The sequence below is a fragment of the Vigna unguiculata genome, chromosome 8 (assembly GCF_004118075.2).
Source record: "Vigna unguiculata cultivar IT97K-499-35 chromosome 8, ASM411807v1, whole genome shotgun sequence".
Classification (NCBI taxonomy): Eukaryota; Viridiplantae; Streptophyta; class Magnoliopsida; order Fabales; family Fabaceae; genus Vigna; species Vigna unguiculata.
The window spans coordinates 6,155,709-6,280,473 of NC_040286.1; the positions used below are offsets into that span (position 1 = coordinate 6,155,709).

Below are 124,765 nucleotides of genomic sequence, written 5' to 3' on the forward strand. Positions count from 1 at the left end.
ATCAGTTTTTGAATAGATATCAGTTAATTGAATTTAGAATTTGTGTATGTTTTTCTATACTTGATTTGTAATGATGATTGAATTGCACATGTACTATATGTGAGCATAGAATGTGATGTGATGATAAGAGTTTCAAGGAAAAATTCTATATGGAGGTTTTAGTGTATGCATCGACATAATGATTCATTATTAGATTGATATCCTTTCTCTAATAACTACTAACACTCAAGTAGAATATGGTACATTATGTGGTAAATAGATGAACGAGATCCTAGCCATTGGACTAGATCAAGTCCTAGGTGCGAAGGGGATTTATCTTGTTGATGGTTGGGTGATAACCCTTTGAGGTCAAACTCTACAAAGTTTGGGAACTATCCTCAAGTGCAAGCCACTAGGGGATTCGATGCCAGATGCATTTATCCGGATAATTGAGTTTAATGTCAACTGTTGTATGATTAGAGATATGTTTTATGCCATGTTTGTAAGTATTTGACATGATATGATTTGAATATATATATATATATATATATATATATATATATATATGAATATCTTTTTTGCACATTAGCTTATCCTTTTTTTGTGTTTCTATCTTGTGTTGTTTGTATTTTTTTTTTGCGACGATCACCTATTCGGTATGAGCAGATGTGGTTGTAGTTTCAGAGACACCTTTGGAGGATGAGGAGTCATCTATTAGGATTGATGGAAGGTTTCATGGGAAGCCATTGTCAGTGATTAGTCTGTGTTTAGAACTAGAGTTGTTATTAATATTCTTTATATATTGGTTTATTTGTTTTAAACGCTAAGGTGAAACATCCTATTTTATAACTTTTAAACTGCTAAATTTAGGATGTTATAGTAGTTTATATTGAAAAAAATAATAATAAGTTTAATTAATTATAATTATTAACTAATTTAATACACAAAGAATCTCTTATTAGTTATAAATTTTATTGACAGAAAAAAAAAATGTCACAAAGTCTTAAAAAATAACAAAAGTCTCAAAAGAAATTACATTATTAAAAAAGGAAGGGAAGAAAAAAATACTCGTGCCTGTGGCTATCTGCGGATAAAATCTATAACGGATAGTTGGTACCTTCGGGTATTTGTTACATGCGGGTAGCAGATATTTTAATACCCGTAAAAAATTTAAAATTAAAACTAAAATTATGTTTTATTAAGTTAAATTTAATTAAAATAAATTTTAATTTATATTTTATTAGATTAAATTTAAATTAAATTAAATTAAATTAAATTTATATTTATATTTTATTTTACATTTTTTTAAATTTATTTAAATCTAATTTTAAAAATTTATAAAATATATTTTTTAAATATTTGTGAATATTCACGAATATCAGCGTGTATTTTTTAAACGAGCACCTATCCGAGTAGTGGGTGATTTTTTTTTTTTTTTTGCGGATAGAAACTATCCGTGTCTGATCCATTTCGTTACCATCCTTATAAGAGAGTCGATTTATTAATTTCCTATGACTGTATTTGATAAGGTTGTTAAGGTAATTATAGTTTTATTTGATTATTTTATAAGTTAATTTATTTAACTTCTAAGGTGTTTTAAAGTTATTTATTTTTTTATTGTTGTTTTTTATCTTTTATCTTTTAATGTTTATTATTATTATTATTATTATTATTATTATTATTTAATTATTACATTCTTTTAATATGTGTGGGGTTACTTTTGAATTTGTAGGTAGTTCTAATTAAAAAGATATTATAAATTAAAGTAATTAATATTTTTTGACATGACGTTATAAAAAAAATACACACATTAAAAATCATAAAAAAGAATATTAGTAGTTTAAATTGAAAAAAATTAAAGTAAATAAATAATAAATTTAATTAATTATAATTATGAACTAATTTAATACAAAACAAATCTTTTATTAGTAACAAGTTTTATTGATAAAAATTAATTAGTCACTATACTGACTAGTTTATAAACTAAAAATCATGGATAATTAAAATAGTTTTTAAATTGGTCTCTAAATTATCTACTTTCCATTAGCTACCAAGGTTTTAATTAAAAAAAAAATTGATCCCTAAATTCTCATATAGAGTGTAGGTTTTATATAGGTGGATCGTGTATCTCTAACTCTTGATATTTTAATGGGAATTCTGGTTAAGATGACTAGAGACAGGATGTATCAAACTAGGGATGGCAATGGGGCGAGGCGGTTCGGGGCAAGGCGGTGCGGGTACGGGTATCATGATCCCATCCCTATCCCTATAATAAAAATTCATCCCATCTCCACCGGGTAACGGGTATATTCTTATACCCATACCATTTTTTTACTGTTCCAAGTATCAATTAAAGAATTTTTATAAAAAATTTAAAAATCACACCAAAGGAATCATGATACTATCAAAATATTCAATATTAAAATAACGTACTATTTTTTTTTTCTTTTCATGATGTCAAATATTAAGAAAAACATTATAGTAGTATAAATATCAAATTAAAGTATTAATCAAATAACAACTAGAGAAAATTCAAATAATTGTATAAAAACTAAACAATTACAGATTACTAAAATTTTATAATAACAAATATATTTATTAATTTTACAAACGATCAATGATTTCATTTGCATTCGATCCACCTACACATATAAAAAAAATGAAAAGTTAGATATGATATAATAATTGAAATTGAAAATTTTAATTACTAGAATATAATGTACCTTCTTCATCAGATTCATTTTCACGTTTGAGTTCCATATCCAACTTCTTGTACACATTAAAGCCTCTATAATAATATGATGAAGTCGACTACGATGAGAAGTTAAAATATGATCACCAGTACTACAAGCAGATTCAGAAGCTACAGTTGTTATTGGAATAGCTAAAACATCCCTTGCAATTGCTTAAAGGGTTGAAAACTTTAACCCATTTGTTTTCCACCATGATAGGATATCAAATTCTTGTGTAACTGACAAATTATCTTCTTCCAATTAATGATCCAACTTTGTTTTCATAACTGTAGTTCTAGATTTTTTTCTTTTTTGCCATAAACTCTAAAAATTCATTCGCATCATTATCAACAACCTTTCCTAACTCTAACGATGTAGCTCTATAAGAAGAAGTTTCATTCTTTTTTTATTGATATTCCAAAACCAAATCATAGCTCATTTGACGAATTCTACTAAGTTTTAGATCAAAATCAATACCATATAATTTATAAAAATAATATTCCAACATGTCCACCTTGGATCTAAAACTCTACCAATTGTCAATATATGAATAACACTCTGGTAACTTTCAATATTTTATATATATATAGATTATTTAATAAATTATAGGTATTTTAGTAATTTAAACGGGGACGGATATTTGAGTGGGAATATGTATTGTAACATACCATTTAAGAGTCATGAAACTACTAAACACAATATTAGCAAATGATACGACAAAACAAATAGTAACTACAATATTCAAAATATTGTTATAGTTATCCCAAAAGAACAACTATAGCGGATATTTAAAATATACACAACCAGCGCTGCTGAACAAAAAGAGAGACTACTCTTAAGCATCGAAAAGGACTATCTACACACAATGCCATGCTCTACTGATCAGTATCGTGACTACCCCTAAGAGAACTATCCTCACCTGTAGACCCATCTACTCACACAATTAAGTGATCATCACAAAAAGGTAACAACCAGCACAACAACAAACAACAAACAAAGGGTAAGCTAATGTATCAATGAATCTTACAACCATGCAAGTCAAATCATAATTACCATGCCAACACACCTCATACATAACCACTCGTGCATATAAATAACAAACATTGACTCGACTATCCAGATACACGCATCAAACATCGAATCCCCTGGTGGCCTGCACCTGTGAATGGTTCCTAAACACTACAGAGTTTAGCCACAAGGGGTTATCACCCAACCATTAACAAGGTAAATCCCCTTCACACCTAGGACATGATCTAATCCAGTGGCTAGGATCTCCTTCATCTTTTCACCACATAATATACCCTACTCTACTTGAGTTTGAGTAATTATTAGAGAAAGGATACCAATCCAATAATGAATCCTTATGTTGATGCACACACTACACTTCCACATAGAATTTCTCCTTCAAATTCTTTAAACATAACCACAACAAACCATATCCAAACTCACAATCATTTTGTTTGAAGATAACATATTCCATAGGATTCAAACAATTATATTAAATATATTCACACAAATAAAATCAAGCAATGCTGAGCGTCAATCGCCTCGCAATTTCCAATGCTTAGCGCCAGGTCCAACGCTTAGCGTCCTTAAATTAACATTCTCCCAGACCTGTAGAGGTCCCAACGCTTAGGCACCGCTTGGCCAACGCTGAGCGCCATATCAGAGAACATCACAATTTTTGGGTTTTGTGCGAATTTGATACCTGTGTAATTCATGACTCAAATTGGTATTCCTACTACTAGCATTGGGTTTTTAAAAGAAAGTTTACGTTACAGTAGTTGATACCAATTGGGCCATGAATCAGGAATTCATCTTCTCATTTACAACAATAATTCACACAATGCATTCATAATTTAATTCACACTAGAACATCCAATTTAACAACTCACAACAATCAATATTTAAATTTTAAATGCCAATGAACATGTGAAAAGCATTCATCAAACCTAGCAGTAATTAGCCTCCCTTACCTGATCGAAAGTCTCAACACCAACAATGATCCTAAACCCCCGCTTTGCTACCGGACGCGAAATTCAACCTAGATAGTACTCAAACAAAATCAGGGTACTCCATTAGGACCACCGATCATAGGAAATTCACATGATAACCTCAGAATCTACGAACGATCCTTCACTAGCCACATGTAAGGGAGAGAAGAATTGACAGAGAAGGGATTGAACACTAACTTACTCGATAGAGGAAATTGATCGGATGAACTTCGAGATCTATCTACGAGGATCACTCTCGTAGTCTCTGATCGTCAAACAGAGGAGAAAATCGTGAGATATCTTAGAGAGAAGGTAGAGGTTTCCAAGAACATTGTTTCTAGAGAGATGAAGTGTTTTTAAAAATCAGATCCTTTTATGAAATTTCTATTTATAATTAAGTATTTATTTATTAAAATAATATTAAGACCTCATTATTTTAAAAACACTATCACTCTTAAAATAAGATTTTCTAGGTTCTCACATATATATCCATATTCTCATCCCTATCCTCATTTAAAAATTTTGGGTATATTACCCATACCCATATCCATACTCAGTCAATGCGGGGATTCCCTGTCAACACGGGAACAAGTTTGGGTGATACCTATGGGTATAGATTTATTTGCCATATCTAAATCGAACCAATATAAAAATTGGTGTATCTTGTGTTAATCCTTCGCAAAATCATTTTCTTTATCATTTTATAGATATTTTCTGAAACTCAATCAAATTGTGATTTTAATAAATGTTCTTTTTAATTAAATTTATTTGGCGGATATTCGTGATCTGAAGACTTCTGTGGTGAATTCTTGTTTGCAAGAATGTGAGAAAAAGAAAAATAACATATTACAATGAAGAAAATATCCATGCTTGTTGTAATGGAAAAATTTTATTCAAAAAAATAACTTTTTCTAAACCATTTTTCTATCATTTCCTGTGCTGTATTGCTTTTGGGATAATGATATTTTAACCTACTTTTTTTTACTCTCTTTACCCTCTACTTTAATCACCATTGGATCATCACATCACTAAAAAGAATCAAAATAAATCAAAATAAATGATCTAATAGTGACTAAAGTATTGAGTTAAAAGTGAATAAAAAAAGTTTGTTAAAATATCATTATTCATTGTTTTTGTTGTTATATTGTTGTTGCAACTCAATAAACCACATAACAACAAAAATAATAATGAATGATATTATTATGATTTAACATATTTAACGTTCTATGTTAAAAAATATAATCTTTCACTAAATTTATGTATTATTTACGATAAATGTAATTAAAGATAGTTGAGTAAATATACATTATTATATAAAAACAGTAATACTACTGGTATATATTTTATTTATTTTAAGGTTATATTAATCGGTGTCTAATGTTACTGGTTAATAATAATTAATAAATATTGAATTTTATAAGAGTTCATAATTAACTATAACATTAAATGAATTATGGCCTCAATAATCATTAATGTAGTTTTTGTGATAAAATAAAACTAATGATAAAGTAGAGAAGAAAAGGAAGGATAGAGAATGAGAGAACAAGAAACAACTCTTTTGTGTGTCTTATTACTGATAAGAGTTCTATAATGGAAAACCACTTAGAAAATAACACCTAAGGTTGTAAGAGAAAGTTGTCAAAATTTAGTAATCAAAAAATCATTTTCCATTTATGAATACAACATATAACCATAGAGGATACAAATAAAATAATTAATACAAATATTTAGGGTAAAGAGTAATGAATTATAATATCAATAATAATCATATGAATAACTGTATCAAATCAATGGACAACCATTAATTCATAACATTCCCCATTAGGTGTCCATTGACAATGGAATGTGTCTCGTTAAAACTCTACTAGGAAAAATCCTTTGGATAAGATCTAGTGAAGGAAAAAGAGTACACCATCCTATATTTTTGAATATAATATTGTTCATCACATATTTATTTCTTTCTCCCCTCGTGTAAACTTACATTATTAAGATGACAAAGTTCAAAATTGTGATTCATATACTTAAAAGTTCTTCTTAGCAAAAATGTTATAAATAGGCCTACAAATTTGTGATGCTGTTGGAAGCTGTGATGTTGCTTGAAGCGATGAATTGTTGTGCGACGCTTCTGATGTTGATAACGAGGTGGTTATTTGATAATTGTCTTGTTAGATTATGAATCTTAAATTAACAGAAGCATCAAACCATCAATATAAACAATTATTTCAAATAGTAAGAGGAGTTCCTAATACAATAGTAGAATACGAGAGCGTACCTGATCAGTAATTAGGAACATAATATAGATATCGAAAAGTGGTATCTAATTTTCAAATAGAATCAATGGATAATTAAAAATTGTTTACGTGAGACGATACTGCTCTCTTTTCTGGTAGGAGGTTATGCTAGAATGTATCTTACAAATGTGTTATTACGTCCTCTCATAAAACTGACTAATGGGATATCAATTTTATATCCTTACCAGCAGAGACCACGGACCTCTCAACAAGTTCCTGAATACTTAAGTCTATCACAGACCGTTCATTGAACAATCCAACCCATCACGGATCGTTCATCAGAAACCCAATATATATTATCCATAAATTAATAACAATTGTGCAATATAATTGATATTTACAAATAATATAATTTATTAATTAATGTTAATCCACAATAATAATAAAATAGGGAATAATAATTTTATATAATAAAATTATATAAAATACAACAATCTCCCACTTGGATAACATTAATAAATTAATTAATTATATCAATTTACAACATAAGCACAAATACCAATTAAGAAATATAAGCATGAATCACAAAGATAATATCCGATAGGGATACATATCATATGCTTAGATTTCAAAAAATAATGGATAATAAATAAAATAAAAATAAACATAACAAATATGTGATCCCAAAATGGTTCAAACATTTTATATGTTGAAAAGGATGTGATGAAACCGACGTCATTTATAAATTTACATCTCATGAAAACCATAATAATATAAAGGGTACATATCAGACTCCCACTAACCCAGTACATCAAAAGACTTAACCACAACCATTTGAGTTACATGATTTTGAAAAAACTCCAATAGCTAAGCCTTTAGTTAGTGGATCTGCTAACATATCTTATGTAGTAGTATGTTCAATCCAAGTCTGAAAATATAAAACTTTCTCTCTAACAAACGTAAATTTTATATCAAGATGCTTTGAGCATTAGAATGTATGTAGAAAAGAGAGAAATGCAAGGCAGTAGTATTTCCACAATATATTACGAGTAGCACTAGAAATACTTTCAACAATTTGAAAGTCAAAAAAAAAATTGTAGGCCACATAATTCAACAAGTGCTTCATAACAAGCAACATACTACCTTCAAGAGTAGCTATAAGAGTTTGTTTAACCCTCTTCCAAAAAATAGCTTCTCCTTCCATCATAAAACAAAAGCCGAAATTAGATTTTCGGTCGTCAGGGCAACCAACAAAATCAGAATTAAAATAACCAATGACCTGAAGTTGATCAAACTTCTTATAGGTCAAGATGTGATCCTTGGTTCCCTGCAAATATTTAAAGACCTTTTTTAACGGCTTTACAATGACCCAAACCTGGGTCGCTCAAGTATCTCCCTACAATATTAAAACAAAAGATTTAAAGGGACAAATACAAAACTTGAGCATACATTAAACTATCAACAATGGAAGCAATTAAGGAACTTTTCCAATTCAACTCTATCATTGTCTATCAATTTTGAGGACATTGACATTTAGAGAGCTTGTCACCTTTTTGAATAGGTGCTACACATGAGGAGTAAGAATGCATGTTAAACCTTGACGATCAATATATCCTCCCTGAGACAATCCACGAATGCCACGTGACCTGTCACGAAAAAAACTGAATGCCTAGAACAACATGGGCATCACCAAGGTCCATCATATCAAAGTGGCTATTTAACATAAATTTTGTCTCAGTCAAAAGTTCAACCATGCTACTAGCAAGAAGAATATCATTAACATATAAGACAATAATGATGAATTGACTCCCACTAGCCTTCAAGTAAATGCATTGATTTGTGGTATTTTCCTTGAAACCAAAAGAAGTGACCATCTGGTCAAATTTCAAATGTCATTGTCTAGAAGCTTGTTTAAGTCATAAATAGACTTCTTCAACTTGCAAACTAAATGCTCTTTCCCTTATTAAGCAAAAGTTATCAGGTTGAACCATATATACGTTCTCATGGTGTATTTCAACACCATCAAACACACTCTGTTTGAGTGTTCCAATTTCTTACAAGGAGCTCTCTAGACAGTAGTGGACTCGGGAGTAAGAGCCAAAGGCTCTTCTTCTCTCAAAGAAGAGTTCAGTCCTCAAAATTTGTCTTCTTTAAAGTTTTGACCGAAGTCAATGACATAGGCAAAGAAGTCAATATCAAAACGACAAAGAACCATCTAATATGCACAATTATTGTGCAATAAAATTTAATGTTTCTGAATGCATAGTCAAACATGCCTAGAATACCAAATTTCTCATCCACTACGATCCCGCCTAAGGGTCCCGAATCATAATAAATAAGAAATATAATTAAGAAATAAAAGACAATGCACAACTCATGTCATAAAGAAATCTAATACCGATAGGGTACAAGACAAATAATTGACATAAGATAAAATTCAAAATATATCATATCATCAAGAATAACATACAAGCATGATTGACATTAATGTAATATAAAATTAATTAGTGAGATAATTAAAATATCTCATTCACACAATTTCATATAACTGTACGATAGGTGAGTTCACAATCATATAAAATTATATGGCCCATGCTTAACAAAATATAATAAAATTATATTATGCATGAACAACCCCTTAAGTAATAACATTTCCAAATAAGGATCAAAAAATTAATTCAAGTATACTATCACGTCACCGAAATAGTAGAGAACTTTTACAAAAATTTCATACCCAAAAGTCGAGAATATAATATATAAACTTAAGTTTTATTCATGAAATAATTAAAATTAAATTATTTCATTCATACAAAATCTTATATAATTGCGCCCACGATAGGTAGGATCACAATCATATAAAATTATATTACTCATGCTTAATCAAATATAACAAAATTATATAATGCATGAAATAATTATATTTGAAAGAAACATCTCGGCAATTTACACAACAGAATGACGTGATTTTCCAATCATATAATCATCATCATGTGATGGTCAAAATCCAAAACAATTGAAATTAAAATACATGGATATACATAAACACAAAATTTAACATTTTTTCCGAATCATCTACTTATGTCATTTTGAATATAAGGTCAAAAATACTAAACATTTAATTTGTTCATAAAATACTAAACTACCGTAAAGTTGAATATTTATTTATTTATTTACCAAAACTAAAATATATATATATATATATATATATATATATATATATATAATAATAAAATAAATTGGTTGAGCAATTTATGTTTTGGTAAAAGTGGATTTTTGATTTTTTATCAAACCACTCAAATCCAAATTTGGCTTTCACGAAACACAAAATAAAAATTTTCCAAACCATCCTGGTTAATTTAAATCAAACCATACAATTATATTTACTTAAACTTTTGTAACAGTGAAAAGTACATAGACCATAGTTTGCGATCCAATAATCACAATTATTCACATAGGAAGCAAACATGCAGCAACGAAACATCTTCCTATTAGCAAATTAACTATAGAATACAATGTGAATCAAAGAATTGAAATCTCTTACAACGAAGAAAGAAAAAAAAATTGTGATACAAACTCTATCCTTTTAAAGTCAACGGGAGAAGCATTACAACAAATGTATCATCGATCATGTCCCAAAAGAAAAAAAAAAAACTAATATAATTTTATTAATAACCTTCGGTTTAGGGATCATGTTAGTTTGGTTGATTAAACAATTACATTGGAAATTAACTCATTTTCCAGACCAATGTTCTCAACACTTCTAAGTTAATCCAATTAGTAACTGTCTCACAATTTTTTTTCAACCACTCAAAAGATACAATTATCTCATACATCTTACGGTATCTGCAAAAATGCAAAGATACCAGAGAACAAAATTCTTATGATCCAGATCATCACTCACTTCATGTTTAAGTAGAGAAAAAATTTAATTAATACAATCCACTTGCACAATACCATTAATGACCATAAATAGACATTATGATTCAGTAACAGTGTCAAGACACAGAAGTTTCGATAAACACCCAATTAATTAAACACAAAATGTATAACGCAAACCCCTTTTCTCTCTTTCTCCTCTCTCGCAAGCAACCTTATGTCACCGTCACTGGAGAGAGACGCTGCGACAAAGAGAGCACAACGCCACCAGATCGCGTTTGTGCCACTGCCGTAGCAGTAAATCCGCCTGGGAAGAAGACAAAGTCGTGCCTCCACCATCGTGACAAAAAACAGATCCACAACACTGCAAATCACGAACGTGACAACATCGTTGCGATGATTTGGGAATGACAAAAAAATAGATTGGGATTAACCAATTGGATTTAGGGTTCGAAAAACACCAAATTGGATGACAAAAAGAGAATCTTGGTTATAAGTTGCAGGGCTGGGCAAAATATACCAAACTGCATTGCACTACCAAAAACTGTACTGAACTACAAAAATAGTTTGCATGAACTGCACTGAATTGAAAAACAGTTCAGACGAACCGAACTGAACTATTTTTCTGTCTAATAAACTGAACTGCATTGCACTATAATATGAACTGAACTGTTATAAACTGAACTGTTTTATGAACTACACTACGTTTGAACTGAACTACACAATTTTTGAACTTTATTACATTATTTTTTGAACTGAATTGCACTACTTTTGAATTTAACTACATTGTTTTTGAACCGATTTGCATTGATTTTGAACCGAATTGCAATAATTTTGAACTGAATCGTACTATTTTTGAACTGAATTGCACTGATTTTGAGTCAACTATACTATTTTTGAACCTGATTTTACTTTTTTGAATCGAATTGTACTGATTTTGAACCCAACTGCACTATTTTTGAACTGAATTACACTATTTTGAACCAAATTGCACTAATTATATATGATTGTACTACACAATAATAATCTAATTTTTATAATTTGAAAGTCTTTAGGAAATAATACTTGAAATATGCATCAAACTTCAATACACCAAAATCAAAATATTAATATATCTTAATACATAGGTTCTCTCGTAGGTTCTCCCATAAATAATATCAAAATCTTAATACATCTTCAATCATCTAAATTAATTACATTTGAAGGTCCGTCTTGAAAAAAAAAATTCAACTTTTTTTTTCCTCTTCATAGAGTTACTCTTTTTCTTACTACCATGAAGTGTTTTGAAATTTGTTTTGTTTTAAAAGAAGTTTAAAAAATGTAAAACATATTTTGTCCATGTACATTAAATTACATCCCCAATTAATCCTCTCTCAAATTCCTAAGAATTAAATCTGTAAAAAAAATAGAATGAAAGGGAGAAAAAAATGTTAATAAAGAAAATTAATAGTTTGTCCATAGCTAGGTTACAGAGAAATTTAATTATGACGTTTTAGCTTAAAATAAATTAAATTGGTCTAAGTTTTGTTCAGCTTCCTTGAAATATTATTGCCCTAAAAAGTAAGAGATACCATTAGTCCCAAAAGTTTATTTTTTTATTATTTTAAACCTCTATTTTATTTATTTATTTCTACATTTTATTTTCTTAAAAGTTTATATTATCCACTTTATCTTTTACATTTATTTTAAAATTGAATTTTAACATTTTTGAAAGATACTATTTACCAAATAATAAGCAAATTTATTACAAATAAAATTATTAAACATAAATTAAAAATATTTATTGTTATTATAAATAATATTGTATAAATAAATATTTCAAAAATTAAATACCAGTAAATTTTTGTATTCCTTAATAGGTATTTTGATATTTTTATATGTGAAAAATATCTATTAACAAATTATCCTCTGAAAATGATTTTAATATTTTATAATAATAATTTCTAATTCTCAATAAAAATATTTCAGATATTAAACAAAAATTGTCGTAAATTTTATATTTGAGTTAAAACACTAAAACTTTTAATGATTTGAATAGGAAAAAAGTGGCGCTTATAATATAACATTTTATACTACTATAGTAACTTACACAGTATAACAAAAATTGACAACCCCAAACTTAAATTTAATGCAGTACAAGAGGTTCCAACAATTAACTGCACTGCAAATATAAGGGTTCAATGTTCTTTAACTGAACTTTCAAATAGTACAGTGCAGTTTTTGTTAGAAATAGTTTAGTTTTTTTAGTACAATGTAGTATAGATAATCCATAGTTTAGTGCAATTAAGTTTGTTTTGCCCAGCTCTAATAAGTGGCATCGGTTCCATGAGAAAGACGTGAGATTTGATATTATTGAAGTGATTAAGGCCCTTGAGAAATTGCACAGCCTGATCCTTTCTCATTCTCTGAGATAAAACATAATGGACATGGTAGGTGCAACAACAAATTGGATCAAGTCAAAAATTATCCAATTCGTCCCAAATGACTCTTAATTTTGTAATTTGATACACTTAGATCTCTTTAATGCTGTGTGACTGCTTCTAGCCAAAGGACATACATTCTTGACCAATGTCAAAGGTCTTGTCCATACAAATAACACTTTGATGTAGTTGTGGAAACCAAGTGTATGAGTCATAAAGCAACCATGTTATTGCAGCGATGCCAGGCAAAAATGTTATTGTAATTTGAAATAAAGAATTATCTAGAAGTTTCTTAGTTTCCCTAAGTAAGGTCTAGAAATTCTAGAATGTCCTAATTAACGAAGGATGTAGAAAATTCCATAGTGGAGCATTAATTAGAGAAGCTCCTAGAAATGAGTCTAGATCTCTCCATTAGCTCCTATAAATACCTCGTTGTACTTGGCATTTTCAATAAAGGAAATTTGAGTTCTCTCTTCTAAATATCACCTCTTCCTCTAACAAAGTGGTATCAGAGCTAGGTTTGATCTAGAGAGTTGAGAGAGAGAAAAAAAAGAGTGTTGAGAGAAAAGAAAAAGAGAGAGAGAGTTGAGAGATGGCAAGCAATGGGTATACTACCTTCCAATTTCCTCGTCTTACAAATGAGAATTATGAAAAATGGTGTCTTCGCATGAAAGCGTTATTAGGCTTTCAAGGTGCAATATTGTACAAAAAGGCTATGAAAAGCCTCAAGATGAAGGAAGCTTATCTCAAGAAGAGATGGAGAATTTGTTGAAGACAAGGAAGAAGGATCAACAAGCCCTTACTCTCATCCATCAATGTTTGGATGACCACATGTTCGAGAAAGTTGCCTATGCTACTACGTCGAAGGAAGCTTGGGAGATCTTGGAAAAATCCCTCCAAGGCGTCGACAAAATGAAGAAGATAAGGCTTCAATCACTAAGGAGTGACTTTGAAGCTTTGAAGATAAAGGAATCCTAATCAATATCGGATTATTGCTCAAGAGTAAAGGCAATTGTCAATCAATTGAAGAGATATGGAGATAAAATAGAAGATGTTCGTGTGATGGAAAAGATCCTTCGTTCCTTGACTCCAAAGTTCGACTATGTGGTATGTGTGATTGAGGAATCTAAAGATTTTGACTCCATGAGTCTTGAAGAGTTGGAAGGTTCTCTACAAGCTCATAAAGAAAGAATGAAGAGGAGACAAGAAGAGCCATTGGAGCAAGCCCTTAAAGCTCAAGCTTCTTTGAAGAATAATGGAGGATTTAGGAGTCAATGAGGACGTGGACGAGGAAGAGGTCATGGTCGTGGAGAAAGAGAACATGTTCATGCATATGGAGGAAGAGGAAATGGTAACAATGCTTCAAACAATGAAGAAAGGAGTTTCTCATCATCAAGAGCCCGTGGAAGAGCAAGAGGAAGAGGTCGTGGCTATTCTCAAAACGAAAGAAGGTATGACAAATCTAAAGTTGAATGTTACAATTGTCATAAGCTTGGTCATTTCTCTTGGAAATGTCGTCTTAATGAAACAGAGGAAAAAGCTAATCTTATTAATGAAGAAGAAGAGTCAACCTTGTTGCTAACCCTAAAAGGTGAAGATAAAGATGTCAATTGTTCGTGGTACTTGGACAATGGTGCTAGCAACCACATGTGTGGCTACAAGGAGAAGTTTGTGGAGCTTAATGAGAATGTGAGTGGAAATGTGTCCTTTGGAGACTCGTCCAAAGTTCGAATTGAAGGAAAAGGTACAATCCTAATCTCTTCCAAAGATGGCAGTCATAAGATGATCAATGATGTTTATTATGTGCCTAAATTAAAAAGCAATATTTTGAGTTTAGGCCAACTTCTTGAAAAAGGATATGAGATCCTTATGAAAGATAAATGTTTGTGGCTTAAAGATCAAAATGAAAATTTGATTGCTAAGGTGCTTATGTCAAGAAATAGAATGTTTATCTTGAATCTAAAAACCATTGAAGCAAAGTGTTTGAAGGTATGCGTGCAAGATAAAGCATGGTGTTGGCACATGAGGTTTGGACACCTAAACTTTGCATCTCTTAAAAGTTTGGGAGAAAAGGAGATGGTGAAAGGGATGCCTGCAATCAACAGTCCTAACCAATTGTGTGAAGCGTGTCTTCTTGGAAAGCATGCGAGGAAAAGCTTTCCGAAAGTAGCTGCTTCAAGAGCAACCAAGCCTTTTCAACTTGTACATGCCGATGTGTGTGGTCCAATCGATCCACCATCCTTTAGTAAGAATAAATATTTCTTACTCTTCATTGATGATTTCAGTAGGAAAACGTGGGTGTATTTTCTCAGACAAAAGTCAGAAGTATTTTCTTCTTTCAAGAATTTCAAAGCTCTTGTTGAAAAAGAAAGTGGCTTTGAAATCAAAGCTTTGAGATCTGATCGTGGAGGAGAATTCACTTCAAGGGAGTTCAATAAATTTTTTGCAACTCATGGAATTCGTTGTCCATTGACTGTTCCTAGATCGCCACAACAAAATGGAGTAGTTGAGAGGAAGAACAGAACCATTCTCAACATGGCCAGAAGCATGTTGAAAGCTAGAAATATGCCCAAGGAGTTTTGGGCTGAAGCTATTTCTTGTGCGGTCTATTTATCTAACCGCTCCCCAACATCCAATCTAAAAGATCAAACACCTCAAGAAGCGTGGAGTGGAAGGAAGCCTAGTGTTAATCATTTTCGTGTCTTTGGGAGTATAGCTTACACCCATGTACCGAAACAAGAAAGATCCAAGCTCGATGATCAAAGTGCCAAATATGTCTTTGTTGGCTATGATGCTCAATCTAAAGGCTACAATACAATCCAAGCGATGGCAAAGTGGTAGTAAGTCGTGACGTTGAATTTGATGAAGAAGCTGTGTGGAATTGGGAGGCTCAAGAAGAGAAGACGCACGATTTTCTTCCATATCTTGAAGAAGAGGAAGAAGATCAAGAAACTGCAATTCAAGATGTCAATCCTCCTCATTTGCCCCCTCCATCTGTTACATCTCATGCAGAAGAAGAAAGTACAAGCGAAAGGCCAAGGAAGACAAGAGACATACGTGACATCTATGATAGGTCTGATGAAGTCACGTGTAATCTTGAAGAATTATATTGCCTTCAAATAGATTGTGAGCCATTGAATTTTGAGGAAGCTGTGAAAGATAAAAGGTGGAGACATGCCATGGAAGAGGAGATCAAGTCAATCGAGAAAAATGACACTTGGGAATTAACAACTATTCCCAAAGGTCATGAAGCAATTGGAGTGAAATGGGTGTACAAGACTAAGAAGAATGCTAGTGGAGAGGTGGAAAGATACAAAGCACGACTAGTTGTAAAAGGCTACAAGCAAAAGCATGGAGTAGACTATGATGAAGTTTATGCACCCGTCGCTCGCATGGATACGATCCTTTTGTTGATTTCTTTGGCGGCCCAAATGAAGTAGAAGATTTATCAACTTGATGTGAAGTCTGCGTTCCTGAATGGTTATCTAGAAGAAGAAGTCTATATTGAGCAACCTTCAGGCTTTGTGGTTGAAGGACATAGAGATAAGGTTCTAAAATTGAAGAGATCTTTGTATGGATTAAAGCAAGCACCAAGGGCATAGAACAGTCGCATTGACAAGTACTTCCAAGATAATGGCTTTGTTCGATGTCTTAACGAGTATGCTCTCTATATCAAAACTTTTGATAATGAAGATATTTTAATTGTTTGTCTCTATGTGGATGATCTCATATTCACTAGTAGTAATCCAAGCTTGTTTGAAGAATTCAAGAAGGTGATGTCATATGAGTTTGAGATGACAGACCTAGGGTTCATGTCATACTATTTGGGCCTAGAGGTTAAGCAATTGGAGGAAGGTATCTTCATTTCTCAAGAATGCTATGCAAAGGAGGTCTTGAAGAAATTTAAAATGTTTGATTGCAATCCAGTGAATACACCCATGGAAAGTGGGATGAAGCTATCCAAGTTTGAAGATGGAGAAAAGGAGAATCCCACTCTATTCAAAAGCCTCGTGGGAAGTTTGAGATACTTAACATGTACAAGGCCCGATATTTTGTATGCGGTTGCAGTAGCGAGTCGATTCATGGAGACTCCCACTTCTACTCATATGAAAGTTGCTAAGAGGATACTCCGTTATCTAAAAGGTACTCTTGACTATGGGTTATTTTATTCATTTTCTCATGATTTCAAACTCCATGGATTTTGTGATAGTGATTATGTCGGAGATATCGATGATAGAAAGAGCACTAGTGGCTTTATATTCTTCATGGGAGGATGTGCTTTCTCATGGAGTTCAAAGAAACAACCCATTGTCACACTTTCAACATGTGAGTCAGAATATGTGGCAGCAACTTCATGCACTTGTCATGCGATTTGGCTAAGGAGATTATTGAAAGAACTTCATTTACCACAAGTGGAAGCTACGGAGATATGCGTAGATAACAAGTCTGCACAAGCACTAGCAAAGAATCCGGTGTTTCATGATTGAAGCAAGCATATAGACACAAGGTATCATTTCATAAGAGAATGTATTTCTAGAAAAGAAGTGGAGCTCAACTATGTCAAGACTCAAGAACAAGTTGCAGATATCTTCACGAAGCCATTAAAGTTTGAAGATTTTCAAAGGCTAAGAGGAAAGATTGGTGTGCAAAGGAAGATTTCAAATTAAGGGGGAGAAATGTTATTGTAATTTGAAATAAAGAATTATCTAGAAGTTTCTTAGTTTCCCTAAGTAAGATCTAGAAATTCTAGAATGTCCTAATTAATGAAGGATGTAGAAAATTCCATAGTGGAGCATTAATTAGAGAAGCTCCTAGAAATGAGTCTAGATCTCTCCATTAGCTCCTATAAATACCTCGTTGTACTTGGCATTTTCAATAAAGGAAATTTGAGTTCTCTCTTCTAAATATCACTTCTTCCTCTAACAAAAAAAACTTGAATCTACTCTATCCTGAGGTTCAGTGGTGCCAAGAATGAATTTCACCTTATTCTTGGCACTTAAGGCTATAATCATGGACATGCTCCATGAATGGTAATTGGTTGCATCAAGAAGGGACGCTACCAAAGGTGTGGCAGGATTTTTGCTTGGATGAAGGAAAAGATAACTTGGAAGAGGAGGGTCACTTAGGATTAGTTGACGACGATTTTGAGTAACAGGAACCTCTACCATGAAAAAAGAAAAACAAAGAAACCACACAGAAAAAAGGAAGTAAGGAAAAGAAAATATAGAGTTACGCAATAGAGCTCTTCAAATGAAAAACTCTGATACCATAACACGCGTGTTGTTGTTATCCATGAAAGGAAAGTATTATGCTGTCATAGTTGTAGAAGATGAAAAGGTTGAGTGTAGCAGCAGGGTGAACTAGACATGCAAAGAAAGAAGGGAAGCAAAAAGAGAAAGCGAAGAAAAAGGACGCTTATTGTTCAGTGATCGAAAATAAAAGAAGATACAAACGTTTATATATAAGGTAAAAATGAGAGGCCAAGGCTTTAAACTGATAAAACAGTAACCGTTGGCTAAGCGAAAATAAACGCGCCAGAGCGAAAAGATGAGGCACTGGACGAAACAAATCAGATACTTTGTCAAGGTATAATGTATTAATATCCAACAATTTGGATTATTAAGAAAATAAACAAGATCTTGTTTAGTAGTTTAACTATTTCCACTACTAGGTGAAAAGACAATACTAATTATTGACTTTAACATATATCAAACCCATTATATTCTTCCTCATCATTGACTTTAATATCCAAACTTATTCCAAAGCATTTTGGATGCCAATTACGTGCATCTTCAAACATTTTATAGGCCAAATCGAACTTAAAGCATGTTAGAGAATGTAGTCATCATCCATCATCCTTAAGATTAAGGAACTGAGCAGTCATACTACAATCATGATTTGATTCCTCTTATGATATTGGCAAAGAGGAAATTGTTCTTACATTATTATTTTTATTTATATTTTTTTAAGGATACATAAAGGCATAAAATTATGTTTTGATATTTAACAAATTTTTATCCACACTTTACATCTATTATTTTATTTTTCAATCTTTCACTTTCTTTATAAATACAAAAGTTAACTTTTTTAATAATCAAAATATTTATAAGAGTGAATTGTCAAGTGTTGTATTTAGTGTCAAAAACTCATTTTTCAATTATGTAACGTGAATAAACACTGAAATTATAGAAGAAAAATGGTTCTTTAACATAAAGTGACGACAATTTTTTAGAGGTAAAATGGTATTAATTAACAAAAAAGTGAATTTTTGTATTTCTAAAAAAAAAAAAGATAATGTCATATGTGTGTAAACAATACAGGATTCACTCGGATGACAGAATCACCATTACCTTGCTTGTTTGATATGGTCGGTCGCTCACTAAGCCAAATGAACGGTGAACTGTGCTTTTTAGGATAGCAAAGGCACATTTATATAGATTTGTTGCGAAAAGAATATTCTTCGGTTAATATCCGTCTTGATAAGGTTTATAGAGCCAGAAATTGTAATAGGGTTTCAGAGATTTGTGTTATATAAACACTCGATATGCAAATTGACGCATACAAATGACAACGTACATGTAATTTATATATTGAAATTAATAATTCTTGTTTTGGTTAATTAGCTGCTGGATAGCATGTACGCTAAAAGAATCATTTATAGTTTGAAAGATATTTTGATTCCTTTCATTAGACTCCGGTCAACTTGAGACTGTGACAGGAACCCTAATGCTGTCCAACAATGTTGTCTGTGTCGCCATATGATGTCCAAAATTTTTCTCACTGAATTTGATTGTGCATACATATCAAAGTTAGATACTGATATTTAAAACAACACAGACGGAATGAAATTAAACTTAAATATATTATAATAATAATTGAAAAATGATCGAAATAATTTTTGCTAATCCTTATTGAAAAATGATATTTCTGTAATGCATTTGAATTTTGTACCTGCATATTAAGTGTTTATATAAGACAACATGTGAAACTCATTAGAATTTGTGGCTACTTAAATTTTATTGTACTTACCGTGCCAATAAAGGATGTAGCCCATTACGGCCAAACGTATTTTTATTGGCTAGAACTCTTCCATATTCGTCAATCTCGATTGAACTTGTAACTGTTTTGCATATTCAGTAAAACATCACGCTCCATCCAAATATCACGGTAAGACGGTTGCCATCTGACGAAACAGGTAAGGTAATGTCATTATTATCGATGACGGAACTTAGACAAAATTTTTAGAGATGCCAAATTAGATTTGTTATATATAATTTTTTTAGTTAAAAAAAAGGTTTTTCATTTTTTCTTTTCATTTTCCCTGTTTGAAACAAACACATAAAATAATAGAATTTAAAAAAATTCACTATTATATCATGCTATTAAATTATGATATCAAACCATGAATATCATTTTAGATAAGTCATTTGTACCTCATGAATTTGATTTGGTGGATATTGTCAAATTTGAGGACGCTTTTCCGGACCGTGTTCTAATGAATTTTTAAATTCATTATATATAACTCTACAAACTTTAGAGATTTGTTTTTCATTATCTTGAATTCTTGGTTCTCATGAAATTTTTCATAAAAAGTGTAATTAACGTACATGCATTTTTTTCATCTTTATCACAAATCTTCTTTAAAAAAAAAAAGAATCAATTTTTTTACTCTTTATCATAATCTTTCTAATATAAATTTATCACATCTCAGCTATTTAGAAAAAGATAAAATTTATATTCACAAATCACAATTATCACAATGCAAAACATAACAAAACTCATACCACTTTAATTAAATAAGCAACACGGTATAAATTCAAAACTTAAAAAAAATTACCAATAGACAGCGAAAAACACAAAATCCCTAAATTTCATAATTAAGGGTTATAATAATTTGGAAAAAAGTATAATTACGATTCATACCAATTTCATAAAAGAATCCCTAAAATCATAATTAGATTTATACTAATTTCGAATAAACTTAATTTGGAGAAACATTCTAAAGAATTATAAATCTAACATACATAAATCATAATAAGATATTAACATTTATATGTGGGAGATCATGCGAGAAGTATACTTCAATTTCAATCTATGTGTTCCCCAATCTTTGTTTCCCAATCTATCTTTTTGTATTTATTTTATTTCTCTTCACACACTTTCACGATAATTTATACGGTGAAAAAATCCTATAGCCAAAAAAAAATCCTAATCTCTTTTATAAATCAATGCCTCTATTAAATTTTTTATTTTATCTTTTATTATAATTTTCATAATATAAATTTAATATAAATAATTTTAAAAATTCTAATATTTTATTATAATTTAAAATATATATATATAATAAATTTCAAAAAAAAAATTGGGGGAGCCGTGGCTCCCCTCTGTCATGGCGTAGGTTCGCCACTGGTCATTATAAATATGAGCATTTCACTAAACCATAGGAGATATCAAGATACACTATTATTCATATTCTCTGTCAGATACCAAAGATACAAATTTCGTGACTTAAGCATTAAAGAGTCTTTGAAGGTGGAGTTCCACCATTGGATTGACAAAGAGACCGGAACCCAATTATTGGATCCTCTCAGGCCATTACCCATACCTTGCCACCTGCACTCAGACCTTCTATTTTCTAGTAAGATCACTTATGAACACTAATATTAACGGAAGGCTTTCTCTTTGCCACACATACCAACTTGTAATTGTCTAAAATATTTCACTATACGAAATTCCTAAATAATGAATAATTTTAGAGATCAAGTATGTTTTAAGATCAATTTAAAGATCAATTTTTTTGGTAAATAAAAAACCTTAGTAATTAATGTTAGTGACCAATTTAGAGATCAATTCATAATAAAAACTATTTTAGTTACCAATTAAAAGATTATCCATACACTTTTTTTCATAATAGAAACCATTTTAGTTACAAAAAAAAATTAATTTATAAATTGATATCTAAATTTTTCACAATAACTAATTATTTTGAGTCACTAAAATTGGTCTTGTCTATCTTTGGGACGAAAAAAAAAGATGGGATGTTACAAGGTGTTTTGAGGTAATAAAGATAGAAGGCAACCTAGGAGTTTGAGAGACAAGAGGATAAATAAGATTCTGGAATATAAGAAAAATGGGAGATCACTCTTTTGGATGTTCTAGTTGACAAGATGTTCCTGTTTGGCTAGAACAATTTGGTGTTCACTGTGGAGTGTCGATAAAACAGTTCCTGATGCCCAAATTTTTATTCTTCCAATACATATTATCATAGACAATTAGGTGTAGTGTGAAGTGTTCACACCCTTTGCTTCCACGTGTCATTGATCCACGTTTTCTCACTCATTGTCCTCAAACCATATAACCTTGATGCCTTTTCGATCATGGCTTTCCACAAACACACCTTGTTGAGAGCACACAAGATTTTCTAGAGAATTTCAATTTTCTCAAATCTTGAAAACAACATATTTAGTACTTACAGTCCAAAGTCTGGTTGCCCTCCGGTGGAATATAATGATCATCCAACCTGTAATGGAAGTCTCCCCATTGGATTTTTAAGGATGAGAAGAATTTGAAGACTTAGTTGTAAAGTGTAGGTTAGACGAAATCCGAAGACTCACTAGTAAAACACATGTGTGAAGAAATATGAAGATTCACTTGTAAAATGTAGGTTAAACGAAATCCGAATACTCAGTTGTAAATGCAAATGAGAAGAAATTTGAAGACTACAAAATAATTCCAGCTTGGCTGTATCATGCGTTACAAAAACTATATTAAGCAGGTTTTATCTGACATTATAGAAACTACATTAAGTAGGTTGTATCCTGCATCATTATAAAAACTACATCGAGTAGGTTGTGTCCTATTTTACAAAAAATACATCGAGCAAGTTGTATTCTACATAACAAAAACTATACTGAGTAGGCAGTATCCTACATTACCAAAACTACATCAAGCAAACTATATCCTACATTACAAAAAAAAGAACTACACTGAGTAAAAATCTGATGGGAACAACCCGTCTCCTAAGAAAAAAAGTTGATCTCCTAAATTCTAATGAGAGCAACCAACTTCTTATGGAATAAAAAAAAGTAAAAAATCTTATGAGAGTAAAGATCTTCTAAAATTCGATAAGAACAACCCATATATTAAAGAATAAAGAAGATATTCTAAAATTCAATTGGAGCGATTAAACTCTTAAAGAAATAAAAAAAACTAATAATATCCTAAAATTCGATGGAAATAGATTCTTATCCGTATTGACTTGTAGCGAAAAGATTATTATCCGTGTTGATAAGCTTTATAGAGCCACAAATTCATTCTAATAGAGTTTAACATGTTTATCTTACATAAACACTTGATGTACAAATACATTGACGCAGTCAAATGTACTTATGACTAAGTAATAATGATTGGTTAGTAGTACGTAAGTGAACAAAACAAAAAGACGCAGACACAAGCTTTATTATGGAAAATTATTTTTTTTAAAAATCCTTTTTTTGCAAACTTAACAAAGTTTTCATTGATAAAATTAAAATAAATAAATTTATTATTTTTTAACTAAATAAAATAATAAAATATTACTTTTTTTTATCTAAATAGGTAGTTTGTCAAAATTTGTAAAAGAAAATTGTTAACCTACATTTTCCCTTTATTATTTCATTTTCATATTTCATCTTCCTTTTTGTATTTAATAGATATAAAATTTCTATTTTATTTCATTTCTAACAAATGAGCACATATTCAATATCAATTAATTAATTTTTATAAAATAATTATAAAAATAATATGATATTATCAAAGAAAAAAAATCAATGTTAAATATTTATAAAAAATGATAATTATATAAATTTTAAATCAAAATATAAAATAACAATAGAATAAATGTAAAAAAAATTATATAAAATAGTATATATCTATTAGTTTTATAAAAACTAAAATATCTCTTAATTTTAAAATTTTTAATGAAACAAAATTGATAAAGTTAAAAAATATTTTTCTTAAAAATTAAAAAAGAAAACAAGTAAGTTTACAAATATTTTAAATGTTTTTTTACTTCCTTTATTTAAATTATAATGAAATCTTTTTTTATACATTAATATATATTATAATAATTTAAATTTAGACATAGAAAATAAAATAAAATAAACTAATAATAATTCAAATTTAAAAAATGAAATAAACGAATAATAATTAAAATTTAGACATAAATCTTTTATCTTTTCAATTCCTGCGATAACATTAATATAATAAATAAAATGTCAAATTACATTTAAGACAATGAATTAGAAAATAAAACTAATAATATAAAAAATCATTAAAATATATTCTACATGATTGAAAACAATAAATAAAAATATTTTAAAAAAATAATTATCAAATGTGTACTCTAAAAACAATTTGATATACCATTGAATAAACTTGTACAAAAAGAAAAATATATAATTAAGAGTATGATAAGATAAAAAATATATCGTAGATTTTAAAAAACTTTCTAAATATAAAACTTGTCAGATTATTCAGAATAATGAAAATTCTTCGAGTAAAAAAGAAATCTTCAAATGAAACAAAAATTAAAAATTAATAAAAATAAAAAAAATATATTTTTTATATTATCTAGTAAAATAAGAGTTTATATATTTAATACTTGAAATTAACACAATGAAATATTTTCATATCATACAAAATAAACAATAAATAAAAATTACTAAAAAATGTAGAAATAATCAAACATAAAACTTAAGTCATATTGGTGATTTTGCCACATACAAAAAAGATGGACAAAGGTGTTGCTGGTAAGAAATAGCTTTAGTGAAGTTATCGCTAAAATTTATGAATATGTCACAATTAATATTTTGTGATAATAATTAAATTTTCACTAGTATTTTTGTTATTATTATATTTGTGACAATATTATCAAATGTCACTGAAATTATTAAGTTTTATTGTGATAAAATTAATTGTCACTTTATTATATGTAATTATCACTACTATTTTGACAATATTTTAAAATCTTATTTAAATTGAATTTTTGTTATGGGAAAAATAATTATAACTACTGTTTTTTTTTTCAAGAGTGATAATGTCAAATTTTTATATTAATTATTTTTATAATAAAAGTTTTATGATTATTGTTGGAAGTTGGTTGATGTGAAATTGTCACATTACTTTCGTGCCTTAAAAATGGACAAATAATTTTAAAATAATAAAAAAAATAAAAGTCAAATATAAATATTAAAATATAAAATATTCATTATATTTAAAATAACAAAAATGCACAAAAATATTAACAATAATACAAACATTTTATACACAAAATACTTAAATTAGATAAGTATGTTAAATACAATAATAGATTTTAGTATCTTCAAACATTTTGGTCCGACAAATAAGTAAAACAAACAATTAATATTTTTAAATGTAAAGATTTAGTGGTAAAGATATTAATGGTGACTTTTGAATAGAAAAAACACATTTGATGAAATATATTGGTTCTAGGGATGACAATGGGGCGGGGACGAGTTTCGCTATCCTATACCTATTCTTGTAAAAAAAATTCATCCCCATCCCCTATCCATAACCAACGGTTATCAAACTTTTGTTCCATCCCATTCTCCATCGGGTAACGGGTATAATCTCGTACTCATACTCGTACCCGTTTTCTTACTACTTTAATATTAATTTTAATTAATTTTTATAAAATAATAAAAAATTACGGTAAAGGAAACATAATATTATCAAATATTCAATATTAGGAGGATGGTTGTTTCTTTAATATCAAATACTTCGAAATAAATTATAATTGTTTACATATTAGATTAGAATACTAAATAAAATTTCATGAGAACCAAAACATTTATTAAATTTGCAAACATTAATGAAACCTAGTTGGTAAAATTTAAAATTATTTTTAAAAAAATATAAAAGGAAAAAAAATTCAAATTAAAATATATTTTAAATGTTTTTTACTTCAATTTTTAAATTATAATGAATCTTTTTTTTATACACTAATAAAAGTTATAATACATCACTTGATCAAAATGACGCAAAGAACAAATAATAAACATAATAATAAAATTTTAACATAGATCTTGTATCTTTTGAACTTCAATATATGTTGGATGGTGATAAAAAAATATTCATGGCAATTACATTAAATTTTATATTGTAGTAAATAAAAATTATGTATACAATTATAGTGAAAAAAGTCAAAGTATGATTGTAATGAGTTAGAAAATAAAAAATAATTAGATAAAATATATCGAAATAGTATGCTACATGATGAAAATAAATAAAAAATTAAAAAATTAAAAAAATTAACAAATGTGTGTCTTATAAACAATTTGGAGACTATTGAAAGGAATCGCACAAAGGAAAATAAATGTATAATTAAGGGTATGATAAGATGAAAAATATCTTAGAGATCTAAGAAAACTTTTCAAATATCAACATATATACTCAATGTTGGTTGAGAAATAACAAAAATTGTTTTAGCAAAACAAAAAAGTTCTTCAAATGAAACAAAAATTAATAATATAATAAGTAATTTTTTTATATTACCTATTAAATGAAAGATTTATGTTATTAAACACGTAAATTGAGAGTATTAAACATTCTCATGTGAAAGGAAAATATACAATAAATAAAAGTATTAAAAAATAATAGAAATATTCAAATGTTAGAAATAAATTTTTTTTAGTTGACATACATCATTTTAACATAATTACATAAAGGTTATGATAAGATAAAAATATATTGGAGATGCAAATGAGTTTTATAACAAACTAAATAATTAAAAGAAATAAAAAATAGAAAGTATATATATATATATATATGTTAATTAATTATGAATATTTTAATAATTTAAACGAGAATGGAGATATGGTCAGGACGAGTATTAAATTATTATTCTTTTAATAATTTAATAATTATGTACATCCGAATTCCCATCCCACCCGATTGAAAAAATTAGGGATTCCCCATATCCATACCCAAATCCAGTCAATACAAGAATTCTCTGTCAAAATGGGGACGGGTTCGAACAATACCCACGAAGGCGGGTTTATTTTCCATCTCTAATTAGTTCTAACTTAGGGTAATGTAAAAGTAAAATGAATATAGGATGGGGATTAGGATGTAAACAAGGGTCGAGCTCGATTCGACCCGGCCCGCGCAGTTTGTTACCAACCTTAATTACTTTAGCAACTTTGTCCCGCTATATATACTAATATTCTACACCCCCAACTCATGATCATTCCTTTTCACTTTCATTATTGCATCACAACGGACTTTTGTAGGTGGTTCTTCTTCCTTTGAGAGTTATTCTTCGTTCATTCTTCTTCACTTTCATTCCAACATTTTTTTTTTGAATTTTGCAACTGCGTTTTAAATTAAGTCATTCTTCATCGTTCTTGTTCTCCTTTCTCTTTTGTCTCTCAACTTTCATCATTCCATTGGTTCACAAATCAAGCAATATATTTGTGATTTCAGTTTTTTAAGAGCATTTTTTGTTGTTGATTGGGGTGTAAAATCCATTAAAATCGAAAGCTAAAATTGGGGTTATCAAATGCGGAAGAGGAGGCTGAAATCCCCACCATCGGATCTGAAATTCGGGTGCACCGAATTTTGAAATGTGAGGTACAAAAAGTTTGTGAAAGGCTATGGTTTCGGTTTGTGATAGCCAATAGTTTCGGTTCATGAAAGCCGATAGTACCGGTTCCTGAAAATTAGTAGTTCCGATTTTTGAAAGTCGATTATTGAAACCCTACTACTCAGGGCTTCAGTGCTGGATCTTAAAGTTAGAGTTTGGATCTGTTAGAAGTTAGTTAGGGTTTTCGTTATTCCCTTTTTCCCCCTTTCTGTTTTCACGGAGACTATATATGATAGTGCTCCTCTTTTGTTCAAAGTGTGAAAATATACAATAATCAAACAGGATATTGGACATAACATCAATCAGATGAAGAAAGATGCTAATGATACAAACAAAAACCCACAAGGTAAGAATCTTTGGATTCTTGATACTGGTGCAACAGATCATGTTGCACATAATAAAGATTGCTTCACTACCTTTTTAAAAATAAAACCTGTGAAGATAAAGTTACCTAATAATAGTGATGTTATTACGTATTCTACTAGAACTATTCAATTTTCTGATAACCTAATTCTTTTTAATGTCTTGTATGTCCTCGAATTCTATTTCAATCTAATTTCAGTTCAAACCTTGATCAAAGATTTGAACTGTAATCTAATCTTCTCCTCTAAGTGTTGCCAGATACAAGACATTACTACATCTCAGATGATTAGGCAAGCTAATCTCAGTCAGGGTCTCTACTAACATGATAGTACTTCTGTCAACAAAATTACTGATTTTTTTCCTAATATTGTTCTGAATTGCTCTAAGGTTGATGTAGATACTTGGCACTATAGACTTGGGCATCCTGCTCGTAGAATTACTGATCAAATATGTAAAACCTTCCCTTACATTCAATCTAAAGATTCTAATGTTTGTGATATATGCCACTTCTCCAAACAACATAAACTACCTTTCTATAAAACTGATAATATTTCTTATAACTGTTTTGATCTCATTCATCTTGATATATGGGGGCCCATAGCCATCCCCTTTGTTCATGGTCATAGATATTTCTTAACTCTGGTTGATGATCACTGTAGACACACATGGATCTTTCTTATGCACACTAAACTTGAAACTAGAAAACTTGTCCAGAATTTCATAATTCGTGTTAAAAATCACTTTGAAAAGACTATCAAATGTTTTAGGCTGATAATGGACCTGAATTTAATTGTGTTGATATATATGATGCTTATGGGATAAATCATCAAAAAAGTTGTGTTCAAACTCCCTAGCAGAATTCTGTTGTGGAAATCAGTGATGTCTGGGAAAATTGGTTAATTGACTATGATAGAGGCAGCGAGTGAATTAAGTTGTCAATAAATTTAGCGTGCTTATATTACAAAAAATGAAACAGAATGGGAGGTTAGTGAGGAAATAGGTAATGAATTGGAGGTTAGGTTTTATTTGGATGAATTGGTGACAAATAGGTAATGAACCTCTAGTTGTGATCAATAATCTGAACATGAGGGAGCAGTGGAAAAAAAGAATAACTAAATTGAAGTTGTGGGTTAAATGATTATGGGGTTTTGAGAGTCAATGAATAATAGTTGAATGATGAAAGAATACATTATATTGGTTAAGGTATAAATCATAACTATGTAATTTTAGATTGAGAGGGGTTTTGAGTGCAAGGCTTGGATAACTTTTTGTTTAATTAGAAACAGGTGGTCATATATTGAAATACTGGATTAGAGGTATTTTCTATAAGTGGGATTGAGGTATTATGTAATGTTAAAGTAATTAGTGAATTCATAGTCCTTGAATAAGGGAATTGACAATTATGAATGATAGGAAATTGAACACTATGAGGGTTGCAGATCTCTAAGGATTTAATCTTAATTGACGTGTGTATTTCTGGACTTTTGGAAGTACTGTGGGTTGTAAGACAAACTGTTTTAGGTGCAAAAACCAGTAGGATTTTCACTACTAGTATAGCGCCTGACGGCATAGGTATGTGTGCCAAACGATAGACTATCAGGGATGTGCATTGCAACGTGTGGCACTTGGCGGAAAGGTGTGCTCCGCCACGCGATATTTGTGAAACAATGGGTCAGAGAGAGGTTTCGCCTGGCGACGCTTAAGTTGCGCTAGGCGATAATGCTGCAAGTATTTGACTTGCGTGAGTTGTTATACGCAGTCATGCGGACTTGGTTCAGGAGATGTTGTGCCATGAGCGGGTAGGTTCATGGATGGTGGTGAACGCGTGATGATATGAGCAGGGAGGTTCATATCCTGTTACTCTCGTGTGGGGATACGAGCGAGGTAGGTTCGTATGTTCCATGCTCACACTTGAGAGATGCTGCGTGCGGGGAGGTACATAGCTGGTGGATCACGTGTGTTGAACTACGAGTAGACAGGTTCGTAGAGTAGGACTACGAGCGGGGAGGTTCGTAGAGGCAGGACCACGAGCGGGCAAGTTCGTGTGAGCATCATAAATCCTGAGACCAAGACTAACTATTTGTGTGATTGAAGGTTGAAAAGCCTTGGGGGTTAAGGTCTTGGCCAAGAACTAACTAGGATGAATAAGATGGGTGTATTGCTTTTATTTTGTTAACTTATATGTTATTTTGTTTATAAGCTCACCCTTTCTATTTGTGATTGGCGATGATCGTGTGATTTGTTACACGGGAGCAGATGATGTTATAGGTGATGCTGTTGATGCCTAGATGTAGAGAGAGGGCTAGCTTGGGATACTATGAGCTAGGGATTTTTACTGTGTTTTCATTTGTTTATCGAAATTTGGAACTTGTAATAACATTATATTCTAGTTTCATTTAAATTTTGGTGCACTGGATATTATTTTAAATTTTCCCGCGTTTGGGAATAATAAAAATCATGACGTTTGAATTTCAACTCTTGTTTATTTTGTTTAATTAAGTAATTTCCAGTAGGGATGTTACAACCCCTGCCTATCTGAAGGACTACTTACATCAGGTGAACAATTCCATGAACCCTAAACATTTCATTCATAATAGATTTGTCCATAAAACTAATTATCCTATTAGTTCTGTTCTCTCCTGCAAATCTTTGTCAAAGGAACATCTTAACTATACTCTTGCTATAACTGCTTCCCATGAACCTCAATCATATGCAGAGGCTTCTCAAAATATTAAATGGATTGACGCTATTCATAAAGAAATAAAAGCTCTAGAGGATAATAAAACCTGGTACTTTATTGATCTCCCTAAAGGAAAGAAACCAATAGGGTGTAAATGGATCTTTAAAATCAAATATAAATCTGATGAAAGTATTGAAAGACATAAGGCTAGGTTAGTAGCTAAAGGGTACACTCAGTTAGAAGGAATTAACTTCATTGATACTTTTTCTCTTGTTGCTAAGCTCACAACTGTGAGAATTCTGTTAACTATTGCAGCCTAAAAAAATTGGTATTTACACCAACTTGATGTGGATAATGCATTATTGCATGGGAACCTAGATGAGGAAGTATACATGAATCGACCTCCAGGCCTTCAAGTTCCTAAACCAGGTCAAGTATGCAGGTTAAATAAATCTCCCTATGGCCTAAAACAAGCAGTCGTCAATGATTTGCTAAACTATCCTCTTTCCTTATTTCTGATGATTTTATACAATCTCAATCTGATCATTCTCTCTTTACTAAGGCAAGTTCAGATACTTTCACTATTCTCCTTGTATATGTAGATGATGTGATCTTAGCAGGCAACTCCATGACTAAAATTGACAAAATAAAAGCTTCCTTAAATGAAGCATTCAGAATTAAAGATCTAGGAAGTTTGAAATACTTCCTAGGTTTTGAAGTTGCTAGATCTAACAAAGGAATTCAGTTGTGCCATAGAAAATATGCTCTAGACATCCTATCCGAAACTGGAATGCTGGACTGCAAACCCAGTCAGACCCCTCTCGTGAGCAACACTAAAGTTCTTTTTGACAAAACTGTTGATCCTATCAAAGATCCTGAGATTCCTATAGGCGACTAATAAGGAAGTTACTAAACCTTACTAATTCTAGACCTGACATTTGTTATTTTGTACACTTACTCAGCCAATTTGTGTAGGCACCTACCATCTATCATCAACAAGTAGCCCAACATATCCTCAGATATATAAAGGCCAGTCTTACCAATGGCCTCTTCTTTGCTGCCACTAATGACATTCAAATCAAGGCCTTCAGCGACTCCGACTGGGCCACTTGTCCAGACACAAGGCGTAGTGTTACCGGTTACTATGTCTTCCTGGGAATTTCCTTGATTTCCTGGAAATCAAAGAAACAAAACACATCCAGATCTTCTTTAGAGGCCGAATACAAAGCCTTTGCCACCACTACCTACGAGCTGAAGTGGGTCAACCACCTTCTCCACGACCTCCGTGTTCAATCCACAGACCAAGTTGTTCTATACTGTGACAGTCAATATGCTAGGCAAATATCTCACAACCCAACTTTTCATGAGCGCACTAAGCATATCGACCTGGATTGCCATGTCGTCCGTGAAAAGCTTCAGAAGAAACTCTTCCACTTGTTACTGATTTGATCCGATGAACAGCTCGCTGATATCTTCACGAAAGCACTCCACCGCACTTCCTTTGAGACCATTCTTCCTAAGCTTGGATTGATGAACATCCATCATCCAGGTTAAGGGGAGAGTATTGAAACCCTACTACTTAGGGCTTCACTATTGGATCTTAAAGTTAGAGGTTGGATCACGAGACTATATATGATATGCTCCTCTTTTGTTCAAAGTGTGAAAATATACAATAATCAAACATAGAGTTGAAGTTTTCTTACCTTCGTGTTCTCTTTCCCTTCTCGCTTTCCCTTTTCTCTTCTTGCTGCTTCTTCCTTCTCCATGCTTTTCATCTGAATCGCAGCACCATGTGCATTCCTCTTAGGTAAGAGGGTAGCGGGTTTGAAACCCTTGATGTTATGTTGGGGCTGCAATATTGATCGTTCCACATCCTAAAACCTGGTGAACCAAACTGACTTTTGAAAGTTGTTGTTACCGCATCTTACAATTTAGTGACCACTAAACTGACTTAAGAAAACAAGTGCACCGCTTCCTACAAACTAGTGACTCCAAAATGCGAAAAATAGTGCTAGATCGCAGATTTTTCATCTACCCAAAACCAACCCGAGACCCCTTAACAAAAAGAAACTTACCTTATGAAGAAGAAAAGAATCCAGTGTGAAGAGATGCGGCCAAGAAACAAATGAATGAAGAGCTATTCGTGAGGGATAATCAAAGAAAGATACAGAATCAGGGTGAGCTTAAAAGACGAGAAAAAAATTAAAAGGGGTGAGGAGATGTGAGAAAGAGGAGCAAAGAAAAAGTGTGAATGAAAGAAAGATAGGATTTTTACACTAGTCAAATCTCAATCAAAGTCAAAAATTCAAAGGTTAAGAGGGGAAATATGAGAAAGTTAGGATGCATGAAGAAAAGTTGGGGTTGCAGGAAGAAAATCCCAATAAAAGGTGTTAGGCTCGATCCAAAGGGTGTAAAAACAAAAATTGGAGTGAAAAATAAGTTGAGTTAGTTGACCATTAGAAGGGGTGCAAATAGAAAATTGGAGGATGAGATTTTCAAAAAGGTAAAATGGAAGGTGAAAAAAAAGGTTTTCTCTATTTTGTTTTGTTTTTTTAAGATAGAGAGTTGGGTCAAATAGAAAAGACCCAACCTTTTTTTTTCCTTTCATTTATATTTTCTTTTCTTTTTTTCATTTTTCAATTTTTCTAAGGACGATGGTGGAGGTGGAGGAGGAAAAAGTAAAAAAAGAAAAAGAAGATAAGAGACATCATTTTTTATCAATGAATTTTTTGCTATCAGTAATTATCGATAATATTTTTATCAACAGATTTTTAATCATTGGTAAGTTACTGATAATTTTACTTTAACGAAAAAAATTCTAATATACTAACGATAATGTTTGTCTTGATACACAAATGATCAAGTTACTTTTGGATGAATAAGAGAAGAAATGTGAATGAACAGGTCGATTAGAAGAAACACACATGTTGTAATGGTGTTACTGAATTTTAAGAATTTATATAGACTATACCCTACACTTTTATTTGTCGGTCTATTCGTATGACTTGTCCCGCATTGTTATTCCTATTTTCACATAACTTACAATGCAGTTTCCATCATGCTCAACCCATAAGACATCATTCCAATGAAATGACAATAAACATCAAAAACTCAAATAGATTTTCAAGACATTATTTATAATCAATCTACCACTAGAGTTAGCATAAATAGTGAACTTCAAAGACTCAAATAGATTTTCAAGACATTATTTATAACCAATCTACCACTAGAGCTAACATAAAGTCATTAGTTTTCCACATTCAAGACAACATCTCAAACTTTCCAATACTTGTCGAACCTACATAGTCCAACCAAAGCTGAGAATACAAATGACAATATGTTGCTTCAAGCACAAATAATGTCAACTTGCTACCCGACTCACAACAGGAAATTCGACCTGTTACCCACTAGATATTCGTTCCATGGATACTATCTTTGGATACCTGCGGATTTTTTTTAAAAACCAATCATTTATAAATATTGAAAAGGAAATTTGAATAAAATTACAAAAAATATAAAATATAATGTAAATTAAGTAAGCATAAATTAAATTTTAATTTTAATTACATTTAACGTAAAAAAGTATAAATTAAATTTTAATTTTAATTTTTATAAGTAATTGATAGTTATGGGTACGAGGTATGATACTTGCATTAGACCCATCCACTTTTGCATACATGAATATTTTTATCACGTTTAATAAAGAATTAGGCTTTGGTCTTCTCATCTCTATTAATCATTGTACCCGTATTTATGTTGACAAATTCAAAATATTAAATAAATAATTTTTATAAAAAGTTGAAAAACACAGTATTTTAAACGATCCAATATAAAGAATATATGTTTTTTCAATGATAAAAAAAATGTAATAAGAGATAAACAAAGATGTGCAATGAAGATTTGCAATCTAAAATAACTTTTATTTTATTTTATTCTTATTCAAAGTATTCTTAGAGGGAAAGTACAAGAATCCCCATTAATTATTTTGTAATCTGTTGTTGGGATCCAAAATGAATTTTTGAGTCTAGTAAAACTGAACTTTGGTGTCGTAAGTTGCTCCAGGCTTCCAATTAGCAGGAATAGGAACTTTTGGTATCATCCAATTAACGCCCACTTGAAACCTCAGCAGGATTGCACCTCTCGCTGGATTAGCAAAGTCAAACACTGCCCCATACACCCTGCGCAGTGGTTCCCATCGTTGTTGCCCTTTCTGCACAACATTTCAACAACAAAATTCAACACACGAAGTAATTAAACCTATTCATACGCAATACTTGAGAAACAAAATGGTGTGCATGCATGCGCTGAATCAAACGTAAAAGTTGACATTTTATACATACCTGCCACATTTCAACAGCAGTGACGTCGTATTTTCCATTTATATTCAGAATCACAACAGCCAAGTAACCAGGGTTGCTGCTACTTTCCTTGATGTGAAACAAGACGTTGCCCATGAACGTACATGGAACCCTTCTGTATTCAATCTCCACTGTACCGTGTTTCTTAAGCTCTGCAGATGCATTTTGATTGCGTCCCAATCTTGAGAACGCCTGTGGGCTCATGACGAAGTCCGTTCTGTCTCCATAACCCTTGTCTGTTGCCACAAGGAATGCTCCATTCGCATCGCACAGTTCTGGTATTTTGCACTTTACCTGGACCACCATCATCATCATCACTCATATTTTCTTATTAGTGTTTAATTAATTATTAATACATAATCACTGATAAGTCAAAAGAATTATCATCGAAAATAAATTAGCGAAAGAAAAGCGCGTGCGTACGTACCTGATAACACGTGCCACAACCAGCTCCGTTCCTCCATAGCCCAGAGATCCCTGCGACTCTTCCATCATACCAATTCATCTTCCTTCCATACTCCCCGAAGCCACAAGCTCCAGCTACAACATACATGCATATATAATAACAATTTCATGTGATATTTATTCTTCTAAAACACACTTTAAAATGAGAAGCGTAAATTCCTCAAACGTATTTGAAAGAAAAAGAGGATATTTAATCCTAGGCTGCAAAAACAAAGAACGTAAGCACATACTTGGAGTACCGTAACCGTCGGGGCTGCCATAATAGGTTGCTCTTGAGTTGGTGAAATATTCCTTGCAGTTACACAGTGCAGGGAAGAGCAATATGACACAAACAAGTCCAAGTTGGTACCTAAAGCCGAGTTCCATCACAAATTACTCTCAGACGCAAAGAAAATATGCAGGAATGACTGATTACGAGATTGTGACCAATGCGACAAAGCAAAGCATATGATTTGAGAAGGGTTTATGAGATTGAAAGCGAAGCTACATTGTATTTATAGCACAGACTTAGATCTTGCTGCATGCATATACCGTGGGTGGTGCATTTCTATTAATTCCTTTGTTTCAGTAGATGTTTCTTTTTTAAACTAGTTTGAATAATTCGGGTTCTGTGTACCTGTTTACTGATTTTGAACCATGGTTTAGGCATATTGGGTAATTTTTATGGGAAAATAATACTTTGACTTTCTTAAGAAAAAAAAACACATTCAATTACCAACCCAGTTTAATAATACAATATACCGTGTATTAGAATTTGGAAGATAAAAAAATATAATTAAAATATTATTACTTTAATTAGTGTATGAAAATCACCACCCTAGTTAAGTTTGACTCCAAATTGATGAAAAATTACTTTTACTGAGGTTACATGTCTGAAAATTGGGTCGAATGTAAGCTGTATGTAGATCATTCCAAGTCATAACACACAAGGTCAACCAGAATATAATAAAGCAGGAGTAAATGTCATTTAGTATTATGTTTACCTAGCGTTCGACAGATTATGTTATCTTAATCACTTGTGAAACAAAGTTAGTTATTAAATATTTGATTAAATTAAAATTCACACTTTTGTAATTTATGTTAATTGTACATGAAAAGATTTAAAATAAAAAAATAAGATAAAATGAGAAGCAAAACAAAGGGAATAGTACTTGTTGGTTTCCTAAAACAATAGAAACTTAAAAATAATCTAATCGTAATTTGTCATTGACTAAACAAAATTGACCCCAAACTTTCTTCTTCAACGCAGAAAATCAAGCACAATGAAGACATTCTGTTAACATCCTTATGTTAATATTATTAGACAAAACTACTTTTTCTATAATCTGCATGATCTGATCCATCACCGAGAGATTAGAATTTTCTGAGATCGTGCTAATTCATAAATGGATGCGACATAGCTTGGATACTAGATTACATGTAGAGCATATATAATGATCAAAATTAGTTGTGTAATCTATTGAACCTTTGTACAATATTAATACTCAATTCATTGTTGATATAAAAGCGTATCTAATACAAACCACTCCACTTCAAAACATGTAATTCTTCACTGTAAGATTTCTAATCCACCAACAATCAGCACAAGAATGATGTTTTACAGATTTCCTATTTTATCATTTCGGCTGGCGAAGTCAATTTCATAACACTAAACCTCCTCTCATTGTTAAATAATAAAATAACAATGTATGAGCAGTAACATCATGTTAAAGGGGTACCCTTCGGTTTTGACCAAAAACCAAACCTCTGACTTTCTTATAGTTTAAAAGCATGTATTTAATACAATCAACATTACTTGGATCAATACAAAATATTTCCATCATCAAGTGTTCCGCAGATTTTTCCGTTCAAAACCAATTAACGGGTATAAACTTATAAAATAGCATATACCCTTCTAACATGAAGCTCCGCGTGTTGGAAAGCAGCAAAAACCCTTCTTACTCTGCTGTTTTGGTTCTCAACGTAAATGGAATGAGTGACATCACTGCTGTAGAGATATGGCAGAGAGGGCAGAAACGATGGGAGGCACTGCGAAGGGTGTATGGGGCAGTGTTTGACTTTGCTAACCCACCCATCGGTGAAATCTGTCTGAGGTTTCAAGTTGGCTATAAATATTGGCTCCTTCCCAACATTCCTATTCCTGCTAACTGGACGCCTGGAGCTACTTATGACTCCAAAGTTCAGCCTTATTATTAGACACAAAATAAAAGTACTCACTTTCTGAAGAGAACCCCTTCACCATTACTCAATGTTCTTCTTCTTGTACTGCTGTCAAAGTCACTGCAATAAAATGGGGTTCCTAACCAATAAATTTCCATTTCAACATTCTGCACATGGAATGGAATAATCAATAAAATTCACTTTCCTCATTATTCATAAGTTTAATTTCGTTTCGTTTAGCTCCATGCAGCCAATAAATTACTACTCTGCTTCTGACTAAATCCATTGTTCTTTCACTTTATATATATACTAGTTTTTGTACCCGTGCAACGCACGGGATTTTTTAGATTTTATATATTTGTAATGGTAATGAACAATGAGTGCTACGCAATAATCTATATATGAAAATATGATGTCTTGAAAAAATTGTCAAGTGTAAACATAAGATAAATGAATTAAGAACATAATAAAAAAAAACATATTGTTGTTGCTTTGAGAAGCATTGTTGTTGTATTTCATTTTGTCTTTGGTTGTCTATTTTTTTATTTGCAACAACAAACACAAAAAATATTACTGATAGAAATGTTAAGCTATGCTGAAATGAAAATATTATTTCTTTAAAAGACAATGATTTTCCTCCAGTAGAGAACAAAACATGCAATACTTTGAAAGATAACAATTGAAGAAGAAGCAAAAAGATAAATAAGTTCATGTATGTTTTTACAAACTAATAAGTTAAATTCGAAATCAAAAATAATAAATTACATACCTATAATCTCTTATATGTCAAAGAGTTTCAAAAATTTCTTCGTACACAACGTTTTTTGTTGTGTTAGTGACATTAAAATCTTCATCCAGTATAATTATTTTCAATCCTCTTTTGGTTTTTACTCTAGAAATAGTAACATATAGCTGGCAGTTGAGAAATCTTGACATTGCAATCATGATTTTTTTTGAGAAGTGGACACGATGATGAAAGAAAGCTTTAAAAACCTGCACCGTGATCAAGAATCAGAATTATTATTCATTAGTGGATTATTTTAATGTTGTAATCTGAATCAGTTTAATAATGAAAACGTATGGGAGATAAAGGAGCAGTTTAAATACGTACAACAGTGCTTTAATCATCATTATTTCGAGCAATGCGAATATTAATGAGTTTGAATATTGATTGACACGTTTCAAATTGACACGTTTAATACGTTGGAATATACAACGTTTTGTAAGACGAAGGGATTTTAAGTGATTTGTGGCAATGATAAATAGTGATTTCCAATGCGTTACAATTTTTCATATTTATATAAAATTATTAAAATATTAAATATTTAAACTTCACGTTAAATGATTTTGGAATGCGAATGTTATAAAACATAATATTTAATGTTTACGTTAATTTTTTTTTAAATAATAAGTAATATTTAATGCTTACATTTAAATTTTGAATTTAGATGGAATGATAATTGATTTTGATTAATTCTAAATATAATTAAAATTTATTTAGATTACAAATGTGCTATAATTCTAATTTTCATTTTTTTTTTATCAAAGAACTTCATAATTAAAATAATTACATTGAGAATGGTCGATCGACGTGTCCTTCCCATATCGTATTATTAACAGTCGATCGACGTGTCCAAAAGCCTTCACAGATTAGCAAGTTTAGAATAAAAAAATAAAAAGTAAAGATAACAAATAAATGTCAAGGAATAAAAAAATAAACCTGGTCTTTCAGAAACATAGTAAGGAATCCGCCAATAAGTTTTGCAGAAAGTATAGATTGTGGGGTGGAGATGGATGTCATTGAACGATAATAGATTGGTGATGAAGAAGATTTGTAAGAGAAGAAAATGGGTATCAGAAGAAAACGAAGATTTGTCACTTGATAGTTGGTAAGTAAGAATGGCAAACATTGGAAATATATATAAAGAGAATAGGAGAAGTCATACATGTTCCAAAAGTCCGTACTTACTAGATAGACTGCTTCATAATTAACGCAATTGCTTGGAAATAAAAAATTAAAAAATAAGTACGAATTATAAAAAAAAACTCGTTAAAATTAAAATTTAAAATAAAGCAAAATATTAATTAAAATAGGATAACTCGTAAAATAAAAATTAAATTTTAAGAAGATAATAAGAAAAAAAATAGGACAATTAGATAAAATAAATATTTAAACAAAAAATAAATGAGCATCAACGCTAAGATAAATTAGATAAAGTAAAAGAAAATAAACAAAGAAGATAATTTTTTGGCTTGTGTAAAATTACGAAGATGAAGTGTTAGATTGAGAAAGCTGAAAAAAGACGAAACTTGGGTAAAAGTATAAGAAGAAGATTAAAAGTTTGCTTGACAAAGATTTTTACAAAAAGAAAACTTGGTAATAATAGAAGAAGAAGATGAAATGTTTACTTGACAAACCTTAAAATATCGGGAATCTCTATAAAAATATGAAGTTTACATACCACTAAGATTCTACAACGAAAATAAGATTAAGTTTTTTGCTCTTTAAGACTGATGCATGTGTTTGACCACTTGATTTCAAGCCTATAAAAAAATAGCATCAACGAAATCTGGGTAAAAATATAAGAAGATAAACTGTTAGATCAAGAAAGGTGAAAAAAGAGTAAACCTGGGTAAAAATATATGAAGAAGATTAACGGTTTGCTTGAGAAAGCTTGAACAAAAAATCTGGGTAATAATAGAAGAAGAAGATGAATTGTTTACTTGACAAAAAGTATGGTACAAATATAAGAAGAAGATGATGAAGATGAATTGTTTCCTTCAGAAAGTCGAAAAAAAAAGAGATCTGGGTAAAAAAAACGAAATTTGGACGTTACCCATCTTCTACTAAGCTCATTCATCTGAAACAAATTCCAAAATAGAACTAAAACAAAAAAAAAATTACAAAAGAAACAAAAATACGAAGAGATCTGAAGAAGAAATGAACTCTTCATTTCAAGCCTGTAAACAAAAAAATAGCATCAACAAAAAGTGGGTACAAATATAAGAAGAAGAAGATGAAGATGAACTGTTTCCTTCAGAAAGCCGGAAAAAAAAATAGATCTGGGTAAAAAAAAAAGAAATGTGGATGTTACACAACTTCTACTGAGTTCATTCATCTGAAAAAAATTCCAAAACAGAACTAAAACAAAAAATATTACAAAAGAAGCAAAAATACAAAGAGATATGAAGATGAAGATTATCTGGAGCCATGGTGTTGTTTTTAAAAAAATCAAAATCTGGGTAAAAAGATGAACTCTTCATTTCAAGCTTGTAAACAAAAAAAATAGCATCAACAAAAAGTGGGTACAAGTATAAGAAGAAGAAGATGAAGATGAACTGTTTCCTTCAAAAAGTTGAAAAAAAATCAGATCTGGATAAAAAAAAAAGAAATGTGGACGTTACCCAACTTCTACTAAGCTCATTCATTTGAAAAAAATTCCAAAGCAGAACTAAAACAAAAAAATATTACAAAAGAAGCAAAAATACAAAGAGATCTGAAGATGAAGATTATCTAGAGCCATGGTGTTGTCTGAAAAAAATCAAAATCTGGGTAAAAAAATGAATTCTTCATTTCAAGCCTGTAAACAAAAAAAATAGCATCAACAAAAAGTTGGTACAAATATAAGAAGAAGAAGATGAAGATGAACTATTTCCTTCAAAAAGCTGAAAAAAAAAATAGATCTGGATAAAAAAAAGAAATATGGACGTTACCCAACTTCTACTAAGCTCATTCATCTGAAAAAAATTCCAAAACAGAACTAAAACAAAAAAATATTACAAAACACGCAAAAATACAAAGAGATTTGAAGATGAAGATTATCTGGAGCCATGGTGTTGTCTGAAAAAAATCAAAATCTGGTTAAAAAGATGAACTCTTCATTTCAAGTCTGTAAACAAAAAAAAATAGCATCAACAAAAAGTGGGTACAAATATAAGTAGAAGAAGATGAAGATGAACACTTTCCTTCAGAAACTCGAAAAAAAAAATAGATCTGGATAAAAAAAAGAAATGTGGACATTACCCAACTTCTACTGAGCTCATTCATCTGAAAAAAATTCCAAAAAAGAACTAAAACAAAAAAATATTACAAAAGAAGCAAAAATACAAAGAGATCTGAAGATGAAGATTGTCTGAAGCCATGGTGTTGTCTGAAAAAAAAATCAAAATATGGGTGAAAAGATGAACTCTTCATTTCAAGCCTGTAAACAAAAAAAATAGCATCAACAAAAAGTGAGTACAAAAATAAGAAGAAGATGAAGATGAACTGTTTCATTCAGAAACTCGAAAAAAAAAAGATCTGGATAAAAAAAGAAAGAAATGTGGACGTTACCCATCTTCTACTAAGCTCATTCATCTGAAAAAAATTCCAAAACAGAACTAAAACAAAAGATATTACAAAAGAAGCAAAAATACAAAGAGATCTGAAGATGAGCATTAGGTGGAGTCCATGTTGTTTCGATGGACTGAGAAAGAGCGGAAAAAATCAGAAGAAAGTCGTGCAACAGAGAATGAGAAAGTGAGAATGAGAAGAAGATGAAGCGAGAATGAGAAACGAAAAGTCAGGAAGAGAGAAAAAAGGTTTAAGAGAGAGAATTGAATTTGAAATTTGAAAGTGGAGATAGGGGAAAAAGAAGCAGAGGTTTAAGAGAGAGAATTGAATCTGAAATTTGAAAGTGGAGAGATAGGAAAAAGAAGCGGTGGGATACGTGGAGAGAGATAATTGATTTTGTTTTTGAATTTTTTTACGCAGTGCCAAAATCACGAGAGCGTGACACGTAAGCGTTTTTACTTTTTGTAGATAAAAAATTTTGAATTGAAGTATGTGATATATAGTATTTAATTGAAGAAGTTGCTATTTGTTAGTTCCCATTTGTGTGTGTGTATATATATATATATATATATATATATATATATATATATATATATATATATATATATATGCGCACACGTGCTTATTTGCGTAACAACATCAACAACACCCATATAGTGTATAATCGGTAGGTGGTTGAAAATGGTTATGTAAAACAAAAAACACCACGAATTGATCAAATGTATAGTTATGCATTGAAAGCAGCACAGACGAAAGACAAGGTAGTTTTGTACATCCTATACCAAGTTCTAGATGAGTTTAACTTTGAGAAGATTGCAAATGTAAAAATCTTTAAAAAAAGTGTGACATTGTAAAGAAGGTATATAAGAGGAATAACAAAGTGAAGCACGTCTGACTTCAAACACTGTGGGGTAAGTTGGAATGCATGAAGATGAAGGAGAATGAAGGAGTGTCCGACGTCATAACTCAGGTTGAAACCATAGTGAACCAAAACTTAGTTGAAGTGGAGGGATGCTGCTTGCTAGCCGAGTCACGGAGAAAATCTTAAGACTAGTCATCTCATTCTCTCTTTTTCAAGGAAAATGATTTTTTAATAATTAAATTTTGACAACTTTCTCTTACAATCTTAAGTGGTCTCTTCTAAGTGGCTTCTCATTTTTTCATTTTCTTATTTCTCTATACTTCAAAACCATTTAAAATACGCCACCTCAGGTTATAAGAGAAACTTGTTAAAATTTAGTTGTCAAAATATCATTGTCCCTTTTTCAAACACTTAAACACTCAAGCTCTTTATAGCTCTGATGCCAATTTGTAAAAACTAATTTGTGAATAAACTAATTCACCATTGTTGTCAGTGTTGTTATTCATGCAATCAACAATACAATTTATAAACTGATATTCCCGATTGTTGTACTCAAAACCGATAAAAATGGCTAAAAACATCAAACACAAGGAAAATGTTCCAAAGTTGTTAAAGATTAAGAGAAAGAGGATAAATGATACCATTAAGACTCGTATTTGGGCAAATCAAAGGAAGCATTGGTCAATATGAGAAACCAATTGGAGCTCATAAGGATGTAGAGAGAGATTGAGAAGAAGAAAGAATCGCAAATCTCCAATCAGAAACAAGATCGACTCAACATTATAGCAAGTAAAGCACTCGCTTTAGGCTTACAGAAGAAGTGCCTCAAATTTTTATTACTTTTTACTACTAATATTCCTCTATTAAATAATTATAAAATTATGTTTAAGAAAAAATGTCTCAATTTTTTTATACTAATATACCTTTATTAAATTAATTATAAAATTATGTTTAAGAAAAAAGGTCTCAAAAACTATTTTATTACTAATATAACTCTATTAAATTAATTAAGTTTATGTTTGAGAATAAAATTTAAATAAATTATTATGAGTGCCTATTAATTTTTATTGGTATTAAAATTGGTAATTAATGAGTTAAAATCTTTAATTCGTAAATTATAATTTTGTTTACGAGAAAGAGAGTTTATAGTTATTCTTTATTTTCTAATAATCAAGTTGATTCTATTTTCTTCTTTTATCTTTTATGTCTATTATGTGACTTCTTACAATCTTTTAACAATTATTGAATTTCGTATTGTACGTATGTAACGTCCCAAATAAATAGATAAAAACCCATTTAGTAAAACGCCACATACATAATATCCGGAGGGTACGAAGATTTGGAATATGAAGTACTCTGTACCCCAAAACATCCATAAACATAAAAGAGGCCTCACACGGCCCAAAGCGTAAAATGCTAACGAACTAATAGCAATGAGTCTAGTACAGGCAAGGAAAACATAGTAAATAAATTCTTCAGTGATGGGCCCCAGAATGGGCTCAGTACTCGTCCAGTCCATCGGGCTGCAGCATCCCTATCATCAATACCACTGCTAGGGGTTCTCGCATCTGCTCACATCAATAGAATTGATGATCATTGCAAGGGAGGAAGACCACACACACAACCATACAAACAAGCGAAAGGGTAAGCTAGTGCACAGAATTCATACATCATAATAATCATCATTCAATCATATAATCAAGCATAAACGTCTGGAGCCCACACATGATATACCAAACCCCTTCAAACTACAAGACTTGACTATCCGAATACGTATTTGAGGCACCACCACGTGGCAGTGGAATTATATCCTATCAATGAGGCGTCACCGCGAGGCTTTCACGAAATTATACCCTAACAGGAGGCACCACCACGTGGCCTTCGTGGAATTACGCCTTGGCCCTAAGGCACCACCACGACCCCCCATGGAATTACGTCCTTTTTGTCGAGGCACCACCAGGGACTCCCCTTAAGAGGGTCCATAGAATTACGTCCAACCGATGAGGCGCCACCAAGATCTCCCACTACAAGAGTCATGGAATTATGCCCTACCCATGCTTTCAACATGTTTCACCCACCAATCAAGAATTTCTCATCATAAATATCATGTATAATCAACAATTCATACAATTCATGCTTTCCAATTCATACCCAAATCAAATAACATGCCATCTCCATTTCAAATGTACATATTTATCATGGCATCATCACACAACCCCTCTAGTACAACATTTGGGTCAGATAAACAAGCCACATATCGGTGAACTACTCAATAACAACATCAAAACCCGCCCGTTGTCTCGCTCAAGCTAACAGGGCTCGCTCAGGCGAGAGGGACCCTCTCGCTCAGGCGAGTCCCATCTCGCTTAAGCGAGAGCGCGATGAGGGGACAGGGAACTCTGCGAGGTCTCGCTCAGGCGAGTCCCTTCTCGCCTAGGCGAGAGCACTCCTCGCTCAAAAAGAACGCATGTTGCCTAGGCGACAATTCGTGCAACAAAAACCCGGGCGAGCCTCTGATAATCTCGCCTAGGCGAGACTAGCTCGCTTTGGCGAGAAAACAAGTACTCACCACTATTTTCTCGTACAGCAGCCAAAACCAAGAACTAAACCATGCTTTAACTCAATCCAAATCGGACACAACAACAACCAAACCATACAGATACGAAATGACGACAAAACAGCGGAAAAGAAACACAAACAACCGAGGGTCCTAACTTCCCTTACCTGAAATGAGCTAGCACAAAAACTTGGACACCTAAGCCCACCACTGCAGCAGCTCCACGAGCAGATTGAAGAGGTGCAGGAGCGACGGGTCTTGAACTAACTCAAACGGAACGAAGGACCAAACCCTAGCAGAGACGGCAGCGGCAACTTAAGGGTGTGTGGAGATCTGTTTTACGCAAAAGTACCAGAATTAGGGTTTTGGGCAGTTTTAGGTCAGTTTTCCCTTCTTGGGCCAACCCTCAGGCCCAAAGGTTAGGGGCAGCCTTAAGAAAAGGGCAGCACAAAAAAGTGGGCCTTATAGTTAAAATCTTTATTTAGTAAATTATAATTTTGTTTACGAGAAAGAGAGTTTATAGTTATTCTTTATTTTCTAATAATCAAGTTGATTCTATTTTCTTCTTTTATCTTTTATGTCTATTATGTGACTTCTTACAATCTTTTGACAATTATTGAATTTCGTATTGTCCGTATGTACCAATTTTTTCATCTTCCTTTCTTGTTAGTATGTTTTGTCTTTCTATTTATGTTGTTATTTTTATTCAATTTTGGATTTTTATTAAAAGTAGAAATGTGTTTCTTTTTCTCGTTTTTTTTTTGGATTTTCATTTTTTGAATGTGTTTTTTTTTGTATACCTTGACGAGGAATTGTAAGTTTTTCTTTAAAACTATTAATTAGATTAGGGTTTAGTCTTTTGGTGGCTAATAGATTAATTTGAGCATAATTCAAAGTTGGAATATTTATAAAAAGACAATTCAAGTTTAGTGAAAAAAATAGTTATTATCGAGTTAAGAAGAACAATAATTTTTTTTAATTATTTTGATTAATAATTAATTTTAAAATAAACTCTGCAGATTTGTGAAAAGTTGAGACTTAACGAGAACGAGACTTGAAACTTCAAGATATTACACGTCTACTAGTTTACTTTCTTGATAACGAGAACCATATTTTATTGTTTTAATTCATTAGTTTTATATACTTATTTTAGTATTGTTTTATATATTATAATTTTTTATTTCATATAAAAATATATAGATATGTCAACTAGAAAATTTGAATCAGGTTATTCAAAACTCCAAAAGAAAAGAAGAATTGAGGCTTTAATTGGATCACAAAAATAAACTATGAATAAATTTATAAAAATAGATAAGAAAAATGAATTAGAAAATATAGGTGGGTCAATAATATTTATTACCGATTGAAAAAAAGTATTAAATGAAATTAATTGTTACAATTTAATAAATAATTTTGCATCAAACAAAACTCAAAAAATAAATTTTAAATAAAATGTCTCATTTTAAAGTTTGCAATCTCCATACTCTTGGAGCCGCCTGAATCACAAGTTAGGAAGGAGTTTTTGAAGAAAATTATTGTAACGTCCTACTAAAAATTATTTAATTAAATTAAATAAATAAAAAATGGAAATTCAAACGCCGTAATTTATTATTCCCAAAATGCGGGAAAATTTAAAATAGCATCCAGTGCGCCAAAATTTAAAATGAAACTAAAATATAACGTGATTATAAGTTCCAAAATGGCGACTACATAACATATTTAAAATAAAATAGAAATCTCTAGAGAAAAGTCCCATCTAGCCCTCTATCTGTCTCTATGTTTCACCGGCATCACCTGTAATGTCATATGCTCTCGTGTAACGAATCACACGATCATCGCCAAACACAAATAGAAAGGGTGAGCTCATAATAAAATACCCACACCCGTTACCTGCGAATATCCATTTATAATATTCATTTCCTATCTGTTGCGGGTTTTATCCATGGATACTTGCGGATACGAATTTTTTTGACATCTCTAACCACACCCAATAGTCCCATATATTGCTTAGAAGTCGAGACCTAATGCAGTTTAAATATGTTCCTGCTTTCACTCTCAGGGGTTTCTTGTAAGAATAAAACCGTGACGGAAAAACTCCAAAATGGACGATATCTCAGATGTATGTTAATTGACAATGATTCTATCATTGAACTTGGGATCCAAATACCTCTTCTTCCTTTCGCTCTCTATGATACTAGCTAATGTCAGTGACCAATAATTTTTTAAAACTATTTTAGTTACTAATAATTTTTAGTTTTTAAAGTAGCATCTAAATTGGTCACTATAGTGTTAAAATATATATTATTATAATTAATAAGTTGAATCATTAAATTAGTAAAAATAAAATAAAAGTTTACTTGTAAATTGTAAAAAGTTACATAAAATTAATAAGTATAGAAAGATATAAAGATAACATTCTTGATCAAAACTTTTTCTAAAAATTGTGATTCTACCTTTTATTAACATATAATGGATTATGTTAAGATCATAATAAGCTATCTCTAACCGAATCAAAATTAGTATGGTTAAGATCCAAATAATTAATTATTTGAAGTAACATTTGATTATGTTGATCAAAATATGTTTTTTCTTATTTTGCATTTAATCGATCATTATATATATATATATATATATATATATATATATATATATATATATATATATATATATATGGATGTAAAAAAAGTTCGTACGCGGGTATCCGCGGATAAAACCCGCAACAACGAATATTAAAAATGGATACCCGTTACCCGTGGGTACGGGTATTTTTGATACCCGCATGTTAACGGGACGGGTACGGGTATCATAGTATCCGTACCCGTGGATACCCGTACCTGCTAAACTTTAATTCAGAAAAATACCCTTATATATATATATATATATATATATATATATATATATTAGTAAAAAACATTATGAGTCTTCATTCAATAATGTGGTTAGATTCTTACCCAACAACGGAATAAATAACTTTCAGATACTGTGGAGGCATTGATGTGTCTCCAAGATTGGTTATGGACCAACATGAAAGGTAATGAAATTAACACTTTTACTTAGATATTTTAATTAAGTGATTGTTAGAAACTTTTAATGAACTTATGTTTTCAAGCTCTTCTAAATTTAAATTGGACAACATGAAACTTTATACAATGTTACAAGAGGTGGACATTCATGAAGTTAGTAATTTTTTTAATATTTTATTCAAAAATAAACTACAATATAAATTGGTAGTGATTTTTTATTTGTTTGTTTTTCACAGAGAAAGGGGATTTGTTGATCCAAGCACTAATTATAGTTAAACATTTATTTTTTAAAATATTTTTGTAAATACCCGCGGATATGAAAAAAATAGACGGGTACCCGCATAACGAATACCCAACAGATATGGATAGGGTACGGGGCGAATATTTATCCAGCGAATAGAGTACGGGGGAGCTACTACCCACCCCGTTGACATTCATATATATATATATATACATATATATATATATATATATATATACATATATATGTACATATATATATATATATATATATACATATATATACATATATATATATATATATGTATATATATATATATATATTAAAAAATTATCTTACATATCGTATAGTAGTTTAACTATTTTCATTATTACCTGAAAAAAAAAATACTAATTTATTGACATTGACATATATAAAATCCATTATGTTCTTCCTCGTTATTGACTTTAACATCCAAACTTATTTCAAAGCATTTTGGATGTCAATTACATTACTACAACCCCGAAAAAGACTTTTTATGTCTAATGTTTTTAATTTTTTACATTTATAAATAATTCTTCCGTGTTATTGACTTTAACATATCCAAACTTATTTCAAAGCATTTTGGATGCCAATTACGTTACTACCACACGAAAATAAAAACATTTTACGTCTAATACTTTTAGGATTTTGCATTTATTAATAATTTAATATATTATGGACGATGTAAATTTTCGTTGGAAATTTTTTCTGATTTAAATTTACATCGAATTTTACAGTACATGAGGTGAATTTACGCCGATCCAATAACATTTGACGTAATTTTTTTGTATTAATAAAATTTGATTTATGGTTAAAAGTTGACAATAAAATATAGAAAAATAATAATTACAATGACTTTGTTCTACATATCACTACTTAAAAACTAAATATTTTTTGTCAATTTTGTTTTAAAATTTTTAAGTAGAAAATATTTATAAATTTTGTAATGAAAAATAATTTGTAAAAAGTTGTTATCAATTTTTTTGAAAAATATTTTGCACAAAATATTTTTTACAGAAAATTTTGTAAAAAATATCTACAAATTTTATAATTTTGTAGGAAATAATGATCTATAAATAAATTATTCGCCAATTAATACTCTTAGAAAAATAGTAAAAACAAGCTTTTCTTTCAAAATTTATAACAAATTTGAAAAAAAACATCCCATGAAATACGAAAAACTATAGTAGTGTAGATTAAACATAAATAATAATAATAATAATAATAATAATAATAATAATAATAATAATAGCCAAAGAGATATTGATAATAAAGATATTCATACATTTGTGTTATTAATATTCCAAAAACATGAAAATATAAATTGACCAACAAAAACTCCAATGCAATTAGAACAACCACCATGAAACACCTACAATTACCATGAAAACCCATCAACAATAAATGAGACATTAATGAGTTTCCTAAAATACAATCACGATGTCAACGTAAACAAGCAGAGGTTTAGACAGCTAAACTTGATGCAAAAACACAAAAACAATGGAACAAAACCACTTTCCACTATAAATCACAAAACAAAGATGAAGAAATAAGTTGTTTTAGTCAACAAAGGAGCCTCCACCACATTTATGGTTATGGGTGGATAAGAAAGAAGTCGGGAGCTTAAATATTTGGAGAAAAGTGAGAAAGAAAAGTCGTAAACAATATTTGAAAATCTCATTTACATAGGTCTTTATGATTATGAAATGAAATAAACAACACATAAAGCTCTTTTATCTTTAAATTTGACAAGTCCTTTGGCTAGAACACTGGGATAAACCTAGATTGAATATCTCATTGTTTAGGTTTGCGAGTGAGAATCCAAATGAACAGGCGCAGACAATGAACAAGAGCGACGAGTCCCAGTAGTGCTAACCACAGAAGAAAAGCAATATAAAACATGGAGGTGGTGGATGTGCTCCAAACAGGTTCAGGGGTGACCATTTGAGCACCAAACATATATGTAAGAGCGAGACTAGAGATGGTGATGCACATGCCTATTGAGAAAAGCCAGGCGAAAAATCTGTTGTTTAGAGAGAGCCCACTAACAAGCAAGAGACAAACAGCTGAAGATGATACGAAACATACAGTGTTAAAAATAAGGAAGAAGGTGTAATCTTCGCGCATTGTATAAGCGAGGACAGATTTTCCAGGACATGGATTCATCCCTTCACAACCCACTACTCCACTCTCTTGTGCCGCTCTAACGCCACCCGGTGGATTTAGAGCGCTTTGAAAGGTTATTGTTGCGATTACCGTAGCCACCAAACTCAGGTTACCCCTAATGTCATCCAACCATTTATCATTGTCCTTATGTGCCACCCACTTCCCTACCTTTTTCACACCTTTTCTCCACCCTTTTCTTTCCGCATTCTGTTCGCCTTCCACGTTCATCGTACGGAACGGAACTCTAATAACTATACTTTCGTTCTTTTATGACCTGCAACCAAAGATTAAGTCTATTCCTTCATAACTAAATTAACTCTACCACTTCAAACTTTTACTTCAAACAAAAGCAATGCAAGATTCACTCGAGATGACAGAATCACCATTACCTTGCTTTCTTTGATATAATCGGTCACTCCTAAAGCCAAATGAATGTTGAACTGTGATTTTTAGGACAGCAAAGCACATTTATATAGACTTGTTGCGAAAAGAATATTCTTCTGTTTTGTTCATAAGGTTTATAGAACCAGAAATTGTAATAGAATTTCGCAGATTTGTCTACACTTGATATGTAGATTGACGCAGTCAAATCACAATGCACATATAATTTATATATTGAAATTAATAATTATTGATTTGGTTTTAGCAGTTGAACGTAGTAATTAGCTGTTGGATACGAAAAAAAAAATTATTCAGAGTTTGAAAGATATATTTTGATTCCTTTCGTTGGTCTCCGCCGGAGACTCTCCGGTAAAGGAGAGTGTGACAGGAACCCCCTCTCTCTATATATATATATATTAACACAGACTGAAATTAAACTTAAATATATTATAATAAATAATCTAAAAGTTATCGAAATAATTTTTTCTAATACTGATTGAAAAACAATATTTACATAATGCGTTTGATTTTCTTTTTCTACTTTAAATATTTGCAAATTATTCAAGGGCGTGAGTTAAGTAGAAAGTTAAATCTAAATTGTATTACCTCTGTTCCAAAATATATTTGTAATTGATTTCAAATCAATTAATCTTCTTAGTTTACATGTATTTATTGTTTATCATTTTTTTCTTAATCAAAAGGTGTAATAAATGTAAGATAATTATAGAGGCGGCAAACTTATTATAAGAAATTATATAAATGAATATACATTTATAATATATTATGTTAAGAAAACTAGATGTATATTACATTTATTGAGTACAATTATATTTCGTCCTTATTTTAAAGTATATATCAATTTAGCTGATGCCCTTCATAAAATAATATAAAATATCTTGAACAATGGAAGTTGAGGACATTAGAGTCTCCCTCTCTTCATTGTAATTCTGTATCTTCTCATTGCAACTTCTTTTTTGGTGGCAACAGACCTAGATGTGGAGCTACAGGTGACGAGCTTGGGGTAGTGGTTAGAGAGGGTAGTGGAGGTTCATGATTCAGTAGTTGAAGGTGGTGCAGGTGGACATGGAAGCAAGGGTTTAGGATTTGAGGCGTTGTGTGCTTCCAACGACACCATAACCATATGTAGGGAGAGCTTAGATTGAGAGTAGAACTGGAAATAAAGCAACGAGTTGTTCTTGGTGAAGTACTAGTCGAGTTGGATTTGATTTTGCAACAATTGTTGGAAGAAGTGGAGGATGTTCGTCTAACAGGGATGGTCTAAGTATACTAATGCAAATGGTGTGTGGGTCTACTACAGTCAGGGAAGAGGTGGGGGAGAGGGAAGGTTGTGGCAGAGAGATTGATGGGACAAGTGAAAATGGGGAGAAGGAGGAAGACATGATGAGAAAGCCAGGAAGTCATGAATGGAAGGGATTATATTTTAGGAAAATTATTTTCTTTATAAAATTTTATTGACAAATTTTTAACAATTTATACGTGACAATTTAATAGATCGAAAGAAAGGCGTGATATGAACTGATAAAAAATATGAAAATATCATATTCCTATATTTTTTAATTTTGGAAAATATTAATTACTACCACCAACTTCTATAACCACTACCTTCACTAGAAAGGGAGTTCCCATGAAGAGAAAAAGAAAGAGAGAGAATTGCGGAAGAAGACGGAGACTCTAATATTCTTAATTGTAATTTATTGATGATCATATTTTTCACTTTTTTCTAAGACTAATTTGATATATATTTTAAAGTAAAAACCAAATATAATTTTAATAAATAATTTGGAGATAAAAATCTTTCATTAAATTATCAGTAATTAAAATAATTTATAATTGTAGATGGTACAATTAAACATATATATATATATATATATATATCATATTAATGTTATTTTTTATTGATAAAACATATATTTAAGATTTAAATTTAAATTTAAAATAAAATAAAATAATATATATTCTCTAATATGTACTAGACATTGTAAATAAAGCAAAATGAATTTAATATTTAGAATGTAACAGGAAAGTTATTTAAAATTTTAATAAAAGCAAAAGGATAATACCACCCATCAATATTATTAAATTGAATCATATTTCTGACATATTAAAATATGTATTATAAATAATATAGTTAAATAAATAAAGGCATATCATCTTTTTCACTTAGACATATAACGCATCTAGCCGAAAATTTATTTTCATTTTGAAATATATTTTGATTTCTTTACGCTACATCGACATGGGAGAAGCAAAGATGGTTACGTTAAATGAACTTTAATTATTGTCTCACTGAAATGTATCAGTCGTTGACTGACCTTTTCAATGTACTATTATGTGTAAAAATAGAAAAAATGGAAAAATTTACGGAAGCAACTCCACACACGTAAACAAAAATTCCACCACACTTTTTAAGTTGTGGGTTTGGAAAATTCAAAAACTAGAAGTGTGTTTCGAAGAATTTAACAAAGATCTCCAAAATACAATGTTAAAATATCATTAATTGTATGGTTAGACCTTGACCATGATAATTCGTCATAGAATTAAACGATTGAGTTATACATAAGACGACCTAGGACATTATAAACACTTAAATAATAATTAATTTTAGACCAATTTTCTAATTAAAGACAAATTGTTTTAATAGCTGATGTTAGTGACAAATGTAAGTACAACTATTTCAATGCACACAAATTTTGTTACTAATTCACTCCAATGGTACTATATCCAGATAATCAAGACAATCTTAGCTTGATCTTCCACTAAACAAGAGGAATCTACAATAATTCTTATACTTGAATTCTTGTAAACACAAATCACACTACCTAGTTTCTTGAATCACACAAGAAACACTAAAACATATACCAAGAAACACTCTTGCAGAGCTGGACTCACACTAGGAACGCCACAAGTAGACAAGAAATATCAAACCTCAAACGTGACTCTCCCTAGCCAACCAAGAATTTTTCTTCAATGCACAAATCGAGAGAAATCACAACTCAAACACCTATGAGTTGATCACGAACTACAACAACATTGACTTCTTTAGAGAGAAAAAGATTCTTCAAACTTTCCCAAGTGCTAAAAATATATCTCTTTTTCTCACAGAAAAAGACAAGCTTTATAACTAGTCAACTAACATATTCTTTTAACTGAAATCAACTAGTTGATTGTTATTTCAGCCATCAAATATGTTGTTCACAAAACTATAAGCACAGGCTATTTAGGTGTTATATCCATGTCTAAGTTCCAATCCATTTTCTAATTATTCAGTTCTAACAAATAGCATGATATTCCATTATACACATTAATAACTAAGATAGAACATTTGAATACGAAAAAAGAATATATTGCATTAGAAAAGTTACACAGAGAAATAACTTATGATTCCTTTTCAACTGCTCTATCTCATTGAGTGAGACGAATCTAGCCGTTGGACGAGTGTTGACAATCTGGCTGAACAAGATGGTCCTAGCAGACAACTCTAATATTCTCAAATTTTCCATTTTCCTACACAATAATCTCAAAGAAAATGGAAAATATACCAAACTTAAAAGAACACATAACTACAACATCTCTCTATAGAATGAGCACAAACCACATGAATAAAGACAAATAATAAAGATTAATAAACACAAATACTAAGTATTTATCAAACTTATCAACTTTATTATGCATTTTCAAATAGAATGCTCCACTTTGTTCAATTTGTTGATTTCACTTAACCTAAGTGAAATCAGCTGGTTGAATAATATTTCAGTCGACCAAATAATATTTCAGTCGATTAAATAATATTTCAGTCAATCAAATATGTTACTTGAAAAACTATAACAACAAGTCATTTCGTAACATCCCAACCGGATATTACGGATTTAAATAATAGAATAAAGAAATAAATAATAAAACTTCATTTATTATAACTTATATTCCAAAAAATGCGGGAAAAATTATATTTTTATAATAGCAATAATTATTCTCAAAACCTCTACTATAACTCAAACATAAAATCCATAATAAAAACCAAGTTTAATGATATAAAATATTATAATTGTTTTCTAGGGAGTACCTCAAGATGTCTTGTTACTACACCTATCAGCCACAACTGATAGAGCACGTGCGGGAAACCATGCTACGGATCACACACCGTAGCGCCAGGTGGAGTTCTCAATACGAATTACATTCGTAACGTCCCAAGACCACCAAACTCGTTAGTACACTCCAGCTGGACCCATCCGTGCACACCACTACGTGCACACTCATACTGGCAACACTCGCCAACTCGAGCCACAACTCAAGAGTTCCTCGTGTTCATCCGCCATCCCGAGCCACAACTCAAGAAATGCTATTCTGAGCCACAACTCAAGGAATACCACGTGCTTAACCCCTATCCTGAGCCACAACTCAAGGGATACATTCCAAGCCACAACTCAAGGAACACTAACAAGCCGACCTTTAAGATATCCTAGAAGCCTTGTAGACCATGCAAATCAAACGAGCAAAATATGATTTTGCTGCGACAATATCGCCTAACACTGCTCACAAGACGCTAGGCACTTTCCACTTCTAGACCGCCTAGCGGTATGATGAGTTCCAACCTTTGCCCTCATTAAGTGTTTAAAATTTGGGAATTTAATATCATTTTTGCACTTAAGGATTGATTTTATTTGCATAATATACTATTGGAAATTCTTAAGTTTAATAATGCAACTGGAATTTAATTTAGGTCCTTAAGAGTGTAAATTGGGAATATTTCTTTCAAGTCATAAAATAAGTCCAAAAATCAGAATTTTGGAGAGGGATAATTCAGGAGCTATATGCACCCCTAGTTTTCATTTTTATACCCGCTTCTGCAATTGGGCCATCTAATTATGAAAAAGAATATTTCTGGAGCTAAATGCAACTCCAGTTTTTATTTTCCACACCCCTCTTGATATTGGGTCTTCTAACTCTATTTTGCACCCCTTCTTTTTACTAATCTGCACCCCTAATATCACTTAAACTACACTCAACCAGATTACGCCACATGGCAATCCTCCACTCACTAAAATAACCAATTAAAGTTTGCCAGGTCCTCATTCCTCCACTCACTAAAATAACCACTTAAAACTTGCCACGTTATCAATCCTCCACTCACTAAAATACCCAATCATAGAATGACACCTTATCACCTTCTCTTCTCCATAATATCAGAAACCCTAACCCTAATTTTTTTCTTCTCTCTCACCATCACCATGCCACAGCCGCCACCCTCCACAACAGCCTCTGCTACGTCCGAACACCGCTGCAACTCCCCGAAACAACAACCACCCTATTGCGCTCACGCCGGAAAACGTAACCACCACTGTCGCGCTCGTGCCTGCGTGTGCCGTGACTGCACTTGCCGAAGCAACCCAAAACCACCACCAGCACCGCACCAACGCGCACCAGCACCTACGACAACCTCCATTGATGGAGCACGAGTCTTGAAACGCGCATCAGCACCTGCACTCGCGCCTCACCTTCTTCCTTGCAGGAACCATCGTGCTCGACGCTACTGCCACACGAAACCACCACCTCCGCACTTGTACTAGCCGGAATGGCCCCAAGAAACTCTGACAGCACCTGCATTAGCTGCCACCACTATCGTTCTCCCGCTTGAATCACCATGAATGCACCATTGTTGCACCACATTAAGCTAGCCATAATAGTCCGCGCCTGCACATCCACAACAATTCCGTGGACCCAGCCCCTCCAGCGTTTTCGTCGCCACCGCGTCAACCACCGTAACCTTCGCGCAACCACTCCCGACAATCAAACCCTATTGGAGAGAGAGACTAATCTGATACGTGGCAGCCTCTCAATGGACTGTCAAAGAGTCAAGACTGGTCAACCAGTCAACTCTGGGCAAGGGCGGGTCAACATTGGTCAAACATGCTATTTAGCGATAATTTTTGGCAAACAGTTCCTCTACAGGAACCCAGAATGAACTAGAAAGGAAAGAGTTGTCTGGCTGTAGTTCATAGTCGGCCAGACAGTTTCTGGAAATTTCCAGAAATACTAGCTTTAAACAGAATAAAATCTCAAGCATAATCATACTAAATTTAGCATGCCAATCAGACTTAATTATAAAATTAACGCGTAAAGCTCCCCAAACCTAGTTTCCTTGCTTAAAACGCAATGCTAGAGCTCCCCCTTTGATCACCAAATGGTCTCCTTAGCACCACCTCAATTTAGCTCCTCTAATTCACTCTCTAATCATTGTTTTTCCTTAATTTTGTGCACCTTACAATGCTCTAAAAAATCAAGCCTCAAAACCTCTCTATTCTCTTATAAGGTTTAAACCCACAATCATGGCAATGTCAAATCAATACACAACCATTCAACTAATTAATGTTTCGTGATATTTCATATAATTCTATAATTTTATCATTCAACATGATCAAACATATTGCTAAAATAATAATAAATTAAATAACACATAAATGACATACATAGGACTTGAACCAAGTCCCCTCACGCAATCAAGTACTCTCAACCATTTGATCTAGTACTTTTCCACATCATATCAATCAATAATTAATGTCATAAAGACTCTCACTACCCGCATTTATTATTTTTTTATTTATTTAATTAATTAATTTCCACGAGTCTTACACATTTAACCTATTAAAAATCATTTTAACAAATTGAAAGGCTGCAACCAGACACAAGACACCTATTTTATGTCAAATAGTCTTCAAGTGAAGCTCCATTTTCAAGCTTCAAGAACTTTGCATTTAGTCTAGTTCAATGTGCACTTGAAGCTTGATCAGATCAATCAACCTTCATCAATTCTTCATATCTTCATCAAACTTTTATCATTCTTTCATATCTTCATCAAATTTCTATGCACCAAAATAATTTTATGCTAACAATCTCCCCCTGATTTGATGAAGTCAACATCCATTGATTTCATGATGCCAACATCCATTGTTTTATTGTTGTACTATTAACTATCAAGCTTGAGGATCTGAAAAATACTGACAAAAACCAACATATATAAGATTTCAAACAATATTTATATATCATGATCACTTCCCCTATCACATATAGCATGATTTTTTTTTTTGAATTAGATTCACACTAATGCAGATTTGGGCTTTTAAATTGCCCTTTATGCCTTGCCTATAGGAAACAAAAGCATATTCAAACACAATGAAAATTTTGCAATTTTAGCAAACTTTTAACCCTCGGTTGTCTAACTAACCGATGCATAAAGCCTTTTTGACTCAATTCTAATACAACTGGAGCATAAAGTCTTCCAATTTTATAAAGTTCCTGCTATTTTGAATTTTTTTAATTTGAATGCATAGTTTTGGGCTTCGGTTCCCCTAAAACTGAGGTATAAAAGGTTTTCTACTTCGGTTTCTTCGTACCTAAAGTTGATAAATTGCTTTAATTTAGAAAACTGGCATTTTTTTAATTACTTTATTCGTTAAATGGATTCAGTTTATCTTGAAACTGAGGCATAATGGTGTATATGTTTCGGTTTGTCTTAGAATTGAGGCAGAAAGAGGTTTTATGCCTCGAGTAAGTAAATAACCGAGGTAGAAAAGGGTTTATACCACAAGTAAGTAAATAACCAAGGCAAAATCTAGGTTAAAAATCCTTAAATCAGATTCATATTTAACTATTCTTCATCTGCACGTTTGTTCTCTTCTTCAACTTCCTTCTTCCTTCGACGAGATGCGCTACCATTTCCGCTTTCGCACAAGTTTTGTCGTAGTTACGCCACCAATGGACTTTCATTGTGCCACGGTTGTTGTCCACCATTGAACCTCCCTCTTTATACAATATTTTCTTGTGTTTTCTTCTTTTTGTATCGCGTTTTGGGTTGTTGCTTTTGCGCATTTTCAGTCCATTCTTGCATCATACCCAATTTCGTTTTTAGTTGTAAAAGTTTGCTTTGGTTGAATATGCTTTACTTAGGTGTGTAATTGGTTGAATATGTTATGCTTAGGTTTGGGAGATGAAAATTATATTTTGATAGAAATTGACACTTCAACCACAAGTGAAAAACCCTCATAAACTCCTCAACCTACTAACCAATCGATTTTGATTATTGTGCCAACGATACTCAATGTTATTGACTCCAATGTAGAGAATGAGGAAACTCCTCTTACATGCTTGCAACCAACGATCACGTTGGTAACTTGTATTCCCTGTGTTCTTTTTGATGATAGAATCGTCGTCAATCACCCTACATCTGAGATATTGTCCACTTTGGAGCTATGCTCTGTTACAATTTTGTCTTTAAAAGGCTCCTCGACAAGTGGAAAGAGGAAGGGGTATTTAACGACGTGGGGTTATTGAGCTTGGTAGAAACAACTAACATACATTCTTTTTTTATGCTAGGTGGTATCTTCAACTAACCTTTTGAGTAATATGGATACATGTAAGAGAATAAATTCCTATTTCAAATATTCAGAAAAATTAAAGAGATACTATAATCCTCTTCAAGGTATAAAATAGGATGATGAGTTAGATATGTTTGTAGTCCCTGAACTTTGAGGCAAAATTGGAATTCTTTTCTGTCTGAAAGTTTGATACATTTTGGTCCCCAAAATCTTAAAAATAAATAGATAAATTCCTTTTAACTCAATTATGTTAAATTTTTTAACGTGTTAATTTTACATTGAAATACATTTACATTTATTATTTAAATAACAGGTACAATAAAAATGCAACAATAGATATTGCTTAAATGAACAACAAATATAAAATTTCATTTTAATTCACCTTGTTCCTCTTTTTCTCTTTCCACCAATGCAATGTGAATTCTCTCCATTTCTTCATGCAACCTTCTTCTCCTTGCAATCCTACAACCTCCAACTACCTTAATTTCAATCACTGTTAGATGAATTCATTCAAAATCATTTAGATAGAGCTAGTTGTTTGATCCTCTAAACTCATTTCATCAGGAAATAAAGTAGGTTTTGGAGGAATTTCCAAGTCCTCAATGCCTCCCTCAAGCATTTCCACTACTTTGTTCATTGAAGGACGATCGTTTGGCTTCAATTGTATACACCAAAGAGCAACTATGATAAGTTTTTTTGCTATTATCTTTTCCGCTTTAGTCAACTCTTTTATATCTATATCTTCCTCTTCTCTAATATGATTATAGATCCAAAGCGGAAAGTAAAGTTGACTTGAGTGTTCTACATGGGGATTTAGATTCTTCCTTTTGCTTGCCATCTCCATCAACAACATTCCGAAGCTATAAACATCAACTTTATGAGATATTCCTCCAACATTATTGTAGAACAATTCTGGAGCCATATATCCAATAGTTCCTCTTGTTGTCGTCATTGTGACAATGCTATTATCTATTGGATATAGCTTTGCTAATCCAAAGTCAGAAACCTTTGGGATAAAGTTTTCATCGAGTAAGATGTTATGGGGTTTGATATCGAAATGCAAAATCTGCATCTCACACCCATGATGGAGATAAGAAATCCCACGAGCCACTCCAATTGATATATTATATATTTTCTTATAGCTTAAATCTATACTTCCAGCCCTTGAAAATATAAGTTTATCAAGAGATCCATTGGACATGAATTCATAAACAAGAGCACGCTTTGAGCCACTAGCACAAAATCCAATTAATTGTACCACATTTTGATGATGTATCCTTCCAATGGTTGCAACTTCGTTTATAAAATCTTGTCCATTTCCTTTAGATTTACCTAACATTTTTATTGCCACAAAAGGTCCGCTCCGCAACTTTGCCTTAAAGACAAAGCCAAATCCTCCTTCACCTAACTTCTCTTTAAAACCTCCGGTCATCTTCTTAATTTCCTTGTATGAATATCTAATAGGTGCCAAATGATTTTGTTCAAGGTAGTTTTCAATATTTGCATATGTTGATGAATGTCTTTTCCTCCATTTACATATAAAAATCACAATTAAGAATGGCAATCCGAACAAAATTTTGTAAGCCCATGCGAGAGAAGTATAAATACTGATACCTGTAATAATTTTTTAATTCAGTAATCACATTAATAATGTAAAGTTCAAATATATAACCATCATTATATAATAAGGTATTTGTTAAAAGAAAATTTGCATTCATAAAATAAAATTATAGCATAAAAACTATCAATAAATTCCATTTTTGACACTATTATCTATAAATAACTTTGTGAGTAACATTGATGTGTCCTAAGTAGGGATGCCAATGGGGTAGGGTGGGGACGAGTTTCTCTATTACATACTCATTACGAGAGAAAAAAAATTCATCCTCATACCCAAACACAATGAGTATCGAATTTTTGTCTCATTTCTATCCCCACTGAGTAACAAAGATATATTCGTAATCATACCTACTTTCTTATTGTTTCGATATCAATTAATTAATTTTTATAAAATAATAAAAAATTACAATAAAGAAAATATAATATTGTCAAATTATCAATATTAAAAGGAGGATATTTTTGTCTCTTCAATGTCAAATATTTAAAAATAAATTATAATCGTAAACATTTCAAATTAAAATACCAAATAAAATTTCATGAGAGTCAAAATATTTATTAAATTTGTAAACATTAATGTTACCTAGTTGATAAAATTTAAAAATATTTTTATCAAAATATAAAAGGAAAATAGATATTCAAATTAAAAAATATTTTAAATGAATGTGATAAAAAAATATTCATGACAATTAAATTATTATATTATAATAAATAAAATTTATTTATACAATTATAGTAATAAAATTACACCTATGATAATGAGTTAGAAAATAAAAAGAATTAAAAAATATCAAAACAATATTCTACATGATAAAAGTAAACAACAAATAAAAATACTAAAAAAATTATCAAATGGAAACAATTTGATAGACCGTTGAATAAAATTGCACAAATGAAAATAAATGTATAGTTAAGGGTATGATAAGATGAAAAAAATCGTACAGATCTAAGAAAAGTTTTTAAATAACAACCTAGTCAAACAATTAATAAATAATAAAAATTGCTTTAGTGAAACAAAAGAGTAACAAAAATTAATAATAATATAATACAAAGATAAATTTTTTATATTATCTAATAAATGAAATGTTTATGCTATTGAACACCTAAATTAATAGTATTAAACATTTTCATGTGAAAGAAAATATATAATAAATAAAAATATTAAAAAAGAGTAAAAATATTTAAATGTAAGAAATAAAAAAATATTTAATTAACATATATCATTTGAACATAATTATACGAAGGTTATAATAAGAAAAAAAATATTTTAAAGAAATGATGAGTCAAACAATTAAAAGAAATAAAAAATAAAAAATGTGGATATATATATATATATATATATATATATATATATATATATATATATATATATATATATATATATATATATATATATATATATATATATATATATATATATATATATATATATATATATATATATATATATATATACTAAAAGATGATGAAAGAAAATAATAAAAATATATTTTTTAGCTTATCTAATAAATTAGAAATATTTTACTAATTTAAAACAGAAATAATTACGATATCAATTTTCATTTAATTTAAAAATATTAAATATTACTCGTATTTATATTCATACTCGCGCAATATAAAAGTTTTCCATCATAATTAAAACAAATATCGATAAGAACAATTATTTCTTTATCCCTTATCAAAATCAAAACAAATATTAAAAAAAGTATACATACAACAAGAAGTTATCATATAAATATGATGATATATTACTTTCAACAAAACATCAAAAATAACCATCATTACGGAAAGATGTGAAAAGTTTAAAAATAAAAGAAAATTAAAAAAATACACCTGTTTAATCACAAACGGTACTGGTCCAAAGTGGTTGAAATCTTTTAGAAAAATACAAAGAGAATTGTATCATTAACCGTGGCCAAATGTTTTATTATTTGAATAGCATTTCTATTAATATAATTTTAGAACTACTGTTAAATTGTCTATTTTAATCATTGTTAAAAGCTCTACTCCTCTTGTAATTAAAGCATTGAGAAATTAAGATGATAAGATCTTACCAGCTAGCTCTAGCAGTATTGTCCGCAATAACCCTGGTAACCCTGGAATCAAAGAAAATATCAACTTTAGAATTATGATTATCTCAACAGTTATTAATAAAAAGACCGTTTTCATATGAAAAGGTTATAGTGGTAAAGAAGTTTAACAACTTTTTATTTATTTAAAGATAATAAATGTTAATTTAATGCACAGGTTCTTATAAATGCATGTAAAATATAAAAGATAAAAAATATCACATTTCTTTGTAAAAGTTGGTTGAATTATTAATAAAATGATTCAAACTTTGTTTGGAAAAATTCTCAGAAAGTGGTTAATAGGTGAAATATGATTTTCCTAATCATTTGAATATGTATAATTATGTAAATGTTAATCGAAGACAATCGATTATCAATTAAAGAAATTAAAAATATAAATAAAATTATGCTACAGCATAATAAAAAAAAAATAGCTTAACAAGAAAACTAGACAAAATTAGAAAAATCGTACAAAGACTGTTAGTAGAAAGTGAAGTGATGTGGCATGTTAAAGGGATCAAACACTTTAAATTTTTCAAGGGATGATTAGGAGAAATTCACATCGGTAGAAGTTACGAATTGTGTACCTCCTATATATTCACTTAAATCAATTGGTTTTTCTTTTAGAAGATTAAAGCTACATGAGTAAGGAGTATAATAACGGGCTTATGTCACTCTGGATGAACGAATTCATTTAAATAGAAAGTTATTAAGGCTAAGATTTTATACTCGCAAATAAAAAAATTATATATAATTAAGTTTGCATAAATTAAAAATGGTAGGTGATAAAACTAGTCAATTATATAAGTTTTTCATTTAAAATAAGATATGTAATAATTTTATGAAATTTAGTTGAGATCTAACTCACCAGAGCTGCAATGAAGCTTCTGTTTAGAAGAGTCGAAATAGCAGAATATATATGGACAATAATCATCACAGGCGAGTTGTACCCAAGAAATCTCAAATCCATAGGCCAAGCTCCGGTGCATGGAAGTGTAGGAATTGTTATTGAAAGTGGTGAAAGATGTTGGAGCAACAAGCTTTATGTCACACCCAACTTCAATGTCCTCTGCTTTCAGGTCACCACCAACAGCATATGCATAGCCCTTTGAGTCCCACTTCACGCATTCTTCTGTTTTCACATACTTCCCATTCTCTCTCACCGAATGGTTACAACTCAGAAACACTATATGCTCGAAAATCAGAGATTCCCAATTTTCATATTCTCCTAGACCGGCTTGGTATGGATCCGAAGAGTAAGTGTAAGTGTAAGTGTAAGTGTAAGTATGAGAGAAATTGGAGCGAGAGAGGGAGCGGAGAGGAAGAGAGGAGCATTTATGGAGTTGAAGTGCAGGATCAACCACTCTCACTGTGTACTTGTTGTAGTTGATTGCCTGAACATGGTATTTTGCAGAGTGCAGATACAACACCGTAACATTATTCTCACAACCAACCTCATACCTTTCGTCCCCACACTTCTCTGGGTCGCCTTTTAATCGAAATGGATAAGTGATGTTGCTGATTTTGCCACAGGAAGAAGGGGGACAAAGGTGTTGTTCTTGGTCGTCCTTGGTAGCACAAATATGGTGGACTTGAAGTAGCACTACCAGGACAAATGCGCTCTCTCTCCACATCGTCACCAAACTGTTTCTAATTCAATTGAAATGCAAACAAATCCAAGTTAGATACTGATATCCAAAACAACACATACTCAATACATAACAAACAACTACCCTTTCCCTTTTACAAAATAGTTTCAAGACTTATCATACTTAAAACGTAGACTTTGACTCAGAAACGCGGTGTCTATCTGGTTTCACATCTCATTTTAATGAATACAAACTTTTAAATACTCGTCGTCAATTCTTATTAGGTATTTAATCATTTAATTTTTTTTAATGGACTTCTTCGAGTTTCTAAAATCATCCTAAATTCTTCTAACTCGAAGCTTTTATTTACATGCTGTCTAAAATAATTTTTAGAGAATTAGTTTGGGAGCCAAATTGAATAAATAGTTCAGGACTTATTTAAATAACGACAGAAACCTGAATATAATGTTTACATAATGCATTTGAATTTCCTTTTTTTCTACTTTAAAATATCTGCAAATTATTCAAGGGCTAAAATTTCCACCACATGTGAAGACTTTGGAGAAAAGAATAGTATACGTGTTGTAAGGTTTATAGAGCCACAAATTCCAACAGGTTTGTCTTACATAAACACTTGATATGCAAATACATCATTGACGCAGTCAAATGACAATGTACATATAACTACTTAATAATTATTCATTAGTACTTATAACTTACAACTCATACTTTTGGAAGGGGGATAGGACGGTGCAGAGAGGAGCTTGAATATTATTCTATTTTCATCTCTGAATTGAGTTCATACCTATTTTTACTTTTATATTCAATGGCTATAAATTGTTTATCTCATCCCAATATATAAATTTAATATTAATTACCTTTTTATAAAAAAATCACGAAAAAAATTATGATATTACCGAATAGACAAAAAAAAACATTTAATGTTAAATATTTATAAAAAAATGATACTTATTACATGTTTTAAATTAGTGTACCAAAAAATAATGAAATCAAAGTTAAATAATTATATAAAATATTACGCACATAAATTAAATTTCATAATAATCAAAATATTTATTAGTCTATGTAAAATATTAGTACGTAATTGATTAACTAAAATAAAATATTAAAAATAAATTAATTAATATTAGCTCAAATAAATACAATTAGACTTACCCATTAGCTCAAATAAATAAGAACACTTTTAGCTCAAATAAATATTAAAAACATTTATAATTAAATACATTCTCTATAATAAATAATAAAAATAAATAATGTGGTCAAGTCAACATTAAACTTATTTAAATTGGTATTGATATTGATTAGGTCTTGTTAACTAGTGCCATAAGAATCTGAGTAATTAATATGCATTGAATTTTATAAGAAATACATATGTAAGTGTAAAATTAAATTAAATATGACCTAATCACTGTTAATGTAATTTTATTTTATTTAAAAGACAAAAATGTTGATAATTATTGTACATATATGTTTCATATTTTATTTAATGTTCATCAATAAAAATTAAAAAATAATTAAATAATAAAATAACTATGTTTTATTGTTGTTAAAAATTAAATATAATTAAACATAAGGAGGTTTAAATTAATAGAACAACCATATAAAAACTAGTGTTAAACATCTAAAAAAATTATAAAAAAAAAACAAATATATAAAATGTTTTAGTAGAGACCTTAGAAATTTCAAAGTCATTCTTACCTAAAACTTTAAAAGGTTATTTTTGTCTTTATAAAATTTGTTATATGCATTTATACTATTTTAATTAATGTATTTAATTATTTCAACTTTTAATTTAAAAATGAAGGAACCAATGCAAATAAATTGGCACAGGTTAACATTCTCCATATTTATTTAAGATAGTCAACGCTAAGTTATATACAATATAACATCCCATTTAATTAATAGCGTAATTAAAAAAGCGTCACACTAAAAATAATATCGTAGCGCAGTCCTGGAGTTTAAACCCACTCCTTACAACGTAAGGCACACCAAGGTGCCACAGAAAACCAGTCATAAAGTTAAAGGAAACATAAAGAGATCACAAGTCAACGAAAATACATGGGCCATGACCCTAAGAAAAGCCCAACAAAAGTAAAACATCAACTCCAGCCCAGATGGACTATGCAGTGGACTCACCGTTCCCCTGTTGACCGCGAGAACCTCTCGCTTTTGCTCACATCAATAGATTGATGATCATCGTAAAAGAGAAGTACCACACACAAGACAATCAAACAAACAAAGGGTAAGCTAGAGCCAAAATCATTTCATCAATAAAGTCAGATATATATTCACAGTCCATTATATATACATCACACAAACATGTTACGACCTTTCAAACAATACACTACGACTCGACTCGACTCATCCGGATACATATAACCTGGTCGGATTCAGCGGATGCTTGCACTTGTGGTGGATACCTCTGCTCACCCCCGAGCTATGTGTTACAAGTGTTACAATGAATCAATTTTCCCTCACCACAAGGTTAGCCCTTAATGAATTTCGGGCCTCCTGCTACTCTCACCACAGGAGTCAGTCCGCTCTAAGCGAGACTAACTGACTCCTTAGAATGTCAGGATGCAACCTTACCTTGAATCCTTACCTAGTTATACAGATGAGGCACCACCATAGACACCCACTAACAGGGGCCATGGAATTACGTCCCGACCACTGAAGCATGACCCTGGGAATCTCACCTAGAGATCCCAAGAAATTACGCACTAACACGGACCAAGCTTCCTTAATCAATCAAACAGATTCAGCATGCATACGCACAAATATATACACATACATCTCATACAATTTCTCATAATTCCTCGCCTTCGTATTCTCGACCAAACCATACCAACTCCTTATTCTCGAACCCAGAATATGGAACTCCGTCTCATATCATTACCATGCCACATTGATACCAACCATTTCATGTCTCATGTCGAACTCAAACCAAACTCATCATTTCAATTTCATGAATCATCTCATACAATTTTCATGCTAAGTTCGTACCAACCCATTATTCACAATTCATGATTTACCTCACACATGCATACTCATTTATCTCATACTCTCAATTCAATACTTAAATTCAAGCCATACATTCACCAACCAAGTCAAGAAAACAATCACACTGTGCCCTGCCTCGACCAACACCTTGCTCAGACCGAAGGGTCTCGCCCAGGCGAGGAGGACCCTCGCTCAAGCGTGCTCCCTTCGCCTAGGCGAGAGCTCGACTTCCGGCATAAGGATTTTGCGCGCGTTCTCACTTAGGCGAGACCCTCCTCGCCTAAGCGAGACGTTTGCTTGCTCAAAAGTGCAATGGGTCGCCTGAGCGACCATTCGTGGAGAAACGCTTAGGCGAGCCCCTGTTAACCTCGCCCTCGCCTAGGCGAGACAAACTCGCTTGGGCGAGTTTATCAGACTTCGCCACTGTTCCTCGCTGCCATCAACACATATCCATGCCCAAATAGTAATGCAAATCATACCATACACTCACAGTGACATATAAGCACGAAAACCATGAAAACATCATCAAAACAACCATCATTGTACCTGGAAGTAGCTAGAAGGTGCCTCGACTCTAACTAGCGGAGCACAGCAGCTCAAGGAGGGGACTTGCGAGCTGAACAAGACAGTGGAACAGAGTTAGGAACTAAGCTCACGGGGAAACCTTACTGTATAAACGGACATATGCTCATGGAGAAGAAGTGTGAGCTGAGTGATAACTTACGTGGAGTAAGAAGGGGGTTGAACGAGCTTGGAGATAACTGAGGTCTAAACTCTAGTGGAAGGATGCGGCTGCTCGAAGGGAGAGGGATGTTGTTTTCTGTAAAGTGAAAGAAGTGAGGTGTTAGGGCAGACTTAGGGGTCTGCTTTCCCTTTCTAGGCCAGCCCTAAGGCCCAATAGTCAAGGTAGCCCTAAGAAAAAAGGGCAGAATGAAAGTGGGTCTTACATTCTCCCCAACAACAAAATTTTCGATCTCAAAAATAAAGACTCACTAGGTAAACAAATGTGGGTGTGATTTCCTCTTATTCTCCTCTAAATTCCAAGTCGAGTCACATGTCCTCCGATCCCAGATGACTTCCACATATATAGCACTAGACTCGACCCTACTAGGGAGGAAGACCCCTAGACCCTTGAGGCTGATGGTGAGGTCTGTCGTATGGTCTCCTTCGCTTGTCATGTTTGGACCGTGACCCAGATGGCTCACCAATCCTCTGAGGCTGCTGAGATCGCTGGCCCTCCACCTCATTCTTCATTTTTTCCATCACTCTGGCCTTCTCCACCAGTACAACAAAGTCCTTGATGGACAGAGGGGCTACCATCAAGCGGATATCTCCCCTAAGGCCGTCCTCAAATTTCTGACATCTTCATTTCTCATCAAGCGGCAGTGTATAGAAGCGGCTGAAGTGTTTGAACCTCTCAGCATATTCCGTCACAAACTTTCCTCCTTGAGTGAGCTGGAGGAACTCCACCTCCTTAGCATATCTGACACTATTTGGAAAGTACTCAGAGAGGAATCTCCCCCTGAAGGCCTCCCAAGTCACAGGCTCTCCTTACTCCTCTATGATGAACTTCATGCTAATCCACCAATGTTTAGCCTCTCCAGTCAGTATATAAAGTACAAACACCAACCGGTTATCTGGCGGGCACATCTTTGCATCAAAAATTCTCTCCAGGTCTTTCAGCCACCAATCGGCTGCATCCGGGCTAGTCTTCCCATTGAATTTCACTGGATGATGTTTCAGGAAGTCTTCCAGACTCCACTCTCTAGCTGGTGGCCGTGCCTCAGGACCAAACACAGAGGCAGCTGCCCTGTTCTCCTCCAGCTGGCAGAGAGCTTCCATATGTTGTTGGTGAGCATCCGCCGTAGCCACCCTCGTAGCCTCCATCCGCTGCATCACAAGCTGTTGCTGCTCAAGCGAAGCTGCCTGTCGCTGCATGGATGTTTCGTGTTGTTGCATCATCGATGTGCTCTGCTGCGTCATAGCAGCTACCATCGCCTCTATTGCTTTGGCGATATCGGGTACGTCATCTTGAGACGATTGCGAAGTCTTACGAAGAGGTGCCATGGATCACTAGCACACAGAAAATCACTTGGTTAGGCTTGATAAAGGCAAGAATTTAACTAAGAACACTCAGAAGACACAGAGAAAGCTAAGCGGACACCCAAGTCTACAAACCTAAGGAATGACCGCTCTGATACCATAAATGTAACACCCCATTCAATTAATAGCGTAATTAAAGAAGCGTCACACTAAAAATAATATCATAGCGCAGTCCTGAAGTTTAACCCACTCCTTACAACGTGAGGGACACTAAGGTGCCACAGAAAACCAGTCATAAAGTTAAAGGAAACATAAAGAGATCACAAGTCAACGAAAATACATGGGTTGTGGCCCTAAGAAAAGCCTAACAAAAGTAAAACATCAGCTCCAGCCCAGATGAACTATGCAGTGGAGTCACCGTTCCCCTGTTGACCGCGAGAACCTCTCGCTTCTGCTCACATCAATAGATTGATGATCATTGCAAAAGAGAAGTACCACACACAAGACAATCAAACAAACAAAGGGTAAGCTAGAGCCAAAATCATTTCATCAATAAAGTCAGATATATATTCACAGTCCATTATACATACATCACACAAACATGTTACGACCTTCCAAACAATACACTACGACTCAACTCGACTCATCCGGATACATATAACCTGGTCGGATTCAGCGGATGCTTGCACTTGTGGTGGATACCTCTGCTCACCCCCGAGCTATGTGTTACAAGTATTACAATGAATCAATTTTCCCTCACCACAAGGTTAGCCCTTAATGAATTTCGGGCCTCCTGCTACTCTCACCACAGGAGTCAGTCCGCTCTAAGCGAGACTAACTGACTCCTTAGAATGTCAGGATGCAACCTTACCTTGAATCCTTACCTAGTTATACAGATGGGGCACCACCATAGACACCCACTAACAGGGGCCATGAAATTACGTCCCGACCACTAAAGCATGACCCTGGGAATCTCACCTAGAGATCCCAAGAAATTACGCACTGACACGGACCAAGCTTCCTTAATCAATCAAACAGATTCAGCATGCATACGCACAAATATATACACATACATCTCATACAATTTCTCATAATTCCTCGCCTTCGTATTCTCGACCAAACCATACTAACTCCTTATTCTCGAACCCAGAATATGGAACTCCGTCTCATATCATTACCATGCCACATTGATACCAACCCTTTCATGTCTCATGTCGAATTCAAACCAAACTCATCATTTCAATTTCATGAATCATCTCATACAATTTTCATGCTAAGTTCGTACCAACCCATTATTCACAATTCATGATTTACCTCACACATGCATACTCATTTATCTCATACTCTCAATTCAATACTTAAATTCAAGCCACACATTCACCAACCAAGTCAAGAAAACAATCACACTGTGCCCTGCCTCGACCAACACCTTGCTCAGACCGAAGGGTCTCGCCCAGGCGAGGAGGACCCTCGCTCAAGCGTGCTCCCTTCGCCTAGGCGAGAGCTCGACTTCCGGCATAAGAATTTTGCGCGCGTTCTCACTTAGGCGAGACCCTCCTCGCCTAAGCGAGATGTTCACTCGCTCACATTTATTCTCTTCTTCAGCTTCCTTCTTCCTTTGACGAGATGCCCCACTTCACTATCAAAAAAATATATTTTAGCGACCACCGAATTTGGTCGCTAAATAACATAAATTAGTTGCTAATACCATTTGTGACTGAATTAGCGACCAATTTTTATTTAGTCGCTAAATAGCTACCAAAATATTGGTCGTTATTTGGTCCCTAAAAGTTGGTCACTTCCTAAGCATAAGAGACCAATTTAGCAACCAGAAGTGATACTAAATTTGGTTACTAGTTCGGTCGCAGAAGGTAGGTAGTTAGCGACCAACTAAAGTATGATTATTATATTTATGTACAATTTTTTTTATCGCTAAATTGGTGGCAAAGTTATGAGACAAACAACGACCAATTAAATCGGTCACTAAAGTATGATTGCTTTATTAATATACAATTTTTTTGGGTCGCTAAAATGGTGGTAAATTTTTGTGTGAACAGGGACTAATATTGGTTGGTCGCTAAATTGGTGGTGAAGTTCGAAGACTAACAGCGACCCATAAAATCAGTCGTTGATAGAGGTCGTACCCCACCAAATTAAAACATATTAAATATAGTATATGAAAGTGAACCAAGTCGTCTCCCAACGACCAATATTTTCATTCAAAGTGAAATTTCCAGATGAACACAACACTAACACAGAGGGGGGGGTTGGCAGTTTCACACAACTTTGCTAAATTCTAATCAAAACACCAAAACTGAATTAAACACAGAATTCAAAATGTACTGGTCCCTTGATTCCACTGAAAATCCACCAATCACAGGTTACTAAATCAATTCTCTTATCCAATTTACTCTCATGAAATCTGAATTAATCAACTATGCGAAAATTAACACAGCTTCATTATGCCATTAAGCATAGCACACATTCTTCTTTCAATTTCACACACACACACAAACACACATAGATTAAGCAACTGTGGCCAAAACCCGAACTCACTAAGCATGACAAGGATTCTGAAATTGTGCAAAACATGAACCCACGATTAAGCATCACAAATTCCATTTCATTCAAAGCTACGAAATTGAATACGATGAAGAGAAAATAGGAATTGGAGTGCACTGCAAATCATCAACCTCATGGTTTCAAATCAGTTTCTTCAAGGAACCAATACGAAAAACTTAGCTACACATAGAGAATGAACAATTAAACATTTCAAAACTGCAATCACAAAACAGAACCAAGAACCCTAACTTATCAAATCTGAAAACGCAAATTAAGAGCAAAAATAGAGATTTCAAAGCTTAAATGGAATGCCAAACGGTGCTATCATATATAAATGTAGAAACCCCATGAATGGGTATTGTTTCAACTCAACGAAAACACAAAACGAGCTGCCCAATGTAGAAAACAAAATCAAAACGCAAAACCCTCAATGGGTGCTGTCAAATGTGCATAAAAACGGTAAAAATAACCCAAAAATGTGAAAAACCGCAAGGGGAGGCATCCATGGAAGCTTGGAGCACGAAAAAAATGGAGTTGTAGAGAATGTAGATGATGAAGTGGCGGCTCCCTTCCCATGCAGACCTAATTTGCGTAGTCCTTTCACCCCCTGCCATTCAGAATTACAAAACTGTCATTATGAGCCGCAGAATTACAAAAATGCCACTCTAGGCCTCAAATGTTGACCCATTGACTTTGCTGACGTGGAAATGACATGGAAATGATGTGGAAATGATGTGGAAAGTCTCTTCAACTAAATATTAATGTCCAAGCTCCAAAATTGCTTCACCCAAATACCTAAAAATAATTAAAAACAAAAATTAGGCCAAATAATGTGAAATTAGTCCAAATTCGAAACAGTGATCCAATAAAGCCCAACAGATGAAAAACACTCTAATGATGAAAAATTAAGCACTAATCAACTGTCTAATGGGTACACAAAGGCTAGTGGAATGAAAGAAAATAATGACTCATCAGTCGTTGATTAGCAAAAAAATGAAATTGTTTTTTGTATTATTTACGATTTTTACCTGGTTAAAAACAATATTTTTACTTGTTTATGAATGATAAAATTTAATCTAACTAAGTAATAACAAACTACATTACATAATATAGTAAAGTGTAATACATACATTACAAGTGGTAAATATATACCATGATCCAAAAGAACAAAACAAGAATAGTTTGAAAGTGCGCAACATTGAAACACACCAAATAACTAAACATGAAACTAATGATCGCCTACTCTACTATCATTGATATGGTCTACTATATCCTCTCCAATAGTAGGAGGATCACTAGGACCTGGCATAACATTATTCTTCAAATGAATATGTTGCAAAATAAGTTTCAGAGTTTGTTCATCTTGTTGGCGCATACGTTCATTTTGTTCATGCATACGTTCACTTTGTTCGACATGATTTTTCAGCAAGTGTTCAAAATTTTCGTCAAGCGTCTTCTCCTTGGCATTCTTTGTCATACGCTTAGCATTCAACTTTTGAATAGTCTCACGCATTTCTTCTATTTGATGTACTATTGGAGCTTGGCTAGTAGAAGAGTGAGCACTCGCAGAACTATAAAACTTTTTGCTTGATGTACCAAGTCTATACACATTCCCTTTCTTACTTTCACCTCCAACAACACTAAAGTATATTTCATTATCATCAATAGAGGGAACATGGGAGTTTTGTGAAGATGAGCCTTCATGCATGTGTTGTTGTTGGACTTCTTCTCGACATTGCTTATAATTTTCCTGAAAATAATAACATAAACTATTCTCAAGAAGGAAACACACAACAAACACTAAATTATAACATTAAATGTTAAACATACTGCAAGGTTACGAGTCTTGTCATTGACCCATTCTCCAGTCTTTAGTTTCTTTGTTCTTTCTACAATCTCCCAAGCAGTTGGTTCTTGTTCAAGTTGCCTAGTCTACGTATATTTAAACACAAGTAAAAGTTTAACATCTTAAGTCTAATATATTATATTTCAATTAACTATGCAAAAATATAATAAGTACCATTTTCTCAAAATGAGTTGTAGTAGATATGGAACCACCACAGTAGGCTGTGACTTCTTTCTGAACAGCCCGATTTGCCTTGGCTGTGACACTCTTGACTTGGAATTTTGTAGAACTCCAATGAAGATCCAAGGTTGCTCGAACACTTGGTGAAATCCAAGTCCCCTTATCCCGACCATTCCTATCTTTGTTCATTGCATTTTTTAAAATACGTGAACCTTTCATTTCAAAAACATATCTTATGGCTTGCTCTTGTTCTAGATCCCACCTATATTCTTTTTGCATGAAAAATCAGTTAGCAAACACACATAATTGAATAATAAAAATAAAATTTCAAATGTAATCATAATTCAACTCGCCTTAAATTCTCCAAACCATCTATCTCTAAGCTCGATTTGAACCTTCTTCCAACTGGGATTTGGTTCATTGAATTTTTATTTGAAGATCCGTGAGATTATAGTAGATGGGTCATTTGCTAGAGTAAATATGTGTTCAAACATATTGTCAAAATGATATATGTAAATATTGACACATTGAAGAAATTCCACAATAAAATTAAAATATACTTACTCTCCTTTTTCTACATGAAGCCAAGGCCTATGATCAATGACATTGCCAGTTCACACTTGGGTGTAAGTGAATCATGTGTTGGCAAAGGTTGATTTAGTGTGGTCTCTATAGAAAAGCTAGTAGGAATGGACTCTTCTATTAAATGTTCAGCATGTTCTTCCTCAGTTATAGGAAGTGATGGTCCTTCACAGATAGGATGTCTAGACTCCATGGTGGTTGGATGAACAGGTGAAGTGGGAGGGTTGGTGTTAGGTGAAGCCCTATCATCAACACAAACACCTCGTCCACCACAATTGGGTGGTCTACGACCACCACTTCTACCCCTTTAAGTCATCTACAAGTGGAACTTATTACATATAATACATGTAAGAAATTAAATAAAGTGGAACAATGAATTGTTAGTAAACAAAATAAGTTAATTATAATGAAAAGACTCAAACCTGGTTGTGTTTCTACACCCAAACGTATCAGATATTTTTCCTCTCATTCACTACAATTATTAGAAATCACAAACATATTAATGTAAAAGATAATTAACACGAGATATGCAATTAATTGTAATGCATGAATTACCGAAGAGGTATTTGTTTCATCAAAATCACTATCCATGTCACCCTCACTTGAAATGTATTCATCCTCATATTCTTCATCCATGTTTGTTTGATTTAGTAATTGCATATCTATTTCTTCTCCCTCATCGTCAACATGAGAAAGAGAATCATAAATGAAGTGGCCACTTCCGCTTTTGCACAAGTTCCGTCGTAGTTGCGCCAATGGACCGTCATTGTGTCGCGGTTGTTGTCCACCATTGAACCTCCTTCCTTATATGATATTTTCTTGTGTTTTCTTCTTTTTGTATCGCGTTTTGGGTTGTTGCTTTTGCGCATTTTCAGTCCATTCTTGCATCATACCCAATTTCGTTTTTAGTTGTAAAAGTTTGCTTTGGTTGAATATGCTTTGCTTAGATGTGTAATTGGTTGAATCTGCTATGCTTAGGTTTGGGAGATGGAAATTATATTTTGATAGAAATTGGCACTTCAACCACAAGTGAAAAACCCTCACAAACTCCTCAACCTACTACCCAATCGATTTCGATTATTGTGCAAACGATACTCAATGTTTTTGACTCCAATGTAGAGAGTGAGGATACTCCTCTTACATGATTGCAACCAACGATCACGTTGGTAACTTTTATTCCATATGTTCTTTCCGATGATAGAATTGTCGTCAATCACCATACATCTAAGATATTGTCCACTTTGGAGTTGTGCTCTGTCATAGTTTTGTCTTTAAAAGGCTCCTCGACAAGTGGAAAGAGGAAAGGGTATTTAACGACTGGGATTATTGAGCGTGGTAGAAACAACTAACATACATTCTTTTTTTATGCTAGGTGGTATCTTCAACTAACCTTTTGAGTAATATGGATACATGTAAGAGAATAAATTCTTATTTCAAATATTTATAAAAATTAAAGAGATATTATAATCCTCTTCAAGGTATAAAATAGGATGATGGGTTAGATATGTTTTTAGTCCCTGAACTTTGACGCGAAATTGGAATTCTTTCCTGTCTGAAACTTTGATACATTTTGGTCCCCAAAACCTTAAAAATAAATAGATAAAGCCCTTTTAACTCAATTATGTTAAATTTTTAACGTGTTAATTTTACATTGAAATACATTTACATTTATTATTTAAATAACACGTACAATAAAAATGCAACAATAGATATTGTAAATATAAAAACATATTTTTCATTGCTTAAATGAACAACAAATATAAAATTTCATTTTAATTCACCTTGTTCCTCTTTTTCTCTTTTCCACCAATGCAATGTGAATTCTCTCCATTTTCATGAAACCTTCTTCTCCTTACAATCCTACAACCTTCAACTACCTTAATTTCAATCACTACTAGATGAATTCATTCAAAATCATTTAGATAGAGCTAGTTGTTTGATCCTCTAAACTCATTTCATCAGGAAATAAAGTAGGTTTTGGAGGAATTTCCAAGTCTTCAATGCCTCCCTCAAGCATTTCCACTACTTTGTTCATTGAAGGACGATCTTTTGGTTTCAATTGTATACACCAAAGAGCAACTATGATAAGTTTTTTTGCTATTATCTTTTCCTCTTTAGTCAAATCTTTTATATATATATATATATATATATATCTTCCTCTTCTCTAATATGATTATAGATCCAAAGGGGAAAGTAAAGTTGACTTGAGTGTTCTACATGGGGATTTAGATTCTTCCTTTTGCTTGCCATCTCCATCAACAACATTCCGAAGCTATAAACATCAGCTTTATGAGATATTCCTCCAACATTATTATAGAACAATTCTGGAGCCATATATCCAATAGTTCCTCTTGTTGTCGTCATTGTGACAAAGCTATTATCTATTGGATATAGCTTTGCTAATCCAAAGTCAGAAACCTTTGGGACAAAGTTTTCATCGAGTAAGATGTTATGGGGTTTGATATCGAAATGCAAAATCTGCATCTCACACCCATGATGGAGATAAACAATCCCACGAGCCACTCCAATTGATATATTATATATTTTCTTATAGCTTAAATCTATACTTCTAGCTCTTGAAAATATAAGTTTATCAAGAGATCCATTGGACATGAATTCATAAACAAGAGCGCGCTTTGAGCCACTAACACAAAATCCAATTAATTGTACCACATTTTGATGATGTATCCTTCCAATGGTTGCAACTTCGTTTATAAAATCTTGTCCATTTCCTTTAGATTTACCTAACATTTTGATTGGCACAAAAGGTCCGCTCCGCAACTTTGCCTTAAAGACAAAGCCAAATCCTCCTTCACCTAACTTCTCTTTAAAACCTCTAGTCATCTTCTTAATTTCCTTGTATGAATATCTAATAGGTGCCAAATGATTTTGTTCAAGGTAGTTTTCAATATTTGCATACGTTGATGCATGTCTTTTCCTCCATTTACATACAAAAATCATAATTAAGAATGGCAATCCAAACATAATTTTGTACACCCATGCCATAGAAGTTAAAATGCCAATAACTGCAAGAAATTTTTACCTGAGTCATTACATTGATATTGTAATATAATAAGGTATTTGTTAAAAGAAAATTTGCATCCATAAAATAAAATTATAGCATAAAAAACTATCAATAAATTCCATTTTTGAAACTATTATCTATAAATAACTTTGTGAGTAACATTGATGTGTCCTAATTAGGGATGCCAATGGGGCAGGGTAGAGACAAGTTTCACTATCACATACTCATCGCAAGAGAAAAAAAATTTATCCTCATACCCAAACACAATGAGTATCGAATTTTTGTCTCATTCCTATCTTCACTGAGTAATAGAGATATATTTGTACCCGTACCCACTTTCTTATTGTTTCAATATCAATTAATTAATTTTTATAAAATAATAAAAAATTACAATAAAGAAAATATAATATTGTCAAATTATCAATATTAAAAGGAGGGTATTTTTGTTTCTTCAATGTCAAATATTTAGAAATAAATTATAATTGTAAACATTTCAAATTAAAATACCAAATAAAATTTCATCAAAGTAAAAATATTTATTAAATTTGTAAACATTAATGTTACCTAGTTGATAAAATTTAAAAATATTTAAACAAAATATAAAAGAAAAACAAATATTTAAATTAAAAAATATTTTAAATGAATGTGATAAAAAAATATTCATGACAATTAAATTATTATATTATAATAAATAAAATTTATTTATACAATTACAGTAATAAAGTTACATGTATGATAATAAGTTAGAAAATAAAAATAATTAAAAAATATCAAAGCAATATTCTACATGATAAAAGTAAACAACAAATAAAAATACTAAAAAAAATTATCAAATGGAAACAATTTGATAGACCGTTGAATGAAATTGCACAAATAAAAACAAATGTAAGGGTATGATAAAATATAAAAAAAAATCGTAGAGATCTACGAAAAGTTTTTAAATATCAACCTAGTCAAACAATTAATAGATAATAAAAATTGTTTTACCTAAACAAAAGAGTAACAAAAATTAACTTATCATTTTGAGTATCTAATAGGTGTCAAGTGATTTTTTTCAAAGTAATTTTCAATATTTTCATACATGGATGCACGTCTTTTTCTTCATATTACGTCTTTTTCTCCATTTACATATGAAAATCACAATTAAAAAGCAATCCGAAAAAAAATTTGTAAGTCCATGCGAGAGAAGTATAAATACCGATACCTGTAAGAATTTTTTTAATTCAGTAATTACGCTGATAATGTAAAGTTCAAATGTATAACCATCATTATTGAATGGGGTGAAGCTTTTTTAAAGAAAAATATAAAAAAGTTACCACTTTAATCATAAACGGTAGTCGAAATGGTTGGAAATTTTAGAAAGAGAAACACACAAATGTATCTTGAACCGTAGCCGAGTCTTCTACATTAAATGTCTATTAATATCATTATTTATTACTAATATTAGTAATATTTGCAATTAATAAGATTATATAATAATAATATATATTAATATTATTGATATATAATTATTAATAGTATTATTATTATATATTATTAATAATATTATTATTATATAATATTATTATTAATATTATTACTCATATATTAATATATAATTTTTGTTCACTGTTAATAATATTAATAATAATTATGTATTAGTATTATTTTTATATATTATTAATAATTATAATATTATTATTTATTTTAATATTATGAATAATAATGTATAATTATATTAATAATTATTATTATATAATAATAATAATAATACTATTAATAATTATATAATAATATTATTATTATTATAAAATATTATTATTATAAAATATTATTATTAATAATAATAATATTATTATTATTATTATATATTAACTAATTTTGAATGTACATAATCAAATAGTGATTAAATTTCTATAAGGATTTTTTAAATTAAATTCATAAGAACTAAAAATATATTTTTTCGAAATTTTTAAAAAAGATGTCAGTTAAGCCCACGTTAAATTTTATTTTATAAAAAACATTAAACAATATATAGTGCAAAAATCAAATAGTAATCAAACTTTAATACCAAAAATATATTCTTTTTCCTTTATATTCTACTCCATAAAACATTGAAAAAACAAGATGATAAATCTTACCTGCTATATACTGTAGCACTTCTGATATAACCGAATCGATCTCTGAAATCAAGGAAAATATCAACTTTAGAATGATCTCAACCGTTATTAGAAGAAAAAGACTGTTTTCATAATTTTCATAAAGGTTATAGCGGTTAACAAAGTTTAACAGATTGTGATTTATTTAAAGATAATAAATGTTATTTGAATGCATTCGTTCTTATAAATACATGTAAATTATAAAAGATAAAAAAATATTATATTTTTTCTTATTTGAATTACTGGTGGGGAATCTTCACCAAGGTTGTTAGGAGACCAAAATAATATATCTAAAATTTATACGTTTAATTATTATCACTAATACAATAAAATAATATTGTATAACGATAACTAAAAAAGAAATTACACATATCTAAAAGATTATCGAAAGAAATTTCGATGATAATACCACACATAAAATTCAGTTATAAAAAATAAATAGTGCAATATTTTTTTCTATGTTCATAAAATAAAAATTTAATATATAAGAGACTCATTAAATAAATAATTAAACTAATATTTCACTATTAAGTGAGACAAGACAGAATTACCTTCTTTATTTATTCAAGAATGGAAGAGAACAGCTGAGAGATGAGAGTAAAAATAATAGATTCTTGTCTCTTCAGAAACAAAAAAAATAGGTGAGAATGGGAGATGAGAACAATGTGTGAGAAACTCAAAACATATAATGGAACCATGATTAAATTCCTGTTATAAAAAAGAACACACAGTACAATACTTTTTCTTTTATGTTCAAAAAATAAAAAAGTAATATAAAAGAGGCTCATTAAATAAATTATTAAACTAATATTTCACTATCATTTGAAATGAAAGAATTACATTATTCTTTTATTCCTCGAGAATGGAAGAGAACATAGGAGAAATAATAGCAAAAATAATAGATATTTTTCTGTTCAAAAATAAAAGAAAATAGGTGAAAATGAGAGATGAAAACAATTTGTAAAAATATCAAACCATAACGAAAAATAATAATAGAAAATATATTGATAAATCTTTTTATTCTTTATTTTTTATTATGTTTATTTTTATATTTTATTATTTATTAACCTTAATTATTATGTTTATAAAAGAAATAAAATATTTGATTTAATCATCATTTGTAATATATTTTTTAATATTTATAATAAAATATTTGATTTAATCATTATTAATTTATAATTGATCTGCTAATATCTATAATATAAAAAAAATTTCAAAATGTTTGGGGGCTATGGCCCCCTTAGTCACCAAATAGTTCCGCCATTGCAAATGATATTTTGATAATAATAATAATAATAATAATAATAATAATAATAATAATAATAATAATAATAAGGTATAATTATTGATTTGGTACCCTAACTTTTTTGATTAAGTTCAATTTGGTCCTCATACTTTTGGTTTGTTCAATTTAGTATCCCAATTATCTAAAATTATTCAATTTGGTCCTTTTCGTTAAGTTGGAGTTAACACCGTGTCCGTACAGGACACGTGTCAAGCCGTTGAATTTTTAATTTTTTTTAAAAAAATTAATATTTTTTAAAAAAATTAATATTTTTTAAAAAAATTATTTTTTTAATTTTTTTTTTCAAAAAATTTAAAAACTTTCACATGTCAATTTACCATCCTGCCACGTGGCAATTTACAATCATGACACACGACAGTGGTAATAATTGTTTTCAATTTAGTCCTCTATTTATATTTTTGGTTCTATTTTGTATCCCAATTTTTAAAAATCATCTAATTTCGTCCCCTCCAATTTGAACCAAATTAGTAACTAAGTTTGATTATAACTTATATATACATGTTAAAATAACTAAGTTTAATTATAACTAAATTGAACAAACCAAGAGTATGAGACCAAATTGAACTTAACAAAAAAAAGTTAGGGTACCAAATCAGTAATTATACCTAATAATAATAATAATAATATATGTAAATGGAAATATATATATATATATATAGATGATTGTAAATTTGTTTTGAAAAATTCTAAAAAAGTAGTTAGTAAATGAAATATGGTTTTCCTACTCATTTGAAAATGTATAATTATGTAAACTGTTAATCGAAAAAAAAAAACGAGCATCAATTAAGGAAATAAAAAAGGTAAACAAAATTATGCTTTAACTAAATAAAAATTAATTTAATTTAACATGAAAACTAGAAAAAAATAGTATAATCTTACAAATATTGTTATCATAAAGTGAAGTGAATGCTTAATGGTGTGGTTTGATAAGGCAATTCAAAAGGATAATTCATTTATTTGGAGAATTTGAAATTCTTAGTAATGTTTCAATTAGCTAAATTAGAAAAATTCAAATACCCTAAAAAAAGTTGAAATTTGTCATGAACTCAAAACATAATTAAGCATAAAATAAATATTGTAAAAATTAAATTTTATCTCACAAGAAATTCAATTGTTTTTTCCAAACAAAAAATTGAACCGTAAGGTATTTTAATTTCTTTATCCAAATAAGTTATTTCGAAAATGAAAAAAAATTTAATTACAAATAATTCAAATACGAAGCATTTCAGTTTCTAAGTATTATTGAAATGCCTCCATCCAAACACAAGGTAAAACTATGTAATACAATAAAATGTGGCAAGTTACAGCGAACAAACATTTTAAATTTTTCAAGGATGATCACAATACTAATTGTTTACCACCTATTCAATTAATTTAAATGTTTTTTTTAGAAGATCAAAACTACCTACCTGAGTAAGGAGGATGATAATAACGTGCTTATGCCACTATGAATGAACAATTTAATTTAACAAATATTTTTTTATAAATATTTTGTTGATAAAATTACTAAATAGAGTAAATTTTTATTCTTTTATAAAAGTTACAAAAATAAAGAAATAAAATTTTAAAATTTTTTTATCAAAAAATAATTATTTATCAAAGTTTGTCAAAACAAACTTTATCAAAATATCATTACTTTCATTAGAAATAAATAGCATGTTATTGATGGAACTACTCATTACCTATAAGAAATGTAATCATTTCTTAACATTTGATTCCGATCTAACTCACCTCTTCTGCAACGATTCTGGATCGCATAGTCGAAATAGCACATGACCTCTAGACAAGGATTCTTCTGACAGACGAGTTTTAGCCATGAAATCTCAAATCCATAGGCCAATGCCTTGTGCATGGAAGCGTAGGAATGATTATTGAAACTCCACAAAGACGTTGGAGCAACAAGCTTTAGTCACAGCCAACTTCAAAGTCCTCTGCTTTTAGATCACCACCAACAGCATATGCATATCCCTTTGACTCCCACTTCACGCACTTTTCTGTTTCCACATACTTCCCATTCCCTCTCAATGAATGGTTACAGTTCACAAACACTATATGCTCCAAACTCAGAGTCAGAGATTCCCGATTTTCATATGCTCTTAGACCGGCTTGGTATGGACCCGAACTGTAGTAAGAGTAAGTGTAAGTATGAGAGAAATTGGAGCGAGAGAGAGAACGCAGAGGAAGGGAGGAGCAATTGTGGTGTTGAATTGCAGGGTCAACCACTCTCACTGTGTAGTTGTTGTAATTTATTGCCTGAACATGGTATTGTGCAGAGTTCATATACAACAGCGTAACATTATTTTCACAACCAAGCTCATAACTTTCCTCACCACACTTCTCTGGGTCGCCTTTTAATCGAAATGGATAAGTGATGTTGCTGATTTTGCCACACGAAGAAGGGGGACAAACGTGTTTTTTGTGGGCCTTGGTAGCACAAATATGGTGGAGAAGAAGTAGAAGTAGCAGTAGCAGGAACAGTGCTCTCTCTCTCCGCATCGTCACCAAACTGTTTCTTATTCAATTCAAATGCAAACAAAAGTTAGATACTGATATCCAAAACAACGCAGACTCAATACATAACAACAAACAACTGCACTTTCCCTTTTACAAAATTGTTTGAAGACTTATCATACTTAAAACCAAGACTTTGACTCAGAAACGCTGTGTCTATCTGCTTTCACATCTCATCTTAATGAATACAAACTTTTAAATACTCGTCGTCAATTCTTATTTAATCATGTAACCTTTTTAATTTTTTTTAAAGGACTTCTTCGAGTTTCTAAAATCATCCTAAATTCTTCTAACTCGAAGGTTTTATTTACATGCTGTCTAAAATAATTTTTAGAGAATTAGTTTGGGAGCCAAATTGAATAAATAAAAAATAAAATATTAAAAATAAACAAATTAATGTTAGCTCAAATAAATAGAATTAGACTTACCCATCAGCTCAAACAAATTAGTGATGAATTACATAATCACACTAATACTAAAAAGTTTTTTACCTATGTTATTTTAGGTTTTTATGTCGGTTGAAGATTAAACGTAATATTAAGAGATGTAAATGTACGTTTATTAACTTTATAAAGCTGTAAAATATAAAAAAAAATTGCAAAACATACTAAAAAAAAAAAACATACGATAAAAGTAGAGCTGTCAAAATGGATAATTCGACCTAATCTGGCTCAACCCACCACAAGTTGATCACTTAGCGAGCCAATCCAACCCGACTCACTTATTAGCGAGTCAAAAAAATTTCAATCCGGCTCAACCCACCACGGGTTGGTGGGCTAAACAAATTGACTCACGGGTTCATTTAACTAAAAAAAATATATTTTTTTTATTTTTTTTAGTCAAAACTAAATTATAATTCTAATTAAAATGTAAATAAACTTTAATACAATCCAAATACAAACCAAAATAAAAAAAAATACAAATTATCTACGTGTTTTCTAAAAAAACAACCTAACATGACCCAAATGCAAAGCTTAACTTAATAAAAAATACTTGTGTGACCCTTTATTTGTGGATTGGTGAGCCAACCCGGCTCACCACGTGTTCAATCCGGGTGAACCAAGTTCTAGGTGAGCCGAGAATTTGTAAAAAAGTTTCAACCGAACTTGGTCCAAATTCGTGGTAAGTCGGGTTGGCTCGCGGATTTCAACCCATTTTGACAGTTCTAGATAAAACGATGTAAAATATCAATGTTATTGAATTGAAGTATAATTCTGACATATTAAAATATGTATTATAAATAATATAGTTAAATAAACAAAAGCATAGCATCTTTTTCGGTTAGACATATAACGCATTTCAAGCTGGAAATTTATTTACATTTTGAAAGATATTTTGATTTCTTTATGCTACATCAACATGGGAGAGGCAAAGATGGTTACGTTAAATGAATTTTATTCTTTGTCTCACTGATATATTTCAATCGTTGAATCTGGTGTAAAATATATATATATATATATATATATATATATATATATATATTATATCGGTTTTGGAGTGCATATTAAATGGGTTCCATAACCGATGTAATATAAAATGATGTAATATGTCTAAGAGATATTAGATTGGTTATATTAACCGATCTAATACTTTAAACTGGAAAGGAAGAACAGAAGTACACTCACACTCCTTGTCTCAACTTGAATGCCTAAAATTCAATAGGCTTACACAACAATTAAAGACAAATGAGCAATACAAATTTCACAAAAATAGAAAACAACTTCACAAAATTTCAAATTTCCATTCCCAAATCAAAATGAACACTAAAAGAAAATCATTCCAGAAAATTAAACATTCATTTGAGCATCTCTATATGGTTTCAACAGGCTTGGAGCTTGGGCGGCGATGGCAGCGTTAGGGTAGCGAGGAAGAACTGAAGTTGTTGTGACAATGAAAAGAGTTTTCGCGTTTTTGTTAAATCTATAAAGTGTATTAAAGAATACTCAAACAAATTGTTGGGTATTGCCAACAAGATAAAATTGTTGGGAAAGGAGTTTCCATATTCTAAACTCGTTGAGAAAATTCTAGTGACGGTGCCAAAAACTATTGCTTCTTTAGAAAACACAAAAGATTTGTTTACAATTACCTTTATAGAGATAATACATGCCTTGCAAACACAAGAACAACGAAGATTGATGAGAAAAGTTTCGTTCGGCTTACATAACCTTATTGAGATAATTAATATATTTTATCGAAAGAAGTAATATATGAAAATATTTTGTTTGTCATTAAATAAACTCTTCAATATAGAAACAAGTTATCATAAAGAATTTAAATTTTCTATTTTCTCCATAAAACCATTTTAATACATAATTTATATGGATAAAACCTTATTAAATATCACTGTTAGGCAAATAAGATGTAAAATAGTTAATAAGAAAACACAAGTAAAAAATATTATAGACGAACTTCCACATAAAATAATAATGTTGAATATGTACAATAAAACTTTATTATACATTGTCAAATAGAATGCTTCAATAATGGATTAGTGATATACTTGCACTTTACATAAATTAATTAAGAGAATGTGTTGAGTCGATAGATTCTGAGTTTATTTTTTTATCATCTATACTCATTTTATCAAGATATATAATACATTTCGGAGGTATTTTCAAGTCTTCAAGCATTTTTACTACTTAAATCCTCGTTCACTTAACTTCTTTCTTTTTAAAACTTCCTGCCATTTTCTTTATTTCCTCATATGAGTATCTAAATAGGTGTGAAAATATTTTGTTCAAAATAATTTTTAATATTTTACGTCTTTTTTTCCATTTACCTACCAAAAGTCCAACGTTACTCCAAACACAAATTTACAAGCCCACACCATGATGACAAATTGGGCAATTCCTGTAACCATATCTTATTTAAGTAAATAAACATTATGGTAAAGAACAATCAATTATATAAATTTAGAATGCAAAAATGTATTCAGTTTTAAGGAAAAAAAATCAATTTGGTATATTAAAAAATAAACATAAAGTTGTTTCTTAAATTTGATATTATACACATTCATTTTGACTGCAAGACAAAAAGAAAATTCTCTAAAGCATGTATATAAGTCGATTTTGTCGTTGAAAATAATATGTTTAAGTGAATTGTCTTAATCTATAATGCACGAATACGATACGTGTATCGGATATGACATTATCCGATACGTCGATACATTTATTTTGAAAATAGTGTGATACGATACGTGATAGATACGCGATATATGAATATTAAAAAATGGGTACAATCATTCTTAAAAACATAATAAATATATGATTATTATTGTGTTAATCCAAATTATGTACTAAAATTACCAACATAAATGTACCACTGTAGGAAAACTCTTAAATAATGACCAATTTTAGTAACCAAAAATATGTTAGAGGCCAATTTCTTAATTAGAGACCAATTTATAGACTAATTATTTTGGTAGTCAAAATCTTGGTAGCTAATGTTAGTGACTAATTATTTTGGTAGTCAAAATCTTGGTAACTAATATTAGTGACCAATTTAGAAATCAATTCATAATAAAAATTATTTTAATTATCAATTTAGAGACTAATTATAATTTTTTGAAACTATTTTAGTTGCTAATAATTTTTAGTTTTTAAATTAATACTTAAATTGGTCATTATATAGTGAGTAATTATTTTTGTTACTAAAATTGATCATTATTAAGATATTTTCTTGTATTGTACTACTTCTTTGTAAATTAGATACTCCACTTATAAGTATCGATAAGATATCCTAAAGTATCGGATACGGATACGTGTAGGACACAGATACGTGACCTAAGTTGAAGTATCGGTGCATCATAGGTCTTAACATTTACGTGTATATTATAAATTAACTAATTGTATTAAAATTGAAAAATAAATTATTTTTCTACGGGAGATTAAAACAAACATTTTAATTTTGATAACTAATTTATTGCTTTTGTATTTATAAATTGTTCTACTATATTAGGTTTAATTAGTAATTTAATTTCTTTATTTAAGTTGATTTAATTTTTTCCTACACTTACTTTTAACTTAGTTAAGTTCTTATTCTTTTTTAATTTTAAGTAGAGTCAACATAAAATTTGCATTTTCAAGTTACGTGGTCGTGGGTATTTATTTGTCGAGGTGGAATCTTTTCTTTTTAGGTTAGATTTTAACCTCTTTCTTTAACCCTACCTTCTTCTCTTTCTCAGATTTTGATCACAACCGTATACTACCAACAAATCACTTCATTGACTACACCAATATAACTCAACCTCGAACAAACTATATCAAAGTAACCAATGACTTGGATCGAAGAAGATGGCCAAAAAAGTCAAGAAAAGACACACAAAGGGGGGATTGAGGACAATTGAATACAGACAATGATTCAATCAAAGAGGACAACAAGATGAGGTATTGGTGGTGGAGTTGGAATCTTTCATTTTTAGGGTTTGAGATCTGAATCTAAGAAACATACAAGGAAGAGAAGGAGGTAGATTAGTGAAAGAGATTAGACTCTAACCAAAAATAAAAAATAAAGCAAAAGTCTATCTTAGCAAATAAATATCATCCTAGGTAATTTGCAAATGTCAATTATGTGTTAGATTCACTCAACCATTGGGATGTTACAAAATGTCAATTATTGGGGTGTTACAAGGTGTTTTGAGGTAATAAAGAGTTCCATCACAATTCAACTCAAAGATTAAGAGGGGAAATATAAGAAAGTTAAGGTGCAGGAAGAAAAGTTGGGGGGTGTAGGAAGAAAATTTCAAAAACTCAATTGAGAAGGGTGTAAAAAAATTTGAAATGAAAAAAGTTGAGTTAGTTGATCCATTAGAAGGAGGGGTACAAATAGAAAATTGGAAGATGAGAGTTTAAAAAAAGTAAAATGGAGGTTGTAAAGAAAAGAATTTTTCTATTTTTGTTTGGTTTTTTAAGATAGAGAATTGGGTTAAATCGAAAAGACCCAACCTTTTTTTCCTTTCATTTATATTTTCTTCTTTTGTTCTCTATTTTTTCATTTTTCAATTTTCCTAAGGATGGAGGTGGAGGTGGAGGAAGAGGAAAAAGAAAAAGAAAAAGAAAAAGAAAAAGAAGAGAAAATGAAGAGAAAGAGTAAGAACAAATTTATCATCTTCCATAGTTCCAACAGCAACGAAAGACGAGATCCGACAAAGACGAGAGCGAGACAAGTTCCGATGGTTGCAGCAATGAAGCTCCATACTTGGTCCAAGTTAGGCAGCGGCGGGAGCGCCCAGAGTGTGGCGGCGTGACAAGCAAAATGACCTCGTCCTTGTGATCGGAGATGGTGGAGAAGGTTGTCGATGGCAATGATAATGGAGGGCTTAGCCTGGCCAAATATGCCGAGATCTGGATCTACCCCTCTCACCAAAATCTGATTTCTCAGCACAAGGGACATCAAATCTTCAATGTCATGAAATAAGAGGAAAAATGAAAGGGATAAAATAAACCAAAAGTTTTTTCTCGAAAAACTTGAATTGCTAAATTAAAGAGGAAAACCTAAAAATTAGCCTGAGAAAATTTTAATAGTAAACTGAATTGGGGTTTCGTGAAAAACCCTTGATAATTACATGGGGTTTTTAAAACCTACGTTATGGCTGTATTTTATTGAGGTTATTAAAACCTATAGTAATAAACTCCAAGTAAAATTAAGTATTTTTGTAGTGCTCCTTTTTTTTTTCGATTTCTCCTTTTTCTTGATTTCTCCTTTTTTTTCTTCTATTTGATTTCTCGGGATTTGATCACTAAACATGATCATTCAATTATTATTTGTTTCTTTGAACCGGTGTTTGAAGTATGTTTCATCATTCATCTCATTGAGGGATAATGTTTCCATGTGATAAGCACATTGATAATTGAGGAGTAAAAAATAATACAATGCTCAGACATCGTAAAATATGATATTAAGGAGGGATTAACCCAACTACTAATCTTGAATAAACCATGAAAGAAGCTACCTTTTTTGGTTTACTTATGCGTGACTAACAAAGCAGTCAACTCGATCTTAGTGTAGGAGAAAGACATAAGCAGAAGCCAATCCATTGTGTCAGTAAGATGTTACAAGGAGGGGAGCATAAGTCTGATATCAAAAGTTAGACTGTGAACTATATTAGTTGTGGTGTTCACAACACGAAGATTAAGGTATTACTTTCCAGACTTCAAGATTATTGTTAAAATCGACCCAACTATTTTGATCCTGCAAATAAGTAAAACAAACAATTAATATTTTTAAATTTAAAGATTTAATGGTAAAGATATTAATGGTGACTTTTAAATAGAAAAAACAAATGAAATGTATTGGTTCTAACTTAGGGGAATGTAAAAATAAAATGGATAGGGTGGGGATAATGAAAATGTGTTGGGTTTGGCCTAAAGCGGGTGTAAAAAATAAAACAGGGTGGTATAAGTGGATAAAAATATGCTGGACTTGGTTCAAAGGGTGTACAAAATAAAAGGGGTATTTCTTTCTACACCCCTAAATTTTCTTCTTGCAGCTCCAAGTTTTTCTTTGATGAACATTATGTCCATATAAAAAAAATATAAATTAAAAATGAGATAAGGTAAGCGGTAATAATTTCTTACCAACCTTAATTACTCTAGCAACTTTTCCCCGCTGAATATTCTAATATTCTACACCCCCAACTCATGATCATTCATTTTCACTTTCATTAATATTGCATCACAACGGCGTTTTGGAGGTGGTTCTTCTTCCTTCTAGAGCTATTCTTCGTTCATTTTTCTTCACTTTCATTCCAATAGTGTTTTGGATTTTGCAACTGCGTTTTCAACTTCTTCATTGTTAAGTTATTCTTCATCGTTCTTGTTCTTTCCTCTCTTTTGTCTTCGCTTTCATCATTCCACCTTCGGTTCACAAATCAAGCAATATATTTGTGATTTCAATTTTTTAAGAGCACTTTTTTTGTTGATTGGGGTGTAAAATCCATTAAAATCGAAAGCTAAAAATTGGGATTATCAAATGTGGAAGAGGAGGCTAAAATCCGTCATCATCGGATTCTGAAATTCGGGTGCACTGAATTTTGAAATGCAGGGTACAAAAAGTTTGTGATAGCCAATAGTTTCGGTTCATGAAAGCCGATAATATCGGTTCCTGAAAATTGGTACTTCCGATTTTTGAAAGTCGATAGTTCCACATCCTAAAACTCGGTGAACCAAAACTGACTTTTGAAAGCTAGTATTGCCGCATCCTACAAGTCAGTGACCACTAAACTGGCTTACGAAAACCAGTGTACCACTTCTTACAAGCTAGTGACTCTAAAACGCGAAAAATAGCGCTAGATCTCAGATTTTTCATCTACCCAAAACCAACCCAAACCCCTTAACAAAAAGAAACTTACCTTATGAGGAAGAAAAGAATCCCGTGTGAAGAGATAGAGATGGCAAATAAACTTGTCCCGTGGGTATTGGACGAACTCATCCCCGTTTTGACGGGAAATTCCCCATTGATTGGGTATAAGTATGGGGAATCCCCGACTTTTTCAATTCGGTATGAGGATGGTTATGGAGATGTACATATCCCTGCCATAATACCCGTCCTTGCCATAATATCCGTCTCTGCCATATCTTCATCATCATTTAAATTATTAAAATATTCACAATTATAATTTTTATAAATGATCGTTGTGGTTAAAATAATCTAATACAAATTATAATTTTTATAACTATTGTGAAAAAAAACGCTGTACTTGTAAATTTATAAAGAAAAATTAACGGTGTGTATATTTTTTTTTTCTAAAAAAAATTACCAATATAATACTTAATAATTTCTGTATAATTATTAGAATTAATTTAAAAATAATTATATAAATATTTAATAAAAGTGTAAATTTTAATAAAAACCAATTTTAAATTCGTGCGTATGCAGGATTGGTGTATGTTTGTTTGTTTATTAGAAGAGATTTAGGAGTTGAGAAAGAAATAATAAATATTTTTATAATAAATATTTTTAAGTTTATAATTAGGTTTTGAATAGAATTATTGTGAAAATTTATTTACAGGTTTAGGATAAAACATCGAGTGAAAACATAATTTGTAAATTTTGTAAAAATACATAGGATAAAGCATATGCACAAATATTGAGTGAAATTTCTAAAAATATAACAGACATGCAAAAATATGTAAAATAGACTCACTAAAAGGATAAAACATGTGCACAAATATTGATTGGACTTTCAAAAAATATAAAGGATATGTAAAAATTTGTAAAGTAGACTCGCTAGAAAAATAAATCACTGTATGAACATATTGATCTAATGTGTATTATTTGACTTATTTAATTAATGCATTGACAAACTAGTCTAATATGTATTGTTAGACTTGTCTAATTAGTATATTGAGACACTCGTTTAATTATTTAATTGATTTGTCTATTTATCATGAGTTGTGAGATAACTATATATTATTATAATTTTTAATAATAATGATAAATGATAAAATATTAATAATTAAAAATAAGTATCACATAAAGTTTTACAATATAATAATAATAATAAGAATAATAATAATAATAATAATTATTATTATTATTATTAATAGTGACAACCAATTTATTTTCATTCTCTTTTGTATTTGTGATATCTAATTATTATCACTATTACATATAATACTCTAGTGACAATAAATGTATTACTATTGTCTTATATATTTGTGATATTTTATTATTTTCACTATTACATGAAATTATTAGTGATAATTACTTTTGTCACAATAAAATTTGATTTTAGTGACATTTAAGATTATTGTCACAAGTACAATAGTGATAAAGATACTAGTGACATCTTAATTATTGTCACAAGATGGTATTGGTGACATATTTATAATTTTTAGTGATGAATATTAATATCACTATAGTTACTTTTTCTTGTAGTGAGTGTTTAGAATAAAATGGATGCAAAATATTATTGTTCATCGTAGAATTGTATATACTGTACAAACAAAGTAATTTCAACATTGAATACATCTATTTAGAGTTGATTGTTTGATCCTCTATCACCGTTTCATCTGGGTAGAGAATAGGTTTTGGAGGCATTTCCAAGTCTTCAACATCTCCTTCAAGCATTTCTACTACTCTATCCATTGAGGGACGATCATTTGGTTTCAATTGTATACACCACAGTGCCACTATGATCATCTTCTTTATTATTTTCCTTTCATCCTCTGTCATATCTTCCATTTCAATAATTTCCTCTTCTCTAATGTGATTATAAATCCAAAGTGGAAAGTAAAGCTGACTTGAGTGTTCTACAAGGGGGTTTAAATTCTTTCTCTTGCTTGCCATCTCCATCAAAAGCATTCCAAAACTATACACATCAACCTTATTGGATATTCCTCCAATGTTATTATAAAATAATTCTGGAGCCATATATCCAATGGTTCCTCTTGCTGCAGTCATTGTGACAATGCTATTATCTATTGAATATAGCTTTGCCAACCCAAAGTCAGAGATCTTCGGTAGAAAGTTTTCATCTAGGAGGATGTTGTGGGGTTTTATATCAAAATGCAAAATCTTCATCTCACACCCATGGTGGAGATAAGCAATCCCACGACCCACTTCAATTGATATATTATATATTTTTTCATAACTTAAATGAACCCTCTCATCTTTTGAAAAAATAAATTTATCGAGAGATCCATTGGACATGAATTCATACACAATATAACGCTTTGAGCCATGAACACAAAATCCAATTAACTTTACCACATTTTGATGATGTATTCTTCCGATGGTTGCAATTTCACTGATAAAATCTTGTCCATTTCCTTTGGATTTGTCTAACATTTTGATTGCCACACAAGGTCCATTGGACAACTTTGCCTTAAATACCGAACCAAATCCTCCTTCCCCTAATTTCTCTTTAAACCCTCCAGCCATCTTCTTAATTTGCTTGTATGAGTATCTAATAGGTGCCATATTATTTTTCTTAAGATAGTTTTCAATATTTTGATACATTGATGCATATCTTTTCCGCCATTTGCATATCAAAACCACAACAATCAATGGTGGTATTCCAAGCAAACCTCTACAACTCCATGCCATCAAGACAAATGGGGTACCTGCGAGAAAATTTTGGCTGAGTGAATAAATATCATGGTAAAGAATCATTTGATTTACATTGTTAATATAAATACAATAAGGTACACGTTAAAGTAAAAGATTACATGATGAAAAAGTAAATTTAATTTCTAAATTAAACAAATATCAATATACTTAGTTGTTGTCGAAGTTCCTAAATCTAAGAAAGTTTTTCTTTTATAGGATGTAAGAAAATTATCTTCAACGAGGAGCATGTATTCTCATGTGAATGTTTAGATAATGAATTTGAAATTACATATAATATAGTTAATAAATTATAATTTTTTTTATCAGCAAAAACAAATATAATATATTAATGGAGCAATTGGGTTGCCCCAACCCGTATACAACAAGCTTAATAACATAAAAAGGAAAATACAATATAGTAATACATTATTTAGTTGCCCTCCCTGCAACAAGGAAAACCCAACACAATATGACCAATGTTTATTTTCTAGCTATAGTATTTTTGACAATATGTTGAATGTACGATTAATCTCTTCCACTACAATAGCAACATTCTTAGTTCCTTTATTCTTATAGTGTCTTTACCCCTCAAATAGATGCAACACTTGTGATATAGATTGTCTTCTAGTATTAAATGTGTAAGACCCATGGGAATTAATTAATTAAATAGATGTAACACTTGTGATATAGATTGTCTTCTAGTATTAAATGTGTAAGACCCGTGAGAATTAATTAATTAATAAATGCGAGTGGTGGGAACTTTGAGATCATTAAATGTTAATTGGTATGACGTGGAAAAGTATTAGCTCAAATGGTTGAGAGTACTTTAATTGTGTCAGAGGACTTGGGTTCGAGTCTTATGTATGCAATTTATGCGTTGATTGATTTATTATCATTTTGATAATATAATTGTGTCTATTGAGTGATATTATAATTGTAGAACTTTGATAATTATCACTAAATATAAGTTGGTTGAATGGTTGTGTATGGATTTGACCTTTTTTTTTGGTGAGTATTGGGTGCACAAGAGACTGAATTGGGAGTAAGGTTGACGCAAGGCATAGCTGGACAAGGAACCTTAATTTTTGCCCTTTTAATCAAGCATTCCAGGTAGGGATGGCAAAATGGGTCGGGCCCGACGGGCCAGCCCGTTAGCCCGTTAGTAAATACATGGGCCGGGTCCAGAAATTCAGCCCGGCCCGTCAAGCCCGCTGGCCCGTCGGGCCAACCCGCGGGCCAAAACGGGCCGGCCCGCGGCCCGTATCACTTAATAAAAAAAACAGCACGTGCACATTTTTTCAGTATCCCTCCCTCACACACACTCTGCGCCCAGACACCTCACACACTCTGCGATTGCGTCTCTTCTCGACTCTTCTCTACGCTCACTTCTCCTCCACCCACGGCGTTTTGGTTCTATTTCAACTTCGTAGCGTTCTGGTTCCATTGCAGGGCTGTTTGTGTTGTGATAATTTTCTTGTTTAATAGATCATTGTTGTTGTATTCTTAATTGCAGGAGAATTTCTTTTGGTAATATAAAATTGGGACATTATTCAGTCAACTAAATTTGAAATGAAAAAAATTAAAATCTGATTGGGCCACAAATTATACAGATGAGAAAAAACTGGCGGGCCGGCCCGCCAGCCCGCGGGCCGGGCTCAGAAACGCAACCCGTTTTACCATGTCGGGCCAGCCCGGCCCGGCCCGTTGGGCCAAAAACGGGCCGGGCCAAAACAGGCCGGGCTGGCCCGTTTTGACACCCCTAATTCCAGGTTAGGGGAAGCTGCTTTGTATGTGTATAAATTATGCTTATGGTTTTGCGTTTCTCTTATCAAATTGATTCTTGTATGCTCTGGAATTGTGATATACTTGATGTGTATGAACATTTGTGGATATTGGTTTACTGTGCTAAGGTTATTTTTCTATTTTTAGGATGAAAGGGGTAAGGGTTTTGGTTCAGAATGAGGGATCATGGATGAGTCCCAAGATTATGGTTCAAATGTGATTATAATATGTCTATTTGGGTTGTTGGTGCTTATATGGTTGTTTAGTACGAATTACATTGTGTTGGTATGGTCTTGTTGGTTGATTTCACCCGCATAACGGATACCCGACATATATAGGTACAGATACGAGACAGATATTTATCCAGCGGGTAGGATACAGGGGAGCTACTACTTGTACGTCACCCACCTTGTTGACATCCCTACTCATGATGTCCAGAAGATATCCAAACTCAATAATCACACATTTTCCTTATATAATTTGTTGCCCTACAACTAAAAAAGAGGTGACTTATTATTTCCTCATTATTTCCACACATTACACACATTCTAGTTCCCAACTCTATACCTATATTGTACAAATTGTTGTATGTTGCAACTTTATTTAACATCATTCTCCATGCAAAGTGTTTAATTATTGGTAACGCTTTAATTCTCCAAAACTTATCGTAGAAGACTTCATCCTCACCTTTGATTCCATTCTGCAACTTCTTATATGCAAACTTTACAGTATAGACTTTTATTTCTTCATCCTTCCATTGCCACTCATCATCACTATCCTTAACTAATACACCCTTGTAATTGGTTCTACATTGCATTATTAAGTGGTTTTTCTCATTCGAACCACTCTCTTCTCTATTCAAGCTTCCATATCCATCGGTTTTCGTACCAATACCCAAACTCTCTAGTGTAGCATGTTTTAGGTTTGAATTAGCAAAGAGTCTAGGGTATTTATCCCTCAAAGCAAAATCTCCTAACCAAGTGTCATCCCAAAACAATATTTATTTCCTGATCCTATTTCCAACAAATACTATTGTCAAACCAGTTACCACTTTGTCCTCTCTCGCACGTTATCATAACATTTCTACCATCCCGAGCCGCTAATTTGATTCTTATTCTCCTTTAGGCTGTGTTCTTTTGTAGGTATGAATATGGGAGAGAGTGTGAAGATGGATTTGGGTGAATGAATTTGTGTGTTTTTTTTAGTGGATTTAGAGGATAAAGTGAGTGGATTTGGAGATAAGTTTTATGAAAGTTAGTGAAAGATTTGATTGATGTGATAAATAAAATAAATTATAAAAATATATAGAATTAGAAAGTTACCAAAATACCCTTGATGGAAAAAGAGAATGATTTTGTAGTTTGATGTTATAAAAATAATTATAATTAATTAATACGAATTAAAAAAATATTAAAATTATATGAAATTTTAAAATAAAAAAATTAAATTTTTATGAATGTAAAAAAAATTTATAGAATTAAATTTTTAAATAAAGTTATACAATTAATTTTTAAACAAAATTAAAAAAAAATTAAAAAAAGTTAAAAAAAAAAATAACACATACGCACCGGTGTCGTAACTGGTGTTAAGCTCTTCTAGGCACTGGTTACGGAACCGGTCCGGTGCCCACACACACACCACTGCTACAGTCACTCACCACCTTAGTAATAATATACATGAAGAGGGTAGAAAAGTAAATGTTTATATATCATGCCAGATCTATGCAAAGTTGAGAGGATGAATTTTTAGAATAATCCCGTAATCAGTTGAATGAGAACACAGAATATTTTTAAATCCATCTTCTCTAATACACATGAACAGTAAAAACCTTTCAAAAGAACATAGGCTTAGTGCTCTCCATGACCTATATTTTGACATAAGATGTCTTTCCATAATCCAGTTTTTTCCTTTCCTAATCTCCATTTCCACTTTCTTAGTAGGACTATATTAAAAAGTTTTAAGTCTTTGAATCCTAATCCACCTTTTTCCTTAGTTTTACATTGTTTCCCATTTTATCCATGCAATCTTCCTACCCTCGTATCCCATCCTCACAAGAAATCCCTCTATAGTCTCATTTCCTTTAGCACACAATGTGGAACTTTAAAAAATGATATGAAATAGAGGGATTGCTAATAACACATAATTTATCAAAGTCGCTCTTCGAGCAAAAGATATATTTTTCCTTTCCATCTAGCTAAACTTTTTCTTATTTTTTATATCATATATTTCCGAAACTCCTTTCTATGATTTCCTCCTATTTGTATCCATAGGCATGTAAAGAACCGACAATAATCCACGGTTAAAGATTACTGCAGATCTCTCTGTGATCCTATATTAAACTCCTATGCCTCCTATCCTGCTTTTATGAAAATTTACCTTAAGTCTAAAGGCCAATTCAAAACATCTGATAATGCTTTTTATAACCAAGATAGTTTGGGTATACGCCTTACATACAAACAACATATCATCAACGAATTGCATCATGGAGATCAATATTTCTCTACCACCCACCTTAATCCCTTCTAGTAAACTCTTACCCTAAGCTTGCCTAAGTGTTCTTGCTATAGTCCTTCTACCACTATTGGGAATAAGAATGAAGTTAATGGATCCTCTTGCCTTAAACCTTTTTGAAGTTTAAATTCTCCTGTCAGACTACCATTAACTAAGATAGATAATTGATGACTGTAAGCATTCTCTTATCCATTTAATCTACATAGAGCAAAATCCTAGCATTTTCATTATGTACGAAAGCAATTTTCAATTGACTGAATCATAAGATTTTTCAAAATCTACGTTTACTATAATATACTTACCTTTTTTTCCTCTTAACTTCATCTACCACATTTGCTACCAACACACTATCTAATAATTTTCTATTTTCTAAAAAGTTTACTGCTCTAAGTCTGTAACTTTATTTAATACTGTTTGCGGCCTCTTTAAGATTGGCGTATATTCATTCGGTCCTTGTGGATATTTTGTCTTGCATATTAAGCAAACAAACGATGCATTACTTCCTTTAGGCCACTTTTCACATCTATGAAAAGTTATATGTTATCTTTACCAACGGATGGAGGAAGAAGATTTTGAGAACTGAGGAGAAAGTCATCACGTAACTAATTCTTGTTATTATTCTTAGTGGCAAACTAAAGCATATACGTTCTTGTCATGATAATAAAAAGAAAGTCTGCATAAATTTATTAGTAAGATTGTGTGAACTTTATATATATCTCATATATAACTAAAAGAATTGGTCAATTATGATGATAAAAATTTCTTACCTGCTGATTTCTGTATCAGCTCTTCCAGTATACCTATATATATCACCCAAAAATGAAAGAAATATAAATTTTAGAACATTGTTGATCCCGACTCCATCGTACCAAGAAGACTATTTGCATAATTTCATAAAGCTATAATGCATGAGCTTTTCTTTTACAGCAGCTTTCAGTTCTTACTAATACAGGTAAAATACAAAAAATAATGAATTGTTACTTTTTTTTTAATTAATTGAATAAATAGAACAAGTATGTGTGTGGTACTTGTTTTAGAATCCACTCACCGAAGTTGCAATATTGAAGCTTCTGTATAGAAGAGTCGAAATAGCAATAGGTTGATGAGAGTAGACAATTCTGGCAGGCGAGTTTTACCCAAGAAATCTCAAATCCATAGGCCAAGCTGCTGTGCATGGAAGTGTAGGAATGGTTATTGAAAGTCCTCAAAGATGTTGGAGCAACAAGCTTTATGTCACACCCAACTTCAATGTCCTCTGCTTTCAGGTCACCAACAAAAGCATATGCATAGCCCTTTGAGTCCCACTTCACGCACTCTTCTGTTTTCACATACTTTACATTCTCTCTCACTGAATGCTTACAATTCACAAACACTATATGCTTGAAACTCAGCGATTCCCAATTTTCATATGAATCTAGACCGGCTTGGTATGGACCCATGCGGTGCGTGTAAGTGTCAGAGAAATTGGAGCGAGAGAGGGAGCGGAGAGGAAGAGAGGAGCAGTTATGGAGTTGAAGAGCAGGATCAACCACTCTCACTGTGTACTTGTTGTAGTTGATTGCCTGAACATGGTATTTTGCAGAGTGCAGATACAACACCGTAACATTATTCTCACAACCAACCTCATACCTTTCCTCACCACACTTTTCTGGGTCGCCTTTTAATCGAAATGGATAAGTGATGTTGCTGATTTTGCCACACGAAGAAGGAAGACAACGAGCATGACTTGTGTGGAGTAGAAGTAGCAGTAGTACCACCAACAATGTTGTCTCTCTCCACAGCATCATGTCCAAACTGTTTCTCATTCAATTAAAATTTGAATGCAAAAGTTAGATTTTGAAAACCAGACAGACTGAAGACTTTATGATACAAAATTTTAAATACTCGTTAAATGCGTGAATTCTTATTTAGGTATTACATCATGTAATTTTGTTACTGGAGTTCTCTGAGTTTCTAAAACAAAATAAAATCAAATAAGGACAAAATCTTAAATATATACTAAATAATGGAAAAGTTATCGAAATAAAATTTTATATCCTGATTCAAAAGCAATGTTTATATTTTTCTTCTTTAAATATTTGCAAATTATTGAAGGGCTAAAAGTTCCACCACATGTACACTTGTGACGAAAAGAATATCATCCCTGTTGATAAGGTCTATGGAGCCAGAAATTGTAATAGATTTCAGAGTTTTGTCTTACATAAACACTTAATAAATATTTTAATTAGTACAATTATTTTTTAAATATTTGTTTAAATTACATAAATAAAATATATTTTATTTGTATGAATTTTAATTTAATAAAAATTATTAGATATTTAAATTAATATAATTTAAATTTTAATCTAATTTAATATATGCTAACCCGATTTCTATTTCTAAATCTGGTTAACATAATTTTTTAAAATGTACTTTCAAATTATAATTTAAGAAATGTTTTAATTAATATAATTATTTTTTAAATGTTTATTTAAAATAACATAAAATAAAATGTCTTTTATGTGTTTAAATTTTAATTTAATAAAATTTAAACAAAATTTATTCAATATTTTAATTGATATAATATATAATGTTTATATAATATATTTTTTAAATTAAAGTTTAATAAATATTTTAAATATTATTTAAATTAAATTAATTAAAATATATTTTATTTGTTTGAATTTTAATTTAATAAAAACTTAAATAAATTTATTAGATATTTTAATTAATATAATTTAAATTTTAATCTAATTTAATATATGTTTATTGGATTTCAAATTCAGTTAACATATTTTTTTTAAACTGTTTTTTAATTGGATTTCAAAATTCGATAAATTTTGAAACTAGATTTCGAAATTCGGTAAGTTTCTTAATCAGATTTCAAAATCCAATAAATTTTTTAACTGGTTTTCAAATCCAATAAATTTCTTAATCGGATTTCGAAAATTCAGAAAATTTCTTAACCAAATTTCGAAAATCTGCACAACCAGTATATAACAATTTGGGGTGCGAGGATCAATAAATATAACTGCAGTACTTACTAAGGGAAATATTTGGTATCATAGTAAAAATTGTGGGGGTGTAGAAGAAAAGTTAGAAGTGCAGAAAGAAACCTGCAATTTTGGCTAGATCCGTCTCAACCGAATTCCAACTTTAATCAAATGTACATGTGCAAATGCATTGTCTTACATAAACACTTGATATATGCAAATACATTGACGGAGTCGAATGTACATATAACTAATTAATAATTATTGATTAGTATGTATGTGAACAAATATAACTCACTCTTGGGAATGGCATAGGTAAGGTAGAGACAAACTTTATTATTTAATTTTTCGTCTTTAAATTAAAATTTTAAATAATCTGATTTTAAACCCCTTGTACGAGGACGAAAACAGATTAAAAAGTCAGTTGGGAGACTCACATATCAACTATAGCCACCAAATTTTTCTGGCGGGCCGAGTGTGAAAGTGATGAAGAAACAACAATGGCAAACATTTAACTCCATAAGCAAAGAATCCTCCTTTGAATTCCCTCGACCATGGCAAACATGCTCATTACGCTTGCACACTCCAAGAATTACTACCTTTTCATCAATATCACCTTCGGGTACGTCTATACTGTCCACTAGGTCACATAAATCCTAACCCCACTGATACCGAGTGACATACTCCGGACTTGATAGCTAACCTGAAATAGTGCTAAATAAACGAAAAAAGCTTGCTCTGCTATTATACAAAAGAGTTTAAGTAGGGCCACAATAAACAGGGCAAATTAAACAATCACAAAAGTAATGGTAAAGGCAATAGAGGTTCAATGGAGGTATAGCAATCGGAGAAATGAATCATTCCTGAAAAGGGAATAAAGGAAGGACAAAGTAAGTGACAGAGACTCAAAGGAAATGTTTATGAAGAATGACAGCAGAGAAAGAATCATACCACACATGTCTCCTCATTGAATGCAATCCCATAATTTTATGCTCTCCCTTATATTACGTGAACTTTTGCACAATTTCTGACCCTCTCTATTGCTTGCCACTTGTCCCTCCCGCTTAACTCATTTGTCCACCTCCTTTGTGCGTGTTACAATACTCCCCTCTTGAACACCAACCTTGTCCTCAAGGTTAAAATTGGGATAGGATTGCTGCATAACTTCCACGTCTTCCCAAGAACTATCACCAATATCCCATTTAATTAGCCATTGCTTAATTTCCTTCCCATTGTTGATACGTGTTCGAACATGCTGATTGGTTGTATGAGGGGTCTAAACTCATTTGTAGTAAGGGGCAATGGTAGGTAGTGTTGCTTTTGATCACCATGGAATTTTTTTAGCAAGGAAATGTGAAAGACCGAAAGTATCTTTGCAGATTGGGGAAGCAGTAATTTGAAAGCCACAGTGTAGAAATCGTGCAACGAAATGATTAACGTTTGGACAAAAACCAAGAGGGGTGAATTGGTTTTAATATTAAAATTAATACTTTAAAAATTTTCTGAGATTTTACCATTTAATTTAATATTAGTTCTTTTAAATGCAATCGTAGATACAATAAAGAGATAAGGAAGAAGATTTGATACAAGTATTTATACTGGTTCAGATCAAAAGATCCTACTTCCAGCTGTTAATCTCTTTAAACAAAGAGATTAACTCAATCAATAATAATAACACTACAATCAAATAATCAAGATAGTAGGGAAAAGAAAACACCTCTCTTGAAGACACAAGAGATGAAAGTAACTTTCTCTGAATCATACAGAGACCTTGACCTAGCTTTCCTAGCAATAAAAGCACTCAATCTCCTAGAAACCTTCTTTGGAAAAGTTATCGCTCTACCCACACTAGGCTTTTCAAAGCGCTTTTAAGAACACTCAGAGAACTTCTTTGCAAACACAACACTAAGACTCTAGCTCTCAAAAAGGTAAGTTTGAAGTAGCACTGCAGTTCCTTAAATAGGGGTTTTGAAAATTAGGTCAAAAACTAAACAGTCATGTTCAAACTGCCAAGGATAATCGATTATCACTATAATCAATTATTCCAGTGCATTTTCTAAAAACAAAAGTTTGAGCAAATAATCGATTATCTAGGGTGATAATTGATTATTCTAGTGGGTTTCTAAAAAAATTAGCTTAGCTTAAGATAATCGATTATGCTAAGTGATAATCGATTATCATAATGGTTTATACAAAAATAAGAGAATTGGAGTGATTACTATCTTGCTGTTGATTATAAGCTATTCTAAACACTTTAAGGCAATTACAAGATAACTTTAAACATAGAACACTTGGCTTCAGATTGTCTTCCGGATGACTTTTGAGTTTCTTTGTCATCATCAAAATTTTGCTTTAACATTAACTTGTCTTCTGCTTTTGCCAACACACAGGCCCAATTTTCTCAATAACTTCGAATGGGCCAAAATACCTTAAACTTAATTTCTTGTTCTTCCTTAACACGACTGAATGTTGCCGATAAGGTTGTAGCTTGACCAAAGCTAAATCACCCACTTCCAAAGTAAACATTTATGTGGTTTTTATCTTCTTGTCTCTTCATATAGTTTTGAGATTGGTGCAATTTCACCTTCAACTTGCTCAGCACAATGTCACAAAATGTCAAGTTGTGATGGGGGTTTACCATAAATATTTTGGTAAGGGGATGTGCCCATGCTATGATGGAATGCAAAATTGTACCAATATTGTGCCCAAGGAAGCATCTCGACCTAGTCTTTAGGATGATCAAACACGTAGCATCGAAGATACATCTCTAGAGTTTTATTGAGATTTTCGGTTTGACCGTCGGATTGTGTAACGTCCTAGCTGAAAATTAATATTTAAAAATAAATAAGAAATAAGATTTATAAAACATCACATTTATTCTCGCAATTTCCAAAAAACATGGGAAAATTAAAAGTTTAACATCGCTTCCGTAGTAATTAAAATCGTACTATTCAATTATTACAAAACCAAACCATAAAAAAATACAAAAGAAAATCATAATAAAACTGAGTAAATAATCCCGTCGTGATCCCCACTCCGTCTCTACGTATCCGCCTGCTCACCTGCATTAACATCTGCTCCCATGTAACAAGTTACGTGATCACCGCCACACACACACAGATAGGGTGAGCTCATTTAAATAAAACCAAACACATAAACTATTAAATACAACATCGCAACCTTAAAACCCCGAGTTAGTATTCTTCTCCTTTATTCCTTACTTCTCCACTTCCAATACTTTCATTAGACGTCTATCATTTCTATACCCTTTAGGTGAGAACGATAATCGATCTTTTCTGCACGAGTGTCTACTCGCCCCTCCGACTACAGGCCACCACCTGATAGTCCACACGTAGGAATAACTTTGCCATAACATCTCACCGTGACACCAAGTGGAGCTCCCCGAAACAAACATAAAGTTTGTAGTTGTTCCAGACTACCAAAACTCTATCAGAATCACTCTGAAGAGGGCAATCACCCGAACCTCGTCGTACGAGCCACAACTCGCACACTCCACTGGACTTCCTAAACCACCAGGCTACAACCTTGAGTTGTCACGTGTTACCCCAATACAAGATTACACTCGTAACTGGGCCCCCAGCCAAAGCCTTGCATCATGAACATCACCTAAAGCTGTGTAGAAACCTTTCCTCGCGCACCATCACTGAACCAAAATCGCTTGGCGCGCATCTCACGTCGCCAGGCACACACTAGGTTCAGACCGCCAGGCGGGCATCACACGACGCCAAACGCCACGTGCCCGCAGAATCATCAATGCACCGTCACCGCCTGGCGGGGGACCCGTACCGCCAGGTGCCACGCGCCTGCAGAATCATCACTGCACCGTCATCGCCTGGCGGACTCCTTCCCGCCGCCAGGCGCCACTCGTCGCCACCGCCTGGTGCACCTGCCCTACGCCGCCAGGCGCCACCGTGCCATCAGAGTCTCTACTGTTCCATTCCGCTTTGCCGGGCCCTCCCTACCGCCAGGCGCCACACGTCAACAGTGGCCACTGCCACTAATTTGTGTTCCGTCCACCTGGCGGCTCGCTCGCGCCGCCAAGCACCATGCTTGTAGCGCACTGCTACTGGTTTCTCGACACTTAAAAAGATCCCCAAGGGATCCCAATCACACAACACACTAAACTATAGAATAATTAGGAAACACACCAATCATTGTTCTATCACTAGCCACTCATACACACCTTTTTAATCACATATATTATAGTCACCAAGATTGCACACACTTCCCCAAATTAACATACACAATGTAGCATATTAACTACCCCATCCACTAGCATAATCTTCATATATCCTTACATGTTAATAAACTGCACCTCACACATTACACTTGGCATTCTTCTCATTTATTAGCATATCGTTTCATATAAATCTATCTCACTCTCTCTGCCATATTAACATACATTCTGAATTTAACTTACCACATGCACCCAATTATGCTTCATTAGAAGTTACTTGAACTCATCAAAGGCTTATTCATGTATTTTACAAACTCCAAAATCAGCAATATTAAATAATGTATATCTCTAGCTAGTGACCTCCAAATCAAATCTCGACCGTTCAAAATGAAGAACCACATGTTATGGACCACCTGTCAAAATTTCACCAAAATCGGACGGTTAACGAACCGGAAAATGTAGTTTTACGAAAACTGCACGAACTAGAAAAATTGGTGGCGCCTAGCGCCCATAATCAGACGACTGGTGCCCGGCGCCCGGCAGGACTAAAATACCGCCCGACGGGACTAAAATACTGCCTGGCAGTTACTGTTACGCGAAAAGTACGAAAAACAGCATTTTTCATGAATCAACACATCACACACCTCTGGTGTGGCGCCTAGCGGCCAGTATGGTGCCGCCAGGCGGTTCCTGTAGTTCCAGGAACCCAGAATTTTCCTCAACACCTACGAACCTTATTCCAACCCCTAGAATTCTGATTCCACTCGATTTACGATCCAATAAGCTGCCTTCACATCTTACCTTCTCCTCATTTGCGTATTACATGCCCCATTCCCTCAATTACCACACTTCTACAAGATTTGATACCTCGTTCTTGGCCACCAAATTGTTTAAATAAATATCAAATTCCATTTCTTTATTATTATCCCACAGAATACAAATCAACATATGTAATGTGTATTATCTCATCTTTTCATTCCCGTATAACCTCCCATACCCAAACAACCTAAGGTTCATGTAATTTTTGAAACTACACAGTTATAATATCCAATTCACCATGCAATTATTCACACACCATAGAATTTTCAATTCCAACATCATCACGCCATGAAACCATAAAAAATCAGTGTAAAATTGGCAATCCAGCGCACACCGCCTGGCGGGTCTCCTTCGGCCGCTCGGCGGTTCATAGAAAGAACCCAAAAACGGACGCAAACGCATGTGCCGCCTGGCGGCAGTCCTTGCGCCGCCAGGCGGTTTTTGGAAAAAATCCAGAAAATGCAAACAGAACAAGGACTCACAGATTTTTTATGTCAAACATGACTCAGAACACATCATCATACTATATATAGATAAAACACACAACAATCATAATTTAAAACAACGAAGGAACTCCCCTAACCTAGATTTCCTTTGCCTAGCCGTGACTCTTGCAAGCTCTCCCTTGACACCAATGCCCTCCTTTGCCTTTCCCTCAACTCAGCCCCCCAAAACCTCACTCAAAACTCACCAAAACTCTCAAATTCGTGCTCTCTTTCTGATATGATTTCAGCCTTGCCAAAACTTTTCCTAATACCCTAATTTTGCCTTTTAAATGGTGATTTAAAGTTAGGTCAATAATGAGAAACGAAAATGCAACTTAATTGGTGATTAAGTGCCATTCATTGTCCCATTATGGCTATTTTTCAGCCACCCTTGGCTGCCATGTCTATTAGGGTCTTCCTTTAACCCTTCAAATTCTAAGCCAAAGCTAAAAAAAAATAGCCAAAATGAAGTTTAATTTGAGTTTCCCCAAGGTTCAAACCCATCGCCTTGCTAATGCCAAATCAATGCTAAACCACTAAACCAATTCTTATTTCTTGTTAACTAATAAAATTCAAGTATTATATTATGTTGCATCATGACTAACACATATATTTAAAATAATAATAAATAAATACACATTATTGGCATACCTAAGACTCAAACCCAAGTGCTCTCACACAATCAAGTACTCTCAACCACTTGAGCTAGTATTTTTCCACGTCATTAAGGTTTACAATTAATGCCATAAAGGCTTCTCTTACTAGCATTTATTAAATAATTATTTATTTAATTATTTAAATTGTGTGGGTCTTACAGATTGTGGGTGATAAGAAGAACTCATGGCCAATTTGGTGCCTTGTGATTTGAATAGTGCGTCCAAAATGAACTGATAAACACCTTATCCCTGTCCGAAACAATTGACTTGGGGAAACCATACAACTTTACAATGGAATGAAATGGTAAAGCCAGGTTTTAATGGAATGAAATGGCCGAACTTAGAGAGCCTATCTATCATGACCATTATAGTTGAATAACCATGAGACAATGGCAAATTGGTTATAAAGTCCATTGCAATATCTCCCCAAATAAGGTTAGGAATAGGAAGTGGTTGAAGGAGACCCGACCGATAAAGAGTGATCGATTTTTGCTTGTGGACAAATGACACAAGCTTTGATAAATTTTCTGATATCCTCTCGCATCTTAGGCCAGTAAAACTATGCTCCAATTCTTACGCTGGTTCTAGTGGTACCCACATGTCCACCCACCTTGGACGCATGAAATTTGGCCAAGATCATATTGATGAGGGTTTGATCATTAGGTACCAAAATTTGGCCCTTCCTTACGATTACATCATTGTGCAATGTATAATCTTCATAGTGCCCGACATTGTTCATGCAATTCTGATAGATTTGTTGATACGATCCTATCCCGGAAAGAGTATGATCGTTTCTGAATTTGAATCCTCAAGAGGCACGACACAAATAAATCAGAGAAGAACGCGGAATAAGACAAAGATGGAGGACGCCACAATCTAGCAGATTGATAAGTCAAGTGAAGATTTGCCACAAAGATGTTAATCTTTGATAAGAACCAGAGGCCTAAGCCAAGAACAAAGAGAACCCTCTCTTTAATGAAAATCAAATTCAATATATGACTAAAAGTGTCTACAATCGTTTTTGATACCTCTATATATAGGTACATGAGTTTAAGAAAACCTAAGAACCCTACAAGAAGGCCCAAACTAAAACATAAACTAATTTATAAAAGAAAGCCCAAAGCCCAAAAACATAACTTATTTTCTAAAAGAAAACCCAAAGTTTAAAAATATAAATTAATTTCCTAATAATTATCCTTCAAGAGTGCTCCTTGTAACATCCCGTCAGGATATTACTGATTTATGAATAAATAAAACAAATAAATATAACATCGCATTTAATAATACCTCATTTTCCCAAAACGCGGGAAAATTTAAAGCTTTATTAATTGAGCGGATAAAGTTTAGAACATCAATTACATAATTAAAACCACAATGTTGTTAAGTCACCCATCCGGGTTTACAAATGTTTCCAAAACAAAGTAATACAAGTAAAAGTTCCCCAAGTCAATCCCCTCTCCGCGACGAAGCTGCACCAGAGCCACCTGCATCACCAACATCTGCTCCCGTGTACCGCGTACACGATCATCGCCACACACACGCAGATAGGGTGAGCTTAGCAGATAAAACACACATAAATACAAAGCCATAAACATATATATAAATCAGTATACATACACATAACACCACTTAAATTAACTTTCCACATTGCCCTATATTTTTTATTCCCTCAATTCGATCTCCAATACGTTTATTCGTGTTCTACTTCGACTGCTGATTACTTCAAGGTGACTTGCTGCCATACCTATCGACCACAACCGATAGAGCACGTGCGGGAAAACATGCTACGGATCATACACCGCAACGCCAGGTAGAGTTCCCATATACGAACAAAGCCCGTATCGTCCTAAGACTACCAAACTCGTCAGCCAACAACTGAGGAGGGCAATCTATCTGGACCCATCCGTACTGGCCACGACCAGCACACTCATACCGGCAACACTCGCCAACCCGAGCCACAACTCAAGGGTTTCTCGTGTTCATCCGCCATCCCGAGCCACAACTCAAGAGATGCTATTCCGAGCCACAACTCAAGGAATACCACGTGCTTAACCCCTATCCCGAGCCACAACTCAAGGGATACGTTCCGAGCCATAACTCAAGGAACTCTAGCAACCTCACCTCTAAAGCACTACCAGAAGCCTTGTAGAACACCCTGCGAAGTCCAACAACTAGGGCTTACAGCAGCTAAATCGCCTAGCGGGGGACACGTACCGCTAGGCGCCACAGCTTCCAGACCGCCTGGCGGGGGACACGTACCGCCAGGCGCCAAGCGCCCCATAAATCACAAATTCTGCAACTATCGCCTGGCGGAACCCCCTTGCCGCCAGGCGCCTCCTGCACCAGAACCCCACTGTTGCCTCTCTACCGCCTGGCGGACCTAATTCTGTCGCCAGGCGCCGTATCAGTACTTATGCAGACTGGTTTTGGTCAATTACCCTTCGCATCTTGCCCTCACACCCATCCTTAATCTGTTAGACTCCTAATTCCGTGCATGTTATTGTTCACTTAGACGAAACTGTACCACTCTCCCGCTCTACTACAACTCTCTTTAAAATAATTACAGGCCAAGAAACTCACCCATAATTAGGTGTCATTCTTATTTTCCCCAATTCCATACTGACACGCAGGCTATTAAAACTCTAACAGTACTAGAATATCCCGTGACCTAACATACTCCCCAAGCTTCCTATTACCACTATCTCAACCAATTTATACACTTCTCAAGTTCGCTTGTATAGAAAGAGGGAAATTATCATTACCGTAATGAAATCTCTATACTCCAATTTACCAAGAGACCAAACACCAATTATCCTAAAAATACCCTCCTAGACCAGAATAACCACAAGCGTCCACGTCACTGTACTGGCGCCTGGCGGCTAGTCTCGTGCCGCCAGGCGGTGCATCAGAATTCTGGTAAAATTTCCAGAATTCCCACACCTTCGCAGTCTAACTCTCCCTTGCTTTTCATTCCCGATTCATCTCCATCATATCTCGCGCCATCTCCCTTATATATCGTGTTCCTCGCAACCTACACGCACACCTATTAAATTATTCCAGCATTTCAATCACTGACCACTCTCACAACATCAAACCCCAATTGTTCAACCCTAAATGCTTGGTCACTGTTCCATTAATTTTCCATGTCAATTTCACTCGAAACCAAAACACTTCCACACCAGATCCACTCATAAGACTCACCCCTTAATTTCCTTCCGAACAATTCACGCCAAACACTCAAGAAAAGCTTAAAACGAGTATTCCACCCGCGCCGCCTGGCGATCATAACCAATCCCGCCAGGCGGTTCATCCCAAAACACCCAGAATGGCCCAGACTTTGAGTCGCCTGGCGGCACAGGGATTCACCGCCAGGCGCTGCAACTCAAAACACAGCGAAATGCACACAAATGGATGAGCCGCCTGGCGGCTATGTATAGCCCGCCAGGCGGTTTCTGGAAAATTTCCAGAATTCAACGAAATCATGATCCAGTCACAGCACATGCTTAAATTACATAGTATTTCATACAATTTAGACCAAACAATCAGAATTAACGTAGAAAGCTCCCCTAACCTGGTTCTCCTTCGCTTAAGCTTGACAATTTGTAGGATCCCCCTTGATCACCCACCTTCCTTGCTTCCTCCCTATTCAGCCACGTAAATTCACCCAAAACCTCTCACACTCTCTCAGATTTTCGTGCTCTAATTTAGGTTACTATTCCAGCTTGCTAAAACCTTGCCTAAACTCCAACTTTTTCCTTTTAAACTAGTACTTTAGGTTACTTAATATATTAAAACGAATTTAATTTCATTTACCTTTTAATAACTCTCCATCTCTCATCATGAATGGGAATGCAGCCCCCCCCCCTTGGCCGTACTGCTTCCCATGGCCTCTGTTAACCTTTCCCATTTCCCTCTAAAGTCACCATTAGCAAAATAAAAACAAGCATAATTTCCATTTAGCATTTCCAAGGTTTGAACCCATGACTCCTTTGTCACCACTCAAGTGCATAACCATTTCAACCAATCATGTTTCATGCTAACCATCACAATTCAAGCATCATATCATAACAGAACATGCTTTCATAGATTGAAATAATAATAATAACACAAAAAGTATCATGCATAGGACTCGAACCCAAGTCTCCTCACACAATCCAAGTGCTCTCAACCATATGAGCTAACACTTTTCCACGTCATATCAATCATAATTTAATGTCATAATTATTACCCCTCCCGTATTTATTAATTAATTATTTATTTAATTAATTAAATTCTACGGGTCTTACACTCCTAGCCATGATCTTCATATCCTTTGGATTTCCACTTGTAGTTGCTTGTAGTATCAAGAGTATTGAATAAATGTGATTTTTCAATCTCTTACTCCTTGCCCTTGTCATAGGTCCTTTGAATTGTAAATGTTCATCTTTAAGTTCTTCTTGTATGGAATCTTGGGATAGTGCTCTATCATTCCCTCCTTCTTAAAGAGAATTTGTCCTCAAATTTGTCTCACTTGAAGATTCTTTATCATTCTCTCCTGTTTGGAGAGAATTCGACCCGAATTCTAGAAGGTCCTATGCACAAAAACAAACATAAATCAAAGACACAAATCAAAAATAAAATAATAGAAATTCTACTAAAATGAAATTTGGATCCTGAAAGAGGTCAATCTCTTATTATAAAAGATTTGGAGTTCTACCTCTAGGGTCAAATACCCACCTGCACCAATCATCAAACATTTTTAAATTAAAGATAAAATGCTCAAAGAAAAGAAAAGGAATATTGCTCAAACAAACAACCCAATTATAGGTATGACTTTGATCACTCGTAGGTTTGTTAGAAATGGGTAAACAAGCTAACTCATGAGCGTAAATTTCTAAGATTGTGTCTTTTTTTATCATCATTTCGTCTTCCCATTGTTGATCTCCTTGTTGCTTGATGAATAACTCTTCCCTAAGTATCCTTTCATCTTTCCATTGTTGATGCCATTGCTCTTTGATGAATAAATCGTCCATAGGCAATAAAACAATAAGAGGAAAGTTAGTACATTTTTTTATTGACAATTCATAATGCTCTCTTATTTCTTTTTCTCTCTTTTCTTCCTTCTCTCTTTTTCTACTCTCTTCTTTCTTTACATTTTCTCGCTCTTCTTTCTCTTTTCTCTCTCCTTCTTCTTTCTCCTCTCTCTCGCTCTCTTCTTTTTCTCTCTTTTCCTCCTTCTCTCTTTTCCTACTCTCTTATTTCTTTACTTTTTCTCGCTCTTTGTTCTCTTTTCTCTCTCCTTCTTATTTCTCCTCTCTCTCGCTCTTTTCTTTCCCTACTTTTTCTCTCTTTTCTTTCTCGTCTCTTTCTCTCTTTTCCTTTGCTTCATTTTCTATAAGTGTTTCCTTCTCATGAACTCTTTTTAGCTTTCGCTCTTGCCTTCTTTTCAATACATCTAATTTTTGCATTGTCCTTTCTTCCTCCTCTCTCAAGTATGAAATGTAGTTCTTGAGGTCTTCATGAGTCATGGGACTTGCATCCCCATTAGGACATTGATGAGTTTCATGCCCATAGCCTTCACATTTAGAACATCAATGTACTTGTCTTTGGCAATGATTTTCTATCAGGATTGTGCTTCCGTTTAATACTAGCAATCTTGCCAATTAGCTTTATAATTCTGGACTCCAAGGTATTAACGTCTGCTACCAATACCTTATAAACACTAGGTGTATCTCTACATGTCAGTCTCTTACGTTGAAGTCCTTGAACCAAATGATCTTGGTTAGGAGTAGGATAATTTAAACCATATGTTAAACCAGTTCCAGAAGGATGCCTCTGTGGAAACATTTTTCATTACTTAATATTTGCTAATTCCTGTAAGAAAATGTTAGTATAATAAAATATATTTAGGACCTCACCACTCCGCTAAGTGTTTCACTCAATTTTCCACTCGTGTAACACACATATAGGCTTTTTCTTGAATGTACTCTCTTGCCTTTTACCACTCAAATTCCCTTTAGTGCTTGGCGAAGAACTCTAATAGCTTAAGGAAAGAGTGAACAAACAATGTGAAGAAAGTTACGAGATCTAAATCTTGACTTAAGAGGACAAAGAAGATTCAAAACACTAGACAAAACTTCAAGGAATTGTAAAGACACAAAACAAGAAAATTAAAATTAGAAAATAATAGGACTACCAAAGAGATTTAAATGAGACAACACGGAGACTCTAAGAGAAAGACTGATTGCAAGTAAATATCAATAAACCACAAATAAAATTGCAATAAAATTTGTGTTGAACTCCCCCCCCTTTTTTTTTGGATCCTTCTTTTTCTACTTTTTTTTCCAATATATATTTGTTTCCTTTTGACTTGATCCACAACATTTTTTTTGTTGTATTTATATTTTTTTTTTTGTAATTCAACACAAAAACAAGTTAAACAATTGATCCTTCAAACCCTCATACTCATGTAAATCAAAGTAAGGGCACTTGCAAATCCCAAACACAATAACAAATAATTTCCACGAATCAAATGTAGAAATACACAATTTAAACAGAGAACAAAAACGAAAAAAAAATACGCCAAATAAAAAAATTCAACCAAATTGGAAACAACCTTAGGGGTTTTACTCCTTACAAAGGAAAAAAGACAGAATAAGTCAAGTGAATAAATCAGAAAAAGACAGAGATGGAGGACGCCACAATTTAGCAGATTGATAAGTCAAGTGAAGATTCGCCACAAAGATGTTAATCTTTGATAAGAACCAGAGGCCTAAGCCAAGAACAAAGAGAACCCTCTCTTTAATGAAAATCAAATTCAATATATGACTAAAAGTGTCTACAATCGTTTTTGATACCTCTATAGGTACATGAATTTAAGAAAACCTAAGAACCCTACAAGAAGGCCCAAACCAAAACATAAACTAATTTATAAAAGAAAGTCCAAAGCCCAAAAACATAACTTATTTTCTAAAAGAAAACCCAAAGTTTAAAAATATAAATTAATTTCCTAATAATTATCCTTCAAGAGTGCTTCAAGCCATGATCTTCATATCCTTTGAATTTTCACTTGTAGTTGTAGTATCAAGAGTCTTGAATAAATGTGATTTTTCAATCTCTTACTCCTTGCCCTTGTCATAAGTCCTTTGAATTGTAAATGTTCATCTTTAAGTTCTTCTTGTATGGAATCTTGGGATAGTGCTCTATCATTCCCTCCTTCTTAAAGAGAATTTGTCCTCAAATTTGTCTCACTTGAAGATTCTTTATCATTTGTAGCAAGGACTAATCTTTTTTTGTGGCCTCTGCTACCACTGTTAACTAAGAGTTAATAGGTTCAGACCATGCCATTGCAAAGCTTTTGGATAAGGCATTTGCAGGGATGTTTTCTTTCCCAGGCGAATAATTGATAGTGAAATCATAGCCGAGGAACTTGGGCAACCACTGTTGCTGCTACAGGGTTTGTAGTGTTTGATCCACGAATTGTTTCAAATTTTTCTGGTCCGTTTTAATGATGAATTTGTGACCAAGTAGATAATGTCTAAATTTGGCTAAGGATTGAGTAATAGCATAAAACTCCCTTGTGTAAGCAGACTGCTTCTGCATTCTGAGTAAAATTTTCTTAGAGAAATATGCAATTGGGTGGTTATTTTGACTTAAGACAACCTCTATCCCCGAGCCGAATGCATCCGTTTCCAGAACAAATGGGACCAAAAATTTTGGAATTGTCAATATCAGAGCAATAGTTAAAGTTGTTTTTAAAGCGACAAAAGCTTGCTTAGTGGATGCACTCCATTTAAAGGAGTGTTTCTTCAATAAATTTTTCAATGGGGCAGCAATAATGGCATAACCCTTCATAAAGCGCCTATAATAGCTTGTCAATCCCAAAAAACTACGTAACTGTTTCATATTTGAAGGTGTACCCCAGTTCTTAACAACTTCTAACTTATCAACATCCATAGCGACCCTAACACCCGATAATGCGTGACCTAAGTAATTTATTTATTGGACTCCAAAAGTGCATTTGGAAAACTTGGCAAACATTTGATTATCTCTGAGAATGGAGAGCACAATTTCAAGATGATGCAAGTGATCTTGCCAATTGATGTTGTACACTAGTATGTCATAAAGAAAAACTAGTACAAATTGCCGCAACAGTCCGTGAAATATATGATTCATGAGACTTTGGAAGGTTGTCGGTGCATTGGACAGCCTAAAAGGCATGACCAGCCACTTAACCCTTGATGTGTGTAGAAAGTAGTCTTGTGCCTATCTTCCAGGTTTAGCAGAATTTGATCATAACCTGACCTAAGATCCAAATTAGAGAAATAGCTAGTTCCATAAAGTTCATCAATCAATTCATCGACGATGGGGATGGGAAAACTATCCTTGATAGTAATCGCATTTAAAGCCCTGTAGTCTATACATACTCTCCAAGATCCATCTTTCTTCTTGACCAAGATGATTGGAGAAGAAACAGGGTAGTTGCTCAGTTGAATGATTGGAGAAGAAACAGGGTACCTATAGGGTTGAACTCTAACAGGATTTGAGCATTCTCGGATTGGTATGTGGTGGACATGAGATAGGGGTGGCAGTAAGCCAGAAGGGGTACTGAACACCAAGCTATAATTGTGTAAAAGGAGTGCCAAGTCTGGTTTGAAGTCATTAGGAAGGGTAAGGCAGGGGAGTGGTTGGGATTCCTCATGAACTAAGTGCATGTTGTACACTTCTGTTATGGCCTTTGTGTTGACCATACGCCTGATGTGATGTAATTGGGCTAGCACAGGAATATTCTCTTGGTCAACTTGTAATGTAGTAAATTTTCCACTATATAGAAACTTAATATGAAGGGTGTCATAATCTACTAAATGAGGCCCTATAGTTTTGAGCCAACTAGCACCAAGTATAAGATTTGTACCAGAAATAGGTAACAAAAACGCAGACAGCGTGAAGAGATTGCCCTGAGCTTGTAAGTTTAAATCCTGAATCAAGCCCTCTGACTCCATGTAATTCCCATTGCCCACCGTGACCCTGAACATGGGAGCTTGAACAATGGGATGTTTCAGAAAATGTGCCACCCTCAGCTGCAAAAATTTATCGGAGCTACCTTTGTCAATCAAGACTGTTACTGATAAAGTACTAATATATGCTATGAATTTAATTGTTCCTACCCCTAGACCTCCATTTAAAGCATTCATAGATAGGTGATGCACTTCCTTGCTTTTTGATGCTTGTTCGGCTGTATCATCAGATGGGTCTATATCATTCTTCGGTTCCTCCTCACCAAGTTGAAGCACTAAACATTGTCGGTTAGGACATTTGTTATTGAAAGAAAAATTTTCATCACAAAAATAACAGAGGCCCTTTCTCTCCTCAACTGCATTTCCGCCAGGCTTATCTTCTTGACAGTGGTGGGTTTGAGTTGCGGACTAGTTGGCGTGGTAATAAAGGTGGGAGAGGTGATTTGGGAGCAATGATAGATGGTTTGGTGTTGTGTTGAGGTAAAGGATTATAGGGAGTGGAATAGGAGGATGAAGTGGTAAATCTGGTGGAGTAGGAGGTTGATGATTTTGGTGGAGTGGTGTATTTTTCCTCATATAATTTTGTCAAGGCTACTACGTGCAACAAAGTGGTTAGGGTCATAACAACTATATCACATCTAATTTCAACAAGTAAATAACTAATGAAATAGTTTAAAACAACCTCCTCACTCAACCCTTTAGATCTATTCGCAAGAACCATGAATTTTAAGTAATAAGTCGAAACTGACCCATCTTGTTGCAGCTTGAAGAGATTTGACATTGGATAATCGAATGGGGACGGACCAAATTGAGACTCCAAGGCATGGGTTAAAGCGTTCCAAGTGGTGACGGCTTCGAGTTTGTGCAACATTTGGAACCAAAGGACCACCTCCTTCTTGAAATGCATTGAAGCAATTTCAAAACGATCAAAGTCAGGAGTGTTATGATAGCTAAAGAACTTGTCTACTTTAAAAATCCACTCAAGCACCGGAGTAGAACCATCAAAATGAGGGAAACCTAGCGAAATATCCTTAACTAGAGGAGCAACGTTGAAGGGAATATGTTTTAGCACCGAACCTGAGTTCGATGGACTACCTAGAGGTTGAGAAACGTTTTCTAACACTTGATGCAACACCAATTGGATCCGATCCATCTTTGTGTCCTGTGACTTGGATTGGACTGCAAGAGCTGCTTTGAGTTTTTCCACCGTTAACGACAAACGACGCAGATCCTCCGCATGGTGTTTGACCTCCGTTTGTAAGTCCTCCATACGTGTGTTCTCAGCCATGGAGTTAATGAAAGCACCAGTGAAGTAGTGCTAAATAAACGAAAATAGTTTGCTCTGCTATTAAACAAAAGAGTTTACGTAGGGCCATAATAAAAAAGGTAAATTAAGCAATCACAAAAGTAATGATAAAGGCAACAGAGGTTCAATGGAGGTATAGAAATTGGAGAAATGAATCATTCCTGAAAAGGGAATAAAGGAAGGACAAAGTCAGTGACAGAGATGCAGAGGAAATGTTGAGGAAGAATGACAGCAGAGAAAGAGTCATACCACACGTGTCCTTAATTTTAAGCTCTCCATTTTATTACGTGAACTTTTGTGCAATTTCTGACCCTTTGTATTGCTTACCACGTGTCCCTCACGCTTAACTCATTTGTCCACCTTCTTTGTGCATGTTACATAACCCAATCATAGTTGGGTGATGACCAATAAGTCTAACTTCTCCTCCATTGGTCACTTTAACATGAGTTCTAATGCATGTACCTTGGACAAGCTCATTCGGAGCTTCATTCTTATTATCCTCTACAGTTTTATTTACCCCCTATTATTGATGATGGCAAACTCCACTCGATTGATCCCCCACTTTCGGAGTAAGATTTGAAGGTTGACTTCGACGTGGCATCCTTAGCATACTCCCGTCCCTTCAAACCAGATGACTCCTCAAACGAAAAAATATGAACAGTCGACATTATTACCTTTAAACAAGTGGTTAGTTGCTCTAACACCGGAAGATGAAAATGACGCAACAACCCCACCACTATTTATAGAGGAAGAAAGCTCAATAGTTGCATGATTTGTAACGTTGAATCTAGCAATATCCAATGGCCATAAAAACCCAACGCTTCAAGATGTGCCAACGCAAACTTCTAAGAGTTAGGACCCTCAAATCGCAATGGTCGCTTTTTGGAACAGGCTCACGGCCTCCAAGGGGCCATCATGAGACGTATTTCAAGCCGAACGAGTGTAAGAACGGATTTAATGTGTACATACATTAAATTTTGCACATAGCACCCCAATTGTTTCAAAATAAATATATATTTTCTGTTAATAAAAAAAATTGATCACTAATAAGATTTTGGATATGAAAGCAATTGGTTTCTAATTAAAAAATTAATCTCTAAACATATATTTTTTGTCACTAAAATTTATCAATATTTACGAGTTTTCTTAAAGTGACATTAATATAATAAGTAAAACATCCTTAAAAAGTAAAAAATATCATCCTTAAAAAGCATTTTATGTTAGTAATATATATATATATATATATATATATATATATATATATATATATATATATATATACCATTATATGAAGATGATTCTTTATTTTAGTGTGCACATTTGGTTTTCAGTTTTATCCTTGTAGCTTCTTTTCTCATCATCAATTACCTTACTACCCAGTTTCTCAAGGCCACTTTCAATCACTTCTGCTACATCTTGATACTAGAAGACGACTTTCATCTTTATTTGCTAGTCATCAAACAACTTTCCATCAAATATCGGTAACCCTCCTTGTAATACACTTTAAAAGAGTTTGCTGAGTTTTGTGAGAATACTGGTATTGTACAAGAAATCACACCACCTTACACACCCTAACACAACGGAATAGCTGTAAGGAGAAATAGAACTCTCCTAAATATGGTGAGATGTATGTTAAAAGGAAAGAACTTGTATCTGTTAGAAATATTTTAATATAATTTAAAAAATAAATAATTAAAATAAAAATTCTACTATTACTCATGTTTTTATAGACCTTTAATTTATGGGTTAATAGTTTTTATGACTAACGGCTATATTCTTATTACTATTTACTTCTTTGTCTCCATTTTCTACCTATAAATACCACCTAGGTGCATGGGGAAAGACACAACAACAGAGACAACAAACACTAGAGTTTTTTCTTAAAAGTGTTTTTCCTTTCTTCTCTATATTATCTTTAAGACAGTGGTGTTCATAAGGTTCAGAGATCCTTCGCTGCACTCGATCAATCTGACGGGTTGTTGTATCTTGGGAGAGAAACGCATATGATTTGAAACACATATGAGTGTGTATTTGTTTAGTCCTGTGCAATAGGGGCGTTTTCTCTCTAAGGATAGCGCTATGCGTGCCTCAACCCAGGATATTTATACTCCTTACCTTTTATCTTTTATTTATTATTGTTATTATAATTGTTGATCTCTGATTAATATTAATTGTTTTATATATTGTCTTAGTATTATTATTGATTTAATAATTATTATTATATTATTTTATATTTTTATTATTAATAGTATTATTTGAGTAATCATTTTCTAACAGTCTTAGAAAGAAAAATCTTGTTATTCCTATTTTTGATTACTCATCTGTATTCGTTTCTAAAATAATATAGAGCTGAAGACTGAAAGCACATTTTATGAACTAATGTGTTTATTATGGTTATAATTAAATCATCCTCGACTAATCCTAAAAGTTTATGTGTATAATTGTTTCTATTTCTATTGATAACAATAAATGAAATTATGTATAAATGAAATTCCTTCCCATTGAATAATTTTTTCTGATGTCTATAGCTAATGCTTATGTTGTTATATTAATTTATGCTTTAATATTGTCTATTCTTACCATTGATAAAGATGTTCTATATAATGTATATATTTTAAGTGTTTTGTATGAAAATAATTGTGAAATGTTTGTCATACTAAAAATTTATTGAGTTGTGAATTTGTGCATTTGCAAGGAAAAAAAATAGCTTGATATTTATATGAAAAAAAATATGATTGATAATAAATTATCATATTATTGATTTTTAAAATTATTGTTTATGACATGAAATTAAAATGAAATAATTGACATCATGCTTATGATCATGCGTGTGATGATAAAAAAAATCTTCATATGATAAATTGAAAGGATGGGCAAGTAAAAATTAAACGTGTCTTCTAGATTTTTCTTTTTAAATGTTTTTCATGTTTCTGAATTTAGAAACTTGCTCAACATAGTTATCAGGTGATTCTTGAGTGTAATATGATTATTATTTCTAGACATTGTTTTTTGGTTGATAAATGATATATTTGTGATAACTTATTTGAGTTAAGTGTTTTTATCTTGTAATAAAATATTTAGTAACTTTTTCTTTGGTTATCACATATGTTGAAAGTATTGATATATGACATGCTATTGTTATAATTGTTGAGAAGTTTGGTTAGAGACCATTCATATTATGAAATTTTGAGGTACAAAATTAATTAAATAGAGAAGTGATGATACATGTCTTTACAAATGAGTGTTTTTATGTAAAATTCATGGTATAATTCATTAAGCAACATTATATTAGTAACATTATATATGGTGTTAATCTAATGGTGCAGCGAAAGAAAGAAAAAAAAATGTTTTTGTTTGATATAGTAAATGTTATGCTTCAAGTTCTAACTTGCCTAACATTATATTAGTAAAATTTTATATCTTGGTTACCATATTTTGAACACAAAAGATTGAGATAAAACTTTTTATGAGTTATGAAAGAAAAAAGAACCACATTAAAAATATTTCAAAGTGTGGGGGTGTCTTGTAAAGGTTAATATACCTTTTAATGAGAAAAAAAAATCTTTGGTTATTTATACCGATAAATATTTAGAGATGTTTCCTTCAAATAATAAATTGACTAAATTTGTTTATGATACCTCGAGAACTATTTTAAATCTAGTGTAATATTATTTGTGTTTCTTATATTATGGCAATATGTCCAATTTCTTGAGATTATTGAATGATATTTTTAATGTAAATTGGATATTGATTTTGGTGACGCAAAATCACTTATTGGTTATGGCTATGTTTTAACCTTGGATGGAAGTGCACTATCATGGAAATATGTTAAAAAGTTGTTGTTCTATCATGATCTACTATGCAAGCATAAATTATTCCTTTGTTCAAAGCATCCTGACAATCAAATTGTTATATTTAAAGTTTCTAGTAAAAATGTCAATGAAAAATTGACATATTAGAATGAAAGACAAATGTATTAGAAACTTAATTACTCATGGTTATCTCTCTTGACTTTGTCAGGTCAAAAAGAAATATTGCAGATCTTCTTATCAAAGAGTTGATGCATCAATAACAAGTATTTGAGTCGTCGAGGGGAATGAGACTATAGCCCATAAATTAGTTGCAACAATGGACACCCATCTCCACATGAATGGCGATCCCATGGAATGGAGTTCAATGGGTAACAACGAAGTTGTTGTTGACTAAAGTACGCCAAATAATTTGATTAAATTTTATATCTCATTCCTATGGCGATGTGTACTATAAATTGTGGCAATAATAAGATTGAGGTATGTGCATTATTATGCTTATTTTATAAAATACCTCTTAATAAACCCAATGGTTGAGGTATGTGCATTATTATGCTTATTTTATAAAATACCTCTTAATAAACCCAATGACAATTATTGTAGGGGTGTGAGTCACAAATCACCCTTTGAGGGTTTACCTAGTGAGTGTGATGGTGGGGCCGCCATTGTGAGACATGGGCAAGTCTCTAAGTGACACTCATGAAACAAGATACATGCACAAGGCCGTAACGTGCACCCACTGATTAAAACCTATAATGAACACCGATATTGTATGTGTTATTTACTAAAACCCGACCACAAGGGATGTAGTTCAAGACAATCAAGTCTCTGCATTTTCTCGGGTGGAAGTTTATAAGCACTAGGTGTAAGGGTCAGACCTGGAAGGTTCCTTACACTGAACTACAATATTTTGTTTAAAAAGATAATATTTTTTTTGTTTTATTTTTTTTTTAAATTATGTGGGGGATTGTTAGAAATATTTTAATATAATTTAAAAAATAAATAATTAAAATAAAAATTCTACTGTTACTCATGTTTTTATAGACTTTTAATTATGGGTTAATGGTTTTTATGACTAACGGCTATATTCTTATTACTATTTACTTCTTTATCTCTATTTTCTACCTATAAATACCACCTAGGTGCATGGGGAAAGACACAACAACAGAGACAACAAACACTAGAGTTTTTTCTTAAAAGTGTTTTTCCTTTCTTCTCTATATTATCTTTAAGACAGTGATGTTCATAAGGTTCGGAGATCCTTCGCTGCACTCGATCGATCTGACGGGTTGTTGTATCTTGGGAGAGAAACACATATGATTTGAAACACATATGAGTGTGTATTTGTTTAGTCCGGTGCAGTAGGGACGTTTTCTCTCTAAGGATAGCGCTATGCGTGCCTCAACCCAGGATATTTATACTCCTTACCTTTTATCTTTTATTTATTATTGTTATTATAATTGTTAATCTCTGATTAATATTAATTGTTTTATATATTGTCTTAGTATTATTATTGATTTAATAATTATTATTATATTATTTTATATTTTTATTATTAATAGTATTATTTGAGTAATCATCTTCCTTGTATAACTCATCCTACACCAGTCATGTTAGCCTGCTAAAAAAAACTCTCTCAGTTGCACCTACCGGAAGTTCTTCTATCTCCACTCCTTGTTACACCAAGAAACTGCACTCTGCACTGAAGAAACAGCTGATTGGGCCTTCCTATCTTGGAAGCTCTTTCAAGAGAGCCCAAGAACTTAACTAGTTGACTTTTTTCTCAGGTCTTGAAGACCTTCGAGTTTTTTAAAAGTTTAAACTCAACAATTTTAAAAATAAGTAAATTACATTTATTATAATATATTTCTAAATTACACGTAAAATATCTTGACATATAATAAATAATTTATTTTTAATATTTTTTTAACTAAACAAATTTATAAAAAAATACATTTTTTTAAAATATAATTCCAACCACTTTTTCAAAAAAAATAAAAATAATAAAATAACACCTAAAATTATTATTTTTTTAAATATCAAAAATCCTAATTCAACAATTTAAAAAAAAAACGAAAAAAAATTAAACCAATTCAGAATTCGACCGAATTCTGACTGATAATTTATAAAAAAATAGTCACTTGATAGGCTAGAATTTGGGTCTCTTGAAACCGAATTCTCACCTACAATCCAAAATACTGGTTAATATTAGGAGTAGTATGCTATGTGTTAATAAAAAGTGAAACCGTGTTAGTGACGTAAAAAAATCAAGAAGATAAAGACTCTGATACCGTTAATTATAATTTATTGATGATGATATTTTCCATTTTTTCTAAAGTATAAGACTAATTTGATATATATTTTAAAGTAAAAAACCAAATACAATTTTAATGAATAATTTGGAGATAAAAATCTTTTATTAAATTATCAGTAATGAAATTATCTATTAAAATAGTTTATAATTGTAGATGGTACAATTAAACATATGTATATAATAACTTCATATTAATGTTATTTTTTATTGATAAAACATATATTTAATATTTAAATTTAAAATAAAAAATAAAATATACTCTCTAATATATATATATATATATATATATATATATATATATATATATATATATATATATATATATATATATTAGACACTGTAAATAAAGCAAAAATAAACTTAATATATAGAATGTAACAGGAAACTTATTTAAAATTAATAAAAATAAAAAGATAATACCATCCAAGATTGATGTATAATTGTGACATATTAAAATATGTATTATAAATCATAGTTAAATAAATAAAGGCATATCATATTT

The 124,765-nt window shown here is 32.2% G+C and overlaps 4 protein-coding genes and 1 pseudogene across 4 annotated transcripts; all 5 read right to left on the reverse strand.

Annotated features, from left to right (window-relative positions):
• Positions 1 to 34,822: 34,822 nt before the first annotated feature.
• LOC114195475 (expansin-like B1) lies at positions 34,823 to 36,150 on the reverse strand. Its single transcript, XM_028085961.1, has 4 exons — positions 35,973 to 36,150; positions 35,705 to 35,817; positions 35,260 to 35,571; positions 34,823 to 35,129 (listed from the first exon to the last, which is right to left on the reverse strand). The coding sequence occupies exons 1-4, from the start codon at positions 36,106 to 36,108 to the stop codon at positions 34,944 to 34,946; spliced, it is 747 nt and encodes a 248-aa protein (XP_027941762.1). The 5' UTR covers positions 36,109 to 36,150; the 3' UTR covers positions 34,823 to 34,943.
• Positions 36,151 to 50,725: 14,575 nt separating this feature from the next.
• LOC114193514 lies at positions 50,726 to 51,333 on the reverse strand. Its single transcript, XM_028083342.1, has one exon. It carries the CDS (start codon positions 51,331 to 51,333, stop codon positions 50,734 to 50,736), a length of 600 nt encoding a protein of 199 aa, XP_027939143.1. The 3' UTR covers positions 50,726 to 50,733.
• An 8,814-nt stretch (positions 51,334 to 60,147) lies between these two features.
• LOC114194077 (rust resistance kinase Lr10-like) lies at positions 60,148 to 65,570 on the reverse strand. The gene is made up of 3 exons (XM_028084121.1): positions 64,431 to 65,570; positions 63,548 to 63,589; positions 60,148 to 61,490 (listed from the first exon to the last, which is right to left on the reverse strand). The coding sequence occupies exons 1-3, from the start codon at positions 65,194 to 65,196 to the stop codon at positions 60,397 to 60,399; spliced, it is 1,902 nt and encodes a 633-aa protein (XP_027939922.1). The 5' UTR covers positions 65,197 to 65,570; the 3' UTR covers positions 60,148 to 60,396.
• An 11,687-nt stretch (positions 65,571 to 77,257) lies between these two features.
• On the reverse strand, positions 77,258 to 84,350 carry LOC114194304 (annotated as a pseudogene).
• An 8,918-nt stretch (positions 84,351 to 93,268) lies between these two features.
• Positions 93,269 to 100,517, reverse strand: LOC114194078 (rust resistance kinase Lr10-like). Its single transcript, XM_028084122.1, has 3 exons — positions 99,757 to 100,517; positions 99,476 to 99,508; positions 93,269 to 94,429 (listed from the first exon to the last, which is right to left on the reverse strand). Exons 1-3 carry the CDS (start codon positions 100,511 to 100,513, stop codon positions 93,336 to 93,338), a joined length of 1,884 nt encoding a protein of 627 aa, XP_027939923.1. The 5' UTR covers positions 100,514 to 100,517; the 3' UTR covers positions 93,269 to 93,335.
• Positions 100,518 to 124,765: the final 24,248 nt, after the last annotated feature.

What these genes read in the sequence shown, in the direction of transcription:
- LOC114195475 (XM_028085961.1), bottom strand. Translation starts at nt 36,108, where the DNA reads ATGGAACTCGGCTTTAGGTACCAACTTGGACTTGTTTGTGTCATATTG. An exon ending in GTTGTGGCACGTGTTATCAG is followed by an intron (nt 35,572 to 35,704) that starts GTACGTACGCAC and finishes ATGGTGGTCCAG; the next exon opens with GTAAAGTGCAAAATACCAGA. An exon ending in CTGCTGTTGAAATGTGGCAG is followed by an intron (nt 35,130 to 35,259) that starts GTATGTATAAAA and finishes AATGTTGTGCAG; the next exon opens with AAAGGGCAACAACGATGGGA.
- LOC114193514 (XM_028083342.1), bottom strand. Translation starts at nt 51,333, where the DNA reads ATGAACGTGGAAGGCGAACAGAATGCGGAAAGAAAAGGGTGGAGAAAA.
- LOC114194077 (XM_028084121.1), bottom strand. Translation starts at nt 65,196, where the DNA reads ATGTGGAGAGAGAGCGCATTTGTCCTGGTAGTGCTACTTCAAGTCCAC. An exon ending in GAAGCTTCATTGCAGCTCTG is followed by an intron (nt 63,590 to 64,430) that starts GTGAGTTAGATC and finishes CTTTGATTCCAG; the next exon opens with GGTTACCAGGGTTATTGCGG. An exon ending in AATACTGCTAGAGCTAGCTG is followed by an intron (nt 61,491 to 63,547) that starts GTAAGATCTTAT and finishes AAATTATTACAG; the next exon opens with GTATCAGTATTTATACTTCT.
- LOC114194078 (XM_028084122.1), bottom strand. Translation starts at nt 100,513, where the DNA reads ATGAGAAACAGTTTGGACATGATGCTGTGGAGAGAGACAACATTGTTG. An exon ending in GCTTCAATATTGCAACTTCG is followed by an intron (nt 99,509 to 99,756) that starts GTGAGTGGATTC and finishes TGATATATATAG; the next exon opens with GTATACTGGAAGAGCTGATA. An exon ending in GCTGATACAGAAATCAGCAG is followed by an intron (nt 94,430 to 99,475) that starts GTAAGAAATTTT and finishes ATTTTCTCGCAG; the next exon opens with GTACCCCATTTGTCTTGATG.